This window comes from Calypte anna, chromosome 3 (assembly GCF_003957555.1).
Source record: "Calypte anna isolate BGI_N300 chromosome 3, bCalAnn1_v1.p, whole genome shotgun sequence".
NCBI classification, from domain to species: Eukaryota; Metazoa; Chordata; class Aves; order Apodiformes; family Trochilidae; genus Calypte; species Calypte anna.
In genome coordinates this window covers 111,939,028-112,059,811 of record NC_044246.1, presented here as the reverse complement: position 1 = coordinate 112,059,811, position 120,784 = coordinate 111,939,028, and the positions used below count along the sequence as shown (strand labels likewise).

General features: G+C 47.8%; 7 protein-coding genes, 1 long non-coding RNA gene and 1 other non-coding gene across 10 annotated transcripts in view; 6 read left to right on the top strand and 3 right to left on the bottom strand.

Annotated features, from left to right (window-relative positions):
• Positions 1-27,827: 27,827 nt before the first annotated feature.
• Positions 27,828-27,899, top strand: TRNAW-CCA. Its single transcript has one exon. It is a non-coding gene; the product is annotated as a tRNA-Trp (tRNA).
• Positions 27,900-39,519: 11,620 nt separating this feature from the next.
• Positions 39,520-40,349, top strand: LOC115598139 (gallinacin-10-like). The gene is made up of 2 exons (XM_030448413.1): positions 39,520-39,667; positions 40,210-40,349. Exons 1-2 carry the CDS (start codon positions 39,610-39,612, stop codon positions 40,347-40,349), a joined length of 198 nt encoding a protein of 65 aa, XP_030304273.1. The 5' UTR covers positions 39,520-39,609.
• A 10,195-nt stretch (positions 40,350-50,544) lies between these two features.
• LOC115598144 lies at positions 50,545-55,397 on the top strand. The gene is made up of 2 exons (XR_003987423.1): positions 50,545-50,895; positions 55,057-55,397. It is a non-coding gene; the product is annotated as an uncharacterized LOC115598144 (long non-coding RNA).
• A 15,194-nt stretch (positions 55,398-70,591) lies between these two features.
• On the top strand, positions 70,592-74,304 carry LOC103527225 (antimicrobial peptide THP2). Of its 2 annotated transcripts, none has more exons than XM_008492393.2 (4): positions 70,592-70,659; positions 71,921-71,991; positions 72,663-72,783; positions 74,218-74,304. In XM_008492393.2, exons 2-4 carry the CDS (start codon positions 71,934-71,936, stop codon positions 74,231-74,233), a joined length of 195 nt encoding a protein of 64 aa, XP_008490615.2. In that variant the 5' UTR covers positions 70,592-70,659; positions 71,921-71,933; the 3' UTR covers positions 74,234-74,304. The 2 variants fall into 2 exon arrangements, with proteins under 2 accessions (XP_008490615.2, XP_030303691.1); XM_030447831.1 differs by lacking the exon at positions 70,592-70,659 and adding an exon at positions 70,760-70,778.
• Positions 74,305-76,961: 2,657 nt separating this feature from the next.
• LOC115598108 (ostricacin-2-like) lies at positions 76,962-80,458 on the bottom strand. The gene is made up of 4 exons (XM_030448047.1): positions 80,310-80,458; positions 78,853-78,941; positions 78,053-78,179; positions 76,962-77,187 (listed from the first exon to the last, which is right to left on the bottom strand). The coding sequence occupies exons 2-4, from the start codon at positions 78,908-78,910 to the stop codon at positions 77,175-77,177; spliced, it is 198 nt and encodes a 65-aa protein (XP_030303907.1). The 5' UTR covers positions 78,911-78,941; positions 80,310-80,458; the 3' UTR covers positions 76,962-77,174.
• A 5,709-nt stretch (positions 80,459-86,167) lies between these two features.
• Positions 86,168-98,454, bottom strand: LOC115598084 (gallinacin-5-like). The gene is made up of 4 exons (XM_030447723.1): positions 98,289-98,454; positions 97,137-97,225; positions 87,336-87,462; positions 86,168-86,374 (listed from the first exon to the last, which is right to left on the bottom strand). The coding sequence occupies exons 2-4, from the start codon at positions 97,192-97,194 to the stop codon at positions 86,359-86,361; spliced, it is 201 nt and encodes a 66-aa protein (XP_030303583.1). The 5' UTR covers positions 97,195-97,225; positions 98,289-98,454; the 3' UTR covers positions 86,168-86,358.
• Positions 98,455-103,101: 4,647 nt separating this feature from the next.
• Positions 103,102-104,843, bottom strand: DEFB1 (defensin beta 1; the record flags this gene model as incomplete). Its single annotated transcript, XM_030448367.1, has 2 exons — positions 104,771-104,843; positions 103,102-103,217 (listed from the first exon to the last, which is right to left on the bottom strand). Coding segments are annotated over exons 1-2 (189 nt in total), but the record flags the coding sequence as incomplete, so codon positions are not given.
• A 4,735-nt stretch (positions 104,844-109,578) lies between these two features.
• XKR5 (XK related 5) lies at positions 109,579-116,422 on the top strand. The gene is given in 8 exon segments (XM_008499844.2): positions 109,579-109,672; positions 110,898-111,081; positions 111,183-111,364; positions 112,191-112,400; positions 112,506-112,675; positions 113,562-113,673; positions 114,307-115,158; positions 115,161-116,422. Coding segments are annotated over 8 exon segments (2,061 nt in total). The 5' UTR covers positions 109,579-109,614; the 3' UTR covers positions 115,454-116,422.
• A 694-nt stretch (positions 116,423-117,116) lies between these two features.
• TRAM2 (translocation associated membrane protein 2) overlaps positions 117,117-120,784 on the top strand; it is a 13,107-nt gene continuing 9,439 nt past the window's right edge. The window contains exon 1 of the mRNA XM_030447590.1: positions 117,117-117,259. Within this exon, the coding sequence (XP_030303450.1) occupies positions 117,117-117,259 (143 nt within the window). The remainder of the gene's footprint in view (positions 117,260-120,784) is intronic.

Below are 120,784 nucleotides of genomic sequence, written 5' to 3'. Positions count from 1 at the left end.
ACACACACAGACACACACATCCCTCTCACAAGGCTCACATTCAGGGGGTTCCCCACCTCCTTTCCCTCCCAACCCTGGCAGACATGTCCCTGAGATGTCACCCTGCCCCTGATAAGGCGCGGAGGCGGCTGCAAGAGGAAGGCTCCCAGTTGCTCCCGGCGCCAGGCTGGGTAGAGGCAGACATGTCAAAGCCTTGCCTCCTCTTGGCAGCACTCAAAACCAGATGACATCACCTCCTTCTCCTTCCCCAGCTCCATGTCCTCCCCCCCTTCCAGCATCCCTATCAGCCCTTCCCGGAGAGGCGTGTGGATGGAGGAAGAGGGAAGCACAGGGGAGGAGGTCGGGGAGAGAAGGGGAGGGGGGGAGAAAAAAAAAAAAAAAAGGAGGGAAGATGAAGACTGGAGCTGGATGTTGGTTACTTTGGCAAGAAGACAAAGTTCTGCACAACTTCACCTGCCAGACTTCAAAAAGGTGGAAAAACTGGAGGCTCGTTTCTGGCAGGTCTTGTTATCAAGGGGAACCTTATCTGCTCGATGGGACTGATGGCTGGAGTGAGCCAGAGTGGCTGCTAACCCCTGGCTGAGCTCTCCGAGGCCCCTGAGGAGATGGACTGTCACTCAAGAGAGAGGAGCAGCATCCAGTCCAGTGTCTGCAGCCTGGAGAGCAGAAGAAACAAGGACAAGGGCATCTCCAGCCCAGGAAAACACAGGAGCTCCATCCCTCTCTGGTCTAATCCACTTTGATAGGAGAGAGCTCTCACTGCTCAGAATCAGATGGAGATGGGACAGAGCTCCACGAGGTGTCAAACAACACAGATGAGTCACTGGTTTTACTGGTTTCTCTCTGTTTCCTCCAGTTCAAGACTGGACCTTCTAGGAAAATGGAGAGGGTTTAGGTTAAAGCCAGGTGTGTTGCAGCCTCCTTGCTTGCATGTCCCAGACACCACACTGGATGTTTTCCTTTCCTTTCCTTTCCTTTCCTTTCCTTTCCTTTCCTTTCCTTTCCTTTCCTTTCCTTTCCTTTCCTTTCCTTTCCTTTCCTTTCCTTTCCTTTCCTTTCCTTTCCTTTCCTTTCCTTTCCTTTCCTTTCCTTTCCTTTCCTTCCTTTCCTTTCCTTTCCTCTCCTCTCCTCTCCTCTCCTCTCCTCTCCTCTCCTCTCCTCTCCTCTCCTCTCCTCTCCTCTCCTCTCCTCTCCTCTCCTCTCCTCTCCTCTCCTCTCCTCTCCTTCCTCTCCTCTCCTCTCCTCTCCTCTCCTCTCCTCTCCCTCCTCTCCTCTCCTCTCCTCTCCTCTCCTCTCCTCTCCTCTCCTCTCCTCTCCTCTCCTCTCCTCTCCTCTCCTCTCCTCTCCTCTCCTCTCCTCTCCTCTCCTCTCCTCTCCTCTCCTCTCCTCTCCTCTCCTCTCCTCTCCTCTCCTCTTCCTCTCCTCTCCTCTCCTCTCCTCTCCTCTCCTCTCCTCTCCTCTCCTCTCCTCTCTCTCCTCTCCTCTCCTTTCCTTTCCTTTCCTTTCCTTTCCTTTCCTTTCCTTTCCTTTCCTTTCCTTTCCTTTCCTTTCCTTTCCTTTCCTCAGCTACGTCATTTCTTTTCTGTCCCCCCAGCCCCACAACCACCCTCACCCTGAGGTATCCCTCACCACCAAAGAGCAGCAAGGCCAAAAAAAGCTCTTTTTTTTTTTTTTTTCTTACTTTCTTTTCTCTTATCATCAGTTTTATGAGCAGTTTTTCTTTTTATTTAAACATTGTAGTACACAGGAAAGTTTCACACGAGACTTTGCCCACCCAGATGATGCAGATCCCCCCACACTGGCTGTATGACCACCATTGCTCTCCACGTGGGATTGGGATTTCTCCATCTCACTCCCCTTCACCTCATCTCAGAGGTGAAGAGAACCTGAGCACCCAGCCAAGGTTCACCTTGTTGTTGTTACAGGGCACCTCTAGAGGGCAAATCATAGCTCTGTCCTGGATCCACATCCTTGAAGAGGATGAATCCTGCTCTGGTGTCTTCTGTTGATGGATAGAGCAAGAAGTAGACGTTGGTAAAGACTGTGACAGACACAGGGATATGGGTATGGGCTAGAAGCTTCATAATTGATAAAGAAACCCAGCAGATCCCTTTCTGGATGCCACCCTGGAAGGACACAGCTGTCCCTTTGGTCCCATGCAGATTTTTGGGTACCCCAGTGCATCTCAAACACCTCTAAATGAATTGGGGTGGGCAAGTTCATCAAACCCCCAAATATTCAGCAGCATGATCCATCTCCGAGGCAAACACAGCCGAGCGCTGGACCCAGAAGGTTACATAAACCCAAGATGTTTATTGGTTGCAGGACAAAATGAGCTGGAGGTTGGGGTGTCCCAGAGTGTCCCAGAGCAGATCCTAGGTGGTGTTGTGGTTGCAGAGTCTCTGGGTGCATGGCCATGGGGTGCTGGGTTCCACCCCAGGGTGGTGGCTCTCACCGGCAGCACCGCAGGCGGCCGCTGCTGCAGCTCCCATCCCAACGCTCCATGTGGAAGCAAAGCCTCCTGCAGTGGCCACGGTTGCTCATGCACTGCTGGGTGTCTGAAAGGCCTCTGGCTCCTAGAGAAAAAGGGGTGGGAGACCTTTTTAGGGGAGTTAAGAACCCACTCAGAGCCCTGCTGGCATCACTTGGCTGAGCAGTGAAACATTTGCTGTTGGAAACGGGGAAATTGAGGTGGAGCTTTATGGTGAAGATCTGATGTGTTTGGGGGAGCATCTTCCTTCAGCAAGCACTGGGAATATCTTAAAAAGTAGCTTAGGCAAGATGGCCAGGTTTGGGTTGGCTAGGTTTGGTTAGGTTAGGTTAGGTTAGGTTAGGTTAGATGAGGTAGTTGATGTGGATCCATGTGGAAGCAAAGCCTCCTGCAGTGGCCACGGTTGCTCGTGCAGTGCTGGGTGTCTGAAAGACCTCTTGCTGTGAGAGAAAAAGGGGTGGGAGACCTTTTTAGGGGAGTTAAGAACCCACCCAGAGCCCTGCTGGCATCACTGGCTGAGCAATGAAAGATTCATTGTTGGAAACAGGGAAATTTAGATGGGGCTTGATGGTGAAGGTCTGATGTGTTTGGGGGAGCATCTCCCTTCAGCAAGCACTTGGAATCTCTTAGCAAATAGCTTAGACAAGATGGCCAGGTTTGGCTTGGCTAGGTTAGATTAGATGTATGAGGATAGGTGAGGTGCATCCCTTGGGCAACACCAGAAGTCAGAGAAGTGACTTTTTTTGGAGCAGGTGTTTTATATATTTTTTGTTTGGTTGGTTATTTTTGGTTGGATGGATGTTTTTTTGGCTATTTTTTGTTTGGTTAGTTTTTTTTTTTTTTTCTTTTTTGTAGTTGTTAGATTCTTGGTGGTTTGGGTGTGTTTTTTTTTTAATTTGTTCTTTTGTTTTAAATCTTCTTGTTTTGATAAAGAGGGTACATGCTGCTTCTCTTTAAAGACATCAGGAACACCAAGTTTGGGGTTTCTGGAGGGATACAGTGATGGGTATTCACCATCAGTGGAGTGAGCAAACCTTTCTTTCTCCTTTCTTTCTCCTTAGGACTTGAGTTTACTACCTGATATAAGAAAGATGGGGACAGACTTTTGGCAGGACAAGTTGCCATAGGACAAGGGGTGATGGTTTCATATTCAGATAAGGTGGATTTAGATTGGACATGAGGAGAGCATACTCTATTATGAAGGTGCTGAGCCCCTGGCCCAGGTTTCCCAGAGAAGCTGTGGCTGCCCCATCCCTGGCAGTGTCTCAGCCCAGGTTGGATGGGGCTTGGAGCACCCTGGGCTGTGGGAGGTGTCCCTGACCATGCAGGGGGTTGGAACTGGATGAGCTTTAAGGTCCCTTCCAACCCAAACCATGCTATGATGCTATAAATAGGCCAAGCAAGTAAATCACCTCTTCTTGGTTGTTTTTTGTGAAAGTTACACACTCATAGTCCTAGGAACACCATGGTGACCCTACAGCTGAAGGAAACCTCAGTTGCTAACACATAGCTACAAGCAACCAGTGGAAAAGCCCAACCAAGGAGGAGTTTTCTGTTCAAACAGAAACCCAGGAGAAAACAGACAAACAAAACATTAAATCAGTAGTCCTGCTCCCAATTTTTTTTTCCCTGGAAGATGCTTTTTCCTTTCATGGGGTTTTCCCTGGTTTGTGGAAGATAAGGTTTGCATCTTCATCAGGGGCAGAGTCTTAGGCTCAGCATTTCTGAGTGGGTTTGGAGGAGATGGAGAGAAAGGGTCATAGAATCTATGGACCTGAGACACCTGCATCCAGGAAGGCCATGTCAGAAGAAATTTGTTCCTTGTAAGCAAGACTCATGTCAACCTTGGCTTGATTTGCTTTGACTTGAGGGCCCTGTCTTGTCCTTTCCTATCTCAGGGTAAGAACCTGAGTCCCCAGTCCTGCAGAAACCCCTGTGAATATTTATTTAGTCCTTACCAGCAACATCCTGGAGGAGAAGAATGACAACGACTGCAAGGAGAAGCTGGAGGATCCTCATGGCTGAATGTGGGTGGAGGTTTCACCAGGAGGAGGAGTGGAAGGGCCGTGAAGAGATGAAGAAGAGGGAAATCCTGGATTTATAGTGCCCAGAGGTTGTGTAACCTTCCTGAAGCAGAGGAAACTTTGTCAATCTCAGATGCATTTCAACATGACAGCAAACAGTTGCACTGAGTTGTGCCCATTCTTGGGCACACTGGTGACAGCAGGGAAAAAAAAAGAAAAAATAAGAAAAAAAAAACCAAACAAAAAACCCCACCACAAAAAAAAAAAACCAACCAAAAAAACAAACAAAAAAAGAAAGAAAAGAAAAAAATAAAATAAAAAAAAAAAAAAAAAGAAAAAGAAAGGGAGATTTTTGTCAACAAATTTCACTGAGCACTGGGAAATCTGCTACCAGTTGCTTCTTGAGACAGAAAATTGGGTCTTACCCAGTCTGGCTTGTCTTCTGTTTGCACGTGATGTTCCAATCCCATCCAAGTGCTTCCAGTACCGAAGTTGTTTTAATGTTTTTTTAATTCCAGCTCCCAGCCACTGTGCTTCTCACTGCTGCAGTCAAACCTGACAGACTCCAGAGTCTCCTCCTCAGCACTCCCCAACACAAAATGTTGACGTGAGAGTCACAGGGCCCTTAAATATCAAAGGTTGCATTTCCAAACTCCCAGGCTGCCCAGAGACTTTGGTTTACAACTGCCAAGAAAAATGGCAATTTAGCAGCTGACTCATTTCTGTTTATTGAATGGAAAAGCTGGGATGCCTCCTTCCAATCCTGAGGAGCTTGTTTATTCCAGCTTTCCCAAGGATGCTGGCAGGCCGCTGGGGTTTGTCCTTGTTTTCCAGGTTCATTCCAGGAAATTGGCAGAGGTGGAACTTGTGTGTCAATGTGGGAAAACAACACAAAGCAAATAACAAGCAGAAATCTCCCCCACCCAACAGCAAACCGAGGAGAAGGAGAAAACCAGTTTTTGAAAGGTTTCTTCTCACATCAAGGACACATCCAAGGGCATCTCCAGGTCTTCCCTTTTCCCTCTGCCAGGCACTTAGGTGACTTTTTATGTAGAGGCTGGGTGCCAGTTAGTGTTGGAAAGTGTAAACCCAGTGGCCTTCAGGCTGCTTGAAGGGACCAAGGATCACCTTCATCAAACAGTGGAGATAAGGGGCCCTTCACTAGTGGGACTTTGGAGCACAGGACATGGGGCATTTAAACAAGGTGGAGTGAGATCCTGCCACACACAACCTGAAAATGGGTTTGTAACCCCATCTGCAGGAGGGGTTGGTTGCCAGTGAGTGTGTAGAGCCCCTCTGGAGGAGCTGGTGCTGGGCAGTTCTGGTGGTACCAGTTGGTGCACTGGGAGAAGGGCTGTGACCCAGTATGTGCCTCTGAGGATGGTGCCATGAGACCATGGGGAAGGTCTGATGGGGCCATGGGGAAGGGTTTAGCTACCAGAAATGGGATGGAAATTCTTGAGCTTGTACCAGGAATGGTGGAGCCAGCAGGAGAAGGGCAGTGATGGTGCCCATGTACCCAGCATTGGTGAGACCCCCACCTTGAGTGCTGTGTTCAGTTCTGGGCCCCTCACTCCAAGAAAGACATTGAGGGGCTGGAGTGAGTTCAGAGAAGGGAAACCAAGCTGGGGAAGGGTCTGGAGAACAAATCCTGGGAGGAGAGGCTGAGGGAATTGGGAATGTTTAGTGTGGAGAAGAGGATGCTGAGAGGAGACCTTATTGCTCTCTATCATGCAAGGAGGTTGTAGGGAGGTGGGTGCTGAGCTCTTCTCTCAACTAAATAGTGATAGGACCAGAGGAGGTGGCCTGAAGTTGCACCAGGGGAGCTTTAGACTAAATTTCAAAATAAAGACAGTTTTCCTATCTGCAAGGCTGATGTAGGCATTCAGTTCTCAGAGTTCAGGGCTGAGATTTTTCAGTCTTTAAAGCATCAGAGCTATTTTGAAACTTTTACATTCAATCTGGTTTGTGTCAACTGCATTTTCACTATAGTTAGGATGTGAGAACACACAGCACTGGCCTTTGCACATCTCTGCAGTATGCTGGAGTAACATGAGAATGTAGATGGAGGCCCTGGCTGGACCTCTGCACCATGCACTGATAGAGCATCCTGGGGAAAACCAAAACCTAAGTAATCCACCCTCATGATGGATGGCTGAGACTTTGTAAAATGCAGTTAGTGTTGTCTGCCCATGCAGAGTTGTGTTGGATCTTGATGATCTTTAAGGTCCCTTCCAACCATAAACAGTCTGTGATTCTGTGATTCTGTGATTTGAGGAAAAATTGCTTTACTGAGAAAGTAGTTAGGAATGGGAGGTGCTGGAGTCCCCATCCCTGGGGGTATTTAAACCTCATGGAGATGAGGCACTTTGGGACATGCTCTGGTGGGCATGTTGATACAGGTATTCATACATATATTTCATCTGGGGGAGATGCTGGCAGCTGGACACAGTGATCTTAGAGGTCTTTTCCAACTGTGACAGCTCTGTGATTCTGGGTAAGCTACAACCTCAAGCACTGGAGGAGCCTCTGGATGCTCAGCTGAGTGTCCTGCTCTGAGGATGTGACCTGGGGTGCCTGACCATGTGTGTGCAGAAGGCTTAATGCACTCAAGAAAGGAGGTTTAGCCTGAGGACCGTGGTGTTTCCAGTGAGGGGTGGCCAAACACCATCTTTTATCTCCAGCTGAGCAGATGAGCTGTGTCTGGAGCTGTCTGAATGTCTCAGGGGCAGGCACAAAGGTGGCCAGGAGGAGACTTCCCCATCCCTGCAAATCCCTGCTCTGCAGCTGGAGTGCAAGGGGTTGAGCTGCAGAACGTGCCTGGGGAAAAGAGAGCCAGAACCAGACAATACCAACAGAAACCAGATTTCCCCAAGAAATCAGGGGGCAGGAAATCTCTGTCCCAAAGGCTCTGACAGGAGCTGGCCTGGCTCCCTCCACCATGGTCCTTACACTGTGGAGGTCTCAACCTCTGGTGAGTTTACTGGGGTTGATCGATCATCCTCCAGCCCTTTCCTGCTCCCCAACCTGCCTCCAGATGGTGGGGTGGGTTGTTTGGGGTGTTTTTTTTTAAGATCCCATAATGGACAAAGGCTGATCTGTGCTCAGTGACACATGGCCATGAAATTGGCTCCTGGGTGCCTCAGAGGTTTGGAGGCTGGAAAGAGGTCAACTTAATCCACATCTGCCTCCTGGCTCCAAACAGGAGGGATGTCTCCACTGACTTCATCTGACTTCAGTCTAGGACTTGAGCAGACTGATTTTTAAAGCACAGACTGGGATGAATTCACTCCAGCAGGAGCAAATCCTTTGGTGATTGGCCACTTCCCAGTTTGCAATGCTTTCTCCTCCATCCCCCCCAATCCCACCAGTGCTTTTTAACCAAACCCTGAGACAAGCAAATGCAGACACAGACTTGAAGTTTAGCCTGGGAAAAAATATCTGACCCAGAAAGACCCATGGGTGTGGGCAGGCTTTAATCATAGAGCACAGCACAACGCTCCTCACCTGGCCCATGGGATCATCCATCTCCTGTCTGCCACAGCAGCCAGATGGGGAGTCCTTTGGGGCAGAGTAAGGACACCCTGAATTAGTGAAACACTCTGAATTACAGACACATAGACACACAATGGTTTGGGTTGGAAGGAACCTCAAAGCTCATCCAGTTCCAACCCCCTGCCACAAACAGGGACACCTCCCATAGCCCAGGCTGCTCCAAGCCCCATCCAACCTGGGCTGAGACACTGCCAGGGATGGGGCAGCCACAGCTTCTCTGGGAAACCTGGGCCAGGGGCTCAGCACCCTCAGCAAACAATTTCTTTCTGAGATCTCATCTCAATCTCCCCTCTTGCAGCTTGAAACCATCACTCCTTGTCCCATTCCTCCATTCCCTTGTCCAAAATCCCTCCCCAGCTTTCCTGGAGCCCCTTCAGGCACTGGAAAGTGCTCTTAGGTCTCCCTGGAGTCTTCTCCAGGCTGAACACCCCCAACTCTATCAGCCTTGCTCCAGCATTGCTCCAACCCTTGCATCATCTTCATGGCCTCCTTGCTCTCTTCTCTTCTCTTCTCTTCTCTTCTCTTCTCTTCTCTTCTCTTCTCTTCTCTTCTCTTCTCTTCTCTTCTCTTCTCTTCTCTTCTCTTCTCTTCTCTTCTCTTCTCTTCTCTTCTCTTCTCTTCTCTTCTCTTCTCTTCTCTTCTCTTCTCCTCTCCTCTCCTCTCCTCTCCTCTCCTCTCCTCTCCTCTCCTCTCCTCTCCTCTCCTCCCCTCTCCTCTCCCTTTCCAAATGCTGTTCATTACCCCACAACAAGCAGACACGGCACACCTTTTCTCTGCACACCTAAGCTCTCCCCAGCAGCTCCATAACCACATCCAGATGCCAACTACAAATGGTCCTTGCCATGTGCCCATCACCTCCAGATTGTGCTGAGGAGCAGTTTGGGGAAGAACTGATTTGCTGAGCCCAAGGGTGAGGATCTGCTGATGGCAGAGCCTGAGCCTCACCTGATTAAACCAAATCATGGAGATATGAGACCTGTTTGGGCTTCCTGGCATGGAGCTGGGCTGGGGCAGGCTGATGGTACCTTTTACTCTACAGGAGATGCAGGAGCAGCCATGGAATGGGGATGCATGGAAGAACCATCCATGGTGGTTGCTTTGGTTTGGATGGGTTTGCTGGGGACATAAAGGGACAATCTAAGGGGTTTGCCAAGGCTAGGAGAGCTCAGCTTCCCCAGGTAGGACCACAACTGCCATGCCTTCTGCTCCTGATTGCACAGCTCCAGCTCTGATGGCATTTTTAGGGTAGAAGTGGAGGATTTCATCTCCCTCTGGTTCTCACTGCCAAGCAAACACTGACTGGCTTGTTGCCTGGGAACAGCAAACAAATTCCACTGAGGGAGGGTGTTCTTGTCATGCTTTGAAGAACTGACAGCTCCAGTTATTCAGGAGGTTTGTGCTGGTTGACAGAGCAGGCACAAGGGTAGAACTCTACCCTGGCTGTCTGTATGGCTGCAAAGACACAAAGTGTACTTGTAAAAATCCACGATACACTTTCTGAGATGTCTGGATGGTTTCTGGATCACCCTGAGGAGCTGTTATGTCTTCTGGGTTAATCCTGAAGAACCCTTATTTTTGTAGCCATCTAAACTCTGTCTAAGCTAGAATTAAAGGATCAGCCAAGACTTTCCCAAAAAATTCTTTGTTTTTTTTTTGCCCACAGGGGCAAAATCTTAATATCTTTCCAGAGAGGACTGCTGGCCTTTAAATCCAAATTTAAATTCTCACCAGCTTGCAAGGATGATAGGCTTCATCTTCTCATTTCTTCTTCTATTCTGGCTTCCCCCTGGCCTGACTGTCCCCTCTGTTCCTACACACAATCCTACAGGTAACAAGATGGATTCAGATGAGCTCCTCTGACCACATTCAGCTCCACACTCTGGGAAACAGCCCAGATGAGTAAAGAGGTCAAGAAACCACGTCAAGAAAAAGCTGTGTCAGGTTGATGGGCTCAGGGATGCTGTTCTCCACCCTCCACCATGACCATGCTTCCTCTCTCCTCCCTGGGTCCCAGACCAGGCTGCTGCAAAAGAATTCAGTTCATCTTATTCATCAGGCAGAAATGATGGAGGATTTTTGTTATTGCTTTGTTGTCAGGTTTTGTTTGTTGGGGTTTTTTTGGGGTTTTTTGGGGTTTTTTTTTGAAGTTTTTTCCAGTTGTTGTTGTGTTTGGGGTTTTTTTTAGGAGAGTTATTTCATAGAATCATAGAATCCTTGGGGTTGGAAGGGACCTCGAAAGATCATCTAGTCCAACCCCCCCTGCCAGAGCAGGGCCACCTAGAGCACTTCGCATAGGAACGTGTCCAGACGGGTTTTGAATGTCTCCAGTGAAGGAGACTCCATGACCCCCCTGGGCAGCCTGTTCCAGGGCTCTGTCACCCTTACAGGAAAAAAATTTTTCCGGATATTCAACTTGAACCTCCTGTGCTCCAATTTACACCCATTACCCCTTGTCCTATCACTGGTCACTACTGAGAAGAGCCTAACTCCATCTCCCTGACACTCACCCCTTACATATTTGAAAACATTGATGAGGTCACCCCTCAGTCTCCTTTTCTCCAGACTAAAGAGACCCAGCTCCCTCAGCCTTTCCTCATAAGGGAGATGTTCCACTCCCTTAATCATCTTAGTAGCTCTGCGCTGGACTCTTTCAAGCACTTCCCTGTCCTTCTTGAACTGAGGGGCCCAGAACTGGACACAATACTCCAGGTGCGGCCTCACCAATGCAGAATAGAGGGGGAGGAGAACCTCTCTTGACCTACTAACCACACCCTTTCTAATGCACCCCAGGATGCCATTGGCCTTCTTGGCCACAAGGGCACATTGCTGGCTCATGGTCATCCTCTTGTCTACCAGGACCCCCAGGTCTCTTTCACCTACACTGCTCTCCAGCAGGTCAGCCCCCAACCTATACTGGGACATTGTGTTGTTCTTCCCCAAATGCAAAACTCTACACTTCCCCTTGTTGAATTTCATCATGTTTCTCTCTGCCCAACTCTCCAGCCTGTCTAAGTCTCTCTGAATGGCAGCACAGCCTTCTGGTGTGTCAGCCACTCCTCCCAGCTTAGTGTCATCAGCAAACTTGCTGAGGGTACATTCTATACCCTCATGGGTGAGCAAGGGTACAAAGAGAAAGGGGAGAGTGAGTGAGACCGTGTGTCTGACAGTACTTCGCAGGTGGACAATGTGGCCTATAAACTAACTGAGCATTTCCACTTCCCTTGATTGAAATTTGACCAAAAGGCCCCAAATTTATAGACTCCTAGAGCTGTTTTTGTTGGAAAAGACTTTTACAATCAACAAGTCCAACTGTTAACCCAGCACTGCCAAGTCCCCCGTGTCCCTCAGCACCACATCTCCACAGCTTTTAAACACCCCCAGGGATGGTTACTACACCACTGCTTTGGGAAGCCTGGGCCAGACCTGAAAACCCCTTTCAGTGAAGGATTTTTTTCCTGATTTCCAATCTAAACCTCTCCTGGTAAAAACTGAAGCCATTTCCTCTTGTTCTATCACTTGCTACTTCAGAGAAGAAACCAGTGCCCTCCAGGCTCCAACCTCCTTTCAGGGGGTTGTAGAGATCAAGAAGGTGTCCAGATGAAACACCTCCAGTTCCTTCAGCTGCTCCTCAGCCTTGTTCTCCAGACCCTTCCCCATCTCCACTGCCCTCAATGTCCTTCTTGTCTTGAGGGTCCCAAAACTGACCCCAGGATTCAAGGTGCAGCCTCAGAAGACCCAGTGACAGTCCAGGGAGGTTTATAAGAGGACGTGTATGAGTCTGGATGTTTCACTTTCTTAGGAAATTAGGTAATAAATATGGTGTCTAAACATCTCCCCAGGAGGCACGGATGAAGAAGTTTGTGGACGGATGTGAGTCACTGTTTAGGTTGGAAAGGTGCCTTGATTCCAAAGCCTGCCTGTCCTGTCCTCACACATGTGCATGGAGGAGCTGAGCTTGGAATCTGGGGAGGAATTTGGCCCTGGGTTCAACCCCAATCTCTGTTTGCAGCAGCAGTTCCCAAGCTGACAGCCAACTCTGGATGATCCATCTCTCCTGATGCTTCATCTGACTGCAGGAGATCTCCAGGGCAGTGTTGGAGTCTCCCTGCACGTGTTGGTGTCCCAGATGGTGTCCTGATGACCTGAGGAAAAGAGCTGGGCTGCTTGCAGGAGGATGGAGCTACTTGGATGAATTAATTTTTTGGACCACTGGTGATGGGTCCTGACCCTGGTGAGTCAATGGGAATTTTCCTCTTTGCTTCATCACAGCAGGAATTTCATCTCCCAGGGAGGACTTTTCCCTGGCTCTGAGCAACGCCTCAGCTAACTGGCATAGCTCTCTCGTTGCATCATTGTTTTCTTGCTTTCACAGAAATAATTGACCCAGAGAGAAATATTTTTACCTGGAAAGGGAGACCAAGAGCTAACTGACAAAAGCAGAAAGGGTGTCAAAATTTCATTGCTGAAAAATCACAGAAGGGTGGAGAGTGGAGCTGGACAAGTGATGGATTTAGGCTGATAGAGCTCATAGGCAGAAGGATGTTAGGTGCAAACAGGCTCAGTGCTGGGGGATTGTTGCTGAGGGGTTACAGAAGAAAGGAGGAGCACCAGAAATTCAGTCCATGGATGAGGAAAGCAGCCTGCTAAGGGTAATGGAACACAACTTTCAGACCCGTTCCCCAAAGGAGAGATTCAGCCAGACATCAGGAAGAAATTGTTTGCAAGGAAGGTGGTGAAACACTGGCCCAGGTTGCCCAGAGAGATGGGAGATGTCCCATCCCTGAAGAAGCCCAAGGTCAGGTTGGAAGAAGCTCTGAGCAACCTGATCTGGTTGAAGATGTTCCTGGTCACTGCAGGAAGATGACCTTTACAGATCACTTCCTACCCAAACCATTCTATAATTCTATGTTTAAAAGAAGCAAGACTGGGTTCTTCATTGGCCTGGAAGAAGGCTGAACCCAGGACAGCCCTGCTGGGTTTTGCATTTTCTCTTCTAGATGGGGCCCAGGGCTTATGGACAGAACGCTCATGCTATGAAATCCATGGGCAAAGAGGTCTGGATCCATGTGGGGAATCCCTGTTCCTTTTTTGTGCCTTATTTCTCCTGCCAGCCTTTCCCAGTGCCTGTAAGAACCTGGCACAACCTGAACATGAAGAGTAGAGAGAACTCTACTGAGAAACACAGACTTTTCTGTCAAACCAGACAGCTTTTGCACCAAAAGTGATTTAAAAAAAGGCTGTACCCATTGCAACTTTTTTCTCTGGGAAGAGAAATAAAGAGATGGAGCCAACCTGCCCTGCTGGGACGTTTTGGGCTGTTGTATCCACTCCTGATCATTGGGAGACCACGCACCCCACCACCAGCACCTTTGCTGAGTGTCAGCAGGAGACATGAACAGGCACTTGCTGCTCTTTTAAACTTCAGGTTTATTGCTTTCAGGCAAGGAGCATGACAGATGTGAAAAGGGGAAATACAGAGTCTGGAAGGCCCAAATTTCTTCTGGTCCCAGTGTTGCCTAAAAAAGTCACACGAAAAGCAGAGAAGTTCAGAAGTTCAGTGAATCCACACGATCTCCCATGGAAATGACAGAGAAAGGCACAATATTTCCTTCCTAACAGCATCTTTTTTCTTGTCAGTGGAGCCTGAAGCTCTCCAAGTGCTTTGAAGCTCTTCAGCTTTCTGTGGTAGTGGGTGATAAACTCTTACAACAGAGAATGATGGGTTCAAAGCAGTAACTTGCCAGATATTCACCAGAAATGCAGTTTCCAACTCGGCACAAGCCCCCTTCATGGTTGCAGCTCTCTGGTCCATGAGCATCTCCTGTACAAAGAAGCAAGAAATTGGTGAATAAAATTCATAGGAATCCCTATGAATGAGCCCAGGAAATCCAGGACTGTGAGCATGAATGGAACCTGGGTGTGAACCCAGGATCCCTGTCCCAGAGGAAAGCTTCAGATATGACTGTTAGTAATAAAAAAAACAAAACCCAAACTGCAGAGCCAGCCTCACTCAAGTAACATTTTATCACATGGTTGTTTCTGCAGAATGCTGGCAAGGACCACGCACAGGAGGTCAGCATGGTTGTCCTCACCCTGCCAAGGAGGCAACTGCAGCCTGAGAAAAGGCAGAGGCATTTTCCCAGAGCACAGGGCATCTCCTCTAGAGCTTCTCCAACCAAGTCTCCTCCTAGAAGGGCAGAGGTGTGCTCCGTTTCCACAGCTTCATCCCTGATCGTTTTCACACCACCCAAAGGGATTAAATCATGCAGTGTGCCAAAGTGCTTAACTCACTATCTCATCCAGGAACCTGCTGACATCTTTCCCCCCTCATTGCCTAGAATATTTAGACTTGATTACATTGATAAAACATTTTTCCTGTTCCCAGATACCTCTCTTTACCACCCTCGACCTTTCTGGTCTTACCATGAGTGATCAAGGAGCCGAAGATGAAAAGGAACCCAAGGATCCCCATTGCTTTGGCTCTGCTGGCAAAGTGAAGGGCTGAGCTTGAGGTTTTGCAGAAGCCTCTTGGTGCTGCTGGCATGCTGGCTGGCACCCCAGGGTAGAAAGAAGGAGTAGGCAGGAGTTAATTATATTCCAGGCTTGGGAGTAACATTTGCTGCCGAGAAACCCTCCGTGTCGTTCTGACCCAGTGCTGCAGCTCCAAACAATGTCAACTTGTTTCACATTCACCACTTATCAACTTCCCTGATTCCTCTCCCCAGCAGATGGCATTTTGGATGGGGAGATGGCCAGCTGCAGACAGCTGGGTGCAAAAAAAAAGCCCCTGGGGGTATCCTCTGCCTGCAAACAAGTCCCCAAGGAGCTGATGGATGGATGGGATGGTGGCAGCCTGTAAGGGAAGACCCCTGAGGAGCTGCAAGGAGGACAACCGTGCAGGCTAGGAGTGATTAATTTTTTTGTCTGAGCTTGTGTGAAGCTGAAACCTGGGTAGGAGTTTTTCTATTTTTTTTTTTTTTTTAGGCTATTCCAGCTTTGGCTTCTGAGGAATTTGGGAGGCTTTATTCCTGAGCATGATGAGCACACATCACTGGTGGAGGAGGTGGATGGTTAACTCAGCAGTGAACCACTGGCTGGCATTTATCAGATAGACATGGAAATGGCTATAAAATCTGCCTAGGACATTCCTGCCTCCCTTACCTGCCTGCTGGCCCTGCCTTGTCCTGCTGTTTGCTGTCCCTTAGCTGGGCTTCTCTAAATTTGTGGGTAGTTGAAAGATGAAGGTTACAAATTCTCTACTCCCAAAGAAATGTAATTCAGATGAACTTAATACAGTTAAAATCTCCTCCACTCCCTGCAGTGCTGGAGCAGCTCTGATTGAGGTTGTTCAGCTTGGAGAAGAGAAGGCTCCAAGGGAGACCTTAGAGCACCTTCCAGTGCCTGAAGGGGCTCCAGGAAAGCTGGGGAGGGACTTTGGACAAGGGAAGGGAGGAATGGGATGAGGGGGAAGGGTTTTCAGCTGCAAAAGGGGAGATGGAGAGGAGGTATTTGGTGGAAATTATTTGCTGTGAGGGTGCTGAGCCCCTGGCCCAGGTTTCCCAGAGAAGCTGTGGCTGCCCCACCCCTGGCAGTGTGTCAGCCCAGGTTGGATGGGGCTTGGAGCAACTTGGTCTGGTGGGAGGTGTCATGTAGGGTGTTGAAACTGGATGATCTATAATGTCCCTTCTAACTCAAACCATTCTATGATTCCATGACAAAAATCACGTGATTTGAAGTGACTTTTACAGGTCTCCATTCCATCCACCAGCTCAAAGTGTGTCCATCTCCAAAGCTGCATTCTCCCAAGTGTACACTACAGATCTACAGTGCCCCCCACACATCTGTGGCCACCTGAGGACTATTGTTGTTGACAGCATCTGCTCTGGGTTCCTTGGGCCAAGTGGTGTGTGAGGGCAACCTAATCTCCACGGTATGTGGTTCTGCATGGAGCTTTCCACAGACAAGCAGAGAGTTGGTTCCCTGCAGCATGGAAAGGTAATGGGCATGGTTGTGACCCAGTAGCCAACATCTCCCTGCAAAGCAAGGTGGGGAGTGTTGTGTTGAGTGGAGGGGCTCCTAATGCTAAATTTTGTAGCAGGACTGGGGAGAAACTTCTGTTTTTGAAAATATAAAAAGGTCAGCAAAGGCAAGATACTCAGTGCCAGGGTTTTTAGGGCAGTCAGTCTTTATTTACATAGATAAGGAAGAGCTTTCCACCTTTTTGTAAGAGTTGGAGTATAGACCCCAATAAGCCCTCCTTCTGCCCCCAGATAACCCCAGTCCATGGCCACCAGCCAGCAATGGTTGTGTATGTCTTAGGAAAGGCTGGAAAGCTGTTGTGCTGGCTATAAAACCCCCTCGTGAGAGTGGCTGCACAGCAGCTGTAAATCTGAACAGAGGCCTTTTCATTTGGCATCAACCCAGGATCTTCTGAGAAATGATAAAGATTTGGCTGGACAGCTGAAGCTACTGGGACCTTGTCCTCCAGGAGGCCACTTGGCTGCTGAACCCTGAGTCTCTTTCATGCCCCCAGGGCACTCCATGTTGTGGGTTTGCAATGTGTCCTCTGTGGGGGACTTGATTTCATGGGAAATGAAGCTGCAGCTTGGAGACAAGTGCCAGGTCCTGCACTGAGGCAGTACAATCTCGAACTGCTAGTACCGAGCAATTGTTGATGGAACAATTCGACCATAAGCCCTGGGCTAAGCGCAAGGACAGTGCTGCTTAAAGCATATTTTGTAACCACAAGGAACAGCACGTTAGAACACTCGAAGGTTAGGGAGTAAGCAAGACGATTAGATTAAGGGACTCGGCACGATAGCAACATCCACGAAGAAGCTCGAATGTGTGAAAGATAAGCTTTGTTAGTTAATTGTTGCTAAATGCTTTGTAACCAATCAAGTTAAAACGTGTGTAACGAGATGTAGAAATCACCAATCAGCAATATGTATACGTGGCATTAGCTCTTAGATTAGTGTATAAATATTGCCTTCTGATTCAATAAAGTTGGACATTTGTTTGCATCAAACTGAGTCTCCGTCTCGCATCTGTTTGCATCAAACTCTCACTGCGACAAATGGTGGACCCCGACGTAGAACGGGCTAGAGACTGTAAATAAAAACTTAAAAATTGCCAAAGAAATATTAAAGAAAAAAGAAGATTGAAGATTGAAGATTATCCGGTCGCAGGTCTCCAAGAACTCGGGAGTGAAGAAAAAGGCTGAAAGGAAGCCGGTAATTGTGGTGCGCACCTTCATTACCTCCTTGCGATTGGCAGGTGAGCTTGGAGAAACTTTTTGTTATGGGTTTAAAAGAAGAACGAGACGTTTATTATACTTTAAAGACTTTACTTAATAAGGATAAAAAAGTTATACCGGGCCATGATCTAAAACTGCTTTTAAAATGGACTCGTGAGCATTTTTCTGACATCAATTTGGTCTCTATTTATGACCCTACATTTTGGGACGAGGTCGGAGTTAAATTATGGGATGCCACTACACGGGGCAATAATGAAACCGCCAAACTCTTAGCACCTTGGCGAACACTTTTTGAAACTTTAAAAGGGAAAGACTCTACTACTTCATCTGACCCCCCTTCCGCCCCCCCGCTGCTAACCACTGCCGCTATGGTGAATGTGGATTCGGAGCCAGACCCCTTTGACCCAGACCCTATCGATCTTGAATCAGAGCCTGACCTGTATCCTGATGACTATAATGACCCGCGAAGTGTATGGGCGGCGATTAAAGTTGAGGCACAAAAATCAGGGAATATGGACATTGCTTGTTTAATTGAAATCCCCCCAAAGCCGAAACCACGTAGGACAGACAGAGGATCCATGATAGCTGCGCCTGTGTTGTATGCCGGGAAGGGGCGACCTCAATGGACCGCGCTGAATTTCTCTATTGTAAAAGAACTTCGCCGCACTGCAGCAGAAAACGGCTTAAGCTCTCATTATTTTCAAGGCTTGTTTGCAAACATTTGTGAGGGGCATGTACTTACTCCTTATGATTTAAAATCTATTGCTGCTCTTCTTCTCAATCCCGCGCAACAATCATTATGGGAATCGCGTTGGAGAACGGCGGCAGAAAAACTGCTACAGGAGTATGCAGCCGGAGATAACCAGCAGCTGCAAGCCCTTACAATTAACCATCTCATGGGTACGGCTGAGTTTGGCGACCCCGCGAGACAGGCTCGAGATGTTCCGAGAAGGGCACTGATAGATAATATGCATATAGCAAAAAGAGCCTTGTTGCAAATCCCTGATGCAAATAAGCCTGAAAAAGCCTTTACAACAATTTCTCAGGGGCCAAAGGAATCTTATATGGATTTTATTTCAAAACTGCAGGATGCCCTAGAAAAACAAGTTGATAATGCCGAAGCCCGAAACATTCTCCTTCTTAAATTAGCCGCTGAAAATGCTAATTCTGATTGCAAAAAGCTTTTGAAAACTTTACCTAATCCTAACCCAACTTTAGTTGAAATGATGGAAGCCTGTAATAGGTTTGGGTCTTCCGAACATAAATACGAAGTTATGGCAGCGGCATTCAAAAATATCCAGCTCACTCCAGCACAGCCTAGATTCTCTGGGTCCGCCCCTATTTGTTACGGTTGCGGGAAAATGGGACATTCGCAAAAGCAATGTCGAGCTAGAACACTCATTCCTATTTGTAGCCGGTGTCGAAAAGGTCGGCACTATAATAGCCACTGCCGTTCTAAGTTTGATATAGATGGGAATGTGATACTTCAACGTCAGAATGCCTTCCAGGGAAACGGGAGGCAGAGCGCGGGTCGGCGCCGCGCTCCAACACCAAATTGCATGCCGAATCAGCAGATGCACAATCTTCTGCAACCACAACCGCCAGCACTGATGCCGACCCAAACACCATTCGGGCCACCAGTGGCAGCGCAGGCTTGGACCTTTATTATAATTATACCTTTAAAAATGTATCTAAATCCACTAACAAACTTTTATTGCTTCCCCTGGGCTTGTTTTTTTTATAGACCATGGCCTAAAACTTGCTGAGGAAAGTGAGAACCGCTCCTCGTACAGAGAACACAGAGTCAAAAAAAAAAAAAAAAAAAAAAGTGTGTGTGTGCCTTTGCTGTTTATAGGCTTGGAGTTTTGTCTCTTAACAATTTTATTTGGCTTTTTAGGCTTTAATTTGGCAGCCATGGAGGAAACTAGGACTCCACCGTGCTGTGGTCCGGGAGGGGTCTGGGGACGCTTTTGGGGCCCCCCGACCAATTTTTGTCGGATAAGCCTCCTCTACCCCCTTGGTTCTATGCACCAGTGGACATCTGAACTTCCTCATACTAAAAAGTTGTTAAAGTCCTTCCACTACAGCGTGAAATGTCCTTTTAGTATTGTGTTGTATTGATAACATGTTTTGTTAGTGTTGTAATTCATGTGATCGTTTATATGTCAACTAAGGGATCCCTCGTCTATATGTTGATTGTTGATTGTGCTATTCTGTTGTACTGCTCTTTTTATTGTTAGCTTTTAGGTCATATTTGTGAAGATTTTAATGGAATGTGTTGTATGAATCTTTCTGATCACTCTCAATCTATACATGCTGCAATGCAATCACTTAAAGAAGGGGTTGCACATTTGCAATCACAAGATAATTAAGGACTGGTTTGATAAACTTTTTTCAGGATGGGTTCTAACGGGATGGTTGCGAAGTTTAGTTAAGACTGTTTGTTATGCTTTACTTGCTTTCTTGCTTTTGCTAACATTGCTACCTTGTATCTTCCAATGTTTTCAACGGATGCTCAATTGTGCCATGAAAAGAGTTTATCTTGTTCAGTCAGAAGGGGGAATTGAGGCAGTACAATCTCGAACTGCTAGTACCGAGCAATTGTTGATGGAACAATTCGACCATAAGCCCTGGGCTAAGCGCAAGGACAGTGCTGCTTAAAGCATATTTTGTAACCACAAGGAACAGCACGTTAGAACACTCGAAGGTTAGGGAGTAAGCAAGACGATTAGATTAAGGGACTCGGCACGATAGCAACATCCACGAAGAAGCTCGAATGTGTGAAAGATAAGCTTTGTTAGTTAATTGTTGCTAAAGGTTTTGTAGCCAATCAAGTTAAAACGTGTGTAACGAGATGTAGAAATCACCAATCAGCAATATGTATACGTGGCATTAGCTCTTAGATTAGTGTATAAATATTGCCTTCTGATTCAATAAAGTTGGACATTTGTTTGCATCAAACTGAGTCTCCGTCTCGCATCTGTTTGCATCAAACTCTCACTGCGACACTGCACTTTGGCCACAACAACCCCATGGGGAGCTCCAGGCTGGGCACAGAGTGGCAGAAAGGGACCTGGGAGTTTGGGTTGCCAGGAAGCTGAACATGAGCCAGCAGTATGCCCAGGTGGCCAAGAAGGCCAATGGCATCCTGGGCTGTGTCAGGAACAGCGTGGCCAGCAGGTCCAGGGAAGGGATTCTGCCCCTGTGCTCAGCCCTGGTGAGGCCACAGCTTGAGTCCTGTGTCCAGTTCTGGGCCCCTCAGGAAGTTCAGGAAGGAGATTGAGGTGCTGGAGCAGGTCCAGAGAAGAGCAAGGAGGCTGTGAAGGGATCCAGCAGAATTGCTGTGAGGAAGGGCTGAGGGAGCTGGGGGTGTTGAGGCTGGAGAAGAGGAGGCTCAGGGGAGACCTCATCACTCTCTCCAACTCCCTGAAAGGAGGTTGGAGCCGGGGGGGGGTTGGGCTCTTTTCCCAGGCAACTCTCAGCAAGACAAGAGGGCAGGGTCTCAAGTTGTGCCAGGGGAGGTTTAGGTTGGAGATGAGAAAGAATTTCTTTCTGGAGAGGGTGATCAGGCATTGCAATGGGCTGCCCAGGGAAGTAGTGGATTCTCCATCCCTGGAGATACTTAAAAAGAGCCTGGATGTGGCACTCAGTGCCATAATCCAGTAACTGCAGTGGTAGTGGATCAGGGGTTGGACTTGATGATCTCTGAGGTCCCTTCCAACCCAGCCAATTCTATGATTCTATGATTCTATGACAGGACCTGACCACCAGAAACTTTGAGCAAGGGAGGAGGGAGCACTCTGGCATTTATAGGGCTGTGGGGACACACCTGGCTGTCCAGGGGACCTTGGCAGTGGTGACCATGGAAGACAATGAGTACAGTGTGACCTCTACACATGGCTGGACCCAAACAATGGCAAAAGGTCACAAAACCAAGTAAAGAAAGAGCTCTATCCCCTATCTGGCTTACTTCTCAAAGTTGCTTCTCAGTACTGACCCACCTGCTGAGCTTCATTACTTGTTAGTTCCAGAGATCAAGGCGATTGGTAATGGATCACCTGGAGAAAATTAGCCATCATTTTGGTGGGACAGGAGGCACCTGGAAGTGCCAGAAGACTTTGGATGGTGGTGAGTATAGCAGGAGGTCCAAGGTTCTGCTGCACCATTTGCAGTCTCCACTCATCAATGCAAATAAATGACATTTTCCTTCATTTCCCCAACAGGAAATTAAAATTTGAACCAATTAAACATCCAGTTTTCTTTCTGAAAACATTAGCTGGTTGATATTATGGACTCAATTAGTAGCCCAAATATATAGATTTAACTCGTGGGGGCTGCCCTAAGATTGCCATGGCTCTATCAGGTAAGATAAAGGACCTCTAGAAAAGCCTTCACATGACTAGAGGGAAAATGGATGGCTGTGTGTATGGCCCAATTCATCTCAAATGACACTGGAAACTCTGCCCCTATACTCAGCCCTGGTGAGGCCACACCTCGAGTCCTGTGTCCAGTTCTGGGCCCCCCAGTTCAGGAAGGAGATTGAGGTGCTGGAGCAGGTCCAAAGGAGGGCAACCAGGCTGGTGAAGGGACTCGAGCACAGATCCTATGAGGAGAGGCTGAGGGAGCTGGGGGTGTTGAGGCTGGAGAAGAGGAGGCTCAGGGGAGACCTCATCACTCTCTCCAACTCCCTGAAAGGAGGTTGGAGCCAGGGGGGGGTTGGGCTCTTTTGCCAGGCAACTCTCAGCAAGACAAGAGGGCAGGGTCTCAAGTTGTGCCAGGGGAAATTTAGGTTGGATATTAGAAAGAATTTCTTTACGGAGAGGGTGATCAGGCATTGGAATGGGCTGCCCAGGGAAGTAGTGGATTCTCCGTGTCTGGAGATATTTCCAAAGAGACTGGATGTGGCACTCAGTGCCATGGTCTAGCAACCGCAACGGTGGTTCAAGGGTTGGACTTGATGATCTCTGAGGTCCCTTCCAACCCAGCCAATTCTATGATTCTATGATTCTATGAAATAATACAGAAGAAGGAAAAGCTGCAGTAGCAATCAGTTTTGATGGTGTAATATAGCATTTAGGATTAAGACAAAGTGTGATTTTTTTCAAGCAGCTCTTGATTGCAAGGGAAAAAAATTATAAAATGGCAACCAGTAAACACTACCAGGAATGCAGACTTTATTAAATATATATAATTTTTTATATTTTTTTTTCCATAAATGGCCTGGACCATCTACTCAGAAACAGTTTCCTACTCAGTTTCCTTCATCTGACTTGAAAAGATGTCAGGACACACAGCCCTGAGCTCATCCAGGTGCATTAAAATGAAAACAGGAGTTTCCCCATGGAACAAAACCTGTTTCTAGCACCTTAATTGATCCTCATGTCTTTGAATTTGTAGCTGTATAAAGTCAAAGAAAAGGGTGCTCCTTCACCACAACTGTGGCCTTTGTCTCTTTTTTCTCTTTTTTTTCATCTTCCTTCCTTCCTTCCTTCCTTCCTTCCTTCCTTCCTTCCTTCCTTCCTTCCTTCCTTGATCACTCAGGAGTGATCAACTGATTGAACTTTAATGAGGATGGTTGGTGCCACACTGAATTTCCAGGCTGGCCTAGGGATGGAGAGTTCTTCACTGAGCAAAATCCATCTCCAGGTGGGATTTGCAGGTTGTGGAGCCCATGAGCTGGTTCCTGGCTCCCTCTTGTGGGGGAAAAAGCTTGGAGGAGGAGGGGACATGGATGCTCTTGTAGGGTTTGCTCAGATGAGAGGTGGCTGCTTGCCTCTGTGTTCAGTCTTCAGCACTCACAGATTAAACACGAGAGGATTATTGAGATGTTTGGAGAGCTGGGGTGGCTTTTGGTTGTAGACTTGAAATTTTAGGATGGACTCTGGCTGTGTGCCCATGAATTTAACTTTTTTCTAGCTTCATATAATTTTAGATCACTTCTAAAACTTAAAAAAAAAAAACCTTTGTAACTGTGATAATAGTGAGAGCTCTGCTGGTTTCCAAAGCAACATCCCATCCCATGGGACCTTCTCTTGATGCCTTGCTAATCAATGCTGTCTCCTAGAGTCAGAAAGCACTATTAACATCATGAGATGATTTTGGATTTGGTTTTTTTTTTTTATTTTAAATTGATTTTAATTTTAAATCAAATTTTATTTAAATTTATTTTAATTTTTTTTAATTTTAAAGTAAGATTAATTTTCAAATAGTGGAATTTCAGAGGGCCTTCTGATGAGGTTTTTTCCTTTTTTTTCCTTTTTTTCCCTTTTTTTCCTTTTTTCCCTTTTTTTCCTTTTTTTTTTTTTTTGTTTTTTTTTTGTTTGTTTGTTTGTGTGTTTGTTTTTTTGCTTTCACAGAAGAATGTTTCCTTATAGAAATGCACCCTCTAGGTGAGGAGGCTGTGACTTGCTCCCCAGAAATTATCCACAAATAGAAATCTAATGATGTTTAGCACTGCTCTTCCCCCCCAACTGAATACTGCACATCTCATAGATTTATACTCAATACATTCCAAAGGGGAGCAAGCAGCTCCCTGGTTGTTCAATCCAAGCCAGTTCCCTTGGTTTCTATTTCCACTCCAGAAAAGAAATCCATCTCTTAACCTATCAATCATTTCACTCCTCGTTTTAATACTGCAATTGTTATTTGTGTTTATAAACCATCATCTCAATTTTTGTCCTTGTTTCATAGGGGAATGGTTTGGGTTGGAAGGGACCTTAAAGATCATCCAGTTCCAACCCCCTGCATGGGCAGGGACACCTCCCACAGCCCAGGGTGCTCCAAGCCCCATCCAACCTGGGCTGAGACACTGCCAGGCATGGGGCAGCCACAGCTTCCCTGGGAAACCTGTGCCAGTGTTCCAGGGAAAAGACTGGGGTTGGACCTTGCTTGCACTGGTGGGATATTTTCCCTTCCTTGCAGCTCTCTCTGCCATTCCCAGCCAACCCAAGGTTGTGGCTGTGGCAGGACACCAGGAGCTGTGTGATTGGATTTAGCCCATGGGCTCTCTGCTCTTCACTCCATCCAACACCTCTCCTGCTTACATCCCCAAAGCCCACCTTAGCCTGTGCTGCAAGAGGGGATTTGGTCTTTTTCCTGGGTCACCATTGTCCCTGACCCTACAAATGACCCCGTGCCACCCTGCAGGTTCATTCTCCAGCCTGGACTTCTCTCTTCATCCAGGTTTTGATCACCTTCCCCTCATGTTGCTCCTTCCCCAGCAGAGCTAAACCCTTGCTGGGAGGTGCCTGGAGTGGTCCCCATGCAGAGGGCATCCCCACCACCCAGGCTGGGGTCCATGTCAAGGATTTATAGCCCTTCCCAATGACCTCATGGTGCCATGGCAGCACATCAGACTCCAGATCAGAAGGTTCTGTGTTCACTTGGGGTCAGCTTTGGAGCACCACTGGGACATCCTTTATATTGCCCCCCCTTTTCTGGGGGGCTGCATGAAGGGAAGGGCTCTTCAAGGCTTTGGCCAGCCATAGAGGGGCACCTTGGGAACACTCTGTGGGTGAAACACGATGCTCAGGGCTTTGCTTTTAGCCAGGCTGGAGGTTATGGATCATGATCAGAGAGGAGACCAAAGGAGGGAAGTATTCTGGAGGGTGTCTGCAGCAGGTGACCTCATCAAGATGCTGAAGGAAGTGATGTCTTCTATGGGAAAGTGCAAAAAATGTCATCACTGCATCATCAGTTGCTTCTGGGGGACCTGGGTTTATCTACTTGTGTGGAAAGCCACCACGAGGTGGTACTGTCAGCCCAGGGGATTTCTGGAGGGGGTCAAGGACAAGTGTTCAGTGTAGGATTAGATCTGTCATGGAAACTGAGGGAGATTTCTGATGAAGGACACAAGAGGTTTTTTTCAAAAAGAGGAAAAAGGATGAGCTGGGGAGCTCTACTCTGGTCAGCCCCATCTCAGAGCCCACATGAAAACTATGGAAGAATTCCTGGAAGGATTCTATCCATTCATTTGTGTGTGGTCCTGATCTATGCCAGCCTGAATCTGTGTGTTCCTGCCTCCAGCTCCCAGTTTCTGCTGACCCCAGGACTCCATGACTCCTGAAAGTCATGCTCAGATGAAGGAAAGACATGAACATGACCAGAAAAAGTGATTACAGCACCAAAACCAGACCACTCCTGGCCACCATGATAGGTTTCTTTGAAGACATGACTTCCTCAGTGGTCCAGAAAACACCAAGGAACATCATTTGTCTTGATTATGATTTGGTCTCTGATGTGGGCTCCCAGACACATCCCTGCAGCAGGACAGAGAGACCCAGCACCTAAACTGCTTCATAAGGTAAAGCAAAGTGGATTGACCATGAGGACAAGGGGGTTGTGGTCAGTGGTTGGCAGTGCTGCTGATGTTCTTCACTGCTTGATGTTGCATGGGATGTTCTTTGGTGTCTTTGTGATGGGTGCAGAGGATGCTCTGCAGACCAAAGGACACAAGGAGGCTGCCAGGGCTGGGAGTTGACAGGGGGACAAGGGCCAGTGGCTCAATGGACATCACACCTGACTGTGGGTTAGGAGACTGCAGGTTTGACTCCTGCCTGGCTCAACACTTTTATCCTGATGGCAGCTCCTTCTGCATGGATTTTCTCTCTCCTGACCATCCTTTGTCCTCCTCCTGCTCCCTCTGTGAAGTCCTTCCTTCTCCTGCCCATCATCCTTTTTCTCCACACCTTCTCCAGAACTGGACACAGTACTCAAAGTGAGGTCATCCTATTTGTCCTGGTTTGGGACAGGATAAAGGTGATTTTCTGTCTTGTCCTTTTGCTTCCAGCTCAGTCTCTTGTCAGGAGCTGCACTTGCTGAAATGAACAGCAAGTTTCTCAGTCAGTGTCTGCTGCTGGGCCTGATCCCACTCCATGGTTATAGTTACAGCTGGAGAATGGGCTGCAGAACCAAGGAACTGCTCAGCTCTGAGGAACATTTTGCCCTCCAGAAGGAGTAAGGAGGTCACACCTGCAGCCCTCCTTTGAGGAGGAACAGACAAAGATGCCAGAATTGACCAAACAGAGTATTCCATCCCATACACCTCATACTCAGTATAAATTTGAGGGATCACAAGGGTCTTGGATCCCCTCCTGCTTCCCCTTCTTCACCTGTCCCTGTTTGCTTTTGCATCCTGGGAGGATTCCATCCATCCCTCTGCCTGTGCTCCTGATCCATGCCAGCCTGAATCTGTGTGTTCTCCATCCCTCCACCCCCACCTTGTGGCACAAGGGCAATATGTCTGCTCCTGGATCACAAGGTTGGGTACCTGAATCATGTTAAGGTCAGGCTTGGGAGAATCCAGCAGGGATGTGGTCAGTCTGTGCTTCCCATGGAGCTCATCACCATCATACTCAGGCACTGACAGAGAGCAGCAAGACCTATGCAGAGCCTCAAAGGTTGTTGGAGACCAGAGCACACAATGTCCAGAGTCTGCTGGGTCTGTCCAGATGACAGGGGAGAAGATCAGGAGGCATCTTCAATCTGCTGTGGATTTTTCTGGGATGTAGGGCTCAGTTCTGCCCATTTTGGAGTGCCCAGCTCTGCCTGAAAGTCAGGAAGAACTCATTCCATCCTGCAGGGCAAGAGGGTACAACAGCATTTTTGCTCTGCAGAAGGTCTGGGAGGACAGATGATGATGGGCAGGAGAAGTAAGATCCTCAGGGAGGGAGCAGGAGGAGCTGCCACCAGGATAAAAGTGTTGAGCCAGGCAGGAGTTGAACCTGCAGTCTCCTGATCCATAGTCAGGAGCGTTGTCCATTGCACCACTGTCTTTGTCCCCTTGTCCCTCTCCTGCTTGCCAAGAGTGGTCTGGTTTTGGTGACTCTATGATCACTGTTCCCAGTAATTTTCACCTCCTCCCTTCATTTGCCTGTGGCTTTCAGGAGCATTTCTCCCACAGTCTGCTTGTGGTTGCTGAGATCATGAGGGTCAAACCCCTTCCCCTTCCCTTCCCCTTTCTTTCTTCCCTTCTGCCCTTCTTCACCTGTCCCTGTTTGTTTTGGCATCCTGGGAGGATTCCATCCCTTCCTCTGCCTGTGCTCCTGATCCATGCCAGCCTGAATCTGTGTGTTCCTGCCTCCAGCTCCCAACTGCTGCTGACCCCAGGATTCCAGCCTGGACTTTCCCAGGGCTGCCCTGCAGCCTTGGTGGTGATGTGAGAGTTATTGGGGGAAGGAGGGAGGAACGTGGGATCAATTTTCCTGTATATTTGCATAGATTTAATATTTTTTCCCTTTTAACCATTACTGTTCCATTAAAGCTGTGTAGTTTAGTTCCCAACCCATCAGTCTCTCTCCCTTATTCTCTCTCCTTTCTTTATCAGGGAGGGGGACTCATAGCGAGCATTTGGCATTTGGTTAATTGCTGGCCCAGCATTAAAGACAAGTGGCAAAGATGCTCCCAGCCCTTTGTTGGATGAACTGAAAGTCTCTTTCTCTCAAAGAGTCACCCGTGGCCATAAAATTTGGGGTGATATTTGGAAAAATCACCTCCCAGTCCTGACCTCGTGGCGCAATGGCAGCGCGTCTGACTCCAGATCAGAAGGCTGTGTGTTCAAATCACACCGGGGTCAGGGGGTTCTTCCTCCGTGGGAAATCACAGAGATGGGGAACTGTGAATTTTTTTCCCCTCCCAACATGCCATAGCCCTGCTGGAGAGCAAGCAGATGGCTCACAGCACCACAGAATGGTTTGGGTTGGAAGGGACCTTAAAGCTCATCCAGTTTCAAAACCCTGCCATGGAGACACCTCCCACAGCCCAGGGTGCTCAAGGTCCCATCTAACTTGGCCTTCGTGGTTTCTGATGGTTCCTACTCCAATTCCTACTCTGAAACAAAGCCTTGGTTCCAACCTTGAAATATGAAGCTCAAAATGAAGATGGCTATATCAGGGGTCACCACATCCCAGCTGTATCAAAGTCACTATTTCTGACTTTTTAATATTAACCTCTTCCTCTGGTTAAACTGCAAAATACAAGGAGAAAGGAGACAGGCAGAAATTAAATTCTTTCAAGTCAAAAGGAGTCAGCTACACACAGTGGACCCATAGCAGAAATGAAGTACCCTTACCCCACATGTCCAGAAGCTCAGAAACTGATGGTTTCCAGCACAGCCTTTTAGATCACCTCTTCAATGTGTATCCCTATGGTGTGTATCCACTATGGCTGGTGGCCTGGCTACAAAAAATCTACATATTTAGACAGATCTTTCCCCCCTTGCTGGACCAGGAGATTTAGATTATCTAGTCTAAGAAATTCCTTACAATGAGGGTGGTGAAACACTGGCCCAGATTGCTCAGGGAGATGGAGGATGGGAACATTCAAGGTCCGGGTTGGATGAGCAACCTGATCTAGCTGAAGATGTCCCTGCCCACTGTAGAGGGATTGGACTAGATGACCTTTAAAGGTCCATTTCCACCCAAATGAATCTATGATGGGAGGTATCTGGCCAGTTTCAGCCTTCCCTCACCCTATGTTTACAAAGAAGAGAGGATTAGTGGACATCCCATCCACATCTGGGTATAGATTCTCTTGGTCCAAGTCTCCCTCCAGAAGGGCAGGAACATCTGATTCCAGATTAGGACGGCATCATATTATTGTTAGGGTTGGAAAAGACCTCCAAGATCATTAAGACAAACATCAAGACAGATGGCAGGAGAATTTGAGGAACCAAGGAGGGCAATTCCTAATATCCTGGAGGTATTTAAAAGAGGTGTAGATGTTGTCCTGAGGGACACGGCTTAATGGTGAACTTGGCAATGTTGGTTTACTGGTTGGACTTGACAATCTTAAAGTCTTTTCTAAGCAAAATGAGTCTGTGCTTCAGGGTGTTTCCACTGTTCCTAACCCTGTGCAAGAAAAAAAGAAAAGAAAGAGAAAGAGAAAGAGAAAGAGAAAGAGAAAGAGAAAGAGAAAGAGAGAAGAGAAGAGAAGAGAAGAGAAGAGAAGAGAAGAGAAGAGAAGAGAAGAGAAGAGAAGAGAAGAGAAGAGAAGAGAGAAGAAAGGAAAAGAAGAGAAAAGAAGAGAAAAGAAGAGAAGAGAAAAAGGAAAGGAAAGGAAAGAAGGAAAGGAAAGGAAAGGAAAGGAAAGGAAAGGAAAGGAAAGGAAAGGAAAGGAAAGGAAAGGAAAGGAAAGGAAAGGAAAGGAAAGGAAAGGAAAGGAAAGGAAAGGAAAGGAAAGGAAAGGAAAGGAAAGGAAAGGAAAGGAAAGGAAAGGAAAGGAAAGGAAAGGAAAGGAAAGGAAAGGAAAGGAAAGGAAAGGAAAGGAAAGGAAAGGAAAGGAAAAGAAAGGAAAGGAAAGGAAAGGAAAGGAAAGGAAAGGAAAGAAAGGAAAGGAAAGGAAAGGAAAGGAAAGGAAAGGAAAGGAAAGGAAAGGAAAGGAAAGGAAAGGAAAGGAAAGGAAAGGAAAGGAAAGGAAGGAAAGGAAAGGAAAGGAAAGGAAAGAAAGAAAGGAAAGAAAAGAAAAGAAAAGAAAAGAAAAGAAAGAAAGAAAGAAAAGAAAAGAAAAGAAAAGAAAAGAAAAGAAAAGAAAAGAAAAGAAAGAAAAGAAAAAGAAAAGAAAAGAAAAGAAAAGAAAAGAAAAGAAAAGAGAAAAAGAAAAGAAGAAAAGAAGGCCTAGGAGAAGGTCCTTCTGTGAGTCCTGCTCTCACTTCCCTGATGAATGTAGACTTGTCCCAGATCTCTAAACCCCAGTTGTGTCATGGAAAGTTTAAACTGAAAGAGGGTAGATTTAGGTTAGATTTTAGGAAAAAGTTCTTCACCATGAGGGTAGCAAGATTCTGGAATAGGTTCCCTCCCTGGCTCCATCCCTGGCAGTGTCTCAGCCCAGGTTGGATGGGGCTTGGAGCACCCTGGGCTGTGGGAGGTGTCCCTGACCATGCAGGGGGTTGGATCTTGATGATCTTTAAGGTCCTTTCCAACCTAAGCAAGGAATTCTTCTTTGCCTGCCCTCCAGATGCTGCTGCCTCACTGTTGGTTACCGTCCTTGGCTCTTCCAAAACCAAAGCCAGGAGAGCACCAGGAGGCAGGGGAGATGTCTCCTGACTGTGGACCAAATGAGCACCATGGTGACATGGGGAAAACACTCCAGATGGAATTTCTACCCACCAAACCCTCCTATGAGCTGAGTGCTTTAGGTGACATGGCTGTGACCACTGCTGACCCAGGGGCAAGGTTTAATCTTACAAGAATGATGACTGGTGAGGAGTATCATTCTGTCATGCTGCTGCTTAGAAAAATTTTATTTCACTGCAGCCAATGGGAACTGTTTATAAATTGCATAAAATATGCCAAGCTTTACAATTACCCTCTCCCTTCAATGGTCTGAGCTTTTAAGACTTTTTAAAGTGAGTGTCTGGGCTTGGTGATGAGGTTTAATCAGAAGGAGAGTTCACCAGGCAGTAAAACTTGATGTGTCCCATGCAAGGGAGGTTACTTAATAACCACATTATTTCATAATCTTGAGACTCTTTGAATTTGTTTAGCTAAAATACTCTGTCTTGCATAAGCAAGGACATATTTGAAGCTATATCAGATAGGGAGGGGTGAGGGAGGAAGGCTTAAAAATATTCAATTCAAGTGTAAATCCTTGTACCAAGCTCTTTCTCAGATGTATCTTCATTTCCCAAGGAAAATCCAGTTCTCAGAAAGCTGTGCTGAACCCTCTTGAGGTCTATTCTAACAAAACAATTTAATTTAAATATTGACATCCAATGAGCTTGACCAGAGGAGGACATGAAACCTGTGAGCACAAGCCCTGAGCTCACAGCACTACATTGGACCTAGCTCTGGATTTTCTGTGTCTGGTGAAAATATAATTATAGATATTTAAGTTTTGGGTTTTTTCCAGTGGGTAAGATTTTTTTTCTGGCTGTTTGAGCATCTGGGACAACGAGTCCCTGAGCTATGGTCTCTTCTTGCAGCATCCCATGGCTGCACTGGAAGCTGGAGTCTCATTTTCATCTCCATCCACACTGCTGACCTGGGGTTCAGTGTCTAAGCTGAGAACAAGGTCACATCTCCTTATTAGTGACCAAGGAAAGGACATTTGTGTTCTGCTGGGCCTTTTTTAAGGATAAAAATCCTCCTGTTTGGGGAGGGAGGCTGACTCCTAAGCACTGGTCCCAATAGCAAGGTCTTCAGTCTGATTTCTCTTAGTGTCTGAACCACCCCTGAAGCTGCTGCTGGAGAAGTGGTGGAGTCTCTTAATACTCAGATCCCAAGCTTTGGGTCTCTTCTTTTTTCTGGTCTATCCTGTCCCTGGAGGGTCTCATATCCTTCTTTACATCTAAGGATCACCCCTACCTTGGTGCAGAGTGGGATGGAGGTGCCAAGGCTCCTGGTTATCCATCCCTATGGTGGCCAGGTCTTCAGTGTGTGGATGAATTTTGGTAAATATCTTCAGCAATGACATGGAAAAAGAAGCAAATTATGAAACCTCCAGGTTTGCAGTTCTTATTTCAGCTATTTCAAAGCTGTCCTGGTTGCAAGGAATTGCATAAAATGGAGTGGGAAGGAAAAGAGATGACAGAAGTGTCTCAGTACACTACATCCAGGGGAAAAAATCCCAGACTGTCATCCTGGACTGGCAGTGACAACCCAGGAATGACATCTTGATGCTGCAGACAGCAAACTTGTTGACTTTGCTGCCATGGGACTCTGTGAAAGCAGATGGCACCAGCAAGGTCTAAAAGGTGTGGACATTGTTGGTCCGATAGGAAATTGCTCTGGTTTATAACACAAGTTCAGTTTTGCCCCAGCAGAGAACTGTTGGGGATTATTTCTTTCCCAATGTGTGTTTTAGTGACTGAAATCACTGATATCAGGAGGCAGAATGGGCTTTTAGATAGAACACTGAGATCTTTAAAATCAGACCATAAACCAGATGTGGTATGAGATGGATTATCAGCCAAGGTATCCACAAGAAAGACCATTTTGGGATTATTTCAGGGGAAAACAACCAATAAAAAGGCCTTAGGGCAATTTGTTTTATCTACTTCTGTTGCAATATCCAAAACTGAAAATGCACACACAGATTGGACCAAACCTCATCCCCCACACATACTCATGGTTGCACCTTTATCTTATTCATATGAGAAGGAAATCATGGTTGAGCTGTTAGAGCAAGTCCAGAGGAGGCCACAAAGGTGATCAGAGAGCTGGAACTGCTCTGTTCTGGATCCAAGCTGAGAGAGATGGGGTTGTTCAGCTTGGAGGAGAGAAGGCTCTGTGGAGAGCTTATAGTGACCTTCCAGTACCTGAAAAAAGCTCCAGGAAAGTTGGGGAGGGACTTTGGACAAGGGTTTGGAGTGATGGGATGAGAGGGAACTGTTTTAAGATGGAAAAGGGGAGACTGAGATGAGATCTTAGGAAGAAATTCTTTGCTATGAGGGTGCTGAGTCCCTGGCCCAGGTTTCCCAGAGAAGCTGTGGCTGCCCCATCCCTGGCAGTGTCTCAGCCCAGGCTGGATGGGGCTTGGAGCACCCTGGGCTGTGGGAGGTGTCCCTGACCATGGCAGGGGTTGGATCTGGATGGTCTTTAAAGTCCTTCCAACCCAAAGCAATTTAGGATTCTATGTTTAACAAGACATGGAGAGTTGCCTGGAAATATCTCACTGTTCCATCTGAGTAACATTAAATCACCCACCTGAAAGAGCTGGGAGACCTGGCAGACTTTCTTACCTGGAGATTATCACTGCAATTTTCTTGGGTACCTGGTGTCACAGCTGAGTTGTTCTTTTTACAAGGTTTGTGCCAGTGGAAGATGAACAACTGTTTCTCAGTCTTCTGTACATAGAAAATCAACCAGATTTTCTTTCCTTTGTATGATTTTTTTTTCTCTGGGATTCTGTCACTCACGCACAAGCAGAAGTTGTGGGTACCTATTCACAAATAACTCCAGATGATGACAGAATCACAGAATCATTGAGGCTGGAAAGGACCTCTGAGTGCATCAAGTCCAACCTATGACCCAACACCACCACATCAGCCAGACCATGGCACTGAGTGCCACATCAGCCTTTCCTTAAACACCTCCAGGAATGGGGACTCCATCACTTCCCTGGGCACTCCATTCCAATGCCTGATAACCCTCACCATGAGGAAGTGTTTCCTGATATCCAACCTAAACCTCCACTGGGGCAGGTTTAGTAAATGCCCTCTCCTTCTGTCACCCATTGCCTGGGAGAAGAGCCCGACCCCCACCTGACTACAACCTCCTTTCAGGGAGTTGTAGAGGGTGATGAGGTCTCCTCTGAGTCTCCTCTAAACACCCCCAGCTCCCTCAGCCTCTCCTTAGAAGACTTTCCCTCTATTCCTTTCACCCACCCTGAGACAGAGCAGCCCAGAGGGCTCTGCCTGGCAGGTCCTAACTAAAGAGAAATGATCCATGGGACTTGCCTGTGAATAAGTGACACATTTTTGTAGTGATAGGTTAAACTTATTACATGTTCAGAAAATTGCAGAGTAACATCTTGCTGTGGATTGGAAGGGACCTTAAAGATCATGGAATGGTTTGTTTCCAGCCCCCTGCATGGGCAGGGACACCTCCCACAGCCCAGGGTGCTCCAAGCCCCATCCAACCTGGGCTGAGACACTGCCAGGGATGGGGCAGCCACAGCTTCTCTGGGAAACCTGGGCAACCAGGGGCTCAGCACCCTCACAGCAAAAAATTCTTTCTCACATTTCATCTCAATCTCCCCTCTTTCAGCTTGAACTTCTCCCCCCTCATCCTGTCCTTCCATTCCGTTGTCCCAAGTCCCTCCCCAGCTTTCCTGGAGCCCCTTCAATCACTGGAAGGTGCTCTAAGGTCTCCCTGGAGCCTTCTCTTCTCCAGGCTGAACACCCCCAACTCTCTCAGCCTGGCTCCAGAGCAGAGCTGCTCCAACCTTTGGGTCATAATTCCTATTTCCTTACCAAGGTTGAGCCTTTACTTGTGATTTTTGTACCAACTCCCACTAAACCATTCCCAGTGCCTCTCTGCAGGGTCGGAGATGAAGCTGCAGGGTGGGTGAAATTGTGTTTTACACCCCCAGCAAAGCCCTGGGCATGAAAACTCTACTGAGGACCCTCAAGAAATGCAGCCCTGAGTTCTTCTAGCAAGACTTGGCCTTTCCAAAGGTCATTTTCCTGGCAGTGTTTGGCTCATTACCCAGGAGGAATCCCATCCTAGGAGGGGGAGGTGGAAGTGCAGCTATTAAATACCTGGTTTCCCAGCCAAGTCATGGGTGGGGGAGTGGGAGCTCTCAACCATGGGTGGCTCTGGGGAGACCTTCATGCAGAAAGCTGGAAGTCATCCTGCTGTGGGGTTGGGTCCCTGCAAAAGACTTTGAGCATTTTGTCATTTTTGACATAACATCAAAGCAAAAAAAACCCAAAAAAACAAAAAAAAACTGTGTGGTTTTTTTTCCCCATTTCATCTTTTGAAAATCAGCAAGCTGATAGGGTGAAAATTGGCTTGTGCCCTATGAGTGTGTCTGTGAGAATTCAAAAATGAATAATTCCATGGATCCTTCTGCCTTTCAAGGGACTCTTTCAGCCTGGCCTCTGTTGGTCCTTCAGAACCAGTCCTATTCCCAAATAAGATTGGACCAAACCTCATCCCCCATGGAGCTGGGGGGAAACACCATCTGCAGCTGGGCAGAGGCAGGGACCAGATTTATGTGGTGTTCCCAGATGCTCACCTGATGGATCCTTATCTGTCCTGATTCTCCAGGAGGTATTGAATGGACATGGAGACTGAGGGAATTGGGAATATTTAGAGAAAAGGAGGCTGAAAGGAGACATTGTTGCTCAATACAGCTCCCTGAAAGGAGGTTGTAGGGAGGAGGGTGAGATCTTCTTTCAAGTGAACATTGGTAGGAGCAGAGGAAATGGCCTGAAGTTGCACCAGGGGAGGTTTTGTGTAGACTTGAGGAAGAAACTCTTTACTGAGAGAGCAGTCAGGCATTGGAATGGGATGCCCAGGGAAGTGGTGGAGTTACCATCCCTGGAAGTGTTTAAAACTCCATGGAGTTGAGGCACTTCAGGACATTCTCCAGTGGGTGATACAGATATTGATACCAATATTTTATTTGGGGGAGGGTGGGGGTGTTGACAGTTGGGGGTGGTGATCTTAGAGGTCTTTTCCCACTGTGACAATTCTGTGTGGTTCTGTGACAGAGAAAAATATATGAAGGAGATGCTGAGGGTCTTGTCTGACCTCTAAGAAATAGCATGGTCATTTCATAGTGTTTTCAACTCAGAAAGGCCACAGTTCCATCAAGAAATTCAACTGAAACTGGGAAGAAAACCCTTTTCTCTTTAACTAGAAACTGAGAAGAAAACCCTTTGGTGATGAAGTGTGCCCAGTTGGCCAAGAAGGCCAATGGCATCCTGGGCTGTGTCAGGAACAGTGTGGCCAGCAGGTCCAGGGAAGGGATTCTGCCCCTGTGCTCAGCCCTGGGGAGGCCACAGCTTGAGTCCTGTGTCCAGTTCTGGGCCCCTCAGCTCAGGAAGGAGATTGAGGTGCTGGAGCAGGTCCAAAGGAGGGCAACCAGGCTGGTGAAAGGACTCAAGCACAGACCCTATGAGGAGAGGCTCAGGGGAGACCTCATCACTCTCTACAACTCCCTGAAAGGAGGTTGGAGCCAGGGGGGGGGTTGGGCTCTTTTCCCAGGCAACTCTCAGCAAGACAAGAGGGCAGGGTCTCAAGTTGTGCCAGGGGAGGTTTAGGTTGGAGATTAGAAAGAATTTCTTTATGGAGAGGGTGATCAGGCATTGGAATGGGCTGCCCAGGGAAGTAGTGGATTCTCCATCCCTGGAGATCTTTCAAAAGAGACTGGATGTGGCACTCAGTGCCATGGGCTGGGAACCACAGGGGGAGTGGATCAAGGGTTGGACTTGATGATCTCTGAGGTCCCTTCCAATCCAGCCAATTCTATGATTCTATGATTCTATGAAGACACTTTGTCCCCAGCCAGGCACTGCCCCTTCTCTTCCCATTCCCAGAATTTGTAGCCCGCTGGGTGGTAGGATACAAATCCCACCCACACCTTCCACCCACACACCATGTGTGATGCAAGGCACTGATTAGCTCACTGGAAATTGATTATGTGCTTGATTACCTCAGGGTTTATGTAACCAGGCTGGGATAGTGGCCTCAGAAGATGTGAGCTGCTCTCGAGAAAGGTGGAAATGAAGTTACTGAGTAAATTGAAGTAACTTGGAATTTATTATAAGGGAGTCCTCAGGGTGGTTTGTTTTCATAGTTCTTTAAAGGATTTTGTTTAAAGTTATCTCTTATAACTCTATGGACATTTTTACTTTGTTAGTGTTGCCCCTCACTGTGTCTCATCTATCATAGAATCCCAGAATCTCAGGTTGGAAGAGACCTCAAGGATCATCTGGTCCAATACTTCTAATATTGTTTATCTGAGATGTCTCAGCATCCCATGGAGCTGAGACTTCAAACTTTCCAAAGTGGGGGAATCCACCACTTCTGGGAGACCATTCCAATCTCTGGCTGTCCTCAGAGTGAAAAATTTTCCTCTTGTGTCCAATGGGAATCTCCCCAGGAGCAACTTGTGCCCATTGCCCCTTGGCTTGTCCATGGGACTCCTTGTCCATAGGGAGTCTCCATCTGCTTTTTAGCCCTCTTTAAGTACTGGAACATGGCCACAAGGTCTCCCCTGAGCCTTCTCTTCTCAAGGCTGAACAGACCCAGTTTTCTCAGCCTCTCCTCACAGGGCAGGTGTTCCATTCTCTGCTCATCCTCATGGTTCTTCTCTGGACCCTCTCCAGCCTGTCTGCATCCTTTTTGTAGAGCAGAGACCAAAACCGAGCTATCTAAGTCGAGATCTGCAATGACTGACTTCTAGATGTCACTCATAAGCACCTAATCACTGTGGCCTCCTCTGGTGACAGTGGCACCAACGCAGGGACAGGCACAGTGAGGAAACCTAATGCAACTGCAAACTTGGATCAGGACATTGATCTGTGTAGAGGAGAATTGTCTAAATCCCAGATCAGTTGCAGCAGATGAATGGTTGCTGGCAGCCAGGAAATGAGGAGCTGAAAAAAGCTGAACATGGGTAGGGGAAGGGAGGAGCTGCTGGAGAACCTTGTCAAAAGCCCATTTGCAATTTGTGCAAAATCAGGCAAATCTGAATAACTGTAATAAAATTATGAGAGGTTTGGGGTTGTTCAGACTGCAGAAGATTCCTTAAGAAAAAACTTTAACCTTCTTAAGAAAGAGGATCTTTAAGTCCCCTTCCAACCCAAACCATCCTTCCACGATTCCCACATGTCAGTGGATTGCTTTATGCCCCTCCCCATGGGCTAAATGAGTGAACAAAGCTCAAAGCAAAGAACATCAGGCACATTTTATCTCTGCTCTTCCACCCCTGGAAGTGCTGAAAGCCAGGTTGGATGAGGCTTGGAGCAGCCTGCCCTGGTGGGAGATGTCCCTGCCCATGGAAGGGGGTTGGAACTGGATGAGCTCTAAGGTCCCTTCCAACCTAAATCATTCTGTAACTCTTTGATTCTATGATTCTCCTCCAGTGAGTTGTCAGTAGGACACCCCAACAGAGAGACCTGCAGCATGATCCAGGTTGCTCCAAGCCCCATCCAACCTGGGCTGAGACACTGCCAGGGATGGGGCAGAAAAGAGAGGAAAGAAAAGAGGGGGCAGAAAAGAGAGAAGTGAGAAATCAGCTCTCCTGTCCAGTAGAAATGGGGAAAGCTGGAGAGTTGCTGGGGAAAAAAAATAAATTGCAAGGCAAGGCTACAAAAAAGAGGACATTATGGAGTACTTGGCATTTCTTGGTTAATTAGGTTTTATGGGCAGCAGAGGAGGGAAATCAGTGTTTATGTTACTGCTCTTGGCTGCATAACTCTTAAATAACTCACCTTGCTGCTCCCTTCTCAGCTGCTTTAAGCTTGCCCATTAGTATGGAAATTAAAGATAAACAATGGTCATGTTTTCATCCTAGAAATAATTCTTAGAACAAAAAATGCCATTAAGTCTGAGTTAAATATAATAAAAGGGGTAATAAGGAAGCAAACTGCTGAACCAGAATGCCAGAGCCCAGAGATTAAGCTGCTTATTGTGTGTGATGGTGTTTGGACAAAGGCAGGATTGCTGGGGGTGGAGAGGAAAATTTATAGCCATGGGGATCATGTTCTTAAGTGAAAATGTTGCATTTTGAGGCCATTCTTCCAACCTTTTTGGGGAACCAAAAGGAGGTGCTCTCTACAGCTACTTGAAAGAAGGTGGGTGCTGACCTCTTCTTTCCAGTAAATAATGATAGGACCAGAGGAAATGGCCTGAAGTTGCACCAGAGAAGGCTTAGACCAGAAGAATTTCTTTAATAAAAGAGTAGTTAGGAGTTGGAAGAGGCTGTCCTGGGAGGTGGTGGAATCACCATCCTTGGAGGTATTTAAAAACCATATAGATGAGGCATTTCAGGACATGCTCTGGTGGGTATGGTGATACAGATGACAAGACATAGATTTTATTTATTTTATTTGGGGGGGGGGATGTTGGCAGTTGGATGTGGTGATCTTAAGAGGTCTTTCCCAACTGTGACAATTCTGTGATGTCTGGTAAGGTGAATAAAGTCATACAGAAGTCATCAAAACAGAATAATCCTGTGCTGTTCAGATGTCAAAACCACAAAGCTCCCAAGGTGGGATATGAGAGTTGAAGGAGGGAGAGACCTTTGTGTCAACCCTCTGCAGTGACTGAGGGTGTCCTGAAATCTGTTTAAAAAGTGACAAAGCAGCTTTGCATCATCTCAGATCTTTCCCAATGCTTTGACATCATCTGTCTGCTGGCAGTGATGGAGAGACTGAGACAAAACGTTATGTGACTTCTCAGTGAGTGACAGACCCAAGGTCAACACTGGGACCCGACTGCACCAGTGGCTGACTCCCAAACCTTCTTCCTGACCTACATCCATCCCTGTGTTAGAAATGGGTCTGCAAAACCCATGAGAATTGGAGCAGCTTGGTGGGGCTTGGCCAATGGTCACGTTATACACTTGACTGGGTCAGTGGAAATTCACCCCTGGGGATTGCAACATCTTGGGTGCACATTTCATTGCACCCTCTGATAAGGGGGGCATAACCATTCCACTTTCCAGGAGGTTGGTTGCAGTTACACATTGACAAACCACTCAGCTGTCAAACTTGCACAATCCCCCAGGCCCTATAAATACCAGGTGCATTTCCCAGCCTCAAAAAAACTTCACCTTCCATCAGGCTGTTGGGTTCTTTGCAGGAGCACACAGCCCACAACTGACTGGCAACCATGAGGATCCTCTACCTGCTCCTTGCTGTTGTCTTCCTCCTCTTCCAGGCTGCTCCAGGTAAGAAGCAAAGTAAATCCTACAAAGAATGAAAGGGCTTGTTAGAAAAAGTGGGGGCACAGGAGGGAAAAAGAAGCCATCAACTTGGCAGGCAGTATTTGATTCTGTTGGGGTGCTGCTATGGAGTGTATGGGATGGAGAAGATCTGTGCTCATGATGGCACATTTTCTAAAAAAGCAACATTTAGGATCACAAAATGATAGAATGGGTTGGGTTGGAAGGGAACTTAAAGATCATCAAGATCCAACTCCCCTGCATGGGCAGGGACACCTCCCACAGCCCACGGTGCTCCAAGCCCCATCCAGTCTGGGCTGAAACACTGCCAGGGATGGGGCAGCCACAGCTTCTCTGGGAAACCTGGGCCAGGGGCTCACCATCCTCACAGCAAGGAATTTTTTCCTAAGATCCCATCTCCATCTCCCCTTACAGTTTTAAAGTGCAACCCCACACCCTAACGCGATTTCCTCCACGCTTTATTGTAGATTTATCTTTCATCATTTTAGACCCAAACCTGATATTTTAACATCTTCCCTTTCCCACAGGCTCTGCAGATCCTTTTCCTTTTGCTGACACTGCAGAGTGCAGGAGTCAGGGGAATTTCTGCCGTGTTGGCTCATGCCCACCAAGCTTCACTGTCTCGGGGCCGTGCCATGGGGGGCTGCTGAAATGCTGTTCCAAGTAAGTGCTACAGGACTGAAGAACATCAAATGGTGGTTTTGTCCTCCCTTCTGCTCTACTGTTTCTTTGAATAATGAGCATTAGTCCGTGGGATTTCCAGGACAGCCATCTGTGATAAAGTCCAGGTTGAGGAGGAACCTGTGTCATAGATGTGTAATTAGGGAGAAAATTAATTTTGATGGAAGTCATCATAGAAAACCAGCATGGTTTGGGTTGGAAAAGACCTTTAAGGTCATCAAGTCCAACTGTTAAACCAGCACTGCCAAGGCCTCCATCAAACCATGGCCCTCAGCACCACATCTATATGGCCTTGAAATCCCTCCAGAGATGGGGACTCCACCACCGTCCTGGGCAGCCTGGGCCAGGACCTGACAACCCTTTCAGTAAAAAAATTATGTATGAAAGTAAAAGTTCAGGAGAGTCACATTTCTCAGAATTGAGAATTTTTTGCTTTACTTGAAAATTTGATGGGGGAACAAAAAGAAGTTTTTCAATAAATTATTAGGAAAATATTTCACAGTATTTTAACCCATCAGAGGAAACAATGTACCCTCCCTCTGTGTCTTTTTGGGGTTTTTATTCCTTTGCAAAATGACCTAGAAAACAGACTTTTAAAGGGGAAAAAATGTTCAAAGAGCTCTGCTTCTCCATCCTTTATCCCACCACTCTGCAGGCCATAGGAAGGTCAATAAGAGCAAGGTTGCTATTGGATCATAGAATCACAGAATGGTTTGGGTTGGAAGGGTCCTTAAAGATCATCAAGATCTTTATGATCTTAGGATCTTATGATCTTTAGATCATCAAGATCCAAATGCCACCTTGGCATGGGCAGGCAAATCTCCCACTAGATGAGGTTGCACAAGGCTTCATCCAAGCTGGAATTCATCCAACCTGGACAACTGGCTGAGAATTTAATTTTTGACTTCAGAGACCACTTTCTAATAATGTCTGGAGTTCTCCTGGTGGCAAGATGTTTAATTTCCTTGAGGTTTTGAACATGCTTTTGAAAAATGGACTTTAGCTTAGGATAAAACATACTCCTCAGGCATTTAATGCTTACAACAGTTTTTGTCCCACTGATGGCCAAGTGATGCTCAGTGCCATCTGCAGTGATTATCACATACACTGAATCCAGTGGCAAATTAGGAGAGAATCCTGGATCTTCTGATGAAAAGGACAGGTGTGATGACATCAGTCATCCCAGCAAGAGATGTTCAGGCAGATCCTTGGCCACTGAGATAACAGGACATAACCTGGTTCAAAATAAAGAGAGGGTGTTGATCTGTGTATTTTTAATTTTCCAGAACTCCTTATTCTGTTAATTAGAGAATTTTAAGGGTTTAAATGCTTTCAGAAACTGAAGTGTGATGAGATGGGTCCAGGTAAAAAAGGTTTCATAGCATTTGTTCAGCACCTGGGGATCCTCAGCCAGACAATGGTTCCAGGAAACTCCAGTGGTACCAATCCTAGGACACGTTTGTTGTCAGGAGGTTCAGATGCTGAGGAAGCATCCACTAAAAACTCAGGATAATTAAAGGTACAAGAGCAACCTCCTATTAGGTGGTTCTACAAAGAAGTGATGTGATCCCTCAGTCTCTGGATGCTCATTCCCTTTGGGAAGCAATTCCTACTGGTAGCAAAGAGACTGTGAGGAGCAGACTGCAGATCTCCAACATCAAATCTCAGTAAGAACATCTGTTAGACCTGATCAAAGGAGACCTGGGGTTGGGAAAGGAACAAAACCCTTTGAGTTAGGTTCCTGGTGTAATTTTTCTACAAGAATTTACCCATAAGTGGTATTGATGGGTACTAATGCTCAGGATCAAAACTCTTCTTATTGGGCTGCTAGAGTTTCAGCTGGGTTGATCAATACAGCAGTAGAAGTGGAAACCAACAGGATATTCTGAGGTACAAGATAAACTTTTTTCCCAGCTCAGGATTCAACCTACTGAGTTGTTTGGAAAGAAATCTTTGAAATTGGACACAAAGTGTTTGATTCATTAAGCTACACTGAGATGTTTAGTGGCACTTGAGGTGCCATGGAGAATTTAAACCACATCCCAATGCCTGGCTGAGAAAGGTCCTGGGAAAACATTGCTTTTCAGACAAACTGGAGGCCAAGCAGATGCCCCAGAGCTCTGCAAATAGTACCAGAAAAATCAAATCCCCAGTCTTTGTTTTGGGGTGAGCTGAATTAAAACTACTATTACTGGGATCATAAAACAGTTTGGGATGGAAGGGACCTAAAAGAACACCCAGTTCCAACAAAATCACAGAATCACAGAATGTTTAGGTTGGAAGAGACCTCCTAGATCATCCAGTCCAACCTTTGAGCAACACCATACTCTAACTACTAAAGCGTGTACTCAAGGACCAGGTCCAAATGCCTTTCAAATGCCTCCAGAGATGGTGACTTCCTCACTGTCCCAGGCCATTTCAATGCCTGACAACCCTCTCAGTGAAAAAAATGTTTCCCAGTATCATAGAATCATAGAATCATAGAATCATAGAATTGGCTGGGTTGGAAGGGACCTCAGAGATCATCAAGTCCAACCCTTGATCTACTACTGCTGCAGTTACTAGACCATGGCACTGAGTGCCACATCCAGTCTCTTTTTAAGTATCTCCAGGGATGGAGAATCCACTACTTCCCTGGGCAGCCCATTCCAATGGCTGATCACCCTCTCAGTAAAGAAATTCTTCCTAATCTCCAACCTAAACCTCCCCTGGCACAACTTGAGACTGTGCCCTCTTGTCTTGTATCTTGCCTAAACCATCATATTTATTAAAATCCATTTGTATTTATATATATATACATAAAATGTTTGCAGAGTGATTGCTTTCAGCAGAAAACCCCCAGAAAAGCAATGACTGCAGAGCATCACCTGGAGGGTTGTGCAAAGGTGTAATAGGAACATCTTTGCCACGTGTGTCTCGTCCCTGAAGTGGGAATTTGAGGAGATGGTGTGTGTGGTGTGTGAGTGCAGGGAGGGTTTTGCTTGTGTTTGCTGCCCCCATCAACCTCCCTGCCATGGTAATACAACCAGTTTGACCATGACCAAAGTTCTTGTGGACTGGGTGTTTGCAGACCTTGACACCCAGCACCCATGGGGACCCTTCCATGGAGTCATGGAGATGTAGGGTTTGAAACCTGCAGGGTGAACTCAACCTGCTCATGGATTCTCAGGGGAAATTTGCAGAGATTGAGGCATCCAAAGACTGAGTTTCCACTTCAGCAGAGTAACAAGACCCTTTGTGTCTCTCCAGGATTTCAGCAGAGTAAGAAGAGCAGTGGCTTTCCTGGCTCAGTGCCCTTGGACCAGCAACATTTCCGCTGCCTGGAGGAGGTGATTTGGATGGATTCCTCTTCTATCTAAACCCTCCTTCAAATGATCATTACAAGAAGCTTCCAGAGGGCACATCGTGCTGGCACAGCACCTCTGGAGATCCAGGTTTTCCCTTGCTGAAGTCACTCCCTTTTTTGCTTCTAATACACAACCCACTTTGGCACCTTGGCCACCTCTTCCAGCCTACCTCACAGGGAAGTTTGGATGCTCAGGCACATCAGGTTTATGCAGCTCTTGAAGGATGGGAAGCAATATGTATGTTACTAGTTTATTCACAGAAAAAAAATAAATGTCTTCTTGAAGCAGTAACTCTGATCTTTTGGTGTTATTAATAATTTTCTCCATGGTTTTGACCCAAGGCTCATTGGATTGTGCAGTCTTCTCTCTCACATATTCCCAAGTGATTCTGCCCCTATACTCAGCCCTGGTGAGGCCACACCTCGAGTCCTGTGTCCAGTTCTGGGCCCCCCAGTTCAGGAAGGAGATTGAGGTGCTGGAGCAGGTCCAAAGGAGGGCAACCAGGCTGGTGAAGGGACTCGAGCACAGATCCTATGAGGAGAGGCTGAGGGAGCTGGGGGTGTTGAGGCTGGAGAAGAGGAGGCTCAGGGGAGACCTCATCGCTGTCTACAACTCCCTGAAAGGGGATTGTAACCGGGTGGACGTTGGTCTCTTTTGCCAGATGACTTTCAACAAGACAAGAGGACACAGTCTTAAGTTGTGCCAGGGGAAATTTAGGTTGGATATTAGAAAGAATTTCTTTACGGAGAGAGTGATCAAGCATTGGAATGGGCTGCCCAGGGAAGTAGTGGATTCTCCTTGTCTGGAGATATTTCAAAAGAGACTGGATGTGGCACTCAGTGCCATGGTCTAGCAACCACAACGGTGGTAAAAGGGTTGGACTTGATGATCTCTGAGGTCCCTTCCAACCCAGCCAATTCTATGATTCTATGATTCTATGAAATAATACAGAAGAAGGAAAAGCTGCAGTAGCAATCAGTTTTGATGGTGTAATATAGCATTTAGGATTAAGACAAAGTGTGATTTTTTTCAAGCAGCTCTTGATTGCAAGGGAAAAAAATTATAAAATGGCAACCAGTAAACACTACCAGGAATGCAGACTTTATTAAATATATATAATTTTTTATATTTTTTTTTCCATAAATGGCCTGGACCATCTACTCAGAAACAGTTTCCTACTCAGTTTCCTTCATCTGACTTGAAAAGATGTCAGGACACACAGCCCTGAGCTCATCCAGGTGCATTAAAATGAAAACAGGAGTTTCCCCATGGAACAAAACCTGTTTCTAGCACCTTAATTGATCCTCATGTCTTTGAATTTGTAGCTGTATAAAGTCAAAGAAAAGGGTGCTCCTTCACCACAACTGTGGCCTTTGTCTCTTTTTTCTCTTTTTTTTCATCTTCCTTCCTTCCTTCCTTCCTTCCTTCCTTCCTTCCTTCCTTCCTTCCTTCCTTCCTTCCTTCCTTCCTTCCTTCCTTCCTTCCTTCCTTCCTTCCTTCCTTCCTTCCTTCCTTCCTTCTTTCCTTTGCTTCCTTCCTTCCTTCCTTCCTTCCTTCCTTCCTTCCTTCCTTCCTTCCTTCCTTCCTTCCTTCCTTCCTTCCTTCCTTCTTTCCTTTGCTTCCTTCCTTCCTTCCTTCCTTCCTTCCTTCCTTCCTTCCTTCCTTCCTTCCTTCCTTCCTTCCTTCCTTCCTTCCTTCCTTCCTTCCTTCCTTCCTTCCTTCCTTCCTTCCTTCCTTCCTTCCTTCCTTCCTTCCTTCCTTTTTTTTCTTCTTTTTTTATGTATGTCATGAGTCTAAAAAGAACCCAAATCAAAACCACAAAGGAAATGCTGAAATCAAAAAGGTCAAATTAATGCAGAGGTTGCACAACTTTTATTTCCTTCGTCTTGTCTTACCTTTCCCATTAAATCTCAAAACTACTCATCCTGTTAGTCTGAGGAGCACATGTCCAAACATCCCCTGTTTTCTTAGAAAGAACAAAGCGTCCTGGACTGAAGCAGGGCAGAACCAATTTGATTTTCAGTGATTTTGCTCCTCATTAAAGTCTCTGCTGAGCAGCTGCAGTGGCTGAGCTGAGCAGTGTGTTTGTCAGTGGCTGCTTGGGGGGCTGATCAGGGCTTTGGAGTTACTGCTGGAGAATGGGGGGCAGGAAGGCTCCTGGTTACACATCTACCTATGGGAACCAAGGTCACTGCTTGGTTCTGATCAACTTCTTGTGGGCCAGGAACAAAAGGGAGGGAAAGGACTCCCAGCTGAGCCCCTCCTGCAGGGCAGAGCATTCTGGGCAGGTGACCCAAACTGCCCCAAAGCAGTGTTGCATCCCATACCCATCAGACTTGGTGTAAAGCTGAGGGATCATGAGGGTCAAGCTCTCTTCATCTGTGCCTGGTGTGTCCTGGAAGGACTCCATCCCTTCCTCTGCCTTTGATCCCAATCCATGTGCTCCTGAACCCGTGGGCTCCTGAATACAGTTCCCACCTGCTGCTGGGGCCAGGAGCCCAGTGTGGGGCTGTCCCAGGGCCAGTCCTGCAGCCTTGCTGGTCATCTGATTTTTACTGGTGGAGAGAGATATTTACTTTGCATATATTTGTGTATATTTGTATATTTTTCATTATTTTCCTCTCCACCCTTACTGTTTCATTAAAGCTGCTCAGTTTAGTTTCCCGTCCATAAGTTCTTTTCTTCCCTTCTCTTTTCTTTCCCTTTCTGGGAAGGGAGAGGGGTTCAAAACTCTGTTAAATCTTGGCACGAGCCTCTCCCAAACCCAACACCCTACATTTGCCTCTGTTTTATGTATGTAAGTATTTATGTATATATGTATTTATGTATATATGTATTTATGTATATATGTATTTATGTATATATGTATTTATGTATATATGTATTTATGTATATATGGAGGCAGTGAAGCTGCTACAAGAAGCAGACCATGCCTTGGGTCCACCTTCTGCTCTCACTTCTTTCCTTCTCTCTTCCAATGGTTCTGCCCTTTGGATGGCTCAGCCAAGGAGACAAACCCAGTCCTAGACCCAGCAAATCCCAGTCCTGGAGCTTCCCCAACCACTCTCATGCACAGAGTTTCCTGGACTTTCTTCTTGTTGGCATCTTCCTACCAAGCCATGAGGGATCCTGGCCGTCCCTTCCAAAAGCCTGGAGATCAGGCTTGGAGAGACTGGTTCCCACCTGCTGCTGGGGCCAGGAGCCCAGTGTGGGGCTGTCCCAGGGCCAGTCCTGCAGCCTTGCCTGGTCATCTGATTTTTACTGGTGGGGAGAGATATTTACTTTGCATATATTTGTGTATATCTGTATATTTTTCATTATTTTCATCTCCACCATTGCTGTTTCATTAAAGATCTTTAGTTTAGTTTCCCACCCATAAGTCTCTCTCCCCCCTTCTTATTCCTTTCCTTTTCTGAGAAGGGAGAGGGGTTCCCAGAGAGCATCTCTAAGGCCTTTAATTGCCATCCCAGTTAAACCTTGGCACAAGATTTCTGTAAGCTGCATTTGTGCAAGAAAATAAAAGTCTTGGCTTCTACAGCTTTGGATCTGTCTAGATTACTTTCTTCTGAATCAATATTTACACCAGAACCATAGTCTGGAAGTACTGAATGACACCAAGGGCAACATATTCATAGATTCATCATATTTCACTTATTTTAGTCACTGCTTAGAGAGAAAAAGCCTGAGGATTTAGCAGTGACCCATGTTTGAAGCCACCTCAAATAATCTGCTTGATGGGATACCCACTACAGACATGGATGACTTGTTCTCCATCCATAAAGTTTCTCCTAAAAAGAACCTCTGCTATTAAGTCTGGATGAGTTCAGGACAAACTGAGCCTCAAATTTCCCTTCTGTCCTCACAAAACACATCTGTAGAGTACAAGTCATAGAGGTGTTGGTTCAAACAAGGTTATCTCCATTTCTTTCTTTAAACATTCATGGAATCATGGAAGCATAGAATGGGTTTGGATGGGATGGACCTTAAAGAACCAAACTGCATGGTTAGGGACACCTCCCACAGCCCAGGTTGCTCCAAGCCCCATCCAACCTGGGCTGAGACACTGCCAGGGATGGGGCAGCCACAGCTTCTCTGGGAAACCTATTCCAGGATCTCACCATCCTCAAATTATGGAATTTTTTCCTAATATCCAACCTGGATTTCCCCTCTTCAAATTTTAACCCATTTCCCCTTGTCCTCTCCCTACCCCCCCCGTGTCCAAAGCCGTCCCCCAGCTTTCTTGGAGCCCCTTCAGATATTGGAAGGTTACTCTGAGCTCACCTGGGAGCCTCCTCTTCTCCAGCTGAACAACCCCAATCCCTCAGCCTGGTTTCCCAGGGAGGTGCTCAGCCCTCTGAGCATTTGAGTGGCTCTGCTCTGGACACATTCCAGGAGATCTGTGTCCTTCTGATGTTGGGGACTCCAGACCTGGATGTTGCACTTCATTTCCATCAAAGTCTTTTGGTTCACCCCAGCAGTCATCCAACAGCTGAAACCAAACTCTTGTATAGTGCAGCCCAAGTTATGAGAGAAAAAGGATCTTATGATTGATGTAGACCTTCCAAAGCTAAGGCAGGACCTCAGAAAACTTCTGCCTTGATCACCTGAAGAACAGTGATTGGGTTATGGACTTTCCAAAAATTTGCTAATGGGTGACTTCTTCCCCTCACAGGTGGCGTTGAGCCAGATCAGAGATGTTCCCATGGTTTATCTTGGACAGCCACTTCTGTCACTGGGACTGGAATTCCCCCACTGAAAGCTCTTTTCATGCATGAGCAGCCTCTCTCAGGTGCTCCATCAAGGGGAACAAACATTTTGTACCTTCCCCCCACTGTGATCTTCACGTGTCTGCAAATATCTGTTTCTCAGTCACTTTTTCCTTGCCCTTTGCAACAGGGGAACTCCACACCAGTGCTTGCTGCAGTTTTTTTTTTACTCCTAGATCATCAGAGGTTTTCATTAAGTTAATTCTCCCCTTCTGTTCTAGCAGATTAGTTACCCATCAGTTGTACTGATGGCCACTCAGTGTCCTCCAGGGATAAATTGATTTGCAGAAAACAGACTACACGAGGCAATAATCCAAGCAGAAAAAGCAAAAAGCAAACTAACAAGCCCCATGAAGGAACAGTGAACCAAAGATATCAATTTATTCTTTCTGGGTGACAACTTGTCTTTTCTTCATGAGGACAAGTCCCATTCAAAATCCCCCAACCCTTTTCTTTACTACCAGGTGAAATAATGACTGTGAGACAAGATCAACAGCTCCCCATCAGTATCAGCTCTCCTGCTTTGGCTGTCAGCATCTGATAGAACAAGAAGAAATGGCCTCAGTTTTTAGAGGAATGGAGGTTTAGACTGGGGATAGGGACAGTTTCTTGATGGGAAAGGTTGTCAGGTCCTGACTCAGGCTGCCCAGGGCACTGAGGAGTTACCATCTATGAAGGGATTTAAAGGCCACGTAGATGTGGTGCTGAAGGACATGGGTTTGGGTTGGACTTGACAATGCTGAGTTAATGGTTGGACCTGATGACCTGAAAGGTCTTTTCCAACCAAGTCTAAAATTCTGGTGCTCAAGGAGAAGGAAGGAGTGGGGAACCTCCCCAGGATCCCTTTCCCCAAGCAGCCTTCAAGGGGACTGTTGTCACCCCATGTCATCCCATGAAGAAAACCTGGACCTGGGACATGTTTTGCTGCATGCTCCAGATGGAGCTGGGGGAGGGAGGTGAGGAGGATGGAGCTGTTCCCCCTTCCTTCCTTCTAACTGATTTTGTTTGATTCCAAAGAGCATGGAACAACATGTGACATGTGCTGTGGGTCAACCCCAGCTGTGTTTGCTCAGGAGCCTCACTCCCCAAAACAAACACCAGTGGAACAGACAGGAGGAGAATTATGCAAGGACCCAGCACTGCAGAGTAGGTCTCATGTGAGCAGAATAAAGGGGACAGTCCCCTCCCTTGGCCTGCTGGTCGTGCTGCTGGTGATGCCACCCAGGACACAGGTGGCTTTGGGGACTGCAAATGTACATTGCTCATGTTCAACTTTTCAGCCACCAAGTAGAGTTGGTTATGTTTTGTCTAGAAAGTCAGAGAGAGTGAGATGTGAGGTTCTTTGTAGCAATGTCAGGAAGGTGAATAGCAGCAAGGAAAAATGTTATTCAGTCAAAGTTATTTGGGGCAGAGAATGAGTAGGTTTAGGCTCTCCACAAAGTTGAGAGGTTGAAAGGTTCTTTTGAACCTTGAAGGTTCTTCCTACATCAGAGGAGGAATGGGGATTCACATAGCAGGGGTGAGCAACACAACCTCAGCATCAAGACAGAGCTCAGCTGAGGGGGAAATGGGATGTAGTGTCCTATGGCAGAGTGACCCCATGGTGCCCAGTCCTTGCTGTCTAATCATTTCTTCATTTTTTGGTATAAATTCTTGGTGAAAGTCACAGATATGAAATGGAGAGAGGTAGAACTAGTTCAGAACTAAACCTAACTGACTGAGCATCACTTTAAGAGTATCTGGGAGGATGGAGTTACTTCCACATCTGCAGATTTCATAGCCAGGAGGAAGAATGCTCACAACCCTTTCACTCCAACCCAGCTTCCTTCAGCTGCAGCCCTACAACTGGGGACTGAAGCTCTGATCCTTTCCTGCATTTAGAGAGGTTTTGTTGCCTCCTTGCAGCTTTGCAGGCCACCTGCCCAGCTTTTCCTGTGCTCACCATGCCTGGGGGCTGGGGGGGAGGACAATCTGTCACAAGACCCCTGGCCAAGAGCCATGGGGCATCATCAGCTCTGCACGGTTGACACATCAGAGGAACCCACCTCCCTCCTCCACCAATCCTGTGGCCTCCCAGGGTGCAGCCCCCAGCTGGCAGAGAGATAATGTGGCTGCTCAGGTCAAGCATCTTACACTGAGTTAGGTTGCAACATCTTCATACATCACCCATGGCTATGGTGACAGGCCAATGAACTCACTGTTCCTCAAGACAACCACTCCTCCATCCCCCTGCTTGCTGCCCTGCTTCATCCCAGAGCCTTTATAAGTGGGAGGACAACTCATCTTCTGCCTCGAACATCACCTTCTTGTACACCTTGGAATACCTGCACAGAGCATCCCACTACCAGCTGGGCAAGCATGAGAATCCTTTTCTTCCTCGTCACTGTTCTCATCTTCCTCTTCCAGGCTGCTTCTCCAGGTAAGGCTGAAAAGAGGTGAGATGGAGGCTGAGAGGGTGCATGTGCAGAGCAGTCCCTAGAGCTCAGTGCTGAGGTTTTATATTATCTTGGACTCCAAGATTTTAATCTCCAAAGTCTCCTTCCCAAGCTATTGAGCTGAGATCCTTCATGGGTCTCCTGAGGGTCTCTAGTATCTTGTGTTCCAGTTGCATGATGGAATGAAAAAGATGCTCCTGTGTGTTCAGGCAATTATTAGGCTGATGTTTAAGACACAACCCTGCTGTGTCAGAGCTTTCTCTTCTCTCATTTACATCCACACCTCCTGATTGTGTATTCTAGGTCAGTAGACCTCCTGATTTTTTCTTTGCCTGGACTTTGTACTGTCAGTGTTCATTTAGAGGGTATGGAGCCCAGGCATCCTTCCAGGCTGCTCAGGGATTTCAGAGAAATTTAAGCTATTTCCATCCCTGCTTCTGTTTGCTGTAGACTCAATTTTGTACCTACTTTCCTAGACCAGCAAATGTCTGTCTACCCAATGAGGAAATGTAGAACCACTTAGGACAAAAATGGGCACCTGTAGGAGCTTCAAACAAAGCCTGCACTGTGTGCTTCTGGATGGCTTTCATGGGATTTTCTTATTTTATGTGTTCTAAACAAAATCCCTAATTTCAAAGTGACCCCTGAGTTGGTTGTAGGGATGGTGCAATCCCAGTAGAGTCTCTGGGAAAGGGCAACAAGTTATCTTCTATCATAAAGAGGCCCATACAGAAAGGACACTTAACACTGAAGGGCTTTTTAATTTTGGAGACAAGGCAAACCGAGGTCTAATGATGTCTTTAAAAGCAGCTGAGGGAAAGCAGCAACACAGAATACTTGAATAAGATGTGGTCAAGAGAAAAGAGCTGAGAGCCCCAAGGTTGGAATGTCCTGGTAGCTGTGGATTCAGCTGGACACAGCAACCACTGGGTGAGATAACCAGGTTTGTGCTTAGAAAGAGGTTCAGAGAAGAGAATTCTAGAATGGTTTGGGTTGGAAAGGTCCATAAAGACCATCTAGTTCCAACCCCTGTCATGGGCAGGAATACTTTCCATTAGCCAGGTTGCTCCAAGCCCCATCCAACCTGCTCTGAGACACTTCCAAGGATGGGGCAACCACAGCTTCTCTGGAAACCTGTCAAGGTCTCACCACCCTCAAATTATCGAATTTCTTCCCCAGATTTCATCTCAGTCTCCTCTCTTCCAGTTTAAAGCCTTTCCCACTCATCCCATCACTCAATGCCCTGGTCCAAAGTCTCTCTCCAGCTCTTCTTGAAGAGTTGGGGCAGCTGGCAAGGGCTTCTTCTGCCTTTTATGTGCACAGCTGTACAAGGCTCCAGGTAATAGAAAAGATTTAAATCATACAAAAATAACACAATTCCCAGGGAGAATAAGTAATATTTAACCAGGAATTACTGTGAACGCAAACTAAGAGCTGGCATTTCAGCTGGGGCAAGCCCAGCCATATCCCCCTGTGATGTTGGGTCATCTCATGCTTCATCACCCTCACCATCATCTGAACATTTCACCCTTGAGTTTTTAACATATCAGCACAGGAAAATACAATAATTCACATGGTGACACAGCACAAGGGCTTCCTGTCAGCTTTCTGCTTCCTGCAGGGAAAATCAAAACAGGAGATGATGGCCACGAGTCATAAATACAGTTGTTGAAACTTGAACTGAAATTTTGAAGAAGCTCATTTAGGAAAATTTATTACAGTAATCACTTTTTTTTTTCCCTGAGGTTAATTTTTAAGATATAAATTTTAAACTGTACCAAATAAACTAAGTATAATTTAAAATAAACATTTTAGACTATCATGTCCCTAGGGAAAGAAGAATGTAACATTTGTCTTTGATGAAAATAATGTAGCATTTATGTGTGTAGAAAAACATAGAAAAAATTGTAACATTTTCCTTGATAAAGAAAAATGCCCGTTTTTCTTTGTAAAGAAAAATAGTCCTCAAAGATGACTAAATCACCAATGAATAAGACTTCACTAGAGGTGAGTAAATATCTAATGGTTAAGTGGACAAAAATTAAAAAGTCTGAAAAAAAGTGCAGCTCTACACGAGTGAGAGAGACATCCAAATCTTGAGATATTCCTAAATATCAGGAAGAAATTATTCATGGTGAGGGTGGTAAGACTCTGGAATAGGTTGCCAAGGGAGGTTGTTGATGCCCCATCCCTGGAGATTTTAAGGCCAGGTTGGGTGGGGCTTGGAGCAACCTGGGCTGGTGGGAGGTGGCAATGCCCATGGAGGGGGATTGGAGCTGGGTGATCATTAAGGTTCCTTCCAATCCAAACCATTCTATAATTCCATGGCTTTTCTGTGTTTCTTAGGGCTTTTTCTCCTAACCTGGTCATTCTGGTCACTGGAAAGCCAAGCCCATGTGTTGCAGGAAGAGCCTTTCTTGCTCCTGAGGCTCAACAAGCTGCTGACCTCTCCATTGCCTTGCACAAGAGTGAGATTCACTCTGTGGGTGTGTGTCCCACCTTTATTGGCCCCCTGGTCTTGCTCATGCCCAATAGAGGGCCTGTCCTAACCAGGCACAGGTGGACTCACACCCACTCTTTGGCAACTCGAGGCACCTGGCTGTCTTGTTTCTCTACACCCATGTCTGCAGGAGAAATGCTAAGGAAGGAGGCACTTATCAACAACTCACTATTGATCAGCCTCTCCAAGCTTAAAGTTTGTAAAAACCTTAAGAAGGTTAAGAAGACCTTAAAGATTCTTAAGGTTAAAGACCTTAAGAAGGTTTGCTTAGGTTACCCCAATCCCAAACCAGGCACCGTGACAGCAAACCCCATACCCCACCAGACAGACCCCATCCTGCAGCTCTGTAGATATTAGATATTGACAAATAAACATGAATTTTCCTTTTTTTCTTTTTTTTTTTCTTAATCAGCATATAGCCAGGAAGCTGCTGACACCTTAACCTGCAGGCAGAACAGGGGCTCCTGCTCCTTTGTTCCCTGCTCTGCTCCTCTGGTTGACATCGGGACCTGCCGGGCTGGGAAGCTGAAATGCTGCAAATGGTAAGATGAATTCACCCAAAAAAATGCTGCTGCACCAACAGCAAGTGGACTTCCTGGGCTTTTTTTCCTCTTCTAGGATCTCCAGCCCACTGCACTCTCTAAAAAAAAAAAAAATAAAATAAAAAAAAAAATCCAAACTTTGAATTATTTGATTTCGTGGCTGGTAGCAAAAAGGCAGAGACTCCTGGTGACAAAAATACCAATCTGTTTTCTCTGAAAAAACAGAGGGAGAGGGTGATGATGAACAGGGAAGGAGCTGGAGTCTGCATGGCCAATATTGTTAATAGAATACCAGATATTCAATACCAGGTTGGATGGGGCAAGTTGGAGCAAACTTGGTCTAGTGGAAGGTGACCCTGCTCATGCAGGAGAGTTGGAACTGGATGAGCTTTAAGGTCCCTTCCAACCTAAAACCATTCTATGATTCTATGATATTACTGATACCATCAGCACCAGTGGGAAGGCATCAGCACCGGTGGGAATGCATCAGCACCAGTGGAAAGGCATCAGCACCAGTGGGAAGGTATCAGCACCTACGGGAGATGTCCCGTGGGGGTGATGCTGCAACATCTCCTGGTCCAGCTCTGCAGCTGGTGGCATTTCATATCAAAGGAGCTGCAACAGATAGACCCCATTTTGGATTCCATATATCTTATTTATATTATTGTTTTTAATTGTTATTTGCAGTTATATTTAATGTAATTGGGTTTGTGTGAAACACCATGCTGAAGGCTGCAAAAAAAAAAAGTGAGAAGTCTTGTCAGACAAGACAAGAAGGACATGAGTGAAAAAGAGAACAGCAGCCACTTTCTCCAGTGTAGATCCTTATTCTTAATTCAGTTTTATTCTTAAACTATACCCTGGCAGGCATTCTGGCCCATCAGCAGCTGCCAGTGTGTGCTGAGTGGTGACATCCACATCATCCATTTTATTTGGGTTGTCTTATGGCTGGAAACACAGGTCAGGGGTCCAGAGTCTAAGGATCTTTGGTAGCCTTTAATTCTATTTTTTTACCTTATATCTCTAGTAGACTGGGATGGAAAGGTAAAATTTTCTTGGATGGAGATAAGTGGGCTAACTAAGCAACTGATTCTTTTTTACAGGACACCCAGTTCCTAAAACTGACACCTCCCTGACCACACAAACAAGATCTATGAGCATCTGAAACATCTCCCATCTTTTGACATCAATGGATTCCAGGCTGGGTGCAAGCCTGGGGTTGCTTTCCATAGGGGTGAAGACCATTAGAAGCACATAAAGATCTGAGGAGGACTTCTTGTTCCCCAAAAAAGACATTTGCAATCCTAATAAAAGCATCTCATTGTGTAAACCACGTTGCTGACATTTGCTTATTCATGCTGAGGCACTTTTTGTTGCTGTTCTTCACTGTCTATGAAAATCAAGCTGTAAATGAAGTTTATTTAACTAAACTAAGTTGATTTAAGTGAATGTCTCACCGAGTCCTGTTAAATCCTGCAGAGGGTTGCAGTGATTTGTGTGGGGATGTATTTCTTAATAAATTAAAAAAAAAAAAAAAAGGGGTGGAGCCCATTCCCTCTGCCAGTCCAGGGCATCAGGTTGGGGTTCAGAGTGGCTCAGGTCTCTGCTCCTCAGCAAGGTCACATCTGCTACCCCAACCTGAAGTACTGGGAATGGCAACACAGAGAAACCTCAGGCTGGCAGAAAGCCAACTTTTTTAGGTTCTTCACCGCTTTCATAGAATCATAGAATCATAGAATAGGCTGGGTTGGAAAGGACCTCAGAGATCATCGAGTCCAACCCTTGATCAACTACCGCCACAGTCACTAGACTATGGCACTGAGTGCCATATCGAGTCGCTTTTTAAATGTCTCCAGGGACGAAGAGTCCACCACCTCCCCAGGCAGCCCGTTCCAATGTCTGATCACCCTTTCTGTGAAAAAATTCTTTCTAATATCCAATCTGAACTTCCCCCGGCACAATTTAAGACCCTGCCCTCTTGTCTTACTGAGAGTTGCCTGGGAAAAGAGACCAACCCCCGCCTGGCTCCATCCTCCTTTCAGAGAGTTGTAGAGAGCAATGAGGTCTCCCCTGAGCCTCCTCTTCTTCAGGCTGAACAGCCCCAGCTCCTTCAGCCTCTCCTCATAGGATCTGTGTTCGAGTCCCTTCACCAGCTTGGTTGCCCTCCTTTGGACCTGTTCGAGGACCTCAATATCCTTGAACTGAGGGGCCCAGAACTGAACACAGTTTTCATGTCCTTCTGCTCCTGCTGCCTTGTTTAGTCCAGACCAGCATCACATCAACAGGAATTTTCTTGCCTTGGTCCTAAACTTGTTATAGAAATGAAAGAACAGTTCATGTTGGAAGGGACCTCAATGCATGGACACCTCCCCCAGCCCAGGTTGCTCCAAGCCCCATCCAACCTGGGCTGAAACACTGCCAGGGATGAGGCAGCCACAGCTTCTCTAGGAAACCTGGGCCAGAGGCTCAGCACCCTCACACTAAGAATTTCTTCCTAAGATCTCATCTCAATCTGCCTTCTTTCATCTTGAAACTGTTCCTTCCTTCCTGTTCCATCACTTCAGGCCCTTGTAAAAAGTCCCTTTCCAGCTTTCCTGGAGCCCCTTCAGGCACTGGAAGGGGCTCTCTGGAGTCTTCTCCAGGCTGAACAACCCCATCTCTCATCCTGGCTCCAGAGCAGAGCTGCTTAACCCCTCTGATCACCTTCTGGGACTCTGGACTTGCTCCAACAGCTCCAGGTTCTCCTTATATCAAGCTATTTATGACTGCAACATGATGCCTGGAGAAGTGGATGGTGTGTCCATCAGCCTGAAGTCTCAGCACCTACTGTTCCATGGTACAGATCCACCCCTTGCTTCCCTCTCCCATCCCTACCATCCCAGCATGCTACAAAGCCTTACAGGATTCCAGAGGAATGAGTCCTGCCCAATCTATACAAAAGCCAACAAGATTCAAGATAAGGGATGACTAAAAGCATCTCTATTCCCCATGCCATGAGCTGCTGTGGGTGGTTTTAGAGCTCTGAAAAGCATTTTGTTCCAGCTTCCTACCAGATACTATGGGTTTGTAGGACTGTTACTGGTCAACTTAATGAAGAGTTTCAAGTCATATTCTGGTCCATTCATGAGTTTGGTTTCCTTTCTTCTTCTGGGAGAAGTTCATCACAATGTTCCACTGACCTCAAGTGAGATAAAAGACAAATCCTCCAGCAAAAAACCACACCAAGACAGCTCCTCACCAGGATAAGGATGGGACAGAAAGTTTTCTGGAACAAGTTTATTAAAATTTATGGAGAAATGTAGACTATGAAATATGAACAGCTCAGCTGAGCACTCAGTGTCTCCTGAAGACTTTGTCTTCTGCTGCTAATGCCATTACTGACTCCAGGTGGAAAATAATGTGAGTATCTGATCTGAGGGACAAGGGAAAAACCTGCTCTACATCCTCTCCTGCAGACCAACTTCTTCATGTTGGTGATCGTGTCAGATGTTGTTGTCCACGTTACAGCTTCAACAGAAAAAAAATTTAGAAAAATGAGAAATATTGGTCTTTTCTGGGTGGTTCCAGAATTGCTTTGAATCTTTGTTGTTAATTTGTGTTTTGTTTCTTTTTTTTTTTTCTTGGAGGAGTTTTTTTCCTTTCTGTTGTTGTTCATGTTTTGATGTGTGCATGTGAGCAGATGAGGTGCTACAGGGGAAGATTTAGTGGTTAGGGCTTCCAGGGCAGATGGTTGGACTTGATGATCTTGGAGGTCTTTTCCAACCTTGATGATTCTCTGATTCTGTAGTTCTGAAATGCATAAATTTCAGCTCAAAATTCCAGGTTTTCCTATGGGATGATGCATCTCCTAAATTGCCAAGAGTTCTCAGATGCCGGTGGGTGCTAATCATACTGGGAAAAAAATAAATAAAGGAAAGAGACTTTTAGATTCTGACCTTGTAACCAGGAAAATATTTGAAGAAGAAGCACAGAAGGCATTGAATGAGCACCAAGAGCTGATATTCCTGAATAACTTATCAGATCCCCTGTGCTCAGCCCTGGTGTGGCCAAGAAGACCAATGGCATCCTGGGCTGTGTCAGGAACAGCGTGGCCAGCAGGTCCAAGGAAGTGATTCTGACCCTGTGCTCAGCCCTGGTGAGGCCACGGCTTGAGTCCTGTGTCCAGTTCTGGGCCCCTCGGCTCAGGAAGGAGATTGAGGTGCTGGATCAGGTCCAGAGAAGAGCAAGGAGGCTGTGAAGGGATCCAGCACAAGTCCTGTGAGGAAGGGCTGAGGGAGCTGGGGGTGTTGAGGCTGGAGAAGAGGAGGCTCAGGGGAGACCTCATCACTCTCTCCAACTCCCTGAAAGGAGGTTGGAGCCAGGGGGGGGTTGGGCTCTTTTCCCAGGCAGCTCTCAGCAAGACAAGAGGGCAGGGTCTCAAGTTGTGCCAGGGGAGGGTTAGGTTGGATATTAGGAAGAATTTCTTTACAGAGACGGTGATCAGGCATTGGAATGGGCTGCCCAGGGAGGGCGTGGATTCTCCATCCCTAGAGGTTTTTAAGAAGAGACTGGATGTGGCACTCAGTGCCATGGGCTGGGAACCATGGGGGGAGTGGATCAGGGGTTGGATTTGATGATCCCAGAGCTCCTTTCCAACCCGGATGATTCTGTGATTCTGTCCAATGTGTGCACAGAGGAGTTTTGCACCCAAAGGGCAGACTGGATGTGTGAATGTGAGTAACAAACCAATTCCCCCAAGGAATCCCTGCCCTTCAGCACAGCCACAACTCACCACAGTCCGACAGCAAGGGACCCCTTGTTGGCAAGTTCCAAAGGGCCTCGTGGTGGGCAGAGGACAGGGGGTGGTTGAACAGATGCCTCCAGCCTGCTTGCACTGCTCGTTGTTATTTGGTGCACGCATGAAACCTGCACAAAACCAAAATTAACACACAACAGAATCTTGATTTTCCTTCCTGAGGGAGACTCAGAAGAAGATGAAGCATCACAGCAGTATTTTACTCTCTCTGCAGGCTGGCCACATCCATACCATTTAATTCCTCCTTTTTTTTTTTTCCAAAGTGGGAGGGTTTGGTGCATCCAATGCACCCAGGTGTCTGCTCACTGCTAAAGGGTGCTGAACACACTGGCAATGCTGGCCTCATATAAAATGAATTAAAACCCCTTTTATTTCTATTTGAGTTTCTCAGTGCCCACCAAACTCCCTCTGCATTTTTTTTTTGTATTTTATATAGCTCTTACCTAAAGTGCCTTGGAGCACTAAGAGGAGAACAGCAAAGAAAATGGAGATCTTCATGCCTGCATTCAGTGGCACCAACTGCAACAACTACATTAAAAAAACAAACAGAAAGAGGTCATGCATTTGTCCAGAATTTATCATTCCCCAATCCAAACATCACTTAGGATGTGTAAGCTGTAGTTTGCTAATAAAAAATCACCATTCATGCAACAGGCTAAATGTTCTAGAATAAATCTATTGAAATACCACACCCACAGAAGAGGCAGATCTGAATGCTTGAAATCAAGAAAATATATTTATGACTATCAAATTTAAAAAGAATTAGATGAATATTGTGATTTTCTTTCCATCACCTGCCAAGATAGCCTCCACCAGCTCCACTGAAGACTCCTATATTTCGAGCCCGAACACTCTGGATTTGACAGCTTGTCCCAAAACATCTCTCTTTATACATTCCTGCTGATGCCCAAGCTGGCCAAGGCCATGATCTTCTCACAGCACTTCCCAGCAGCTGCCATCTCCCTTCCCAGCAGCTGATAAGAAGTGGTGACCCCTGGTGAACTCCCTCACCTTTCTCTGGCACATGCGTTGGCTCATCCAAAAAGTACCTTACACCACCCTGGTCTGTGTACCACACATTGATCCAGTGTGGGTTGAGACAAAAAAAAAAAAAATTAAGCAAAAAACCCAACCAAACAAAAAAACACCCCAAAAACAAACAAAAAAACCACCAAACAAAACCCCATCCTGGGACATGTACTGAGAGCTGCTGGCTTGGCTCCAGCAGGGACCTAATTCAACATGGCCAAAGTACCTGGTGCTGCCTGCAGAAAGGTATTCCTGAAGCCTGAGATATCTAAATCTATGTTAGGAAAGTTCAGGTTTTGCACGAGGCTTAAAAAAAACCCCAACAACTCCTGATAGGCCTTGTGTGCTGTAGATAATTTCTTGAGAGGAGTTGGAGCAGCCAGCCTGGTTCCAGCAGTCCTTTTGCAAAAGGGGCATCACCCAGAAGAACATGCTCATCTCTGCACCAAGAATATTCTCATTTTCATGCGTTTACCACATTCTACTCATTGCAGAGAGCTCAGCTGTTATCTGAATAATTAAAGTTTCAGGGAGACACCTACTTCCACAACTCCATTTTTGAGGTGACCAAAGGAAATCACAATCACTGATGGGGCTTGGAGCACCCTGGGCTGTGGGAGGTGTCCCTGCCAAGGCAGACGGGTTGGAACTGGATGAGCTTGAAGGTCCATTCCAACTCAAACCATTCTGGGATTCTAGGAAAAAAGGTTTTGGTCAAATGTGTCCCCAGAGGGTTTGGAGCAGAGAGATTGATGCCAGCACTGGTATCTCCCAGACAATGAGGGCACCCAGGTGAGCTCAGAAAAAGGTGTTGGGTTTGATTGTCATTCTCATGAAAGTTTAGAATAAAAAGACAGCATGCAATGCTCAGGGACATGGTTTAGTGGTGGACTCCAGAGATTTAGTCTTATAGATAGACTTAACAACCTTAAGGGTCTTTTCCAGCCTAAAAGATTCTATGATCCTTGTACTCCAAACAGCATCCATCTACCCAGTCACCTGTCTCCCAGAAGAGGGCAACAAAGAGCCAGTGATGAAATCAGAATGGTTTGGGTTGGAAGGGAACTTAAAGATCACTTCTTTCCAAACCCCCCTGCATGGTCAGGGACACCTCCCACAGCCCAGGGTGCTCCAAGCCCCATCCAACCTGGGCTGAGACACTGCCAGGGATGGGGCAGCCACAGCTTCTCTGGGAAACCTGTTCCAGGGTCTCACCAGCCTCAGAGAAAAGAATTTCTTCCTAAGATCTCATCTCAATCTCCCTTCTTCCAGCTTAAAACTGTTCCTCCTTGTCCTCCTGTCACTCCTTGTCAAAAGTCCCTCCCCAGCTTTCCTGGAGCCCCTTCAGGCACTGGGAGGGGCTCCCTGGAGTCTCCTCCAGGCTGAACAACCCCAAATCTCTCATCCTGCCTCCAGAGCAGAGCTGTTCCAACCTTCTGATCATCTTTGTGGCCTCCTCTGGACTCAGTCCAACACCTCCAGGTCCTTCTTGTGTTGGGGGCTCCAGAAAAGCATCTCCAAGAGAGACGTGGTCTTCTTTTTATACAGAGAACATGTGCTAGCACATAAATAAATATATATAAATAAATATAAATATAAATATAAATATAAATAAATAGAAATAGAAATAGAAATAGAAATAGAAATAGAAATAGAAATAGAAATAGAAATAGAAATATCTTTGTGTGCCTGTGTATAAGCATGTATATTGTCAAAATATATAAATATCCCAAGAGAAACAAAGCTGAATTTTCCCCACTGCTTCATCATTTATCTTAGCTGAAGAACACATGAATAGAAAAGATAAATCCAGATATTATATTCTGTGGTTTACTCAGGAGTAGTCAGGATATGAATTTAGGTAACAGTTTAAGTTACACAGAGTCTCCTGTGGTGGCATTTCTCACTCTCCCATTCCTCTACAGCCCTCCTAGCACACCCACAATAACACAGATATATTTTTATATATCCAGATTATTATAAAATTATCTCACTGCACAATAGTTGTCCATTATCATATCAATCCATTTATGCATCATTATATATCTAGATGTAAATTACTCCTAATCTGAACATCTGGAAGGACCCTTCTAAAGCCCAGCTGACTTTTATCACCCAGAATGCCCCAAACTCCCCTTGCTCTGTGGTAAATCCAGCTCTCAGGTCTTTTGCTCACATTTACACAAGTGCCACCTGAGATGTCCCTGAGTCCTACCTCGCTTGTCCCTGTCAGGTAGACACCCCGGGCCCTGCAGAAGTTCTTTAGGTGCTGTGTGAAGGGATGGGAGCTCAACCCTATCTGTCTGTGCATCCTTCCATCATGCTCTAGGCTGGAAAAAAAAAAAAAAAGACACCAAATCCAGGCTGCTGTCCTTGGGTGGCCTTGGACAGCCCCTCTAGGGGGAAACCTGCCTGGAAATCATAGCAGTGAATATTTACTTGGGCTTCACTCCTGGTATTGCAAAGCCAGGCTCCCTGCCACGTGGAGAGTTTACCCAGCTGGGACCAAACCCTAACTGGAGATAAACCTGAAGGTAAAACATCTGAGCTGCTCTTCAGGGCATTGAAGCAATCCTAAAGCTGGCAGCTGCTCTTCAGGAGGATATTTCCAGCTTTAAGGTTTCTTAAAATCATCCCTCAGACACAAACAGCCTCTTCCCATCCCCTTCTTCCCCCAGGTGTAGCATCCCTCCTGAGCAGCAAAGTTTCCTCTTGGTTCCACAGTCCAGGTCTAAAATAGCACTGGAGCAGTAACTGTGGGATGTCACCACCAGTGACATCCATTCTCTAAGACATTTATTTTTATTACAGCTTTTATTATTTTAAATTTATAATTTAAAAGCAGCAACAGCTCCTGCAAGTTCTGTGCTGCTCTGGTACTGGGTTGCCCGAATCAGGAATAGTCCCAGCATCTTTTAAGGCAAACCTCATTTTTAAGGCAAACCTAATCCCATCAAGAACCCCTTAACCAAGGAGTCCCTGGTTTGGTTCCACACCACCAGTGTAGAGAAACAAGATAAACCAGGTGCCTCGAGTTGCCAAAGAGTGGGTGTGAGTCCACCTGTGCCTGGTTAGGGCAGGCCCCCTGTTACCAGGGGGTCAGTAAAGGTGGGACACACACCCACAGAGAGAAGCTCACTCTTGTGAGAGGCAATGGAGAGGTCAGCAGCTCGTCAAGCCTTGGGAACAAGAAAGGCTCATCCTGCTACACACCAGTGTAATTAATGTCCATGAAAGCCCCGGAGCTCCCATCTCCAGCATCACCCCCACAACAATGGGGGGAAAAAAAAGCAAACAGAAAAAAATAAAAAAACAAAAACCCAATCAAAAGCAAACAGACAAACAAACAAAACAAACAAAAAAAAGCCACACATACAAAAAAAGACCACACCAAAAAAAGCCAAGAGTACTCCAGAAAGGAAGTAGCAGCAGTGAAAATGGGATTTATTAGAAAATTTTATATGGGAGATTGCATCCATGTGATCATTTCATAGGTCATGGTTTCATCCTGCACTAATCTAATAACTTGGTAATTAATCAGCTGAAAAGGAACCATTTATTCTGTTACTGACACGGAGAAAAAGCATCCAGAAAGTCAAAGGGCAAGATGTTAGGAAGGGTGAACCATGCCCATCCTACAGCTGGAAATTAGAGGAGGCAGCTGCCTTCCAAAGGCAGAACTGGGAAGCCTCAGGACCCAAAGGAGCTGTGGTTGCATGGGCAGAGGAATTTCACCCAACCCTGTGGCCTAACGTTCTCTTACACAAACCTGGAAGGGTTGCACAAAGAGCAGGGGCCTTGGGTGAAAACAGTCACAAAGCCTTTTTCTTTGGAAGACACTAAAGCATAGGATAAGTTTGGTTGGAAAAGGGTTTTTTGGTGGTTTTTTTTTTTATGGCCTATGACTGCACCATCAGGATCCTCAAATTTTTCTATAAAATGATATATTTGGATTTAGGGCACTCACTGGAGACAGGAGCTAGGATCCTCCATCTCCTCTGTTGGGAACACTCTGCCTGGGTCTGGACAGGCACCTTCACCTCCTCACCTTTATACACTTCTTGTATTAACCTCAAGTCTCATGAGTATTCTCATTAGAAAATTTCTAATTTTAGGGGAAAAAGCTTCTTATCTGAAAGAGTGGTGAAGGGGTTGCTCAGGGAGATGGTGGAGGCACCATCCCTGGGGGTGTTCAAACCATGGGTAGATGGGGGGTGCTTTGGGAGGTGATTTTGTGGTTAAGGTGGTGGAGGACTCCATGATCTTGAAGGTCCTTTCCAACCTTGATGATTCCATGATTCTCTGCCTCATTAACCCTTTCCTTCTCATAGCCCCAGTGACTCTGTCCAGTCTGTAGATGTTTTCCATGACCACAGGTTGCTTGCAGGGCTTGTTGGAGGAAACTTTAGTTGCCAGCCTCCAAGAGGAGCTGACAGAGACCCAGAAACCTTCACTCACATCATGTGAGCTCCACATCTTCACAGAATCCCAGGATGATCCCAAAGATTTGAGTTGTGAGGGACCTTAAAGCTCATCCAGTTCCAACCCCCTGCATGGTCAGGGACACCTCCCACAGCCCAGGGTGCTCAAAGCCCCATCCAACCTGGGATGAGGCACTTCCAGGGATGGAGCAAGTAACATTTTGAGTGACTTGTCACCTTAATTGATCTTCAAGAGATACAGATGTCTTTTTTAGAATCTCCTAAAGCTGGTTAGCTCAGCCTCTGAGCAATTTGTGGACTACAGTGGGCTGAAGACAAATAATTTGTGCATCTCTGTTGGCTCCAGAGTAACTTGCCTGGTGGTGAACAGATTTGTGTTATATGTATATAAATAAATACATATATGTGAATCTAAAATTTACATATTTTATTTGTTTATATTTTATATTTTATATGTATATATTTGTAGTTGTCCTGGTTTGTGGCCAGGATAAAGGTGATTTTCTGTCTTGTACTTTTGCTTCCAGCTCAGTCTCTTGTCAGGAGCTGCACTTGCTGAAATGAACAGCAAGTTTCTCAGGCAGTGTCTGCTGCTGGGACTGATCCCACTTGACATTTATAGTGACAGGAATATCTTTTTCGGTGCAAGAGAACCAATACTTGAAATGAATCTTTCATCTCAGAATAAATCAGACTGAAAGGACTCAAGGAGTTTCTGGCCTGAATCTGTGATCAGGGCAGGTCTAATCAGGCCAGGTTGCTTAGAGGTATCTTTAACAATATTTTGGATGTCTCCAAGGATGCAGCTTTCACTTCCATCTTCAGCCAAGTCTTTTGGTCTTGTGGTGTCTGTTCTTAACAGGTAAGGAATTCAAAGTCCAACTGCAGCCACGTGTAGAGAAACAAGATAAACCAGGTGCCTCGAATTGCCAGTGAATGGGTGTGAGTCCACCTGTGCCTGATTAGGACAGGCCCCTATTGGGCATGAGCAAGACCAGGGGGCCAATAAAGGTGGGACACACACCCACAGAGGAAACCTCAGCTCACTCTGGTGTGAGGCAATGGAGAGGCCAGCAGCTCGTTGAGCCTCTGGAGCAAGAAAGGCTCTTTCTTCTACCCTGGAAGCGCTGTGTGGTGGCTGGAGTCCTGGAAGAGACCAGCAGCTCATCGAGCTTCAGAAGCAAGAATGGCTCCTCGCGCTACAGCCATGAGAATCCTTCATCAGCTCTTGGTTGTTTTCTTCCTGATGCTCCAAGGTGCTGCAGGTAAGATGTGTGGGTCTACAGAGGGGAATTAGAGGAGAGGAGGTATCCACTTTTGCTCATTTTCATGGTAAATGAGTATTCTGCCTCTCTCCCCTGTGTCTCTCACTCCCAGAACATCCTATCCTTGTGTGCATGGAAACAAAAGGATGCTTCAGAGGGACATCTTGTTGGCTAGAGTTCCATGCTGGAAGATGAGCTGATGGATTGAATTGCTGCAGAAGGCATCAGTAAGTGCAGGGATCATCATGACAAGGTCCTCCTTGTCTCCAGAGCAATTCTGTCTTGCTTCTGCAATGCCAAACCTGCTGGCATAGAGGGTCCTCAAGGGTGTTCTCATCCCACAGAATCACAGAAGAGTGTAGATTCCAAAAAACTTTTCAAGGTCACCTAATTCACCCCCCCTGCAGTGAACAGGGACATCTCCAACCAGATCATGATGCTCAAAGCTCCTCCAATCTGATTTTTAGTGGTTCCTGGATGGGCAGCGACTCTCTGGGCAACCTGGGACACTGTTTGATCACTTTCATTGTAAAAATGTCTTTCTAATATCTCATATCCATCTCCCCTCTTTCAGCTTAATACCATTTCTCCTCATCCCATCACTCCAGGCTCTTGTCCCAAGTCCTTCCTTAGCTTTCCTGGAGCCCTCTTCAGGTACTGGGAGGTGCTCTAAGGTCTCTAAACCTTCTCCAGGCTGAAAAATCCCAATTTTCTCAACTTGGCCCCATAGCAGAGGTAGTTCAGCCCTCAGATCATCTTTGTGACCCCAAAACAGGACACAGAGTTGCAGGGGGGGGGTCTCATGAGAGCAAAGTAGAAGTGGAGAATCCCTGCTTCAACGTGATGGTCACATTGCTTTAGATGCAGCCCAGGAGCCCATGGCAGCCTCTTCTCTAGGGTCATGAAATAAAGACAATGTCACTGTAGAAAACCTACTGGAAGATAACCTGAGACTCTCTCTTCTTCACCATTCAGGGTGAAGAGCAGCTGAAGGCTCCATGGACTGTTCTTGAAAATCCTTTCTGCTTCTACCAAATGATTTCTGACTCTCCCTGTTCCCATCTCTCCTAATAACCCCAGTTCTTGCTCCAAGAAAAAGCTCTTATAATCCTCAAAGCAAACATCAGCTTCTGCAAAACAGAGATATGAAACAGGCAATGCAATGGAAATTATTTCTTTCCTCCCCTTTAATAAAAACACCTTGGGTGGCATTTATATGGTCAAACCTTGGATGTTTTTTGTAGGGAAGGAGGGGAATTTTGTAGAGCTCCTCAACCCATGGGCAGTAATGTATGGATGGGCTGCTGGTTTTTACAGGTAAATCCTGTAAAAATCCTGCACCTTATTGCACTACCAGGAAAAAGAGGTTTCAACTCATTCCCTACTTCCCACTCTCCAGACTTCTGGAACACTCCTTCCTCTAGAGGCCGTTTTTGTCATGTATGAAACTAAATTTCTCTCTCTGTGATGTTCTCACCAGTGCTTGTTTCCAGCAGGTAAACATTCTGGTAGTTTCCAGGCTGCTTTTTGAAAATATTATGATATTTTATTACTAAGATGTCATAGACAGAACCCATGCCTACTGCCTCTTTTCACCTGCCCTCATGGGCTAGCAGTGTAGAAAAAGCCAAGATAAATCCAGATGCTTCCTTCAGAGAGCCTGGAGATGTTTGTAAAAAATTCACTTTTGAGATGACCTTATGCAAGGGAAAACCAGGAGCATTTGGATAACTTGACAGTGACATAGGAAAAAGGTTAGAAAGAAGGAAAGAGAAAGAGTGAGACAATTTCCAAAAGTTATGGATGTGCAACCTAGAGATTGGGTCATTATCTTTTCAGAAGCATTGATGGATGTGCCCAGAACAGTGCCCACTCAAATCTATTCCCAGAGTGAGATGGCTTTGACTCCTCATGGATCACAGTGTGGTTTTGAAGAAGTACCCAATATCTGAGAAAAACCCTCTGAAGGGCAAATGGTGGCTTTGCTACAGAGCTCTGAGACAGCCAAGGCTGCTCGATCCCTCTGTTTCTCCCTTACCCATCTCCTGCCAGAGGTACTCGAACACTAAAAATGAGATTTACCTTTTAGACTTTATAATTATCAGACTCAAAAACTCCCAGAGTGAAAGCCAAGTCCTTGACCCCACTTGCACACAGGACCTTGGGCATGGCAAAAACTAACCCTGCATCTTTGTTTCCTTGAGGAATCGAGTTGAGCAACAGTAACAGTTGGTAGGCAAGATAACCACAAACTACTTGGTGAAGTAACCACAACTTTTGTAATTTTATTCCCTCCTTTTTTTTTTTTTTGCTTTATCCTCCCTACGGATACCATTAGGCAGCTGTGCACAGCAATTAAATAACTCTTAACCATGTCTTCTCCAAACTAAACAAAGATGGATCCTCCAGCCCCTCTCAAATGGCTGATCCCCCAATCCAAACTCTCCAGGTTTCCAAAAGAAAGGAATCTTTATCTATTTATCCTTTTATGATCAGGTGACCCGACTGGTGGATGAGGGGAAGGCTGTGGATGTGATCTACCTGGACTTCAGCAAGGCCTTTGACACCGTCTCCCACAGCATCCTCCTGAAAAAACTATCAGCCCACAGCTTGGACAGGAGCACCCTGTGCTGGGTTAGGAACTGGCTGGAGGGCCGGGCCCAGAGAGTGGTGCTGAATGGGGCTGCGTCCAGTTGGCAGCCGGTCACTAGTGGTGTCCCCCAGGGATCAGTGTTGGGCCCGGTTCTGTTCAATATCTTCATTGATGATTTAGATGAGGGGATTGAGTCCATCATCAGCAAATTCACAGATGACACTAAGCTGGGGGGAGTGTGGATCAACTGGAAGGCAGGAGGGCTCTGCAGAGGGACCTGGACAGACTGGAGAGTTGGGCTGATTCCAATGGGATGAGGTTTAACACGGCCAAGTGCCGGGTCCTGCACTTTAGCCACAACAACCCCATGCAGCGCTACAGGCTGGGGACAGAGTGGCTGGAGAGCAGCCATGCAGAAAGGGACCTGGGAGTCTGGATCTACAGGAAGCTGAACATGAGCCAGCAGTGTGCCCAGGTGGCCAAGAAAGCCAATGGCATCCTGGGCTGTATCTGGAACAGCGTGGCCAGCAGGTCCAAGGAAGTGATTCTTCCCCTGTACTCAGCCCTGGTGAGGCCACACCTCGAGTACTGTGTCCAGTTCTGGGCCCCTCAGCTCAGGAAGGATATCGAGGTCCTGGAGCAAGTCAAAAGGAGGGCAACCAGGCTGGTGAAGGGACTCGAGCACAGACCCTATGAGGAGAGGCTGAGGGAGCTGGGGGTGTTGAGGCTGGAGAAGAGGCGGCTCAGGGGAGACCTCATCACTCTCTACAACTCCCTGAAAGGAGGTTGGAGCCAGGGGGGGGTTGGGCTCTTTTGTCAGATGACTTTCAACAAGACAAAAGGGCAGGGTCTTAAGTTGTGCCAGGGGAAATTTAGGTTAGATATTAGAAAGAATTTCTTTCTGGAGAGGGTGATCAGCCATTGGAATGGGCTGCCCAGGGAAGTAGTGGATTCTCCATCCCTGGAGCTATTTAAAAAGAGCCTGGATGTGGCACTCAGTGCCATGGTCTAGCAACCGCAACGGTGGTAAAAGGGTTGGACTCGATCTCTGAGGTCCCTTCTAACCCAGCCAATTCTATGATTATATGATTCTATAATTCTATGATTCTATACACTCCACAGGACCTTCTGGTGGGGTAGCCTGGTTGGTTCATGCCCCAGTTGTCATAAGAGTACTTCTGGAATACCTTTGGAATACCTTCAAAGCAAAATTCCTGGTGCATTTTCCTCCTGAGGAATTTGGTTTGTGCAAAGGAAAAATCCCTCTGCAAACTGAACCAACATGAAGTCCTGGGAGCCCATCAGGTGTTGCTTCAAAACCACATTAATGTAACTGAAGACTTCACCATGGACTTCAGAAAAAGCAGTGGGGAAAAAAAAAAAAAGCCAAGGCAAATGTTAGGAAATTAAGGGTGGAAAAAAAGGAGCTGAAAACAAAAGAATAAGTATGATTGGGCTCTATGCAAATCCTAAGTGTATTTTGGACATTGTGTGCCATCATATCCATCCCATGCCCAATAACGTGTAGGAGAACTGAAAAATAAAGATAAATGCACAACAGGAATGATCCCCTGAAATAGCTGAATCCATTTGAAGAGTTCTCTGGTTAACAAAATCCCTCTTTTAATTGTGCCAAAACAGACAAGAGGGAGTGTAAGAAAAGAGCAGAGCACCAGTGGTGATGTAGCAAAGGGAAAACTGGATATTTATTTGCTGCTTTCCAGGACAGAAAAAACAGGGATGATCAGCTGGAAGACAGAGGGAAAAAAAAAAAAAAGATGCTCACTTAAGGCATAATATGGTTGTGGAATTATCAGCTGAAGGAGAGGAAGATCAGAAGAAGGAAGATCAGAAGGACAGGAAGATCATCCAGAACAAAGCAAAATTCTCAGTTTGGAACTCTGGGGCCTGAAGGATCAGAAACAGCCTCTGAACTGCTGCATTTTACCATCAGCTGGAAGTGTGTATAGGGACATCCCCAGGATGCACTCACCCTATTTCTGTACATCTCACACTCTTTACTTACTCAGGCATCCTTATTGTCCACCCATAACATTTGTTTTTTATGTCCATTCTCTCAGTTTCTGTATTAATGGAACTTAATGAACTGCCTGGGAGGGCAGAGAAGCAAGAAGGAGTTCTGTGCTGCAAGGGGTGATGTGGATCCTGAGGAGAAACCATTCAGCTCGTGTCCCAAGATGTTTGACACACAGCACGGTGGCTTAACGTGTCTTACACAAGCTGGAGTGTCACAAGAGGTGTTGCATGAAGTACCTGGGATTTGCCAGAAAAAAAAACTTCAACAGGTTCAGAGAAAAAAACTGCTTTTTCACTGGGAAATGGAAAAGCATCTTGGTTCTGGTTGCATTAGAAGTCATGCCCCCACCCCAAAAAAAAAAAAAAAAAAAAAGAAAAAAAAAGAGCATTTTTGATTGGCTCATTGGGCACCTAAGAGAAAGGAGTTGTCACTCCCCTTTCACAAACACTTTATAAAAGAGGATTTCAGCCCAACAACCAGAGTCCTCTGCAGGAAAGGGACCAAGAGCTGGGCTCGTTTGGCTTCTGGGCTCACCTGATACCTGGTAACTTCTCAGTTCCTTTCAGTCTTTTTTATAATGTCTGCTCATCTTTTCCTTCCCAGCCCTGGCTCTGCCCTACAACATCCCCTGAAAACCTCTGCGTTCTTAACCTAAATGTCTAGGTTAGTAAATAAATGGTAATCCAAGCTTCTCAGAAACTGCATGGGTTGAATAAGTAGCTCAGACATGTGCTAATACCTAAAATGCTCTGATAAAAATTGCTTACTAACTCCTAGGGCAAAAATCTGGCTGGGTCAGGTTGTTTTAGAGAGGTCTGTGATCCAGAGAAATTGGTGGTCTCTTTGGGAGAAAGCAGTATATATATATATATATATATTTATTTATCTGTGTTTTCACATTCAGAACTTTCATTTTCAGAATTGTAACTCTGCCTGCTTGATTCTTCTGAATTTCAAATATATAGAAATTTGGGTAAACTTCCAATACTAATTTCAAAGCTGCTTTGGGCACTCTCTACCATTCCTTTCTCAGCTCTATGACGTTTCAGCACAACCTCATCATCCCCCCCTTCCTTAAGAGAAGATAATTTGTGACAGATCAGAGAAAACTCAAATGCCAAGATATATGTTACATATATTTATGTTATATATATGACATTAACTACCTCTTCTTTACCCATCACCCCCCCTTTCTAGGCTGTTATATTTCATTTTGCTGCTGTTAATCTAACTATTAACTCATTCAGTGAAGGAATTACATGTTGGCTTTTTGATGTGTCAAATGAGAACTGATTTGGTGCCACATTTCCATTCTTGATCTGCTGCCTGTAGACTGAGACTGAAGACTTTGAGCAAGTTGATCTTACCCATTATTGCTTGATAAAGTTTAACATTGAAAAATTAACATTATTTTGCCTGAAGTTTGGAAGTTTGTCTGCATAATAACCCCATGTTGCTTCGTGCTTTTTATTTTTTAAGATAAAACATTTAACTCAAAATAACCATTATTTTTACTGTGGACTATTTGCAGAACATGAAAGAAACCTGAGCAATCAAACTACTGAAATAACCTCATTATTCCATATCCTGAAAGCACTTTATGCCTTATGTATTTTTACTTCTCCCAGAAATGTGCACACCAGTCATGATGTCTTATCAATATAACTGGTTATTTTATTATTTTTTGGAAGTTTGAAGAAAAAGTTGCTATAAAATCCATTTTGATTATCTTATTATAGAGCTGAGAATCCTATAGATCCCAGGGTCTGTCTGTCACACACCTTTCCTGCTCTTTTTCCCTACAGTAAATCACCAATCATGAAGATCCTGTACCTGCTCTTTTCCCTCCTCTTCTTGGCACTCCAGGTTTCTCCAGGTAAGATGGAAAAAGATGCTACAAGGGGGTTTTAATACCACAAGTAAATTTCCCAGCACATTTTAACCACTACTGGATAAAAACCAGAAACTGGACAGGATGCAGTCAAGCAGCTCCTTGTCTGTGTTCCCCTGTGAAAACTATTTCAAAGGTGGAGAAATTGTGACTTGCAAAGAAAAAGTGATTTTTCAGCTCTGATGTTTTCCTCAAAAAGATCAAGCTGAACACTCTGGTGTTGGACACCTGAGATGGTGACTGTGGTCACCATGATCTTTGGATAACATCACACTCAGCAGTCCATGGGCTGATGAAAATGAAGCCTGGCCAATTATTTTCAGGTAGAAAGCAGTATAAAAACCTCTGGACCTGTGAAACTTTTCCAGAAGGTAACAGAGAATGAAACAAGAGGTTTATCACTCTCCACCTGGACTTTATGGTCATCTATTTTTGATGCAGTGTGAGCTGAGCATCCAACCTCTTCAAGGTGGAGCCCTGCTTTGTAACCTCACCTCTTAAATGGTCTTTCAAGCAGGGCCAAATCTGGGCAAATCCTGAAGGCAAATTGGTGATGAAGGTAGTTCAAGGAATTGGGAAACCTTGCTGGCCTTACAACTGCAGAATGAGAGGCAAGGCCATTTTTAATTTTTTTTTTTTTGGGGTTGTGATTGCAGGTTTGTCTTCCCCCCGTCGGGACATGTTGTTCTGTAGAAAAGGCTCCTGTCACTTTGGGAGATGTCCCATCCATCTGATTAAAGTTGGACGTTGCTTTGGGTTCCGTTCCTGCTGCAAAGCGTAAGTGTGAGATTCACCAAAACTCACCTGAAGCATGAGCAGACAAAACTCTTCTGCCTGGGTCCTTAACACAGAAATTCTATTGAATGTCCAGACTGGATATAAGGAAAAATTCCTAATATACCACGAGGACAGTCAAGTGGTGAAGTAGGTTGAGCTTCACAGTGCTCGTTCTGCTGAGATGTGCACCATAAACACAGAATCATAGAATTAGTTGATTGGAAAAGACCTTTAAGATGATCAGGTCCAAATGTTAACCCAGCACTGCCAAGGCCACCACCAAACCATGTCCCTCAGCACCACATCTCCATGACTATCCCTCCAGGGATGGTGATTCCACCCCTGCCATACTATGCAACCTGGGCCAGGGCCTGACAACCCTTTTGGTGATGATATTTTAATACTCTAATACCCAATTTCATGTCCTCTTGGACAATCTGAAGACATTTCCTCTCATCTTATCACTTGTTACTCGGGAGAAGATATCATGATCCAGCAAGAAGTTTTAAATGAGTTTGGAGATGTCACCCTTGTGCTGCTCCAAATCTGTTTGACTCCTTTGCAGCTCCCATCTAGGGTTTGGTACGTGCAGAACTGGGCTGCTGTGCTGTGTGGGGAGCTGGGGGAATTCAGATACTTTGGAGGGGGAACACACATCTCTGGTGCCATCAAATGTGAGCAAGAAGAACATAAGAAGTAGCCCTCTGTTTCCACACAGAAATTAATTCATTCACCTCAATACCAAAGGATACAAATATAATTCTTTATTTTTTTTCCTGAAGCAATAGCAAAACCCTCTTCTTACTCACAGGTCTGAGTGCACTGGGTTGTCCCAGTGTGACCACATGTAGAACCCCAGACAAGTTTGGGTTGGAAGGGACCTTAAAGCTCATCCAGTTCCAACCCCCTGCATGGGCAGGGACACCTCCCCCAGCCCAGGGTGCTCCAAGCCCCATCCAACCTGGGCTGAGACACTGCCAGGGATGGGGCAGCCACAGCTTCTCTGGGAAACCTGGGACAGGGGCTCAGCACCCTCACAGGAAAAAATTTCTCCTTAATATCCAACCTAAATACCCTTATTCCAGCTTTAAACCATTCTCCCTCATCCTATCAGCCCATGCCATTATCCAAAGTCCCTCCCCGGCTTTCCTGGAGCCCCTTCAGGCACTGGAAGATGCTCAAAGGTCTCCCTGGAGCCTTCTTTTCTCCAGGCTGAACACCCCCAACTCTCTCAGTCTGTCCCCATAGCAGAGCTGCTCCAGCCCTCTGATCATCTCCATGGCTCCAGGTACATTTGTTGTTTTGGAAAGCATCATCCATGATATCAGGGATTTTGGAAAGTATTTACACCCAGGAGGAAAATATGTGTGGAGTGAGAGAAGGGAAGGAGGGAATAGAAGCAGGAAAATAATTTTTGTTTTTTTCCTTATGCAGGCCATGGGATCTCTAAAACCTGAGGGAATGTCCATTCAAAGAGTGATGAAAATTTCTCCTAAACCCAGGAATTTGCTTTGAATCCCCTTACTGCTAAAACCACCAAGTTTTGTCAGACCCTGCTACAAAGCTTCAAGCAGCTTCCATCTGGAATTCAAAAAGCTTCATCATATTGAATAAATCCAAATATATTCTGCATTGCCTTCCTTCTGTTTGAATAAATTATTGTTGCTTAACATTCAGAACACAAAAGCAAGGTTGGCTGTTACATGGGCTGAGGTTGATGATCCTACCCAGGTTTTGACAGTCAGACCTTAGAGGCCAACAATTTCCTGTGCCACTATTCCAGAATTTGAGCTTTTCTTAAGCAGAACAAGAAAAAAATGTTCAGAGCTAGACAGGCATGGACTGAAGACCTTACCCTCAGTACAAAGAGACAGGTTGGTTGGATCAATTCCCCTTGCAGGAATGTGTCCAGGTGCCAATATCCCTTTTTTCTTACTATTCAGAAACCTAATTTTGGGTTTGTTTTTTTTTTTTTTTTTGGGGGGGGGGGGAAGGAGAAATAGTTTAAAACCAAGAAACCAATCATTAAGAAGTCACTATGTGAGACTCAATGTTCTCACTTGTGAAAGATGAGCATGAGCATCCCAGGAAAGCCTATTTTCTTTTTTTTGTTGTTTAGCTTGTTTTTTGGGTGTTTTTTTGTTGTTGTTGTTTTGGTTTGGTTTTGGGGGTTTTGGGGGGGTTTTTTTGTTTGTTTTTTTGGGGTTTTTTGTTGTTGCTGTTATTGTTTGGTTCATTCATTCTTTTAATAGTGCAACGATTTCTGCTGGTTCTTTACTCTCCAGTACATTTTATTCTGTGATTTCACAGCAATGGGTGTAAACTTTGGGTTTTTTTCCCCACCCATCCCTCTGGGAGGTGATATAAAAGAAAATAGATGGAGAACAACTTAGCCAAGTCTCTCCCACAGGAATTTATGTCACAGGAGACTGGGGTGCTCTGAATCCAATGGGGACCTTCAGAGCAGAGGTGCCCTGGGACCCCAACAGAAGGTGGGGACATCAGGGATGGAGTGCTGGAGGTGATCCTTGGGATGGGAAGGACTCAGTAAAGAAGTGTTTGATGATGTTCTGCACTTGGAGAAAGGTTGAGGTCACTCTCTGCTGATGGAGAACAGTGTTGCAAACCTGGTGTGTCTGAAGCAAGCAGAGAGGAGAGGACCTCACCCTGCTGGACCACACTTCTGGACATTTCTAGGTTGTGGTCCATGGGACTTGTTGGAGATGTCACCTTGAGGAAGAGCTGGACAGCCAACCTGGGAGACCTACTTCCTTCCAAGGAAGATCTCCCTGGGAGCTCTGTGGAATGAGGCCCCTCCAGGAGGGATGTGGCAGGGACAGAGGCTGTGGGGTTGGTAAGTGGATTGGTGTTATGGGATTGGCAGCAGGGAGGATGCTGAGTGAGGACTTCTCTGTGACACTCAACCCCACTGCAGATGAGGGAGATGGATGTCCCGTCCCAATGTGGAATGGGATACCTGGGATTTCTGGGATGGGTTAGGTGGGCAGCCCTAACCATGCCCACCCAAGGGATACACCACTCAACACAGCTCTCCCCAAAACAGCTGTGACTGTCAGGGATAAGGGAAGCCCATGACCTACAGGACCAGGACAGAGCTTCTGCTCTCCAGGAGGGACCATCCACAGAGCAGCTCCATCCCATCCACCTCAAACAGCCTGGCCCACCAGGGACTGCCAGCATCAGTGTCCCCATGTCACTGTGTCCTGGTTGGAGCCAGGATAAAGGTGATTTTCTGTCTTGTACTTTTGCTTTCAGCTCAGTCTCTTGTCAGGAGCTGCACTTGCTGAAATGAACAGCAAGTTTCTCAGGCAGTGTCTGCTGCTGGGACTGATCCCACTCCATGGTTATAGTTACAGCTGGGAATGGGCTGCAGAACCAAGGAACTGCTCAACTCTGAGGAACATTTTGCCCTTCAGAAGGAAGAAAGAGGTCCCACCTGCAGCCCTCCTCTGGGGAGGAACAGACAAGATAGATGCCAGAATTGACCAAACAGAGTATTCCATCCCATACACATCATAGTATAAATTTGAGGGATCACAAGGGTTTTCCAGCTTCTGGCCTCCTGCCTTTCCTGCTTTTCCTGCTTCCCTTCCTTCACCCATTCCCTGTTTGTTTTGGCATCCTGGGAGGATTCCATCCCTTCCTCTGCCTGTGCTCCTGATCCATGCCAGCCTGAATCTGTGTGTTCCTGCCTCCAGCTCCCAACTGCTGCTGACCCCAGGATTCCAGCCTGGACTTTCCCAGGGCTGCCCTGCAGCCTCGGTGGTGACGTGAGAGTTATTGAGGGAAAGGGGGGAGGAGCCTGGGATCAATTTTCCTGTATATTTGTATAGATTTAGTCATTTTTCCTATTTATCATTACTGTTTCATTAAAGTTGTGTTGTTTAGTTCCCATCCTATCAGTCTCTCTCCCTTATTCTCTCTCCTTTCTTTATCAGGAAGGAGAGAGATTAATAGAGAGTGTCTGTTACTCAGTTTAATTGCCAGGCCAGTGTTAAATCCTGACACACTGACAGGTGAGAACATCCACAAGGACAGACACAGAGGTGACCCCCAGCATCCCCAGGTGTTTCTCCTGACACCAACCCAGAGCACACCCTCCATCCCAAGGAAACAGCCACCACACACCCCACCCATTGCAATGCCAAACTGCTCATCTTTATTCATGCTGGGAAAAGCAGCCCCTGCCCCAGCCACAGCAGGGCCATGGGGAAATGTCTCCAGCCTATGAGACCCTGGGCAACCTGCAGGAGCAGAACATCCACTCCTGCTGGCACAGCAACTGGGGAAGGCAGAGGAAGGGAAGGGAGAAGACATCAGGAGATGGTTCCAGAAGCATGGGGGATGTCCTGCTTGTAGAGTTCAGGGTCTCACCCCCAGACTCTGTATGAAGAAAGCAGGCAAGCAAATCACCTGTTGGAATTTACCTGTCTCACCCACCTCCCTGGGGATGACCAGCAAGTCTGTGGGGCAAGAGGTCAGGTTCAACAGAATTACAGTCCTAGATTTGTTCTGGTTGGAAAAGACCTTGGGATCATCAAGTCCAACCATTAACCTGACTCCACAGAGTCCATGTCCCTCAGCACTACATCAACACATCTTGGAAACACCTCCAGGTTTGGTGATTCAACCACCTCCCTGGGCAGACTGTGCCAGCATCTGATAACCATAGAATCATAGAATTGGTTGGGTTGGAAGGGACCTCAGAGATCATCAAGTCCAACCCTTGATCCACTACTGCTGCAGTTCCCAGCCCATGGCACTGAGTGCCACATCCAGTCTCTTTTGAAATATCTCCAGGGATGGAGAATCCACTACTTTCTGGGGCAGCCCTCTCAGTGAAGAAGTTTCTTCTGAGATCCAACCTAAACCTGCCCTGCTGGAGGTGAGGTTCAGTTTTGGCAGACTGGACCTGTATTATCTTGAAGGTGGCAGCTCAGACCCCACGTCCCTGCAAATGCATCAAACCCAGGACCATGTCCCCAGTGCTCATGTCCAAGGACAGCGAATGCTTTCCTCTTTGATAGCTACTGAGATCCTGAGTGGGGCTGAAGGAGATCAGGAAGGTGCTGAGTGACCTCAGAACCCTTCATCCCCACTCAGGGCAGCTCCAAGCATCTTTCATTTCCTCCCTGACCTCTGCCTTGGAGCAGGTACAGCACTGAGGTGTTAAGCTGGTCATGGGCCCTTAAATACAACAGCAACTCCATCTGCCAGCCCAAAAGCATTTCAAAGTCTCAAAACTTACGATTTGCAGCAAAAGAAAAACCTTGAACATTTTCCCTTGGGGACATAGGGGAAACTGCACTTCAGAAATCCACAGTAGCCTTTTTCTCGGTGACATTTTTCCTTACTTCCTAAAGCCAGGGAGGAACCTGCACGAAAAAAAGGAGATCAAAAGAACTCAATATGGGATGACTGTAAAAAAGCTTTGTGATTCCTTGGCTGCCCAGACAGGCACAGAATCCCAGACTGGTTTGGTTTGGAAGGGACCTTAAAGACCATCCAGTTCCAATCCCCTGCATGGTCAGGGACACCTCCCACAGCCCAAGTTGCTCCGAGCCCCATCCAACCTGGGCTGAGACACTGCCAGGGATGGGGCAGCCACAGCTTCTCTAGGAAACCTGTTCAAGGCTCTCATCAACCTCAAATTAAAGAATTTCTTCCCAAGATCTCATCTCAATTTCCCCTTTTTCATCTTGAAACTGCTACCTCTTGTCCAGAGCCAATCCCTCCCAAATAGCACATATATAGAATCATAGAAATATTCAGGGTTAGAAGGGACCTTTAAGATCATCTCATTCCAACCCCCTGTCATGGGCAGGGACACCTCCCACCAGATCAGGTTGCTCAGAGCCCTCTCCAGCCTGACCTTAAAAACTTCCAGGGATAGATTGGGCTTCCACCACCTCTCTGGGCAACCTGTGCCAGGGTCTCACACCCTCATGGGGAGGGTGGGATTTCTGGCATAACTGCTCACTTCCCAGGACATGGAAAACCCCACTGAGGGGGCTCACACCTCACCCCATCTCCCTTTTCCCCTCTCACCTGCAGCACCCTGGAGCAACAAGAGGAAGAAAGGGAAGAGCAGGTAGAGGATCCTCATGGGTGATGCTTTGTCTCAGGTCTTCACAGGGCTGCAGAGGGGATACATGAAGACAACAAAGAAAGGACATGGACAATGCTGGAGACACATGGTGACCCAAAAAGCAGAAGTGATCTCCAGCAAAAAGAGATAATAATGATAGTGATTCAACTTCACTGCTATCCTGGGGTCATTCTGGGAAGCACCAGCTTGTTGGACAATCCAGAGCTTATTTTGTTGTCTTCTTTACATGTCTTCATGATGCTTTCCTGGTCTGGAGGATTCATGCCTAATTTTGCCATTTTATTCAAAACAACATCCACTGAAATTCAGCTTGTAAGTAAAGCAAAATTACCTCTAGAAGTTACAGTCCCTGAGACCTTTTCCAGGTCCCATGTTTGTCCCCTAAGCAGAATTATCCAGAGAGATAAGATCAAGGGGTGCCACAGGATCCACTTCCCAGCACAGTCAGATCAGGATTAACTCCAGAGCATTTTTTTCTCTTCTTTCTGCCTTTTCTGAATCAACCACCAGAGCAGAGGTTTGTACAGCAGGAGATGCTTGTCACAACACTCAGTGCCATGTCACTAACCAACCCAGGGTCAAAAACTAAGGAATAAACTTGTACCTGGAGATGCCTTGCTATATGAAAGGTTACCTTTTGTTCTCCATTACTTCAGCCAGTCCAAAGCTGGATGCCCAAACCACCCTGCCCAGTTACCTCTGCTTCCCTGAGCTCTGGCAAGATGTCCCAGCTCAGCTTGGAAGTGCCCATAGAATCATGGAATGGTTTGGGTTGGAAGGGACCTTAAAGCTCATCCAATTCCAACCCCCTGCATGGGCAGGGACACCTCCCACAGCCCAGGGTGCTCCAAGCCCCATCCAACCTGGGCTGCAGCCCTTACAGGCAGAGGAAACCCCAACATCCTCACCTAGAGATCATTCCCAGGACTCTCCAGCCCCACAGTTCCTGTCCCTGCCCCATTCAGTACCAAACCAGACTGTAGCAAAAGGGCAGAGAATTGTCTTCATAGACAGGAAGAAAACAGAACTAAACTTTTGAGCTAACTAAAAGCCTGAAAAGACAGAAAATCTCCATAATCCCGTGGGGAAAGTATCTCCTTACAGTTCTGAGAAAAGACCCGTTCCCCCAGAGCAGAAAGTCTTGGCTCCCTTCTCCAGCATGGAGACACCATCCCAGATTCTTCTGCACTTAGGAAAATTTGGTTCCATCTTCCACATGTTCTGTGCTCTCAAGACTACTCTGAAAGTTTTTATCCTCTTTTCCAGGCAGCTCTGATGCTTATTTCTATTCAGAGATCCTTCTACCAGTTCATCATTTAGGTGCTTCCAGGAAGATGGATTTGCACAGAAAGGCTGCCTGGGTGTCCAGCCAGGAAGAAACTTTGCTGTCACCTACCTGAGGAAGGCTCAGAGTGCACCAAGGCAGCACCAGGCTGAACAATCTGACCAAGACTCACTTGCCCCCAGAAGTGTTCAGATCAAGGAGGACCCCTTTGCCCTAAACACCCTGGTTTTACACTGTCACCAGTGGGTGGGACATGAGCTTATTCCTGCTGAAGTCTCTTTTCTTAGCCAATCAGAAAATGCCCCATCAGTCTGGGGATGCTGGAGCTGCTTCTCATCCCTCCCTGCTGCAGTGGGAGAGGTTGAGGTTGTGTTTTCCCCAGGAGGTGCCTCCTGGGGGCTGTTGCAATCTTCACCATTATCCTCATGCAACATCTTGTGCCAGCCCCTGTCACAGGGGGCACAGAAGCTTGTCTGGAAAATCCTTGGCACTGGTTGATGAGAAGGTCCACATGAGCTGGCAATGTGCTTTTGAAGCCTGAAAATCAACCATGTCCAAGGCTTTATCAAAAGCAGCAGGACCAGCAGGGCAAGGGACAGGATTTTCTCTCTCTTCTCCACTCTCGTGAGACTCCACGTGAAGTGCTGGGTTCAGTTCTGGGCTCCTAAACTTTAGAAGGACCTGGAGCCATTGGAGCAAACCCAGAGGAAGCCACAAAGATGATCTGAGACCTGGAGCAGCTCTGCTCTGGAGCCAGGATGAAAGAGTTGGGGATGTTCATCCTGGCAAGAGAAGGCTCCAGGGAGACCTTAGAGCACCTTCAAGTACCTGAAGGGGCTCCAGGAAAGCTGGGGAGGGACTTTGGACAAAGGAATGGAGGAATGGGACAAGGGAGAATGGTTTCAAGCTGCAAGAGGGGAGATTGAGATGAGATCTCAGGAAGAAATTCTTTGGTGTGAGGGTGCTGAGCCCCTGGCCCAGGTTTCCCAGAGAAGCTGTGGCTGCCCCATCCCTGGCAGTGTCTCAGCCCAGGTTGGATGGGGCTTGGAGCACCCTGGGCTGCGGGAGGTGTCCCTGACCATGCAGAGGTTTGGAACTGGATGAGCTTCAAATTCACCTCCAACCCAAACCATTTGGTGTTTCTATCATGAAGTTTAGACACCAGCACCATCCCACTCCCAGAAGAAGAGTTTCCTTCTCTGTCTCTTCTTTGATGGAGTAATCAACTCATATATGGTGTCCAAGGACATGCAGAGTATCAAAATCTTCCCAGCTCTGGACACTGCAAGAACACCTTCTGGGACAAGCTGTCTGTGTACCTGACACATTAGAGGTCATAAACATAGCACTATCTTTCAGGTGATTATTCAGATGGAGAGCAGCACCAGGATACACAAGAAGGTCTGTAAACCTGGTGGTCCAAACCTTCTGTTTGTCCTCCTAAAGCCATCCAAAGCATAGAAACATGAGGTGGATGCACCCATCCCTCGTGCAGGTAATGCATTTGACAGCATTCAAGCAAGAGCTTGCCTGGTGGGAGGAGGCTGTATTGCACATCTGATTTAACTACTGCAGCTCCATCCCATCCACCTCAAACAGCCTGGCCCACCAGGGACTGCCAGGATCAGTGTCCCCATGTCACTGACATGGAGAACATCCACAAGGACAGACACAGAGGTGACCCCCAGCATCCCCAGGTGCTTCTCCTGACACCAACCCAGAGCACACCCTCCATCCCAAGGAAACAGCCACCACACACCCCACCCATTGCAATGCCAAACTGCTCATCTTTATTCATGCTGGGAAAAGCAGCCCCTGCCCCAGCCACAGCAGGGCCATGGGGAAATGTCTCCATGAGACCCTGGGCAACCTACAGGAGCAGAACATCCACTCCTGCTGGCAGAGCAATTGGGGAAGGCAGAGGAAGGGAAGGGAGAAGACATCAGGAGATGGTTCCAGGAGCCAGAAGCATGGGGGATGTCCTGCTTGTAGAGTTCAGGGTCTCACCTCCAGGTACTGTATGGAGAAAGCAGACAATTAAATCACCTGTTGGTACTTCCCTGTCTCCCCCATTTCTCCTGGGATGAGAAGCAAGTCTGTGGTGCAAGAGAATCAGATCCAATGGAGGTGAGGGTCAGTCCTTTCTGCAGGCAGTTTGGACCTATCTCATCTTGGTGGTGGCAGCCTTGACCCCAGGTCTCTGCAGAGGCATCAAACCCAGGATCATGTTCTCCAAGCTGTCCAAGGACAGTGGATGCTCATGAGAGCTCTCTGCAGAGCCTGAGTGAGTCTCATGGAGCTGGAGGGGCCAAAGGAAGGACCTTGGGCTCCATCAGGAGCAGAGCAAGCAGCTCCAAATCCACAAGGGTTTTCCCTTCTTCCTTGGGCTTCTCCCACAAAGCATGAGGGTGATCACCATGAGGGTGGTAAGACACTGGCACAGGTTGCCCAGAGAGGTGGTGGAAGCCCCATCCATCCCTGGAAGTTTTTAAGGCCAGGATGGATGAGGCTTTTAATCAACCTGATCTGGTGGGAGGTGTCCCTGCCCATGGCAGGAGGTTGGAACTGGGTGATCTTGAAGGTCCCTTCCAACCCTGAAAATTCTGTAATTCTGTGATTCTATAAACTCAGGAGAGTCCTGTCCAGGCATTGCTTAGGAAGAATGTTTTAATAGATGTTTTTTTGGGCAAAGAAGGAAACTCTTTCTTCAGCCAGGAACCAAGACCTCACCTTTTGCAGCATACAGAAAACCTTGAACATCTCCCAATAGGTCTTGTAGGGTAGCGGCAGCGTCCAAAAGTGCAGTGACCCCTTCTCTGTCTGCATGCTAACTCGTTCCCTGTTGTCATGGGGAAAAAAAATCAGGCCAATATATGGGCTCAGCTTCAGCATCTCCATAGCCACATCCTCAGTATCCAAATGCCTCATCTAAGAGAGCTCTTTGGCTCCAAACTGGGTGCACACAAGAAGAGAGGGTGGGAAGGACCAGCGTGAGGTTGAGGTTGGTTCCACAGCTCCCTGACCACCACTGGCTGGACCATCAGGCCTGGCAAAATCCCACATCCCTGTCCTGGCTGTTCCTTGCCTTTCCATCAATGACTTCTGATGGAAAGTCCTTGCCCAGCCTTTGGGGTTATGAGGTTCTGGGAACTTCTGAGACACCACTAGGAGAGAAGTGACAGCTTTGTGCCCCAGGCAACCCACCATACCAGCAAACACCTGGGGCTCTCTCCCATCCTTGCCCAGGGCAAAAGATCATCCAGAGACACCCAGAGGACAACAGCTGGGTGCAGGACTGGGGACAACAACCAAACCCCTTTCTGACCTGCAGAAGAAGACAGGTTTCTATTTCTAAGTGCCCTCTCTACCCCCCAATCCATGTCCTCTTGGAAGGGGTCTCAGAGTCCTTGTCCTCAGCCCCCCTGAACCACTCCAGCTAACATGATCACCTTGCAGAATGTGGAAAACCCCACTCACACCTCACCCCATCTCCCTTCTTCCCCTCTCACCTGCAGCACCCTGGAGCAACAGGAGGAAGAAGGGGAAGAGCAGGTACAGGATCTTCATGGCTGATGCTCAGGTCTTCACAGGGCTGCAAAGGGGGACACCAAGGTATTAAGGAGAAAGAGGTCCCAGGATGGTGTAAAAGCCTGGGCACAGTGGAACACCAAACCACAAAGGGACACCCATCTTCCAGGTTTTCTGGGGGTGCCAAATTCCTGTGGTTGTGTCCAGTGTTGTCCTCAATCAAGGAATGAAACATCCCATTCAAACAAATCAGAATTATGGCTTGGGACTTGCCTCTCTCATTTCTACCTCTCCTTAACCAAGAGCCAGAAGAGGGTAGGTTTGCACATCAGGAGATGCTTGTGGGAAAATTCTCTCCTCAATTTATTGAGGGAAGTCCCCGATCCCCCAGAACAGAAGATATCAGGGTGCCTCCTCAAGCACCAAGGCACCTTTCCATTTAGTTTGGAAACCATAACTCCATCTTCCACATCTTCAGGGCTTTTAGATTCATATGAAGGTTTTTATTCTTGTTCTGATGGCTGATTAAATACATAGATACTTCCAGCAGTTTGTCATTTAGAATAATCTAGGCTGCTGGGATTTCAACAGAGAAGCTGAAAGAGCACTTTTTTCAGAAAAACACATGACAGTGACCTACCTGATGAAGTTCTTGGTGCTCAAAAACCCAACAGGAATCACTGTGTCCAGATCCCCTTGGGTCCAAGGAGTCCTGTTTTAGCCAAAAATTCCTCAGTTTTATACCAGTTCTGGTGGAGGGGTGGGACATGCATATATTCCTGCTGAAAACCCTCTCCTTGGCCAATCAGAAAGTGACCCATCTGTGTGGAGATGGTTGGGGTTGCACCTCATCCCTCCCTTCTGCAGTGGAAGAGGTTGAGGTGCCTCCTGGGTGCTGTTGCAATCTTCACTGCAATCTTCATGCAACTCCTCTGGTGGGGCACAGTGGGCACTGGACTGTCTGGGATGGACAAAGCAGACTGGTTGGGGTAGGCACCAAGAGAAACCAGTCCCATAAAAGGAGAAAATATTCCTCTCTTTCCTACATGCCCTATATGTGATCAGCATGAGCATGGAATTATAGAATGGTTTGGGTTGGAATGGACTTTAAAGACCATCTAGCCCCAACCTCCCTTCTCATGGGCAGGGACACTTCCCACTAGACCATGTGGTTTAAAATCTGTTTTATATTCTTAGAAAACTTCATTTCTAACTATATTTTATATGAACAATCTTTCTCTGGTGTGTCTGCATGGCTGGGCAGTCTTCTGGTGAACTTCAAACCAGAATACTGGATATGGAAAAAAAAGGTACCAAAAGTGCTGGTCCATTTACCTGAGACACCAAAACTCTGGGAGATGGATCCTGGAAAGAATGAAGGGTCTTGAGGCTGGATAGAAAGGTTCTGGTGTCATCTATCAGAAAGACACATGATGGCAATTTTCCCTGAACAGCAAACCATGGAAGTAGGATTGGGTCTCCATGGTGGGGCCTTTGCAGGTTTAAGAGTCCTGGGAGCATTCTCATTCCTGAATTTTGGTACCAGGATCAGGATCAGGATCAGTCCAGGGCCAGCACAGCCAAGTCCAATGGCTGATAGTGGTGTGGAGAGGGTTCCCAGCTCACACTAGAGGAAGGCCATAGCTGGGGCCACTCTGAGTCCCCATAGAGGTGCCCAATGTCCCAGGTTGAGGTTGAGATTGCTCCCCTTGGCCTGCCCTTCTCCTGGGATAAGGAGATTGGGATGATCCTGCCCTGGAAGTGTCTGCTCCATGGCAGTGAAGGGGCCACCTCCATGCACACCAAGCTGAGCATCTTCAGCCTGTCCCCAGGCTCACCCATAGCTTGCTCCTTGTCTCCTGATGGACCCAGCCCCAGGTCTTGATCACCAAAGCTCTGACCCCCAACTCAATCCCAACCTCCTGAGTGACCTCCTGGCATAACCATGAATCCCTGTTTCCTCAGGGACACAGCCTGACCTCCCCCACCCCACCTCCACCTACCCCTGGACCTCACAACACCCCCGTGGTGCCACACACCCCAGGCCCCACATCTGTTGGTGGACCCAAGGCCACTAAAGGGACATGTCCTTGTGAAAAAACCCCATGGGGACTCCTGACCCACCCTGGGACCCAGTGGACAACAAGTAGGCACCCATTGAAGTTACAGGGATCACAACAACACCCCCATCCATCACCCTGGATGTCAGGTGCAGGGATGTCCTTGCTGAGAGGGAAGTTGGGGTCCCTCTGAGTCCTCCCCACAGTGCAGAGAGTTGCTACTGTGTCTTGAGGACAACATGGAGAGAGGGCAGGAGAGGGTGTGGGCAGATCTGTGGGTCTGTGTCCATAGGGGACTTCACCCACCCAGATAAAAAAGGTGATTTCCCCCCCCACCCCACTCCCCAAGGACATGGACACACACAATCTTGGCAGCAAGGATGCAAACCACAACTTGTATTGGAGACAGTGGGGTCAGGAATTCCTCTGGACCAGGTTCCAGCTCTCTGGGGTTGCAGTTGCTCCTGGTGGTGTTTGTCCCCTCTGCTCAGCATCACCCCAACCACACCATGAGGGGGTGGGCTGGTCTCAGGGGGATCCTCAGACATCAGGGCTGGAGAGCCAGGAGCCCATCACGGATACCACCGGCTGCAGGAGGAAAGGTTTGGAGGTGAGGGCTCAAGGATGTTCCCCTTGCCCTTGGGCTGCATATTCTCCCCTTGTTCTCTGTCCTGGTTTGGGCCAGGATAAAGGTGATTTTCTGTCTTGTACTTTTGCTTTCAGCTCAGTCTCTTGTCAGGAGCTGCACTTGCTGAAATGAACAGCAAGTTTCTCAGGCAGTGTCTGCTGCTGGGACTGATCCCACTCCACGGTTATAGTTACAGCTGGAGAATGGGCTGCAGAACCAAGGAACTGCTCAGCTCTGAGGAACATTTGGCCCTTCAGAAGGAAGAAAGAGGTCCCACCTGCAGCCCTCCTCTGGGGAGGAATGGACAAGATAGATGCCAGAATTGACCAAACAGAGTATTCCATCCCATGTAATACTCAGTATAAATTTGAGGGATCACAAAGGTCAAGCTAGTTTCCAGTTTCCAGCTTCTGGCTTCTTGCCCTTCCTGTCCTTCCTGCTTCCCCTTCTTCACCTGTCCCTGTTTGTTTTGGCATCCTGGGAGGATTCCATCCCTTCCTCTGCTTGTGCTCCTGATCCATGCCAGCCTGAATCTGTGTGTTCCTGCCTCCAGCTCCCAACTGCTGCTGACCCCAGGATTCCAGCCTGGACTTTCCCAGGGCTGCCCTGCAGCCTCGGTGGTGACGTGAGAGTTATTGGGGGGAAGGGGGGAGGAACGTGGGATCAATTTTCCTTTATATTTGTATAGATTTAGTCATTTTTCCTATTTATCATTGCTGTTCCATTAAAGCTGAGTAGTTCAGTTTCCAACCCATCAGTCTCTCTCCCTTATTCTCTCTCCTTTCTTTATCAGGGAGGGGAGGGAGATTAATACAGAGCATCTGTTACCCAGTTTTATTGCCAGGCCAGTGTTAAACCCTGACATTCTCCATCACCCTCTTCTCTAACCCCAGCAGACAGCAACCTCAGCCCTGGACCTACCTTCTGCAGCAGAAATCATGCTCAGAGCAGATGCCAACCCGGCCAATCCCTGGAGGACAGGACCTAGGGGAGCAGAACCCCCCCCGGCGCTCACACTCCTGGGGTGATCCTCGAGCAAGGGACAGCCCTGCAGAGCACAAAACCTTTTGACATGACCCTGATGAGATGCTGTGCCCAAGCCCTGGACCCTGCCTGGCCATTGTCCCTGGGCCATTGTTAGCCCACCCTTGGCTGTCCCCTGTCACAAAGTCCCCAGGCATCTGCAGCAGAAACCAAGGTGGTGATTATGGTACTCATCTCTCAGCAGCTTCTGGGGGAGGTTCTCCAAGAGGTCCCCTTCCTGGAATAAGGAAGGATTCCAAGGGTGGGAGCAGGATCTGCCTTCCTCCCTCCTCCCCAGAGGTGCCCAGCGGTGCTGATATGGAAAGAACTGGGACAGGAGGTAAGAAGAGGGCAGCAAATCCTTACTTGTAGACTCTGAGAGCTTTGTCTCAAGGTCCCAGCTCCAGTCCCAGCTGCAGAAGCCTTTCCTTAAAGGTTTGGGATGTGATTGACCCCAGGGGGGATGCCACAGAAGCCAGGAGAAGTCACACATCATTTAGCATCATCTGAACTGCTAAATCCTCCCTCCAAAATAATGTCAAAGGGGCAAATCTTCCACGGTCTCCCACCCTTTTCTCACCTGCCAGTGCCTGGAGCACCAGGAGAAGGAGAGCACAGAGGAGAAGCAGGATCCTCATGGCTGGAGGTCGTCAGCAAGGTCACAGCTCTGGGGAGAAGAAAAAGGAGATGAACAGCAGGATTCCTCCTCCTGAGTCAGATGGGACTGAGGAGAGAGGACAACCCATCCAGGAGGAGATCAGCAGTGGGAGCACCTGCCAAACACCCTGGGAATAGAAGCTTCCAGCAGCCTCTTGGCTCCCAAAGGGCAAAATGTCCCTTGGGATGGCAGCCACTTTGAAACACCTGACCCAAAAGCTCCTTTTTGTGCTCCTCCCCCCAGCCAGAAACAAAAAAACCAACGAAGCAAACCAAGAAAAACAAAACCCAACATTGCTTTCCTCTTCTGCCACCTCTGAGGAGGATTCTCAGGTCTCCAACTGGGCTTCTTGTGTCATCCCACCTTGCGTAAGGGTTGTCTGGTCCTGTGGTTTGTTGGACACTTCTTGGGACATTCAGCATCCCTGCCCGTTGGAGCTTGGCAATCCCTCTGCTTGCACAAGACAAAGCAGCTCTGTTCTCTTTCCCCCCTTCCCCCCTCCCAAAGTGAATCATGTTCTCTCTCAGCTTGGCTTGAAAATAGTTGGGAAGGAGCCAGGTGGGATGACATCTCCAGCCAGCTGGCAGGGCTGTGAATGGCAAGTTTCACTGTGACTTTGCTGGGTTAAGAGCTTGCTGCTGGGTTTAACCCTTTATGGGTTCTCAACATATGGATGGTGCCACCTTCACATGGGGTTTTTTTGGCCCTCTGGCAGGTTCATCAAGGATATGTGTGTATTTGTGTCTATATAAAAATATATTAAAAACTCCTGCATAATGTTTTTTTTTGGTGGTTACATAGTTATGGATTTTACCCCACCCTCTCATTATATTTCACATTTTTTCCTGCCTCAGTTTCTCTCCTCAGTGGAGGAAATTGCACAAAAAAATTTCAGGTCTGATTCTGAGGAGATCTCTTGGTAAGCAATGCTTCTCTGCCAGGGTGATCAGGAGCTTGGAACAGCTTCTCATTTCCTCCAGCACCCCAAAAGTGAGCCTCTGCATGTGTTGAAAAGCAACAGCACAGAGATGTAATTAATTGCCACCTTAATGAAAATCTGAAACATCTGGACAGCCAGTACCTGAAGGGGCTCCAGGAAAGCTGGGGAGGGACTTTTTATAATGAGAGGATAAGGGAAAATGGTTTTAAGGCAAAAGAGGGGAGATTGAGATGAGATTTAGGAAGAAATTCTTTAATTTGAGAGTGGTGAGACCCTGGCCCAGGTTTGCCAGAGAAGCTGTGGCTGCCCCATCCCTGGCAGTGTCTCAGCTCAGGTTGGATGGGGCTTGGAGCACCCTGGGCTGTGGGAGGTGTCCCTGCCCATGCAGGGGGGTTGGGACTGGATGAGCCAAGTGGATGATGGTCCCTGCCAACACAAACCTTTCTAGGATTTTATGATTCTGTGCCCTTTTTCAGGGAGTCACCTGGCACACAAGGCTGGAAGCTGTGGAGGATCCAAGAGGAGGCCTTCAACCATTGCTCTTCTCAAGTCCCATTATGCTTGGCAGCCACGACACACAACTGGGTCAGGATTCATGTGGAGTTTTGCAGTGTTGAAGGAGCAGGGCCAAGCTTTTCACCTTCTGCTCCTTCCACAGCAGGTGGAGGACAAGTCTCACATCTTTTTTTGAATATATTGGTTGAAAAGACCTTTAAGATCATCAAGTCCAACCATTGTGGCGGTAGTTGATCAAGGGTTGGACTCGATGATCTCTGAGGTCCCTTCCAACCCAGCCTATTCTATGATTCTATGATTCTATGATTAACCCAGCACTGCCAAGGCCACCACTGCCCCATGTCCCTCAGCACCACATCTCCATGGGTTTGAAATCCCCCCAGGGATGGGGACTCCATCCCTGCCCTGGGCAGCCTGGGCCACTGTTTAACAACAATTTCAGTGATGAAATTTTTCCTCAAATCCCATCTAAACTTTCCCTGGTACAACTTGAAGCCATTTCCTTTTATTCTATTACCTATTACTTGGGAAAAGAGACCAACCCCCATCTCTCCAACATCCTTTCAGGGAGCTAGACAGATTGACCAGGCATCTCCTCAGCCTCCTCTCCTCCAGACTAAAGTCACATTATCCTCATACTAATGGCCAAAAGAGCCCTGGTGAATCCCTCTTTAGGAATTCCTGCTTTTCTGCCATGTTCTATAAAGGGAGCTGTGACTGACCAGCTTTGGCATGGATGTCTGCATCATCATCATTTGAAGTGCAGATGAAACTACCCCAGATGCCAGTGGCTTCTCAGTAGACTCCTCACCAAGTCCCTCCAGAAAGAAGAAACTGTAAATTCCACAGCCCACGTCTAAGGGGACACTGTTTCTATGTGCTGTTATTCCAAGAAGGACACTGGAATCTGGTCACCTCCCATGATATTTTGGGCTCATGCAAGCCAACACTGAACCAGCATGGGTGTGAAGCCAACCATCCCACTCATACCCCTGGGGATGGGTTGCATCCAAGCTGTGTATGGGAACTGGTCCTGCCCCATACACACCCAGGTCCTCTTTGGACACTTTTGTCTGACCCTGGAGTCAGACTGAGCCCACAGCACCACATCCTCCTCCACATTCATCATCTCCCTGTTGGATGTCAGACCACACAGAGCAGCAGTGACTGAACAAAAATACTTTGGGGAAGAGAGACCCAGACAGTGCTTCCAGCAATGTTCTGGGACCCTCTGTCTGTTCCAGTCAAGCTTCATCTGCACAGAGGGGTGGTGGGGCACTGGGGTGAGCACATCTCCTGCTTTTCATGGCTTCGTATCATGAAATAATGTTCTGTGTGAGACCTGAGCTGTGCTACCAGAGTGACAGAATTCCTTTTAGGGGTTGTGTCATGGAATCATAGAATGGTTTGGGTGGGAAGGGACCTTAGAGCTCATCCAGTTCCAACCCCTTGCATGGTCAGGGACACCTCCCACCAGCCCAGGGTGCTCCAAGCCCCATCCAACCTGCGCTGAGACACTGCCAGGGATGGGACAGCCACAGCTTCCTTGGACAACCTGTTCCAGTGTCTCACCACCCTCAAATTAATGAATTTCTTCCTCATGTCCAACCTCAGTCTCCCCTCTTCCAGTTTTAACCCATTTCCCCTTGTCCTCTCCCTACCTCCCCATGTCCAAAGCCCTCCCCCAGCTTTCTTGGAGCCCCTTCAGATATTGGAAGGTTGCTCTGAGCTCCCCTGGGAGCCTCCTCTCCAGGCTGAACAAGCCCAATCCCTCAGCCTGGCTTCCCAGGGAGGTGCTCAGCCCTCTGAGCATTTGAGTGGCTCTGCTCTGGACACCTTCCAGGAGCTCTGTGTCCTTCTGATGTTGGGGACTCCAGAACTGGACACACAACTCCAGGTGGGCTCTCAGCAGAGCAGAGTAGAGCAGAGCAGAGGGGGAGAATCCCCTCCTGGACCCCTGTCTGTGCTTCTTTTGCTGCAACCCAGGACATGGTTGGGTTCTGGGCTCATGTTGAGCTTCGGGATGAATTCAAACATCTCCATAGTGCTGGGGAAGTGGAACTGGGGTAAGAAGCAGTGGGGGTTGTGAAGCACGGATTGAAAGGAGGGAGGTTTCAGTATGTGTTTTGCTCCAAGCTGCCTCCTGAAGCCATTCCCCAGGGATGAATGCAAGGACAGATATTTGTTGTACTGAACCCAAAGCGTGGAGACGCGGTGATGCTGGCAATAGTCAGTGGCTCATTGCCAGAACTGAATCTAAAATAACAAGGGCTGAATCCTCTCTGCAAAGGCCCCCAGTGAGCAAAACCTCTTGTGCCACTCCGCTTTGTGAAAGTGAACACTCACCTACCACGGGTTGGGTAATAAACTCCGTAGGACCTAAACCGTGAGTTGCTGGTTGAGGTTCCACTTGGCAACTTCCTCAGGTCCCCATCCAGGGGAGTCCCTGGGGGGTGGCAGTTGGACCTGTTTCCTGCCTTCACAAGGCTGTGGTTTCAGTGGTGGCAGAAGCATTTGCAGAAGCATCTGCTTTGAAGGAAATTCTAAGTGCTTTGCCACAAATGGTAAGCTCAGGGCATCAAGCCAGACCTTTTCCATGTCCTTTGCACTTGGGTTGGTTGGTTCTTTGAAAAGCCCAGTGCAAGGTCCTGCACTTGGGTTGGGAAGATTCCCAGTAACCATACAGGCTGGGGGATGGAGAGCAGCCTTGAGGAGAAGAATTTGGGGGTACGGATGAATGAAAAGCTGGATATGAGCCAGCAGTGAGAGGTCACAGCCCAGAAACCAACCATGTCCTGGGATGTATCCTCAGCAACATGACAGCAGGGAGAGATGGGGGATTGTCCCTCTCTGTTCCACTCTGGTAAGACCCTCCCTGCAGTGCTGGGTCCAGTTCTGGGGTCTCCTTCACAAGAAGGACCTGGAGATGTTGGAGTGAGTCCAGAGGAGGCCACAGAGATGATCCAAGGGTTGAAGCAGCTCTGATCTGGAGCCAGGCTGAGAGAGTTGGGGGTGTTCAGCCTGGAGAAAAGGCAGCCCTGGGAAGACCTTTTAGTTTAGAAACCTGAGAAGCCTTTTAGTTTTTCAAGGGGCTTAGAAGAAAGGTGGAGACACTTTTTAGTAGGGCCTCTAGCAATAGGACAAGGAGTGATGGTTTTAATCTAAAAGAGGGAAAATTGCATTAGATATGTGGAAGAAATTTTAATTTTAAATGAGGGTGGTGAGACCCTGGCTCTGACTGCTTGGAAGAGTGGTAGATGCCCCATTTCTGGAAAAAATTGGTTAGATTGGACAGGGATCTGAACAATCTGACCTATTGGAGGCTGTCCCTGCTGGGGGTGGTCTAGGTGAGCCTTAATATCTCTTCCAACCATACCATGATTCCTTCTCCTTTGGTGAGCATCCGTGAGTGCTGCCCTTCTCTTGGACCACAGGAGAGAGGAGATCAATCCCCCCTCTATTTCAGAGATACATTTATTCCCTTGACCCTCAAAGATGTGCCCTGAGAGCAGCCAGCCCAGCCTGGCCATGTTTGTTATTTAATTCTCTTGTGGGAAAGGGTGGCTACATCCAGATGGATGTTTCAAAAGGGTCCTTGGACTGCTGGGAGTAACCCCTGGAGTTATTCTGGCACAGTGTTCATTGGCCTGGGCTCAGTCTCTGGGCAGGACTCAGAAAAAAGAAAACTGTTTACTAGCCCCAGCCACCAAGTGGTAGCCCAAAGGCTGACTTATCTGCCCAGGGATGCTCCTCATCATGCAAGAGCAGCTGCAGAGAATGGAGCTCACTTGGACCTTCTGAGTTTTCTATTAGAATTTAGGGTAGGACAGAAGAAACCTCTTACACAAGTGGTTGAATTAGAAGGGGTATTTCACACCTTTCACAGGTGTTGTCCAACTGTCTCAAGCAGCTTTGGAGGTCAAACTCCCATCTCTTGAGCTGCTACTGCAGCTGATACAAAATTTTGCAGATTTACTCTGAATTTATATCAAACCAACCTTCAGATTTAGAAACTGGGCTGCCTGCTTCCTTTTGTTCTGCTCAGTGGGTCCTCATCCATCCCCGGAAGGAAGCAGGATGTTGTTCTCAGGTCTGAAAGAACTGGACCAGGAGGTGGGAACCTAAAATTTTCTGAGTAGAGGTGAAGGATCCCACTGGAGAAAACTTCCATGTTCCCTATGGCAACAGTGACTGACCCCAGCTTTGGGCACAACAGAGGACTCCTAGCAAGGTATGGGTGGAGAACATACCAGCAACCATTCCATCAGCAACCCAAGAGGAGAAAATATTTTGTCAAACTAAAGTAGGTTTCAGTTGATTTCAGATTTTTTGCCCCGATTTCTAAAGGCAAAAACCACCTTTAGGGAAAAGAATGACAACACCACACTCAGCAGCCACACAACCTCCCCAGGTCTTGCATTTATTGGCAGGAGAATGACAAATCCTTGATGAGTGGTACAAAAATTCCCTGAATCCAAGAGCTTGAGAAGCCATCATGCCCAGATCCCTGGAGACACTGAGCCCCACTACAACCTGTGCAAAGGAGAGGACATTTCAGTGTTTTCAGGCTCATGTTGATGGGGTAAATCTCACTCCAGAGGACTCAGCTGAAAGTCTGGAGAGTTGGCTTTGCCTTGGTTAAATCCTGAACTTACCATCTACAGCAAGAATAGCCTGAACGACAGACCCCCAGGTAAACATTGCCACGGGGACATGTCCCAGGGGAGCAGAAAGTCCCACGATAGCCACATCTCATGAAAGGTCTTGGAGGTCTTGAAAAGCCTGTGCCATCCAAAAAAAAAAAAAATAGAAGAATAAAAACCAAGAGACAGTTGAGTCTCTCAGGGTTTTGCAGCTTGCTGATCTCCTGAGTGCTGACACCACTGTGAAGTGGTGCCCAAAGTCAGGACAGTCCTAATGCATCCCCCTTTTCCTCCTAATGAGGAGGCAGAACAATCAAGCACATGCTCTAATCCCTTCTTCAAACGTAAGAACTGTGTCTCTAAACTCAGGATTCCTAAGGTTCCCTTAGGAACTCAAGGAAGGACACCAGAGACCTGATAGGAACCTAGAAGTGGACGTTTACCAGCTCTTGTGGTGAGACCCCACCTGGAGTTGTGTGTCCAGTTCTGGAGTCCCCAACATCAGAAGGACACAGAGCTCCTGGAAGGTGTCCAGAGCAGAGCCACCCTAATGCTCAGAGGGCTGAGCACCTCCCTGGGAAGCCACGCTGAGGGATTGGGCTTGTTCAGCCTGGAGAAAAGAAGGCTCCCAGGGGAGCTCAGAGCAACCTTCCAATATCTGAAGGGGCTCCAAGAAAGCTGGGGGAGGGCTTTGGACATGGAGGGATAGGGAGAGGACAAGGGGAAATGGGTTAAAACTGGAAGAGGGGAGACTGAGGTTGGACATGAGGAAGAAATTCATTAATTTGAGGCTGGTGAGCCCCTGGTTGCTCAGGTTGTCCAAGGAAGCTGTGGCTGCCCCATCCCTGGCAGTGTCTCAGCCCAGGTTGGATGGGGCTTGGAGCGCCCTGGGCTGGTGGGATGTGTCCCTGACCATGCAGGGGGTTGGAACTGGATGAGCTTTAAGGTCTCTTCCAACCCAAACCATTCCATGATTCTATGATTCTTAAAGTCTTGTAGGTCACAATTAAGGAGATATCCACCAGCTCAGCCTCAAGGCTGCCCCTTCTCAGGACAGAGTTGAGGATTTCTGTGCATCTGGAGTTCTTTTACATTTGGCTTATTTCCCTCCCAATTAATTTCACCCATGTGTCAAAACAGGTCCTGTTGTCTAGCAGTCAACACAGATGTTGTCTCCTCCATCCTTGGAACTGTTCAAGGACAGGTTGGATGGGGCTTGGAGCAACCTGGGCTGTGTCTCTGCCCATGAAGGGGGGTTAGAGCTGGATGAACTTTAAGGTCCCTTCCAACCCAAACCATTCTATGACTCTGTGTCCCCTACACATGGACAAACTCCACAGAGAACCCAGGATCACCATGGTGGCAAACACCCTCAAGGGCTTTAACCAAGCAGTTGGACATTGCTTTTATCTCCATGACTAAATTTTTATTATTATTATTATTTTAATTTTTTTTTATCTCCATGGCTAAATAGCTTATCCAGTTCCAAACTACCTTTTGGGAATGGCCACCAGCCTGTGCAATTCCCAGAGAAGTTTTTCTCTGTGAAAGGGCTGATTGCCAGGGGTCAACATTACCCTGGGGAGCAGACGAGCAATTAGGCAGCACGTTGATTACCAGAGATGCAGCCTGGCAGGCTGATGGGGTTTGGATGCACCTGAGTGACTTCAAATGAAGCAGTAAATTCCAGTTTCAGAGCTCATCCATGCACCAGGCACTAAATACAGCAAGTGGAGAGCTTATTTCATTAGAAAGCTCATGAATATTCCCCACGTAGATCAGGTCCAGCATAACCCTGGTGTGCTGGATTCACAACACATGAGTTTGGGGCACACACAGCAGTACCCAGAGAATCCCAGGCAGAAAATAAATGAGGAAAAAAAAAATAAAGAAATGCTGGGAAGGCTGAATAAACCACTTCTGGTGCCAAACCCTCTGTGGGACATTGCAGTGGTGACTGTGAGCAGGCTTTGCTCCCAGAAACACTTTTTTCCTGCTTTACCATACCCAGGAGGTAAGTCCTACTGAAAACACCCCAGATGCTCACTTTATGTTAAATAAAGCTGTGAAACACCCATTCTGGTCCAGATCTAAAGAACCCTTTGCCCAGTGTCTTTTCTGTGCCAGGAAAGCATAAAAGGATAAAAGGAGACAAGTCCATAGGACACTTTTTCTATGGTCCTGATCTTCTGCAATTCACCACCATCTTTTCCCCTCCTTACTTCCCATCCTATTCCCACTGACTCCAAGTCTCTTCTGGCACACGTTTGGGTATACAGTACCCTGCACCATGACTGACCCCTTTTCAGGGATGGTGTTTAAGCACAGTCCCTTATTCTGGATAAGTTGGTGGGGTTTGTGTTCCAGACCCTCTTGCACCCCCCCAGCAGGCCCAGCCTAACACCACCACTGTTGTATTGTACCAAATCTGTTGTACACAGTTTTTTGTTGTATAAAATCTGGTTGCACAGATTTTTCCACCAAGCAGAAGCCACCAGTAAGCATTTCAAGCTTAATTCATGATTTTCTACCTTCCTACCCCACATACAAGGTCCTGAAGCAAAAAGAGAGCATGGGACTAGAATTCCTTTTTTGTTTCTTTTTTTTTTTCCGTGTGTCTAAAGGATATTTGATCAGGTTCATGGCAGGCTGAGCCAGAGACCAAGTGATTTAAGTCACAAGTGTTTCATGGGTGAGATGCTGGTGCTGAAAGGTGATTTTGGGGTTGCCCCTGGTGCTTTCAAGTCAGGCTGGGTTTTCAGAGGAGTAGCAAAGGTTGCAGTGTTTGCCTGCTAACTCCATGGATCATCCCGAATCTGCCAACAAGTTTTGATGATATGTGTGAAGTTTCCTTGCAGGAGGCAGCTTGGTCCCTTCCTGAAGGGGACAGGAAACCTTTATAAACCCCAAATATCTCCTTCTCATCTTCATTCACCCCTTACCTGCAGCTCCATGAAATAGCACCAGGAGGACAGCAAAGAGAAAAGAAAGGATTCTCATGGCAGAAGGTGGCCTGGGAGCTCCTGTCACTCTGGAGAAATGACATCAAGACATTTATAAGAAGAGGTTAATGATAATTAATCAATAATTAAAAATAAGAGGTGTCCATATTCATTGTGGGCTGACAAGTGCCATGCAGAAATGTTCTTAAAGACCACCTAGAAGAGGTATTACAGGCTTTCCTTGTAACAATATCTGTTGTCCTAAAGTGCTTCTTGGAGCACACATCCTGTGGCACAGGATGAAACTTCCAAGGAGAAAAAATCACAGTTTTAAAGCCAAGTGCACTGTTGTATTAGCTAACCAGATATTTCTCCCAGATTGGTTGCTACTTCATAGGGCATGGCACTAAATTCTATTTGCCTTCCTGAAGTTACAGCTGTTAATTCAGAAAGAAAAATAAGACTTTTTTTTGCTATATTTATATTTAAAAAAAATCCAAACCACAACAATGTGTGTTATATGTGTTCTCAAGCTTTTCTAATTAAAAAAAAAACAGCAGAAAAAAGATTCCTTCACAGTTAGTATCCATCTTCTCCCTGCTCTTGCTTAGAGGCTGTTGCTTTTCCTTCACCTCAAGACTTACATGATTTCCAGGACACATTTCTGAGCATTTCTGTTTCCTCCCAGCTCTCTTCCCACAGTCAACAAAATCTCTTCTGCAGTATCAAGACCTGAAATCTCTAGAATTAACCCTTTCTGGGATGGAGTCTCTGCTCTAAGAGTGAAACTCAGTGCCATAGTCTAGTGACTGTGGCAGTAGTTTGTAGTGAGACAGGACCAGGTGCCCTGAGTTATTGATGAGTGGGTGTGGGTTCACCTGTGTCTGGCCCCGTGCTCCTGCACATGCTCAGGAGGGAGGCCAGACACAGGTGAACCCACACCCACTCATCAATAACTCAGGGCACCTGGTCCTGTCTCACTACAGTAGTTGATCAAGGGTTGGACTCGATGATCTCTGAGGTTCCTTCCAACCCAGCCTATTCTATGATTCTATGAAACACAGCTCTACAGGAAAGATATAAAATCCCCAGCCTGGTTAAGAAAGACAGAACTTATTAAGAGAGGCTGAATAATGAGATTTTGGTCATTACCAGGTAAGAGGAAGCTCTAGGTTGGAAGAATCCTTGGACCAATGTCAGATGCATTGAGATGAAGGAGCAGAGCCTGGCTTTATGCTCTTGCTGGAGGGTGGTGAAGGATGCTTGCTCTTCCCAACCTCCTCCTGGTGGCCAATCAAAGCATCTCTGCAGCTCTGGGGAGCATCAGGAGGCCCAATGAATCCTCTCTGGTGCTCTCCTCCTCTGAGGAACTGAGGTATTGCTGTCAAAAAAATTGCAGCATCTCTTCAGGAAATGTGTTGGGCTGAATGGAAACCACTTTGGGCCACCTCGATTTGTGCAACACGTTGGGCCACAGCAGCTCACTCAAGGTTTCTGTCCTTGCTGGATGAAGCTTGGTGATAATTATTTTCCAGTATGATAACAACAGCTACAGAGGTTGCCATGCTCCTGGATGGTCATTGCACCCCAGTTAATTTGGGAGTTGATATTGTGTGATGGGAAATGGTTCTTGGAGGAGTCTGGTGGGATTTGGCCCAGCAGATGTTCATTCAGATGTCCACAGAGCTGGCATCTTGCAAAGGCACACGTCTCATTCACAACTTCTGGAAGAAAATTCTAAACCTGAAGATACCTCAAAGTTGCTCTGTGGCATGGAAAAAAATCCTAAACCTGGAGTTACCTCGAAGCTGCTGGGTTCTTGGTGAGCATGAGCAGCACCAGGAGTTGTTACTGAATCCAACTGCTCTTGGAGCTTTCCTGCTTTGGGCCAGGATAAAGGTGATTTTCTGTCTTGTACTTTTGCTTCCAGCTCAGTCTCTTGTCAGGAGCTGCACTTGCTGAAATGAACAGCAAGTTTCTCAGGCAGTGTCTGCTGCTGGGACTGATCCCACTCCATGGTTATAGTTACAGCTGGAGAATGGGCTGCAGAACCAAGGAACTGCTCAGCTCTGAGGAACATTTGGCCCTCCAGAAGAAGAGAAGGAGTAGAAAGGTCACACCGGAAACCCTCCCTTAAGGAGGAACCAACAGGATAAATGACCAAACTTGACCAAACAGAGTATTCCATCCCATACACCTCATACTCAGGATAAATTTGAGGGATCACCAGGGTCAAACCCCTTCCTGCTTCCCCTTCTTCACCTCTCCCTCTTTGTTTTGGCATCCTGGGAGGATTCCATCCCTTCCTCTGTGCTCCTGATCCATGCCAGCCTGAATCTGTGTGTTCCTGCCTCCAGCTCCCAACTGCTGCTGACCCCAGGATTCCAGCCTGGACTTTCCCAGGGCTGCCCTGCAGCCTCTGTGGGGATGTGAGAGTTATTGGGAGGAAGGGGGGAGGAACGTGGGATCAATTTTCCTGTATATTTGTATAGATTTAGTCATTTTTCCTATTTATCATTCCTGTTCCATTAAAACTGAGTAGTTCAGTTTCCAACCCATCAGTCTCTCTCCCTTATTCTCTCTCCTTTCTTTATCAGGGAGGGGAGGGAGATTAATACAGAGCATCTGTTATTTGGTTTAATTGCTGGGCCAGTGTTAAACCCTGACAGGAGCACAGATTTATTTGCAGTCAGATCTCTGCTAAGGAGCTGACCTTCACCACCTGGATGTCCAAGCCAAAGGACAGAGCCCAGTCATGTCCATACTATCAGCTTCAAACTCCAGCATTCACTGGCTTCACCTAAATTGAAACCAGATGAGTTTGCAGGTTGTAACTGATCTGAAAGGTCTCTTCCAAACCAAAATTGCCTGCTGTGAACAGGTTGTCTTTGCCAGCTTTGAGACTTCATCTGGAATTTGATGGGAGAGAAGAACCAAGCTTGAGCCAGAGACACATCAATGGTTAAATTATGGAAAGGTGTTGGGCCTAACTTTGCTTTTCCTCTTGTAACTTAGAAAAAAGAGAAGAAAAAAGGATAATTTAACATAGTTCACCTAGTCATTTGAGTGATCTGAAACAATTTCTAACTCTTAGGTATGAATTTTGCTTTCTGCAGACATGAACTTCAGGTTTGGCTGAGGTCACCTGGTATCTCAGTGTTACCAATGGAGTACTCACTTCTTTCATTTTCCAAATCAATTCCAGAAGCAATTTCTCCTTCAATGCCCACAGCTCTCTAATGAGAAAGCTCTTTCCTCAGTTATTTTCAGATATTTCATAAAACAATTTGGGTTGGAAGGGACCTCTAAAGCTCACCCAGTCCAACCCCTGCAGTCAGCAGGGACACCCTCACCCAGATCAGGGTGCTCAGAGCCTCCTCAATCCTTCTGAATATCTCCAGGGATGAGGCCTCAACTGCTTTCATGGGCAACCTCTTCCCTTGTTTCACAACCCTCATGGTAAAGAACTTTTTCTTAAAATTCATGTTGCATGAATCCCTTACAAATGTGTAAAAGGGAAACATAAGTCACTATAAAAAGGAAAATAATCATCAGCTGGAATTAGGTTAAAAAAGGCTGCATTAAATAAGAAGTCAGTGCTTCTCTGGGAGTTCAGGAAGAGGATTAGCAGGCTGTCATTAAGCTGACAATTCCCTTTTCCCCACCCTGGTTTCTTCACCAGTGCAATGTGAGCAGCAGCCCCTGCATCCTCCTTGATTTCCTGATGGCAATGATGTTACAACCCTTGAGGACTCCCACTCACCATTCCTGAAAGTCAGCTCCATGGCAGAATCACTGAACTTCTTGGCATTCCACCAAAGAGCTGCTCCCTGCTATTCTTCTTTCTTATTCCTGAACTGAAAGGAATAAAATTAATCCTTGGATGGAAGAACTTAATGTAGTGTAACGAGGCAACCAGGTGCCACTAATTGCCAGGGAGTGAGCATTAGCTTGTGTCAAGCCCACCTGTGCCCAATTTGGGTGGGCCCCCACTGGGCATGAGCAGGACCAGGGGGCCAATAAACCCTAATTGGGCATAGGTGGGCTTGACACAAGCTCATGCTCACTCCCTGGCAATTAGTGGCACCTGGTTGCCTCGTTACACTACAACTTAATTCTACCACCTTCTGCTTGCTTGGCTACACCTCCTCCGGGCCTGCAAACCTCAGTTCATCAACTTTCCAGTCACTAGATGGAAGCTCTGAGTAAGGTTGGAGTAGCACTTTTGGGCTTGGAGAGCTTGATTATTATTATTAATGATTCTTTTTTCTTTGGTAGTGGCAGTGATCTCATCTGCAGGGTGTTTGCAGGGCTAGACAAGCTGCTCCAAAGGTGCCTGATAAGATTTTTTTAAGCCATCTTCCTGGGATGAACATTGTGGAGCTGACTTGGGCTCAGGTAGATGACCTAAACAACATTTCCTAAGTTTTGGAGATGTCTGCCAATGGGATGGATTTAAGACACACAGGACCTAAGCCCTACACTTCAGAAAATAAAAGGATCAAAACACTCCTAACCCATAGAATCAGAGAATCACAGAATGGTTTGGGCTGGAAAGGACCTTAAAGCTCATCCAGTTCCAACCCCCTGCATGGGCAGGGACACCTCCCACAGCCCAGGGTGCTCCAAGCCCCATCCAACCTGGGCTGAGACACTGCCAGGGATGGGGCAGCCACAGCTTCTCTGGGAAACCTGGGCCAGGGGCTCAGCACCCTCAGAGCAGAGAATTTCTTCCTAATGTCCAACCTAAATCGCCCCTCCTTCAGTTTGAAACTCTTCCTCCTTGTTCCATCCCTCCAGACCCTTGTCCCAAGTCCCTCCCCAGCTTTCCTGGAGCCCCTTCAGGCACTGGAAGGTGCTCTAAGGTCTCCCTGGAGCCTTCTCTCCTCCAGGCTGAACAACCCTAACTCTCAGCCTGGCTCCAGAGCAGAGCTGCTCCAGCCCTCAGGTCATCTTCATGGCCCATAAACTGTTTAAAGCACTTTGGGTAATTACTGAGGCTTTATTAGATCTTTACACAACCCAGTTTGTGAGCCATGGTCTCTTTGAAGCAGATGTGTGTTAGTTGAGAGAAAAAGAGCCCAGCTCACTGCAGTACTGGAAGGCTGAGATATTTTGCAGAGCCTGAAAGAGAGCAGCAGATCATGCCTGAAGACTCCAGTTTCCAGCCCTTGGTGTATCATGATAGAGGTGAAGTTTGAGCTGACCAGACTTCCACTCCAGAACAAGTGTATGGGTGAGCCAGATGTCCTCTGGGAAGCTGGAGAGATGAGCAAGCCAGGCCAGCATCATCTGAGAATACAGAATGGGAAAGTGGAAGATAAAAGACCTTCTCTTGAGATAAACAGTCTTACAGAAGATAAAAGGGGTCCTACAGGGAAGAAAATGGGAATCTACAGGGTTGTATTTCACCTTCACACCTTGCTCCACCCTGGGTTCCACCAATGTGAAGCATCAGGGCTATACCAGGGAACCCCTTCCCAACAGAACTTCGTCAGTGGTTGGAAATCAGCTTCCTGCTCTCCCCCCAGGACACCAGCTTGGCAACCAAGGCCATCAGAGCTCCATGGGTAGCTACCAGAGGAGAGCAGATGGCTTGGGTGAGGAGGCCTGCTGCTGTATCTCAGCATCTCCTGGGACACATCAAGCTCTCCCCCAACAAGAGGAGGAAATCTGTCTGGTTCCCATCACAAAGCACCCTTGGCAGAGAGAGGAGCTGCCCTGTTTCAGTCCACCCTGCCTTGGTGACAGTGGAAGGACAGGGTCCAGTGGATGAGGAGGTGCCACACAGTGATCCCCCAGTTGCAGGTCCAGGGGAGGAAAGTAGACACATGGCCACAGGCAGAGGTAACCACTACCAACACCAACACAAACCTGTGTAGAGGAGGACAAAACTGCTTTTCTGCTGCCATTGATGGTACCAACACCATCAGTGCCCACCGTGGGCTGTTGAGGGTTGCCATAATGGTCTACAGCACTTGGCCAGTCCATTGTAGCAGGTGCCCATGGCTCTGTTAAACCAGGGACACAGCAGGAATGAGCACTGGCCCTTGGTCTTCCGACACATCACGGTGTCTGACACTGTAAAGGGAGAAGAACCAGTAAGCATCTTCGTTTGGGTTTACACCTGTGGAAAAGGCTCTCCTGACCTTGACAGGCTGGGGAGGTGGGCTCATGTCAACCTCATCAAGTTCACCAAGACCAAGTGCAAGGTCCTGCATCTCTGTCGGGGCAATCCCAAGCCCTGATAGAGGTTGAGCAGTGGCTGAGGAAAAGGACTTAGGGGTGCTGGGGGATGAGAAGCTCAATCTGAGCCATCAATGTACACTTGCAGCCCAGAAAGTCAATCCCATCCTTGGCTGCATCAAGAGAAGTGTGGCCAGCAGGTCCAGGGAGGGGATTCTCCCCCTCTGCTTCACTCTTGTGAGACTCAACCCAGAGTACTGTATCCAGTTCTGGAGCCCCTATTACAGGACAGGCATGGATGTGCTGGGGTGTGTCCCGAGAAGGGCCAGGAGGATGCTCAGAGGGCTGGAGCAGCTCTGTTATGGGGACAGACTGAGGAGAGTTGTGGTTATTCAAGCTGAAGAGAAGAAGGCTCTGAGGAGACCTTATTGTGGCCTTCCTGTACCTGAAGGGGCTACAAGAAAGCTGGGGAGGGACTTTTTAGGATGTCAGGGAGTGATAGGACATAGAATCATAGAATTGGCTGGGTTGGAAGGGACCTCAGAGATCATCGAGTCCAACCCTTGAACCACCGTTGCGGTTGCTAGACCATGGCACTGAGTGCCACATCCAGGCTCTTTTTAAGTATCTCCAGGGATGGAGAATCCACTACTTCCCTGGGCAGCCCATTCCAATGTCTGATCACCCTCTCCAGAAAGAAATTCTTTCTAATATCCAACCTAAACCTCCCCTGGCACAACTTGAGACCCTGCCCTCTTGTCTTGCTGATAGCTGCCTGGGAAAAGAGCCCAACCCCCCCCTGGCTCCAACCTCCTTTCAAGGAGTTGTAGAGAGTGATGAGGTCTCCCCTGAGCCTCCTCTTCTCCAGCCTCAACACCCCCAGCTCCCTCAGCCTCTCCTCATAGGGTTTGTGCTCAAGTCCCTTCACCAGCCCAGTTGCCCTCCTTTGGACCTGCTCCAGGACATGGGGGAATGGATTCAAACCAGAGGAGGGGAGGTTTAGATTGGAAGTTAGGAAGAAGTTCTTCCCCATGAGGGTGGTGAGACCCTGGCACAGGTTGCCCAGAGAGGTGGTGGAAGCCCCATCCATCCGTGGAAGTTTTTAGGGCCATGCTGGAGAGGGCTCTGAGCAACCTGAGCTGGTGGGAGGTGTCCCTGCCCATGGCAGGGGGGTTGGAATGAGATGATCTTAAAGGTTCTTTCCAACCTTGAAAATTCAATGATTCTATGATCCTCAGTTACTCGAGTTGCATCAGACCCTTTGCTTTAGAAAGAAAGAAAAAAAAGAAAAAAAAAAAGAAAGAAAGCCTCTCCCCATGTTCACAACACCTCCATCTGCAGAGAGTACCAGAAGGAGCCTGGGGAGATCCCCAACCTGCTGTGGAGTTTTGCTGCCATCCCTGAAAGCTTCCAGGAGCTCTGCAAACCATGGATGTATTTCCACTTACCTGCAGCTGCCTGGGACACCCCCGGGAGGAGAAGCAGGAGCAGACAGAACATCTTCATGGCCTTGGTTGACATGGTGGAGGCTCCAGCATAAAGGTGCTGAGAGCAAGGGATGCTGCAAGAAGAGGGAACTGCTCTGTATTTATAAGGCTTTGATGAATGCAATCTGCAGGGGTTTAGCAATCATGTTTGGATTCAAATGATCTATTTAACAAGGATGCATCCTGCAACCTCTAATTACAAACCCTTAGGTAGATACCACCCCGTGTCCCCACCCTGAAAGGAACCTAAGCACCAACACCTGCTGGTTCCTATGTCTGATCCATCTCCTCCAGGAACAGCACACTCAGGCAGAGCCCATTTAACCAGAACACATGCACAAGGCCCAGGTCAAATCTTAATGAAATGCATCTTTGCGTCCACAAATCCAACTTCTGCACAGAAATAAACATTTGGACCCATGTTAGACCCCCCTAAAAAGGACTGAGACTGAATCCAGGATCAGCCCCACCACTTGAAGGTTGGAGAAATGGCTTTGCAGAGAGGCCCTTCACTTGCCAAGCTTGCTAAATAAAACACAGAGAGGTGACTACAGCATCCTCTGGGTGTAGCTTGCATGGAGACCTGAGGGTTGTTGTTTTGTTTTTGTTTTTGTTTTTTAAGCAAGACAGACTCCTGGGTGCTGAAATCCAGCAGAGAAAAACGCAGCCAAACCAGTGGCTGGCTGGCAGCCAGAGCAACTGGGAGTTGGCTGTGAAACTGGGGCGGGTGGCTAGCTCTGGGGATCTCTTCAGGAAGGTTTTTTTGGCTTCCTCCTTCTCTGCTTGGCAGAGTTTTGGGGTGGTAGTGGCAGCATCTCGTGTGGCATGGGAATTTATTCCTGGTGCAGCCTTTGGGCAGGAGGAGGAAGAGCTGATTTTCTCATCATTCACTGGGGGACTGAGAAAAAGCATCTGAGGAGCCCTGGGGAGGCTCCTTCCTGAGGAGGATGATGGTAAGGGGTAAGAGGGATGAGACAATGAGGTTCATGTGGCTTCTGTGGATGATGGTCCTGCAGCAGCCCACCCTCAGCTTTAGAAGAGGCTTTGGTGCCTGCTAGAAACTGGGATCTGCAAATTGGGTTTTCTAGGAAAGGGCCATTTGGCAGCAGTGGTGTTTGTTACATTAAAAACTGTGGAGGACAAGGCTCAAAGACAACCAAGCCTGAGCTTTTCTTGGCCCTATTTACACCCCTAAAGTTATTAAAATGCTTTGCTGGAGGTGAGTCTCATAACTCAATGCTGGGAGGCCATGAAACACTTCACTGAAGACAGACATGGCAGTGGGACAAGAGGAGAAGCTGATTTTATCCCTTCCCCCCATGATTTTTGATTCCACCAAACCTTAACACTGGAGTCCAGGCTGCAAAGCTGCAAATTTTGGTTAAAAAAAAACCCAAAAACCAGTGCTGGATATCAAGCAGGGGCCCTGGTGATGCTCCTTCAGGGTGAGACAATCAGGCAATGACATCTCAGAGAAGTTTGGCTTCCCAGTCATCAGCACATCCATGGCCCTGAGCACATGCAGGGTATTAAGAGAATAGTTCTGGTTAGAAGGAAACTTCAAGCTCATCCAGTTCCAGTCCCCCTGCATGGGCAGGGACACCTCCCACAGCCCAGGGTGCTCCAAGCCCCATCCAGCCTGGGCTGAGACACTGCCAGGGATGGGGCAGCCACAGCTTCTCTGGGAAACCTGGGCCAGGGGCTCAGCACCCTCACAGAAGGGAATTTCTCTCTCAGATCTCAACTCAATCTCCCCCTTGGAGCTGAAAACCCTTCCCCTTTATCCCATCACTCCAGGCCCTTGTCCAAAGTCCCTCCCCAGCTTTTCTGGAGCCCCTTCAGGCACTGGAAGGTGCTCTAAGGTCTCCCTGGAGCCTTCTTTCCTCCAGGCTGAACACCCCCAACTCTCTCAAGCCTCCAGAGCAGAGCTGCTTCAGCCCTTGGATCATCCCCATGGCTTCCTCTGGATTCACCCCAACATCTCCAGGTCCTTCTTGTGCTGGGGACCCCAGAACTGGACCAAGCACCCAAGGGGTTCTCCTTGGAGCAGAGCAGAGGGGGACAATCCCCTCCCTGACCCTTCTGGTCACACACCTGGGGATGCAGCCCAGGACATGGGGGGTTTCTGGGCTTCTCTTCTCCAGGCTGAGTACCCCCAACTCTCTCAGCCTCCAGGGCAGAGCTGCTCCAGCCCTTGGATCATCTTCGTGGCCTCCTCTGGGCTTGGTCCAACAGCTCAAGGTCCTTCTGATGTCAAGGGCTCCAGAACTGGACCCAGCACCACAGGTGGAGTCTCCCAAGAGAGGAGCAGAGGAGGAAATTCATTGCTCATGTGCAGATTTGGAAGCAAGATGGTACAGAGCATGGCAGGGACAGGAGTGATGCTCTGGGGACCTGTAGAGAACCCTGGAAAAGGAGCTGAACAAATGAGAAATTTTGCTCCTGGTAAGCAGCAGAGTCCAGGATTTATTCCCAGGGTTGTAAAGAAACTTGCTAGCAATTAAAAAAAAAAAAAAAAAAAAAAAAAAACAAAACCAGGAAAAGCATGAGAGTCCCCAAACACAGGGACATCCCAAGAGCCTGATGCACAAAGCTGTGGGAGCTCCCTGGGTGATTTTGCAGAAGAAATCACAAAGCCTTAGGTGGTATTTGAACCTAATTAAAAAACTACCAAAAAAATTAAAAAAAACATCAAAAAAACCCCAAACAAAAACCACAACCCTCACGAAAACAAATGAACAAACAAACAAACAAAATCTAACAATAAATAAATAAATAAATAAACCAGCAAACAAACAAAAAATTAATGGACTTCCCCAGAGTGACTGACTGAGGATTTATTTTCTAAAAATCAGGTTTTTCTTCAGAGGTGGAGTCTTTTGGTTTGGAGACTGGGGAAAAAGAAAAAGAAAGAAAGAAAAAAAAAACTAAAAAAGGAAGAGAAAGAGAAAGAGAAAGAGAAAGAGAAAGAGAAAGAGAAAGAGAAAGAGAAAGAAGAAAGAGAAAGAGGAAGAGGAAGAAGAGGAAGAGGAAGAGGAAGAGGAAGAGAAAGAGGAAGAGGAAGAGGAAGAGGAAGAGGAAGAGGAAGAGAAAGAGAAAGAGAAAGAGAAAGAGGAAGAGAAAGAGAAAGAGAAAGAGAAAGAGAAAGAGAAAGAGAAAGAGAAAGAGAAAGAGAAAGAGAAAGAGAAAGAGAAAAGAAAGAGAAAGAGAAAGAGAAAGAGAAAGAGAAAGAGAAGGAAAGAGAAAGAGAAAGGGAAAGGGAGAGGGAAAGGGAAAGAAAAGGGAAAAGAAGAAGAAAAGGAAAAGAAAAAAGGAAAAGGAAAAGGAAAAGGAAAAGGAAAAGGAAAAGGAAAAAAGGAAAAGGAAAAGGAAAAGGAAAAGGAAAAGGAAAAGGAAAAGGGAAAAGAAGAAGAAAAAGGAAAAGAAAAAAGGAAAGGAAAAGGAAAAGGAAAAGGAAAAGGAAAAGGAAAAGGAAAAGAAAAAGAAAGAGAAAGAGAAAAAGAAAAGGAGAAGGAAAAAGAAGAAGAAAAAAGAAAAAGAAAAAAGAAAAATAAATTAAAAAAATCAAAAAGAAAAAGAGAAAGAAAAAGGAAAAGAAAAAGAAAGAAAAAAAATAGGACATCTCTGCTCACCCACAGGGCTCCTGCATCCCCCGACAGCTTCCCAAAGGCTTCAGCTCTGGGGTTCAAAACAACCGAATGAATTTATGGCTCCCTGAACACCGTGTCCCGGCTGCCACCTACTGCTCGTCCCTGCGGCACCGGGGGACAGCGGGAGGGGGCTGTGAAATTCCAGGAAAAATGTCCTGGGGGACATCAGGAGGGGGTTGTGAAACTTCAGGAAAACCTGGGGGACATTGGGAGGGGTTTGTGAAGTTTCAGGAAAACCTGGGGTACATGGGGAGGGGGTTTTGCAAGTTCAGGAGGACCCTGGGGGACATGGGGAGGGGTTTGTAGAAGTGGAGGAGGATCTGGGGACATCGGGAGGGGTTTGTGAAGTTTCAGGAAAACCTCGGAGACATGGGGAGGGGGTTTGGCAAGATCAGGAGGACCCTGGGGGACATCGGGAGGGGTTCGTGTGATTTCAAGAGAATCTGGGGGACATCAGGAGGGGTTCGTGTGATTTCAGGAAAACCTTGGGGACATCAGGAGGGGGTTTTGCAAGTGCAGGAAAACCTGAGGGATATCAGGAGAGGTTTGTGAAGTTTTGAGGAAAATCTGGGGGACTTTGGGAGGGGTTTGTGAAATTTCAGGAAAACCTGGAGAACATCTGGAGGAGCTTGTCCAAGTTCAGAAGAATCTGGGAGACATCGGGAGAGAGCTTGTGAAATTTCAGGAAAACCTGAGGAACACCGGGAGGGGGTTGTACAAGTTCAGGAGAACCTGGGGGACATGGGGAGGGGTTTGTGCAAGTGCAGGAGGACCCTGGGGGTCACTGGGACAAACTGGTGCACACGCACCGCGCCCCAGGGACATCGGGCCGGGATGGTACCGGCAGACAACCCCCAGGGGATGCTGGGTCGGGCCGGTACCGATACACAGTAACCCCATGGGTGCCGGGCTGGTGCACCCACCCCCGACCTGCAACACGCCGAGGAGCACGCGTGACGTAAGCAGCGTGACATCACGGGTCCAGGCGGGAAAGAAGGGGTTGGGGGGAGGCACTGGGGGAGGTGCCTGGGAGAGGGCGGGGAAGGATCGGCCCCGGAGGGTCCTTCCTCCTCATCCCACTCCTCATCGTTACTCCTCCTCCTCCTCCTTCTGCCCCTGCGCTCTGGTACGCGGGCCACGGAAGGGGCGCGCAGGATGCGCGGGGTCTTCCCGGGTCTCTGCTTGGCGCTGTTGGCGGCGGAGCGGGCAGCGCGTGAGTCTGCGCGCAAGATGCGCGGGATGGGGGGTGGGTAAGGGGGGGCCGCACACATTCCCGGGGGCGGGGGAGCAGAGGAAGGGGGAGCGGAGGCAGGTGGCAACCCCCCCTTTAGAAGCCACCCCCGTGTCCTGGGTCACCACAAAATTCCTTTTTACCGTTTTCTGTCTCTTTCTTTTGTTTTTAATTTGAAAAATTCAGTTTGTTTGGGGTTTGGGTTTGTTTTGGTTTTTTTTTTTCTTAAAAATATCAAGCATAGACAGGGGCTGGGTGGAGAGTGGATGGAAAGCTCAGGGGAAGGACTTGGGTGGGGGATGTTGGGTGAGGAGAAGCTCAAGGTGAGCTGGCAGCGTGTGCTGGAAGCCCAGAAACCCCCCATGTCCTGGACTGCATCCTGGGTGTGTGACCAGAAGGGTCAGGGAGGGGATTGTCCCCCTCTGCTCTGCTCTGGGGAGAACCCCCTGGGTGCTTGGTCCAGTTCTGGGGTCCCCAGCACAAGAAGGACCTGGAGATGTTGGGGTGAATCCAGAGGAAGCCATGGGGATGATCCAAAGGCTGGAGCAGCTCTGCTCTGGAGCCAGGCTGAGAGAGTTGGGGGTGTTCAGCCTGGAGAACAGAAGGTTCCAGGGAGACCTTAGAACACCTTTAAGTGCCTGAAGGGGCTCCAGGAAAGCTGGGGAGGGACTTGGGATAGGGGCCTGAAGGGATAGGGCAAGGGGGGATGGCAAGAGGGGATATTGGGATATTTGGAAGAATTTCTTTGCAGAGAAGCTGTGGCTGCCCCATCCCTGGCAGTGTCTCAGCCCAGGTTGGATGGGGCTTGGAGCACCCTGGGCTGTGAGAGGTGTCCCTGCCCATGGCAGGGGATTGGAACTGGGTCAGCTTTAAGGTCCCTTCCAAGCCAAACCAGTCTGGGATTCTCTATTATTATTGTTAATATTATTATTGATATTAATGCTATTATTAGTATTATAATAATGTTGGGAACACGAGCCCTTCTCTGAACACTTTTTATCAGAGCCTTTCTTTGGGCTGGGCTCTTTGGTGGTGATGGCTGTGCCACAGCTGACAAGCCACCAGGTGCTGGCAGCTGGAGATAAGGGGAGGAGGGCTGCAAACCCCCTGGGAGCTGAATTTGGGGCAGGTTGTGGGTATTACCTCTCAGCTGTTGGGTGTGCAGGGCTCTGGCATCCCTCAGTGGTGCATCTCTGCTGTTCTCCAGGGCTCTGTGCCATCATCCACTACCTCATCTGTGGGCAGCTGGGCTGGTTTGGGTTGACCACAGCCTGCATGGTGCCTGGCTACGTGGTTCAGCTCCTCAGCATCCTCTGGTTCAGGGCAGATGGGCATCCATCTGGCTGTTGGCTCCTGGTGCTCCACATCCTACAGCTGGGCCTCTGGAAGAGGTAAGAGATGCTCCCTCTGGTCCATCCAGCCCTCCCAATCTGGATGCAGCCTCAAAGCTGCCAAAACCAAGCTGGACATCCCATCGTGGTGACTCTTGCAGGTACTGGGATGTTTTGTGGATGGCAGCCAAGACAAGTGGCAGCTCCTGTGTAGGGGAGGTGCTGATGCAGCACGGGGACGTGTGTGTGCTGCAGCTCCTGGAAGCTCTGCTGCAGACCCTGCCTCACCTCCTGCTGCAGGTCTACGTTGCTGTGGCAGCTGACTCAGTGCTTTTCATCCCTGGTGAGTGGGGAGTTCCCAGGAGATCACTGTGAGCTGCAGAGGGGTGATGAGTTTTGGGGGGAGGACACATATGGGCCATGCTGGCAGGGCACAGGGTGGGCTTGTGATGGTGAGCATGCTGTAAAGGGGCTGGGAAGCCTCAGTGAAAAGCAGCAGAGACAAGTGTGGCTTCAAAAGTGTTGTGGCTGAACCTAGAGGGGTCCCTGAGCTTCCCCTTGGGTTCTCCTGGCTGGTAAAGTCAGTCCAGGTACAGGGGACCTCCAAAGCAACAGTGCTTTGGGTAGGTTTGAACCCAACACATCCCTGGCAGTGTCTCAGCCCAAGTGGGATGGGGCTTGGAGCACCCTGGGCTGTGGGAGGTGTCCCTGCCCATGCAGGGGGGTTGGAAGAAGGTGATTTTTAGCTTCCCTTCCAACCCAAACCAGTCTGACATTCTGTGTGCTTACTGATGGTCCAGCTCCAATCACTGTGTAGTGCTGAGCATTTTGGGGCTGTTTCATGGAAAAGGTGAACTTTCAGGTGTGCAAAAGGAGAAGCTGGGGTGCAGAGTCACAAGGAAAAGCTCAGGTCCATGTCAGTGACCACAACTGGACCTTCCCTGATGCTGCAGACCCCATTAGTGGCAGAGAATGGTCAGAGGATTTGGGCAGGGAGGTGCTGGGCTTGCAAAGGAACCAAGTTCAGTGGGACTTGGTTGAAATATTCCACGTGGTGTCTGGCTTGTATTGGGGTGCTGTGCTACCAATAGCTCCTTTGAGTTGAGAGATGGTCCTGCAGTGTGACTGAGTGTCCTTCAGAGCATCTGACCTTCCCTTTCCCCATGCAGGTCTCAGTGCTGGGCTGTCCCTGCTCTCCCTCGCTTGGGCTTTGGTCTCTTACAGCCACTTCACCTGCCTGCTGAAACCTGGACACCTCTGCCCACCTCCCACAGCCATCCTCTGCCTGCTGCTCTGGAGGATGGGGATGCTGGGGACCAGGGTCCTGGCCCTGGTTCTTTTTGCCAAGCTGTATTCCTTTTGGGTTTTGGCCGTGGCAGGTGAGACCTCTGATCATCATCCCCATGTCCCATCCTGCTCTCAGCTACAAGGATGCTCCCTATCAGAGGACCATCTGATCCTTCCAGTCTTTTTTCCCTTGCCAGGTGTCCACTGGTTGATCATGTCCTTCTGGCTGGTGGCCCAGCAGACAGACATAGTGGCCCAGCCCTGCTGCTGGAGGCTGTTTAATTGCCTGCTGGGAGCTGTGTACATCTTCTGCTACATTAATGTCCGTCCTGGCCCTTCCAAGCAGAGGGTGGCTGTGTTTTATGCTGTAAGTACCCAGGATATTTGGCATTAGGCATGGATGCAGCTGCTGGGGAGAACAAGAGCTTCAGACTCTCTCCTTCCTCATTTCTCACATCACCACTTGATAAAAATCCAGCAGTTATTGGACCAAGTCCAGAGGAGGCCATGGAGATGATAGGAGGGTTGGAGCAGCTCTGGTGTGGAGACAAACTGAGAGTTGGGGTTGTTCAGCCTGGAGAAAAGAAGGCTCCAGGGAGACCTCAGAGCACCTTCCAGTGCCTGAAGGGGCTCCAGGAAAGCTGGGGAGGAACTTTGGACAAGGGCCTGGAGGGATGGGACAAAAGGGAAGGGTTTCCAGCTGCAAGAGGGGAGATGGAGAGGAAATGGAAGGGAGAAATTCTTTGGGGTGAGGGTGCTGAGCCCCTGGTTGCCCAGGTTTCCCAGAGAAGCTGTGGCTGCCCCATCCCTGGCAGTGTCTCAGCCCAGGTTGGATGGGGCTTGGAGCACCCTGGGCTGTGGGAGGTGTCCCTGCCCATGCAGGGGGTTGGAACTGGATGAGCTTTAAGGTCCCTTCCAATCCAAACCATTCTAGGATTCTATGATTTCCCACATCCTGCCAAAGCCACGTGGTCACCAAGGTGGCTGAACCTTTGCACTGGCTTTGTTTTCTTAGCTGCAGCCCCACAATAGCTTGATAAGAGCAGAGCTCCTGTGTGGCTCTGCCAGAGTTATTTTTCCTGTAAAACAAAAAGGTCAAGACCTTGCAAAAGGTTCAGTTCAGCAACCTCTGTGTTTTAACTTCTAAGTTAGGGGCAAAATAAATCAGCAAGCTCCAGAGGCTGGGGGAGGTTCTGCACATCTAAAGCCCTCAGAAGGAGCAAAGTGAGAACTCTTTTCCCTCTGCTCTGCAGATAATGCTGATGGAAAACACCCTCCTCCTGCTGCTGGCCACCAGGTTCCTGCAGGATGAGCTGAGGAACAGTCTGTGTGTGACTGGGGCTGTCCTGTCAGGGTCTGTAGTAGGTAAGATCTGCTGGATTTGGGAGCCTGGGTTTCATGTTTTGAGAGTAACATCATCAACAGAGAGTTGGAGTTATTCAGTCTGGAGAGGAGAAGGCTCTGAGGAGACCTTAGTGTGGCCTTCCAGTATCTGAAGGGGCTACAAGAAAGCTGGGGAGGGACTTTTTAGGATGTCAGAGAGGGATAGGACATGGGGGAATGGATTCAAACTAGAGGAGGGGAGGTTTAGATTGGAAGTTAGGAAGAAGTTCTTCCCCATGAGGGTGGTGAGACCCTGGCACAGGTTGCCCAGAGAGGTGGTGGAAGCTCCATCCATCCCTGGAAGTTTTTAAGGCCAGGCTGGAGAGGGCTCTGAGCAACCTGAGCTGGTGGGAGGTGTCCCTGCCCATGGCAGGGGGGTTGGAATGAGATGATCTTAAAGGTCCCTTCCAACCCTGAAAATTCAATGATTCTATGATCCTCAGTTGCTGTAGTTGCACCAGACCATTTGCTTTATTTCATAGAGTCCCAGACTGTTGAAGAATTGAACAAAGGGTCTGCTGACCTGGAGGTGGCAGTGAGGTTTGGTGTCTCCTCCACACCTCCCCAGGACACTGCTGGGGACCATCCCTTGATGCCTTTCTGCTCCTTTTTCAGGTGCCACAGCTCTGGGGGTGTATTACAGCCTGCTCCACCCCAAGTCTACAGAGATCTGGCAGGGTTTCCTGCAGACAACCTGCAGTGCTGAGGCTGATGATGATGATCAAGGTGATGGAGATGGCTCCCAAGCTGGGCAGAGCTTGGAAATTTTGGGACACAGCAGATCCTTGCCAGAGGGAGACACCACAGCAGGTCCCCAAACCATCTCGTGGCTCCTGCAGCTTGGGAGGCATCTGGAGGACAACTGGACCAACCATCACCACTGGCTGCTGGTGAAGATGGCCTTGAAGACAGGAGATACGTCCACAATCAAGGCAGCTTTTGGAGATGGTGGTGTGGGAGAGGTTTACCCTGGAGTGATGGGGAAACCCTCTAGCACTGAGCCTGAGGCAAACCTTTCCCTCCCCACCAGGGAAATGGGTCCTCAAGGTGCTGAACCTGCTCTGGCTGCTGAGAAACTGATGGTGGCAGAGGATGGAGGAGGTGACAAACCCAGTGCTGGGGCTGCCACAAGAGCACAGGAGGACATAGCTGGGCAGGAGCCTGGTTGTCCCCTGACTGTGTCCTTTCCCAGGACCTTCTCTCCTCAGGCAACTGGGGGCTCCTCTGTGTATTTCACTGCCAGCCCAGGAGGCATCACCTCTCCTGGCATGGGGACAGCCATAGCCACCTGCATGGCCTTGGCACAAAGGGACAGCCAAGCCCAGCATCCCCCAGGCTGCCTGGAGGGAGGAGATGTATCTCTAGGGATGGCAAGCATCAGCCCAGTCCTGGGGACTGGTGGCCACAAGCATCTTCAGAGCAGCTTTTCCCTGGGTGGCCTGAGCAGCTGCAGGGTGTCAGGTCCCCCAAAGAGGGCTCAGAGCCCACGGGGACACAGGGTGCCCTCACGGGGTGGCATCAGCTTTGGGACACCTCCCATTGTGGCACGCAGGGGACTCTGGTGAGGAGGAGTGAGCTGAGGCCACCGTGCTTCACCTCCACCCCCAAAGCCAACTCCAGGTGCCCACAGCAAGAACTGGGGGAGCTGGGAGAAGGAAGGAACGTGTTCTGGGGTGCTGGAGTGACCCTGGAAATCCCTGCAGCCTCACCTTGGGTCAAGGGTGGGGTGACCACCTCATTTATAGGGTACAGAAGGAGGTGATGGGATATTAATGTCAAGAGAGTGTCCCCAAGAGTGCCCCTGCAACCATGCAGATGTGGTCTTGCATCTTTAGGACATCTCCTTCCATCTTGCTGCAGCATCTTGCAGTTTTGGAGAGCTTCAGATGTCTTAAAAACCCAGGTTTGGGTGTTTGTTGAATTTATTTACATCATGGTCCAGCAAGGCAGCTGGAGCACTCTGCCTCTGATGGATTTGTGACCATATCTTCAAACATGTCCTTTAACCAAGTGCCTCTACAAGCTGCTGGCCTGTCCCAGCAAGGAGATCCAGCTGCTGGCTCCAGGGGCTGCATTGGTGCCCAAAGTAGGAGTCATCTCAGGACAAATAAGTGCCTAACCCCCCAAAATAATGAGTTTTGCTCTCAGATGCCATTCTTTTCTGGGCAGAGTAAGCCCTGAAGTGAAGCAAAATGTTCTTGGTTTGGTTTTCCACCAGATTTGTTTTCATCTTGAGTGCTTTACCAGCTCCATTTGCTGGGACCACATAGGATCACAGGTCCTCTTCATACTCCAGACCAAGACCTCAGGACCCTGACTTTTAGACAAAAGCCATGTCCTGCTCTCTTGTCCCCTGCCCTGCTTCCTCAAGTGACCTCTTCTGCCCATCCTCCTCCTCACTGCCTCCCACCCAGAGCTGGCTGGATGCTCCCAACTAAGTTTCACTTAGAGCCAAATCCCAAAGCAGATGTCCAGGTTCCTGCTGCTGGAAAATCCCCCTTGCAGGCAGGGTTGGTTTATTTCAGCAGCTAAAATGCTGAATATTGTGGTCTCAGAACGGGCAAGTTCTGGATGTGGGTTTGTGTCCAGGACATGGCTTGATGGGTTTGATTGAGGCCTGGGCAGTTGGGTTTCACCATCAAGCTCATGGTTATCAGCTGCTGCACATCTGGCTGTGTCCTCCAGATGTTGTCCCACTGTGGGCAGGACCCTAGTGGTGCCACAGGGCAGGAAAGGCAGCAGGAAGGGCAGATGTGACGTGAATTACTAAAAATAAAATAAAGTAAAATAAAGAAAAATAAAATAAAATAAAAATGTAGCATTCACTGCTCAGTATTGACCCAGCCAGATGTTTCTCCAAGCTGATCTGGTCACAGAAAACTCTTTTGATGCCAGTTTTGGAATGCAGCTGCTTTCCATCATGATGAAAGCTCTGTGGCTGCTGCTGGGCTCTGCAGCAGGGAAGCAGCAGCTGAAGCATCTTGTCCAGAGTCCTCCTGGCTCCGTGCATCACAAAGAAAGCAGCAGAGCTGCCCTGGCATTATTGCAATTTTTTATATCTACTTTTGGTTTTCTACCTTTGATGAGATAAAATGGTGCTTTAAAAAAAAAAAAAAGAACAAACCAGGCTTTGCTGTGTCTGTGTCTCGTGGTTGGGGTGCACATAAGCATGAAGAGGTCCTCTCTGGAGCTTGCTGTAGGGGATGTTGGCCCTTGATCTCCTGCTGCTTTGCAAGCTGTGCAGCTTCCTGTCTGGATGTGACCTTGTCTCCTCTCTCCTTTGCAACTCCATCTTCTTGTTTTCCTAGATTTTTCTACCCATTTCAGTTCTACCCACTCCCAGTCAGTCCAGTTGCAAATCACAGCTCCAGATACTCCCCCCCCAACTTTTCCACCACTGGGAGGAGAAAACTCCAGGTGCCCCAATGACCTGGTGCACATCCCAAGCTTTACCCAACACTCCCAAGCTGAAGAAGTCGTACTGGGATGGATTTCCTCCTCCTAACTCCTTGCTCCTCAGCCACCAGAGGGAGATGCTGCCCAAGGCAGACGCCTCATTCCGGATGCTGTGAGCCCACCCAGCACCCGAGGGACGGGAGAAGAGAGATGCCCAGGACTGGTGGTGCTGGTGCATCACTGGTGGGAGTGAAATGGGAGGTTCTGGGATACTGGAGGTAGCTGATAGGGTCCACAGCAAGTGCCTGGAGGAACGTGGCCATGGTTGCAAGTGGCTCCTTCCACCACCAGGCCATGGGGAAAGTTTGGGAGTTCCTGCCAGGGTCTCCCCAAGGTAGTATTTGGGGATGGGAAAGGTGATACCCACCTGCAAATATCCCCTGGTGACTTCAGGTCCAAAGGGGAGCTCCCACCAACTCTTCTGGACACAGAGTGGGAACCTGCTGGTTTGGTAGGACCAGATCCAACTGTTGCCAACCGTGGTGGCAAATCTGGTATTTGGCTGCAAACCCCCAGTGGGATGCAGGTGCAGCTGGGTGGGGGACATGGGGACACTTCCCACAGATATCATCACATCAACCCACAGCAGAAATCCCACCAAGCCTGGGTGCTTGCCCTCCATGGAGCAACCAGGGCCTGGTTCAAGATCCTGGGCCAGGTCCAAACCCAGGGCATGGAGTTGCATGAGGAGCTGGAGCTGTGGAGAAGTTTGGCAGAGGACAAGGACCCAGCTGCCCAGGGGAACTGGGTGAGGTTTTCTCCAGTTCTCCCAAGTGCTTGAGGACACCCAACCAGCCCCTCTGCTACTTGTTCAGCATTTCCAGGGAAGTTCTTTCAGGTGAGATCCATTTTCCTGAACTAGATCTTAGGATCTTCCCAGGTTGCTCATTACCAAAGTTTTGGCTTCAGCCACCTGCAGATGGTCTGGAGGAGGGGAAGGTCTCCATCCCAAAACACTTGGTCACATCATCCTGTGCTCTTGCCTACACTGGAATTGAAGATTTCTTCTCATTTTCCTCTTGTGAGCCTTATTTCTTTTGAGGTTTTTTTGTTTGTTTTGTTTTTTCTTTTTAAGGAAACCCTCTTCAGAACTTCAGAGAGGTGGAGGATCATACCCCAGCCCAGATCTTGGTGCCACCAAGGAGAGGACCTCTCATGGGCTGTGAACAAGCAGCAAGGGAGCAAAGAACAGGAAACTATGGTGGATTTTTTGACAATGCAGGGAGTGACCCACAAGCTCCTGAGGAGAACTGGCTGTGCCTCTCAGCAGTGATCTGGAAAAAGGACCAAACAGGCAGGAACAGAGGCTACGTCCCTAATAAATTAAACACCACTCAGGCAAGCTCCTGGGGACACAGTTGTCCAACCCGCTGGCACCATCCCCCTTGGTTTGTTGTTTTTAATGGGTCACTCTCATCCTTTTTTCAAGGTGAAATAAAATGGGTTGGAAAGGTACAGGCAGGGCATGAGGGTTGGCAGCAGCTCTGCTCCAGCTGGGATCCTGCCTTCCAGCAGCACCATTTCCCACCTCCTGCTGCAGCTCCATTTCTCAGCTCTGCCCATGGGATTTGGGGTGGGTTTTGCTGGACACAGCATTCCCTCCAGCTGGATGAAGATGCAGCACCCCCTCCCACCCCCACCCCAGAACTAACCCAGGAAAGATTTACATGGGGAAAAAAAAGCACCATCTCCCCCCTTTAAAAATATTGGAACACAATTAAAGAAAATATTTGTCCTGGGGTTGCTGGCTCTTGTTTTATCCAAGCTTAATTTTGGGTGCTTTGGTTTTGGTTGTTGGGGTGGGTTTTGGTTTGCTTTTGTTTTTTTCCCTAATTAAGTGGTCTTGATATGCTTCAAATCCCATTTTTTGTGGGCTTTTTTGGTGTCTTGACTATTCCTGTAAACATCTTGGCCCAGGCTCCTTCTCCTTGACCATTGATCTGAGACTAAATAGCACGAGGTGGGAGTGAACAGAGTTAATCAGGACTTGCTTAACACAAACTACTGCTTAATGAGAACCTAGGACTGGGCTTCCTTTCCTGGATTTGTCCGGAGTAAAACTTTGTTCCTTTCCACACCAGGTTTGAGATAATTCATTTCCCTCAAATGTGCCCAAGCAGCGTTTCCTGCTACCCAGGAATCCTTCCCCAGGGCCCACAGGATGGGATCAGTGGGGATCCAGGAGGGATCCAGGAGGAGATGGGGCAGGGATCCATGGGGATCCAGGAGGAGATGGGGCAGGTGCTTGAAGTGAAAGGAACAGGTGTTTGTCTTGAAGGGAGATCTTGAAAGCAAAAGCCCTCCTTGTGCCTTGCTTTTTGTGCTTCTGGAATGCTGAAGGTCCCAGCAGGATGAAATTGGAGTGAATCCAGAGGAGGCCACAAAGATGATCCAAGGGTTGGAGCAGCTCTGCTCTGGACCCAGGCTGAGAGTTGGGAGTGTTCAGCCTGGAGAAGAGAAGGCTGCAACGGGGAGACCTTAGAGCACCTTTCAGTGCCTGAAGGGCCTCCAGGAAAGCTGGGGAGGGACTTTGGACAAGGGTTTGGAGTGATGGGACGAAAGGAAAGGGTTTCAAGCTGAAAGAGGTGAGACTGATACCAGGTCTTGGGAAGAAATTCTTTGGGGTGAGGGTGCTGAGGCCCTGGCCCAGGTTTCCCAGAGAAGCTGTGGCTGCCCCATCCCTGGCAGTGTCTCAGCTCAGGTTGGATGGGGCTTGGAGCAAGCTGGGCTGGTGAGAGGTGTCCCTGACCATGCAGGGGGTTGGGAGTGGATGATCCTTAAGGTCCCTTCCAACCCAAACCACTCTGTGATTCTGTGTGGGGTTGGGAAGGGGATGGGATGGGATTGGAAGGACACTCTAGGCCTCTGTCCTCACCCTGGTCAATAGGGAAGAAGGGAGAGATGGGGTGCAGCAGTGGGGCTGTGGGATTGGGGTGATGGGGATGCAAAAGTGAATGTCAGGGGTGCATGGGGAGGTGGGTGTTGGGCCACGGGTGGGTGAGGGGGCTGGGAAGGTGTGAGTGAATATCCAGATGTGCACAATAGGAGGGTAGACTAGGGGGTAGGGGTCCAGATGTTAATGGTAAAAGGGTGCAGATGCAGGTAGGCATCCAGATGTGCAGGGTATGTGGGTGCAGATGTGGGTGGGAGACCAGAAATGCATGGTGGGTGGGTGCAGACATGGGTGGGTGTCCAGATATGCACTGTGGGTGTGTTCAGACATAGGTAGGCATCCAGATGAGGGTGGGAGACCAGAAATGCATGGTGGGTGGGTGCAGGTGTAGTTTGGGTGCCCAGACATACAGGGTGGGTGGGCGCAGATGCAGGTGGGCACCCATACATGCAGGGTAGGTGGGTGTAGATGACATTGGGTGCCCATACATGCAGGGTTGGAGGGTGCAGATAAGGGTGGGCATCCAGAGATGCAGGATAGGTTGGGTGCAGATGCCATTGGGTGCCCAGACACGCAGCCGCGAGTGGGTGCCCAGATAACCACAATAGGTGGGCGCAGACGCCCCTGTGTGGGGAGGAAAGGCGATGGGTGCCTTTATCCCCCTTACCCACCGCTCACTCCCGCGGAACGAGGCTCCGAGCTCCGTGCAGCGAGCCTGGAGCGGGCCGGGGAAGTTCGGGGGGG

Coding starts and splice junctions, on each gene's coding strand:
- LOC115598139 (XM_030448413.1), top strand. CDS start 39,610: ATGAGGATCCTCTACCTGCTCCTTGCTGTTGTCTTCCTCCTCTTCCAG. Junction 39,668..40,209: donor CCTCTTCCAGGCTGCTCCAG/GTAAGAAGCAAA, acceptor CCTTTCCCACAG/GCTCTGCAGATCCTTTTCCT.
- LOC103527225 (XM_030447831.1), top strand. Junction 71,992..72,662: donor GGCACTCCAGGTTTCTCCAG/GTAAGATGGAAA, acceptor TTGTGATTGCAG/GTTTGTCTTCCCCCCGTCGG.
- LOC115598108 (XM_030448047.1), bottom strand. CDS start 78,910: ATGAGGATCCTCTACCTGCTCTTCCCTTTCTTCCTCTTGTTGCTCCAG. Junction 78,180..78,852: donor GTTGCTCCAGGGTGCTGCAG/GTGAGAGGGGAA, acceptor TTTTTCGTGCAG/GTTCCTCCCTGGCTTTAGGA.
- LOC115598084 (XM_030447723.1), bottom strand. CDS start 97,194: ATGAGAATCCTTTCTTTTCTCTTTGCTGTCCTCCTGGTGCTATTTCAT. Junction 87,463..97,136: donor GCTATTTCATGGAGCTGCAG/GTAAGGGGTGAA, acceptor TGTGCTCTGCAG/GGCTGTCCCTTGCTCGAGGA.